General features: G+C 41.1%; 11 protein-coding genes and 1 non-coding gene across 21 annotated transcripts; 10 read left to right on the forward strand and 2 right to left on the reverse strand.

Annotated features, from left to right (window-relative positions):
* The first annotated feature begins 1,631 nt into the window (after window positions 1-1,631).
* Window positions 1,632-43,467, forward strand: LOC117454196 (equilibrative nucleobase transporter 1-like). 3 transcript variants are annotated; one of them, XM_034093331.1, is made up of 13 exons: window positions 1,632-1,719; window positions 2,225-2,455; window positions 2,938-3,067; window positions 8,540-8,586; window positions 8,679-8,755; window positions 16,564-16,656; window positions 16,748-16,887; window positions 17,186-17,286; window positions 17,412-17,555; window positions 37,636-37,743; window positions 39,096-39,282; window positions 42,677-42,800; window positions 42,903-43,467. In XM_034093331.1, exons 2-13 carry the CDS (start codon window positions 2,269-2,271, stop codon window positions 43,011-43,013), a joined length of 1,449 nt encoding a protein of 482 aa, XP_033949222.1. In that variant the 5' UTR covers window positions 1,632-1,719; window positions 2,225-2,268; the 3' UTR covers window positions 43,014-43,467. The 3 variants fall into 3 exon arrangements, with proteins under 3 accessions (XP_033949222.1, XP_033949221.1, XP_071060735.1); XM_034093330.1 differs by lacking the exon at window positions 1,632-1,719 and adding an exon at window positions 1,774-1,875; XM_071204634.1 differs by lacking the exon at window positions 1,632-1,719 and adding an exon at window positions 1,774-1,875 and having other exon boundaries at window positions 2,392-2,455.
* A 183-nt stretch (window positions 43,468-43,650) lies between these two features.
* LOC139434588 (uncharacterized) lies at window positions 43,651-46,562 on the forward strand. 2 transcript variants are annotated; one of them, XM_071204525.1, is made up of 5 exons: window positions 43,657-43,911; window positions 43,985-44,039; window positions 44,124-44,439; window positions 44,584-44,927; window positions 46,514-46,562. In XM_071204525.1, the coding sequence occupies exons 1-5, from the start codon at window positions 43,886-43,888 to the stop codon at window positions 46,523-46,525; spliced, it is 753 nt and encodes a 250-aa protein (XP_071060626.1). In that variant the 5' UTR covers window positions 43,657-43,885; the 3' UTR covers window positions 46,526-46,562. The 2 variants fall into 2 exon arrangements, with proteins under 2 accessions (XP_071060625.1, XP_071060626.1); XM_071204524.1 differs by lacking the exon at window positions 46,514-46,562 and having other exon boundaries at window positions 43,651-43,911; window positions 44,584-45,180.
* Window positions 46,563-47,514: 952 nt separating this feature from the next.
* Window positions 47,515-56,332, reverse strand: LOC139434589 (uncharacterized). Its single transcript, XM_071204526.1, has 2 exons — window positions 55,911-56,332; window positions 47,515-48,872 (listed from the first exon to the last, which is right to left on the reverse strand). The coding sequence occupies exons 1-2, from the start codon at window positions 55,945-55,947 to the stop codon at window positions 48,055-48,057; spliced, it is 855 nt and encodes a 284-aa protein (XP_071060627.1). The 5' UTR covers window positions 55,948-56,332; the 3' UTR covers window positions 47,515-48,054.
* On the forward strand, window positions 50,179-51,694 carry LOC117453353 (uncharacterized). The gene is made up of 5 exons (XM_034092169.2): window positions 50,179-50,231; window positions 50,305-50,360; window positions 50,445-50,759; window positions 50,910-51,544; window positions 51,625-51,694. The coding sequence occupies exons 1-5, from the start codon at window positions 50,206-50,208 to the stop codon at window positions 51,634-51,636; spliced, it is 1,044 nt and encodes a 347-aa protein (XP_033948060.1). The 5' UTR covers window positions 50,179-50,205; the 3' UTR covers window positions 51,637-51,694.
* On the forward strand, window positions 52,948-54,803 carry LOC117453352 (uncharacterized). The gene is made up of 6 exons (XM_034092168.1): window positions 52,948-52,972; window positions 53,297-53,345; window positions 53,419-53,474; window positions 53,558-53,872; window positions 54,020-54,651; window positions 54,733-54,803. Exons 1-6 carry the CDS (start codon window positions 52,963-52,965, stop codon window positions 54,742-54,744), a joined length of 1,074 nt encoding a protein of 357 aa, XP_033948059.1. The 5' UTR covers window positions 52,948-52,962; the 3' UTR covers window positions 54,745-54,803.
* Window positions 56,333-57,087: 755 nt separating the features above from the next.
* trnaw-cca (transfer RNA tryptophan (anticodon CCA)) lies at window positions 57,088-57,159 on the forward strand. Its single transcript has one exon. It is a non-coding gene; the product is annotated as a tRNA-Trp (tRNA).
* Window positions 57,160-67,683: 10,524 nt separating this feature from the next.
* On the forward strand, window positions 67,684-71,423 carry smtnl1 (smoothelin-like 1). Its single transcript, XM_034092332.2, has 5 exons — window positions 67,684-68,001; window positions 69,302-69,942; window positions 70,034-70,148; window positions 70,276-70,427; window positions 70,784-71,423. The coding sequence occupies exons 1-5, from the start codon at window positions 67,918-67,920 to the stop codon at window positions 71,166-71,168; spliced, it is 1,377 nt and encodes a 458-aa protein (XP_033948223.1). The 5' UTR covers window positions 67,684-67,917; the 3' UTR covers window positions 71,169-71,423.
* Window positions 71,424-72,361: 938 nt separating this feature from the next.
* On the forward strand, window positions 72,362-77,208 carry LOC117454073 (zinc finger protein 287-like). Its single transcript, XM_034093150.1, has 4 exons — window positions 72,362-72,765; window positions 74,239-74,345; window positions 74,430-74,502; window positions 75,339-77,208. The coding sequence occupies exons 1-4, from the start codon at window positions 72,471-72,473 to the stop codon at window positions 76,103-76,105; spliced, it is 1,242 nt and encodes a 413-aa protein (XP_033949041.1). The 5' UTR covers window positions 72,362-72,470; the 3' UTR covers window positions 76,106-77,208.
* Window positions 77,209-77,903: 695 nt separating this feature from the next.
* Window positions 77,904-100,492, forward strand: LOC117453563 (catenin delta-1-like). 7 transcript variants are annotated; one of them, XM_034092409.1, is made up of 22 exons: window positions 77,904-78,202; window positions 83,679-83,800; window positions 88,037-88,205; window positions 90,809-90,877; window positions 90,991-91,110; window positions 91,486-91,748; window positions 91,947-92,228; window positions 92,452-92,692; window positions 92,898-93,120; window positions 93,600-93,792; window positions 93,885-94,002; window positions 94,089-94,242; window positions 94,455-94,472; window positions 94,786-94,854; window positions 95,086-95,213; window positions 95,420-95,570; window positions 95,919-96,111; window positions 96,537-96,733; window positions 96,849-96,890; window positions 96,984-97,051; window positions 97,785-97,886; window positions 98,699-100,492. In XM_034092409.1, exons 3-21 carry the CDS (start codon window positions 88,047-88,049, stop codon window positions 97,842-97,844), a joined length of 2,748 nt encoding a protein of 915 aa, XP_033948300.1. In that variant the 5' UTR covers window positions 77,904-78,202; window positions 83,679-83,800; window positions 88,037-88,046; the 3' UTR covers window positions 97,845-97,886; window positions 98,699-100,492. The 7 variants fall into 7 exon arrangements, with proteins under 7 accessions (XP_033948300.1, XP_033948299.1, XP_033948302.1 ...); XM_034092408.1 differs by having other exon boundaries at window positions 88,042-88,205; XM_034092411.1 differs by lacking the exon at window positions 94,455-94,472 and having other exon boundaries at window positions 88,042-88,205.
* A 7,376-nt stretch (window positions 100,493-107,868) lies between these two features.
* LOC117453376 (uncharacterized) lies at window positions 107,869-114,910 on the forward strand. Its single transcript, XM_034092199.1, has 7 exons — window positions 107,869-108,032; window positions 109,063-109,196; window positions 109,342-110,639; window positions 111,262-112,101; window positions 112,270-112,401; window positions 112,944-113,025; window positions 113,444-114,910. The coding sequence occupies exons 2-7, from the start codon at window positions 109,094-109,096 to the stop codon at window positions 114,166-114,168; spliced, it is 3,180 nt and encodes a 1,059-aa protein (XP_033948090.1). The 5' UTR covers window positions 107,869-108,032; window positions 109,063-109,093; the 3' UTR covers window positions 114,169-114,910.
* Window positions 114,911-115,609: 699 nt separating this feature from the next.
* cryba1l1 (crystallin, beta A1, like 1) lies at window positions 115,610-118,113 on the reverse strand. Its single transcript, XM_034093090.2, has 6 exons — window positions 118,027-118,113; window positions 117,487-117,569; window positions 117,242-117,360; window positions 116,695-116,836; window positions 116,459-116,601; window positions 115,610-116,224 (listed from the first exon to the last, which is right to left on the reverse strand). The coding sequence occupies exons 2-6, from the start codon at window positions 117,559-117,561 to the stop codon at window positions 116,077-116,079; spliced, it is 627 nt and encodes a 208-aa protein (XP_033948981.1). The 5' UTR covers window positions 117,562-117,569; window positions 118,027-118,113; the 3' UTR covers window positions 115,610-116,076.
* A 1,075-nt stretch (window positions 118,114-119,188) lies between these two features.
* On the forward strand, window positions 119,189-120,949 carry LOC117454037 (beta-crystallin B1-like). The gene is made up of 6 exons (XM_034093089.2): window positions 119,189-119,301; window positions 119,525-119,619; window positions 119,709-119,827; window positions 119,914-120,046; window positions 120,144-120,286; window positions 120,369-120,949. Exons 2-6 carry the CDS (start codon window positions 119,530-119,532, stop codon window positions 120,538-120,540), a joined length of 657 nt encoding a protein of 218 aa, XP_033948980.1. The 5' UTR covers window positions 119,189-119,301; window positions 119,525-119,529; the 3' UTR covers window positions 120,541-120,949.
* Window positions 120,950-123,952: the final 3,003 nt, after the last annotated feature.

Below are 123,952 nucleotides of genomic sequence, written 5' to 3' on the forward strand. Positions count from 1 at the left end.
AGCGTAAACGAGAAAAGCTGCAGCGAGAGCAAACGTCTGATCATCGAGAAAGAAGAAACAAGAACTGCAAATAAAAACCTATTTTAAAACAAAGAAAAATACTTATAGATTACACAAATGATTTGTTTGCAATTTATAGTTTTATTTTTGAAATGTATTTTATTTTGCTTGACTCAGTTTTTTTTTCTTTTAAACTCATAGTTTTGCTTTATTCTGAGAAAGTGTTGCTTTATCTTTATGATGCAAAACTAATCCCATAGTAGTTCCCCTCGATTCCATTGGCTCTGACGGTTAGAAAAAGATGTCAATCAGCAAAATCGAGCAAGGAGGGCCAGAGATAAGTGAAATCCACCCAAATGACCCCAGAAGTGTTTTTTTGTGTGCTAAATCTCTCTAAAAAGGTCAAATTTCACTTGTTTTGCATCAATCTTGATACAGGGTACTTATTATATGTTGTAGTTTGGATTCCTAAAGCTTTTAGTCTACCATCCCATTATTCAAGGGTGGTTTTCACTATAAGTAATTTTTTTTGGACGGACACAATCATTTAAATTTTTTTACTGTGTTCAATCTGAATTTACTTTAAAATAAAACATCTATATTGATTCTGACACTTCTACATCCAACTCACAGGTGTAACCTTGCTTTGAGAAGAAATATTATTAATTTAACCCTTTTAGAAGGGAAGATATGGTCATTTGTTCTGGGAATGTCATTTTCGAGCCTGAGACCTGAAAAACAGGCTCGGGGCTTATTAATATCTACTAACTTGAATTTTTATTAAAATGAATTAATCAATTATTTTTTATATTGTATTGTAATGTTGAGACAAGACTTTTAGTGACAATCATGTATTGCGTTACAATTATATGTAAAAAAAACATACCACTTCTCTAAGGCAGTGGTTCCCAACCGGGGTGCGCCAGGGCTCAGATGATTTGAGGCCAAATATCATACTTAGACTTTCTTTTTCTTTTTAAATACAGTTTCCTATATAAAAAATTATTGATTAATTAATTTTAATAAAAATTCAAGTTAGTAGCTAATAAAGGCATAAAAAGACAGAAATGTATAATTTTTTCTTTAATAGAAATGTTTCTTCTGCCCGTAACGTGTCCAAACCAGGCTTGTCTGGATAAGCGCATTTTTAAAACATAGTCATTGTCCATGCTGGTTTCAGTTGGATTATTTGTCACAGTTGCTCCGATCAGATCGGTCTCCTCCATTTTGTAGATTATTTATTTTTTGAATCCACATAAACCTCAGGCCTCAGGTGAAGCACACAGATAACCAAAACAAAAGCATCGCACTCCAATAATATTTAATAAACACAACAACTAATATTGATATCTTAAATAGCAAAAACTGGCTTTCTGGCTGACCTTTGTGACACTACTTTGCTGAGATTATCTGACATCTGACTAAAGATCCTTAACTATGTAAAGATATAAATCCCTACACACACAAGAGATGCAGATCCTGGGTTTAGATGTTATATTTTGACAAGTTTAACTTTTAACCTTTTTTTTAACTAACTTAACATATGATTAACTTTGCAGTTTATTGAGAGCGTTTTCTGACGGAAGCCTCTAGCATCATGAGGAATCTTGAGTTATACAGTAAGTTATACATTATAAGCACCCTTTCTATGAGCCTGTCAAGCAGTGATAAGGCGCTCAGGAACGTTTTGTATATAAAAACCCTGCAATGACACAGAGAGTAAGATGGAGATTTTTTTCTTAAGGGAGGGAGCAGAGGGAGGGAACTAGAAAATAAAAAGTAGGGAAGAATTTACCTCTATAAAGAAAAATAGTTTGGCAAGAGCAGAGAGGTTTTTCTTCGGAAAACCTTTGGGGAGACCACAGAGACTGAACTGTGAGTATTAGAGATAAGTAGAGAGAACAATACAATTTAAAAACTGTTGCTTTACAGAAGTTTACCAAGTCAAGGATGTACATTTTAAATGATTTCACTTTTTTGTTGATATCTATGATTTGCCAGTTTTTTCAGAAAACTCACCTTTTAGCCGGGATCACATTTAGTGCCCAGAATGTTTCCAACCTATCTCTTGCTTGTGAAACGTATAGATTTTCAATTTGAGTGATTTTGTTGGGCCATGCAGGTCAGGTCCATTTGTTATGAAAAAAAGTAAATATTTGACGGTTTACAAATAGTGCTCTCTAAATGTACCAGAATAACATTTCACATTTATTTTGTTTGGCAGGTGGAGTTACAGGAGCCACCTACTGTATATGTGTGTGAGGGACCATGCTAGGTTTTGTGAACAGTTTGATGGTGCGGCGGTACCTCACTTTAGTTACAGGTCTGTTTGAGTGTCTGTGCTTCTCTGGAGCTGTGTTTGGATGGACTTCTCTTGTTTTTATCCTAAAGACGGAGGGCTACTTCAGTTCTCTGTGCGTCAGCACCACAGGAGTCAATGCAACGCAGGTCTTAGGTCAGTTTGATATCCTCACCTCCACTATTTTAAATTGTAAGCTGGAGATAGCCAGACTAATAATTGTTGTCAAATGAGTTTGCAATAAAAAACAACTCTTTATGCAGGCCACTCTGACACTCATTTTCAGCTATTTAAGCACATTAAAGGGATATTTAGGATTGTTAAAAGTGGGGCTGTTAAAGATCCTTGTCCAAAGTTTGGATAAAAAGACAGGCAAAGAAAGCTAAGCAATGTATTACTGTGAACAAGGGCGACAGCAAAATAAAAATAAAACGTGACCACCTAAAAAACACTGACTAGGCCTAGGGATAAGAAGTTCATACAACCCAACTTCAAACAAACTCAAATGTTTTGGTTAAGGTCAGAGAGGCCTGCATAAATAATATTATTTGAACAACTGGTACTAGTAACCAACTGTCATATATTTTACAACCTTATCTCTCTGTCTCTCTCTCTCTTTATGTTGTATGTGTCTACAGATTGCAGCGGACAGGATGAACAGTTTTCTCTTGTTTTCACCATCGCCTCCTTTCTGTTCAGTTTTTTGATGCTACCAAATGGTGTCCTCTTCGACCGGTTTGGTACTACAGTGGCTCGGCTCTTTGGAATGTAAGTCAGAGAATATTTCAATAACTTAAGAATAAAAGGGAAAAAGATGTATCATCCATATATCCTTTCCATAAAAACAGTGATTCAATATAGTACGTAAAGAGGACCTATCATGCAAAATGCACTTTTTGATTTTATACATAAATATGTGTCCCCGGTGTGTCAGGGAACTCACGCAGTGTCAGAAAATAAAACCCTCTCTCTTTTCCTCCGTACCCAAATCGCTAAAAACGGGGGTCCAGACTTGCGTTCGATATGACGTCAAATCGGCAATGTGGACCCACAGCACTATCAGAAACGTTGCTATCAGAAACAATGCCCGACTGTTTTGGACGTAATATGGTCGGTGTTTACATTAGCATCGTTAACACTCAGAGCTAACCTGTACTGCACAGAGCATGTGTGTGAAGATGCAGGAAATAAAAAGGAACTCACCTTGTGGTATAACCGGCAAGAGAGAAAGCCTTTGAGCTCCATACTGTTTCAGAAATAATCCTTGATCTAATAATCCTTGCGTTTCATCACCGCAGCATTTTAGACAGTATCTGCCAGGTCCCGCATGAGCCGGCATAAGCTCCGCCCCCTCTTATTTTTGTTTGTTTCAGTTTTAAAGGGGACCTATCATGCAAAATGCACCTTTGTACGTCTTTTATACATGAATATGTGTCCCCGGTGTTCCAGGGAACTCACCAAGTGTCAGAAAACACAACCCTCTCTATTTTCCTCCTTCGCCAAATCTCTAAAAAAGGGGCTGCAACGGATCTGAAAAAAACGGATCCAGATTTCAACACTTTTCTATGTCACAGAGAAGTCCTCAGTTTATTGGTCAACTCTCCACCTATCAGGGGAATGAGCCACGGCCACGTGCATTGCCAAACCTCTCATTCGCATATAGGCTATCGGCAGGCTAAATCAACCCACATCTGTGTTTTTGCCTGCTCTTGCCAGGATGTCTAAGATAGTTAAACGTTGTGCTGTTCTTCGCTGCAAGACTCGGGACAGGGGACTGCATGCAATGCCATCAGTGGAAAAAGAAATGAATCTGTGGCTAGACTTCATTTACAAGGGACATGTGCCAGAAGACCACGGCAGATTTCTGTTTGTGTGTTCCAAACATTTTACGATGGACATGTTTATGAACTTGTCTCAAGTCCAACACGGATATGCCTCCAAAGTAATGCTAAACCCAGGATCAATACCAACCATCCGGGACCAGGCCAGTGAGGACACATCCAATTTTGAAGCTGTAAGTTTTTATTTAGCGGTGTTTTTCCTGATAAAGCTATCTCTAGCTTGTAGCATGTATCATATAGCTTCGCCGTATCAATGTCGCCTCAAACCGAAATAGTAATCGGTTAGGTGTTTATATATTTTTGTAGCATTTTATTTTGTACGCTCCGCAGTCTTTGCTTTGTCTTTTATTTGAATTATCAGGCATTTGCTAACATGTTCAGACATACTGCCGTAATGGCGATCTGTGTGAAGGCTGTAAAGCCACTTCCTAGGCGATAACACAAGTATTTATTCTCCTATTTATTAGTATTTTGTATCCTCTAAAATCATATTGAGTAAGTTATAATAACAAACGTAATCTTCTGTAGGCAAGTGCCGTTTTTTCCAGCGTTATATGTAAAAGCTTTTGTGATTGTAGTCTGTAAGAACGATCAGATATCATCGATCTGTAAGCTAAGCTACGCTACGCTAATGAGACATGCCGTTTTTTCCAGCGTTATATGTAAAAGCTTTTGTGATTGTAGTCTGTAAGAACGATCAGATATCATTGATCTGTAAGCTACGCTACGCTAATGAGACATGCCGTTTTTTCCAGCGTTATATGTAAGAGCTTTTGTGATTGTAGTCTGTAAGAACGATCAGATATCATCGATCTGTAAGCTAAGCTACGCTACGCTAATGAGACATGCCGTTTTTTGCAGCGTTATATGTAAAAGCTTTTGTGTGTTTACTTGTTTGCGCACATGAATATAAATGGGGGTGTGTTAGGATACAACACTGTGTATGTATGCGAGGGGGGACACACACCACGAGTAAAACTGAGCTAAAGCCCCGTTGGTCTGTTGTTGACAAGGCCTTACCTCTAGCAACAGGCTAATTAGTGGCTAGCACTCATTACAGTCAGTCTACTGAGGTCAGCCCCTCTCCAACACATCATCTGTATTGAGTCAGAAACACAGCATGCACGTTACGGTTCAAAACTAACTCAGATTGGAAAAGGCTAAGCAAAGAGCTTTGCTAAATAGAGAGTTTTAGCCCCATCTTTTGGGATTTCAGACTATATTTATCCAAATAGTATTTTCTCATCCTGAATACTAAGTTGAGATGATTTTGTTCTAACTATGTGTTCTTCTTTACAGGCCAGCACCTCACATACTTACTAATTAGTGACAATTTGTACATCCTTTGCTATTATTTACATTTTTTTTTATCATGGCGGAAATGAAAGACTGTACCTGGCAGCCCTGCACTACAATGAAAACGCTGAGCGTGCACAAGCCACTACATCCACTGGAAACCCTCTGTATAAACTGCAGTTCCCAAAGGCCAGGAAGGGAGAATGCAGAGCAAAACCAGTAAAGACTGACCCCACATTCCGTAAGTGTTTAAAATATTTATTATACAACTATTTACAAATATAAAATAAAAAAATTAGAAAGAAGTTTCAGTTTTTTACATGCATATACTAATCTAAACCACATTTTCTGTTGTGCTTTTTTTACCATTGCACAGCCCTACGTGGCCAACTTGATGGACCTCATCTTCGACCAAGTCTTTGTGGACCCTGCACCATTATGAGCAACCTGACGGGGAGGAGGTCATCGCCGGGTATGCTACACGGTTCAATTTGGCTGCTGTCTGAACCCAACATCGACATTTCACGGATCAGGAAACTCCCTGCGTATCCTGAGGACAACGCAGGCCGGAATCACCACTCTGATCCTGCGTCCAAGGAAGCCCCAGCACCAGCTCACAAAGCTTCTGTAAAAATATGTAGTGACATTTATACAAAATACAAGTAGGCTACATTTAGATTTTTTTTATGGGTTTTTTTAACCGTTGATTTTGACAATAAAGTTCCGAGTTGATATCAAAATGTGTCGTGATTATTCATGTTTGGATGGGTAAAGAATATTCTGATTTCAAAAGCATAAGGTTGTGTGTGTGGACCTTTTTGTCATACACATGGGTGTGTTATGCCATTGCTGTGTAGTATATAATAATATAATAGTACATGTACAATGACAGAATGAAAGATTGCATCAAGCCATATACACCAGTATTTATTTCCATGAACAATATTAGCATTCGTTTTACAATTTCAGTCAAAACAAACAAACCACTCACTGCTCTATTTGCCTCAACTGTAGTCCACCATGTTCAGCTCTGTAAATATTCAACGCATTCTGCAGGGAGAACACATTTAGGCGCACAGGCTCCAATCCAGGATGGTCCACCATACAGAGTCCTAAAGTTACTGCATCCGTCTTGACACATTGTGATAAACATATATTGAATGACATGTGAAAAATGTATTTAAACAGACAACTTAGTAAAGCTGTCAAAAATGTTACCTGTGGTATCTCCATGCAGCACACATTCTCCGTTCAGAAGGCATCGTGGTGCAATTTGCACAAAGAAGTCAATAACTGAGCTTTTAAAAACACATGAAACTACACACATTGCTGACAACTAAGGTGTTGTTGGAGTTATACTTTTTATCATCCTAAGTTATTCAACTTTCCAACGGTTGTTGCACGATGTTGGAAGAAAAGGACTGTAAACTATTAATAAACGCAATGAGGCCATTGTATATATGCTGAAAATATGAATGTCTCCCTTTATAAATATATATATATATATATCGCTGTTTTTGCGTTACAAACTGTACACATTGCATTCTTGCTAATTAGCCAAAATATGAACGGAATAAGGAGCACGCATCGTAACAGATTAAAATAAATAGGGACAACAGCTTGTCAGCTAACCATTCAGAAACGTCCTGCTGCAACCGAGATTTTTGCACCTCCACCAAAACCTCCGCTGCTTCAGGGTCAGTTTCTGGATCAAATTGATAATATGCTTGAACACATGCATTGCTCTGAGATGACATGTTTATTCCACACTCGTAATCACAGCAAGCATGGTAACGTGACTCTCGCCGGCTCATGCCTGCTCTTCTGCAGGGGGGCGTGGTCAGCTGCTGCTCAGAATTTTCAAAGACTGGCTTGGAATAGAGCGAAAATGAGCGAAACGAGGCATGTCTAAAAAATGATCTGTTTGGTATTTTGAAAAATAAAATGTATAAATATACCTTATATAGGTATGGTCATACACTATATCATTTAAATATAGCATGATAGGTCTCCTTTAAAAAAAAGAAGCTTTTTTATTTGTTTAGCCTTTATTTATACAGGTGAAAATCTCATTGAGACACAGGGTCTCATTCTCAAGAGAGACCTGTTTATACCCGGAATCAGCACTTTTGTAACAGGAAGAGAAATAGTGGGATAGAATGGCTAGAATGGGTGATCTGTTTGGTTTTTGACCAAAACACTTCATAGACATGTTTTTTATATATTTTTATATATCTGACCTATGCTATTGCCTAAAAATAGCATGATAGGCGACCTTTAAAGCCCATTAGCCGTAAAGTTAAGAGCGATGTAATTTTGAATATTGACTAGAAAAGAACATCAACAAGTCCTTCTTCATTTGTGTTCTTAGTGGGGAAGAAATTAAGTGAGAACCTCTCCTAGTTAATTGCACTTGACTGAAAGTGTGATGCTTAAATCCTAGCAAATATGTAATATATCGTCTAACTCTGCATCACCATTTATATAAGATTTATATAATAAAAACCGAAATAAATAAAAACCGAATAAAAAATAAATTATTATTATTATTAAAAAAATAGAAACTTACACAAAACAAATTAAAACTGACTATGACAAAAGAAAAGACTGACTATGAAAAAAGAAAAACTGCAGCACAGTCAATAGCAATTAATCATCAACACAACCTTTCTAAGAATTTAAAGTTTAACTTCAAACTGCAGCATTTGAAATGCACTTTTGAAGCTCTGCAGTACAGTTCTGTTTGTTTGTGTCTTTACAGCTGTGTGTAAAGACAACATTTGATTAAAAAGCACTTTTTAACACATTTAATGATATCACTTCAGACTTTTCAATTGATGCAGTTTACTATCAATCTGGACTAATAGTGGTGTGTTATGATAGGACACTGACTCGAAAGGTCATCACAACCTCACATTAACAAATAAATAGTCATAAAACTGAAAACATCCATAAAATGTACGATTATTGGCTTATTTTAACGATGTCATAGCAGGATTATTTCAGATATAATTGCAGATCTGCTGTAAGCTAGCTAACTTAAATGTTTCGGTCTTGTAAAATATCATGTCTTTTAAAACATTGAAATGTATATTTCCAACAGAACTCTTTACACCACGGGTACCTTGATGATGGCCTTCTCGACTGCAGGTGAAAAACATTTCTCTGTCTTGTTGTTTTGTAATCACTCATGGTTTATGTAAGTAATCTTACGTCTGTTGTTGCTCTTTTATTGTCATCAGCTTTATCAAACCTGATATTCCCAGCTCTCGCCCTCATGGCGTCGGGTGGCAACATGTTTCTACTGACCAACTTGCAGGTACTAAAGCTGTCTCTGAGATAAAAGAAAAGTCCATCCATCAGGACATTGTTTAACCTCTCATGAATGGGGGGGTCATGTTCAGACTCTTAGATTGAGATGAGGCTTGATCAATCCTTCCTATGTTTCAGAATCAGACTGTGGCTAATTTTGCTTTTGCCTTAACATTTTGGACACATTTGAGATTTTTCTCCTGTAAACACAGGATCAAAACCATACCTCTAAGTCAGGGGTCACCAACCTTTTTTAGGATGAGGGCTACTTTCAAAAAATAAAACAAGTCGGGGGCTACTTTTACTCCTCTTTTTTTTGCAGTGTATATATTTAGCACATTTTAACATTATTATATGCTTACCTTTAACCTTTGTGTGCTGTTTGGGTCTGTGGGACCCGTTTTCAGTGTTTACTAAAAGAACATGTATGCAATTTAATTATTTTAACCTGCTTTATTTGGGGGTGGACCTCACATCCTCTAGGGGGAAGATTATTTTTTAAATGTTGAAGTTAAATGCATCAATCTGGTGCACTTTGAGCATAACATGAATGTATGGATACAGCTCTCAACACGCTGTATACTTTTCAATGATCCAAACATCTTTAGAATATGATCACAACCAATAACAAATCATTTAAACTGGTTTATTCTTATCTTATGTTTCCTAGTTAGCATTCTATCTTTGCATTTATGCATATTTTACTAATCACTCCCCTTTTAAACTGTTTTTTGTTTTTTTTTACTGTCCTATAGTACACATTGGAATGATTTCTTACTTTATCTATATTAAATAGATAAAGTTCTCCCTAGCTCTCTCTCTTGCTCTCTCTCTCTCTCTCCCTCTCTCTCTCTCCCCTCTCTCTCTCTCCCTCCCTCCCTCCTAGCTCTCTCGCTCGCTCTCTCTCGGTGTTTCTCAATCGCGAGGATGCTGGTTTGGTAGTCGCGTAATTCCAAGTCACTTCCTTCAGAAAAGAAGCAAGTATACTTCCAAGCCACGGCTTCGGAAAACGAAGAAGAATGGAACAGGCTAACAAGTGTGCTACTCTCTCTAACGGTTTCAACATAAACTGTACCGAAAATAAATACCTCACGATGTCTATCTAATTATGAACTTGCTTTACTTTCACGGAACACATTTTTGGTGATAACAAATGTAACAAAGTAACATATTTACCAACACATGTTGGCCACCACATACTTACATTTAAATGTGTGCTGCGTCGGTTCAGCAATTCTCCGCAAGGGTTTTTGAAATTGGTCCGTGCGCAAAGTATTGTGTGGATTTTAAGGACGCGAAGTCTACCTATGTGCAGCCTCGAAATTTCCCCCAAACCAAGGACGCGGCCTCTGTGGAATTCCAAGTATGCATAGGGTAGATTCTTTTAATTACATTTCCTTTTTTGTTTTGTGTATTTTTTACATTTTGGATTTGCTTGGCGACAGGGGCGGCGGGTACTGTAGGCTAGGGAAGGCTTTCCAAATATGTGTGTCACTGCATCCTGGTAAAATAAAAATATAATGTATAATGTTTGTGTCTTTGACATTAGCGCTGCTATGCAGCCACCAGTAAACTGTACTACGAAGCTCAACAGATCCTGGATATGTTTGAGTTATCTTAACTAACCCTAACAAACGAGATCTCGCTAAGCGGTCCTACGACGCTGGTTATCAACTCCGTGAATCAAGCCAGGGGCCCTTTCTCACTTCCCTTATTTTTCATTTCCTCGCTCCTCGGTCTCGGTCTCACCAGAAGTTGATTTGTCTGCGCCATCTTGGGTAGCGTCCCAATGGCCTTATTTTTGCCGGAGGAGCGAGGAGCGATAATGGAGGAGCTATAATCGAGGAACCACCAGACCATGGCCGTTTCTCAATCGCGAGGATGCTGGCTTGGTAATCGGGTACTTCCAAGTCACTTCCTTCAGAAACGAAGCAAGTATTCTTCCAAGCCACGGCTTCGGAAAACAAAGAAGAATGGAACATGCTAACAAGTGTGCCACTCTCTCTAACGGTTTCAACATAAACTGTACCAAAAATAAATACCTCACGATGTCTATCTAATTATGAACTTGATTTACTTTCACAGAACACATTTTTGGTGATAAACAAATGTAACAAAGTAACATATTTACCAACACATGTTCTACGCCACTACATACTTACATTTAAATGTGTGATGCGTCGGTTCCATACTTGCCAACCCTCCCGATTTTCGCGGGAGACTCCCGATTTCATTGCCCTCTCCCGGTTTCCTCCCGGGGTCATATTTCTCCCGCATTTCTCCCGATTTCTGACAAAATCAGATTTACTCACGACTGTTTCCATTCTGACTTTAATACAGCTAAACTAACTATTTCAAGTATACTACGTCATAGAGTGGCGCAGAATGCTGGGCATTTAACATGCATTTAAACAGTCCTTCGGCGCCACTCGATGACGTAGTATACTTGAAATAGTTGCTTTGCAGCAGTTTTACTTGCGATTGAGAAACGGCCCGTGTGTGTAGCGATAGCGCATTTTGTGTGATAGGGAAAGAGGGAGAGAGGGGGACCGGTGCCAGCAGGGACCGTGTTGTTAGCATCTGATTAGCTAGCTGCACTAACCGACATAAGGAGCTGTTTCCACAACAAGCTGGAGGAGAGTCCTCTCCTCTCAGACTGAGAGGCTCAGTGAGCTAAACAAAGGACTCTCTGAGTGTTTAGATAGTTAACTTTAGTCTAAGTTATCTCAGTGGGTCTCAAACGGTTTGGTCACAAATTATTCAAAAGATTATCTCCGCGGCACACCTTCATATGATCATTATAGTTAAAAAAAAATCAAAAGAGAATAAAGGAAAAACAGTTATGAAATCTATATGCAGTAAAACAAGAATAGAGTTTAAAAGGATAGTGATTTGTAAAATATCCATAAAGAAAAAGAAAATCTGTTTACAGTTCTGTTTCATATGGGTGTTCCCGCCTGGAACAGCACCACTAGTGTGCCCTTGAGTAAGGCACTTCTCCAGGGAGAATGTCCCTGTAATTAGGGCCCGAGCAGCACGGAGCGCTAGGACCCGACGGCGTCCTAGCACGAAGTGAGAGGAACCTATTGTTATTAGGGCCCGAGCACGGAGCGCGAGGACCCGACGGCGTCCTAGCACGAAGTAGAGGAACCTATTGTTATTGGTGGTATTATTATTATTATTATAGTGCTGGCGTTTCCTCTTTTTGAGGTCTTTAGGATGCTTCAAAAGTTGTATAATTTTGCACGGACGCCAGGACCAGTGAACAATTCAATATTCTGGAGTCAATGGGTTACATATTCCAACCTGCTCACTAGCACCACCTATCAAAATCCCATTTCGGAATACATTTACAAAGTCGCACCGTAACTCCGAATGACCTGAAATTTTGCACACATATGTGACCCGCTCTATCGAAATCGGGGTTCGGGTGTTTTGTTTGATTTTAAATAAACAAAGTCTTGGCTTTCAGAATAAGAAACTTGTATTTCCAAAATCACACGATAAATACATGTTTGAAGCTTGTAAAGGGACGAAGACAGGCACCTCTCATTCGCAATCTGCTCTTCCGCAGCGCCGCCCCCCTCCCTCCGGCTGACATTATGAATGTACATGTATAGTAATCATAAATAACACGGCAGGGTCCGTTACAGTTTGTTTTCATCTGATTTCAAATAAACAAAGTCTTGGCTTTCAGAATATTAAACTTGTTTCAGCAAATTCAGATGATAAATACAACTTTGAAGCTTGTAACGGCATAATTACAAGCGGAGAACGGAGTAACTTAACGTCACAGCAGGCATAACAACAGCTGGTGTTTCTCGTGAGGGTTTTCCCCGGGAAACAAACACAATACACACAAATGCAAAATTACACACACACACGTATACACACACGTATACACACACACACACACACACACACACACACACACTCGCGAGCTTCCAGTAATCCAAACAAAAATATCTTCCCTCCGTAGTATTTTGATAATTTGCTCCGCTAATAATCAATCAGATCGATGGATTCCAGAGAAGAGAAAACTTTGAAGGCCTTTTTCTCAAAATTATGACTCTGTGACAGTCATAATATAATGTGACATATTTTGCTTAATATTTGGAGTAGAACAACAATCCTGATATCATTAGAAAGCTAGGAATCTCCTCTTTCCAACTGTGTATACAACTCAAAATGTGTCTTCGGGTCAATGCGATTTCGATAGAGCAGGTCACATATCCGGGTGGACCTGCTCTACAAATAATCCTCCTGGAACCCTAAGCTCCGCCTACATTATTTTACATTTAAATTAGCATAATGTTCAAAACAGTTAAATATTCACTTAAATTTCAATTTTCAGTTTTTCAACCCCAAATTTCGTATACAGCATCGGTGGAGGGTCAGACACATTACCGTAGAAAATGAGCATGTTAGGACGATAAATATTGCCGCCGTCAATCAAAACGTACTCGCAAAAAGGCGGGGCTTAGAAAGAAATGCTCATAACTCATCAACAATGTATCAAAACATCACAGATTTTGGTAGATAGGTTCAGTCTGTCTTGGGGAATAGGCACACCAAAGCATTTTCATTTTGGACTATAGGAGGCGCCAAAAACACCACCAATTTATAACTCAAGAGCGGATGTTTTTTAACACATACTCTCGGGGTGACTACGAACTCAGATTTAAAGTGTCGAAACAAATTCAGAATGTGGGCGTGGCCTATATCTTTTTTTTAAATTGCGATAGCATAAAATGAGCTTCGGACGCAAAACTTGGGACACACGTCAGAGCCCACGACCTTTTCGAGAATGTTTTTCAAAAAAACTGCTCACTAGCGCCCCCTATTGTGTGCTAGTCACATATAGTTTCTCAGAACTTCACGAATTTTGGCACAGACATTCCTCATGGAATTGCGGACGTAAATAGATTCCATTAGCCCCGCCCTCCAGGAAGTCCGCCATTTTTAAAAATGTGCGTTTTTCATGCATTTTAAGCACATTCTTGCGAACTCCTCCTAGGGGAATGATCAGAAAAATTCCAATCCAGGACACGTTCAGCCCCTTTTTAATATGATGCTAAATTGAGAAGAATATTTTTGATAGCTCAATCGTGGAGGTCGTAAGCTAACAGCGAATACACCATTTTTGACGATTTACATGTCGCAAATTACTCCAAACTACTCGAATATAGTTATTCCGATATTCACGAAACGCTGTATACATATTGCTATTATGATTGCACACATATTTTAAATTGCCTTCCATTAGCCCCGCCCCCCAGAACGTCGGCCATTTTGAAAAATGTGCGTTTTTCAGCCATTTTAAGCACATTCTTGAGAACTACTCCTAGGGGAATAATCAGAAAAATTCCAATGCAGGACAGGTTCAGCCCCTGGCCAATGTCATGAAGAATTGCGGATTACATTTTTGATAAATCAATCGTGGAGGTCGTAAGCTAACAGCGAATACACCATTTTTGACAATTTACATGTCCCAAATTACTCCAAACTACTCGCATATAGTTTTTCCGATATTCACGAAACGCTCTATACACATTGCTATTATGATTTCGGACATATTTCATATTTGCTTTTATTAGCCCCGCCCCCCAGGAAGTTGGCCATATTCAACAATGTGCGTTTTTCCTGTATTTTAAGCATATTCTTGCAAACTCCTCATAGGGAAATTATGGAAAAGAATTCCTATCTAGGACAAATTCAGCCCATATCCAATGTGATGCTAAATTGCGAAAAAAATTGTTGCTAGCTCAATCGGGGAGGTCGTAAGCTAACAGCGAATACACCATTTTTGACGATTTACATGCCACAAATTACTCCAAATTACCCCAAACTACTCGCATATAGGTTTTCCAATATTCACGAAACGCGGTATACACATTGCTCTTATGAATCAGGACATATTTCAAATTGCCTTTCATTAGCCCCGCCCCCCAAAAACTTGGCAATTTTCAAATATGTGCGTTTTTCATGCATTTTAAGGACATTCTTGCGAACTCCTCCTAGGGGAATGATCGGAAAAATTCCAATCCAGGACAAATTCAACCCCTATCCAATATGATGCTAAATTTCAAAGAAAATAGTTGCTAGCTCAAACGGGGAGCTCGTAAGCTAACGGAGAATGTTCAATTTTTGACGATTTACATGCCACAAATTACTCCAAATTATTCCAAACTACTCGCATATAGTTTTAGTGTACCCTCTGTCATAGCTCCTCCAGTGAGACTCCTCTCTCCTCTAAATCAGTGTATCCTCGGTTACAGCTCCTCCAGACAGCCTCCTCGATAATCGATCCTCGACGACCCTTTAGAGAAATTTGTTTTCCTTCGAGACGGCGCGCCGACATCCGTTTCCGGGTCACTGCCGGAGGACCTGGGAGTCTGGGACGCGAAAATTATAGAAATGACTCGCGTGCATCTGCTTGACGCCGGGATGACCGGCTGCCCTCCCCGACAGGCAGACGGACGCGAAGGCCCGCTCATCACTGCGCGCACATGTGCGACCGCAGTTTTAATTGGTAATTGTAAGTCGCTTTGGATAAAAGCATCAGCTAAAATGAAATGTAATGTAATGTGTTGAGAGATGTATCCATAGATCTCTCCATGTTGCTCTCAAAGTGCACCAGATTGATGCTTTTAACTTCAATATTTAAAAAAAAAATCTTCCCAGGGAAGCATCCCCCCGGACCCCCCTAGAGGAGGTGAGGTCCGCCCCCCATTCATAAAAGCACTTTACCGCTGCCTATATGCCGTGAGCTGATTATCGAGCCTTCATTGTAACAGTTGTGTACTGTGTGTGTGCGTGTGGAGAGTGTTGCAGTAGAACATTCCACTGTAGCGCCACTGTGGGCTAAGCCCCGAATGTTTTCAGGTCCAGGCGACGCACCTGATACTGCCCCATCTAAGACACGAGTGATTCTGACTTTAATTACATTTGAGTTGGGTGTTTCGTCAACTTAATGTGTTCCTTAAAATAATACGTCTGCATACAGTATATGTGACAATGTAAGTGTTGCACGGCCAGATACGGCTCGAGAAGCTGACTCAGATAAGGAAATATATGATAGGCTATATTATGATATTATATGATCGATGATCTGATTGATGATGTGATATGAATGATAAGTACGACACATCGGCGTCTTCTCTGCATACGGTAGTTTAAACTGTATTTCCTTTATCCTGTAATATGACTTGATAGATTTAAACTCCATACACTGAACTCTGATTGGTCAGCAGGCGGTGCTTTTACTGAGTTGATCTCTTTTCTATAGACGCCGGAGGCGGGCAGCGTCAGGAAAAAAAGGTTATTTAGCCTTCCCAAACCTGAGACTCACGCGCCGCCTATGCTTGGCGAGCTATTTTTAGAACATGCCCGGTGGGCGACTCACGTTCCCCCTGCGGCTGACTAAGTGCCCGCGGGCACCGTGTTGGCTACCCCTGCTCTAAGTCATATAACGCCTTAGAACTTAGACTGAGAAACACAGTCATCAGAGCTTTTTGGAAGCATAAGAGGATAGATGTTCAAGATCAGATTTTTCACAAGCTTTGAAACCTTTAAACATCTGTCCCCAATGCATCACTTAGGAATTAAGCCAACCAAAAAAAGAGTTTTCCCTCACACTTTTCTTAGAAACCGAGTGCTCAAGGGTAATGTTTAATTCAAATGATGTAGGCCTAGTATAAAACCACATCATCATATTCAAACAAGAAATTCAAATCATTGAATGGCTTAACGATTTTGATGTAAAAAGGACAAGTCAGATTTAGAAAAAAAAAATGTTGTATTCCTCTCATGAAGTTAGGAATCTTGTTCGGGTCACATCGCTCCACTGTCATCACTCTCTATAACGGGTCCATTGGCTCTTCATCCGCGCTCTTCCTTGTCATCAAGGTAAGAAACACTCGCTCACTATTTTCGTATATTTGCAATATATTCAAACACTATCATGTTGTAACAATGACCTTGTTGTTCTGTTTTGCAGCTGTTGCATGAGGCTGGCATCTTTTTCTTCCCCTCCTTCCTCCTCCTCTCCGCCTGCAGCGTCCTTCACCTGCTCAGGACTTTCTTCCTGCTGCCCCGAGGCAAAATTCCCCACCCACTGCCTGATGGCTACACATGCGGGTACAGATAAAAAAAAATCATACACATCAACACACATATCAACAGAATACTTTTTGATCTGTGCTCTATGTTAGAAGTTCTTGTTTACTGTATAGACATCAGAGCAATGTGAATTGATAGTATTCAGAATATATTATTTTGTATATCTATTATTATGGGTGCTCCTTTTACAGAGATGAATGTATTATTCATATGAAAAGGCTGCAAAACATTGAGCTTTCACTTGTAATCAAATCACCCCAGACGCATGCTAATCCCAGGTGTAAAAAGGGCCCTTGTCACCTTTGATCTTTGTCAGGATAACCTGTGGTAAATCAAAGACTCTGAGCTTGGAGCAGATAACAGCGGAGGGTAACAATCAACCGACGACAGAGGAGGTCAAGGACGTCCCGGATCAAGGTCTGTTCACTTCAAATCGCACAGATATTTAAAACAGGATAAACTAATCAAATATCCTATCTGTCTTTATTGTTGTTCTTTCCTCATCTTCATCAATCTCTACGGTCTCCTCTTGTCTCCCTCAGAGAAGAGTTTAAGTGAGTGTTTGAAGTCCAGGCTCTTCTGGTGGCACCTGCTGTGGCTGTCAGTGATGCTGCTCAGACATTACCTCTACATCGGCACCCTCAACCTCATGCTGCAGCGGCTGACGAATGGAGATCCTTCACTTGGTAAACATGCACAAACACTACCTTTTGTCTGATTGTCTAAGCAAATTTCCTGCAAACCTCCTTATCATACCATCTTTCCGCCTTGGGAACCACAGCACATAGCCTCTGGCAGAAATAAACTCTTAAAACTTGGCAGATTATCACAGCCAACACCTTCAAAAAATCCAGCAAGACCAGCTGGATCAAGCACCACCGTAAGAGCCAGAGTATAAGATAGTATAAGAGAGTATAGGCCGCCCCAGCATGGACCTTGGGCTGTTTAACTACCCAGCATGCTCCTGGCTGATGTCTGGTTAGCCAACACACTCTCACTCCCTAAGCGTCCAATAGCGACGTTTGGTCAGTGTCCGTGGCGTCCAATTGTGACGCTCCTAGGCTCCTTCAGCGTCATAAAGGGACGCAAATAGCTTTCAACTGATGGCAATGTATTCCCATCTGCGTCGGGATTTGACGCTCATGGAAGCACGGCATTCGTTTATGTCGGCTGCCCTTAAAGGCAATGTGAGCGTCCATTCCCATTGGATAACGGAGAATTGTACACCCGGAAGTAAGTATTCCTCTTACTGTCGATTGATTTTACAGTGATATCTGCACTACTCATCGACTAAAAAACATCAGATTATCCTTGTTAATTACACAACATTGATTGGTTTAAATTGTGTGCAATGCTTTTGTATCTTTCCCCTTCGATTCGGAGAAACAAATATTTTTTCTGAGTAAAGGATGGCAGAAGACACAACACTACCCAGAATCTCCAGCTATCGTTTGGACTACACCATGTGCTCTGTTTGACAAACCCCGTTTTTTTCACCATTCATTCCGATGGCTGCAGAAAAAGAAAACATGGCCGAACTTCGTTTTATTCTAGGTGGAAAATGCCTATTTTAAAGTTAGTTTGGCCATTAAAATGCGTTTTGATGTCATTTGATGCGAGAAATATGAGTTGTTATTTCAGATTATGTGTGCAGTGGATGTACATGATCTTTAGTTTGCTAGTTATTACGAAGATTACTTCAGGAAATCGCGACGTTTTCATTGTTACCAAGGTGGTTGCTAGGGACGCTGCTATCGATATTATTTCTGTTATGTTGTGTAACTGTTTAATGGTGTTATCTTTATTGCTACCCCCGTCAATGTATAGTGTTGGTCCACAGCCTAAACATATTAGTTTAACAAAATCCGCATCTAAAGATAGCCTACGTTATTTTCCCCCTGTGCAATTCCAGTCTCACATCTCACAGCACATCGTCATTAACAAATACCGGAAACAGACCGAAAACATTTAAAAAAAATAATAATAATACTTTATTCCGAGTGTGCTTGCTTTTCTCTTTGAAAGTCATCACATAACGGCATTGTAATACACGGTTCGGCTGCATTATATATTACATATCTGCCGTAGTTCTGTATTTATAGAGCCCTGGTGAGAAGACAAACATGAGGAACTGAAAACGTGACGTGGATCATAAATATATCAGCCATTGAACAACATCTTACATTTCTTTTCACACAATACGTCTCCTTGCAGTATCAACACTAATTCGGCTCACTTTTATATTTGATCCAATTGGTAGATAGGCTGTATTTACACCATAAAGGTGCACAGCTGATATAAAGGGACACCTGGTGGTTAAAGCATGTTATTGAATTTAATTATTTGTATTATTAGGGCCTGAGCACGTAGTGCAAAGACCTATTGAAATCGTCAGTATTATTATTCTTCTTTTACCGGTTCTGCACTTTCGACCTGTTTTTGAGGGGGTTACGACACTATTCATGTAGCGACATTTGGCAATGCCACCAGGACCGGTGAAAATGTTAAAAAACTTGCTCTCTAGCGCCACCTGTGTAAATTCAGTGTTTCGAAAAATGTACAAAGTCGCAGCGTAAGTCTGACGGACCTGCAATTTTGCACACTTATCCGGGTGGAGCAGCTCTACATATTATCCTCTCATATCCCGAAGCTCCGCCTACTTTGATTTTTTTTAATTAGCATAATGTGAAAAACATTGAAATATTAACTTACATTCCAATTTCTTGATTTTCCAAACCAAACTTAGTGCACAGCATCAATGGAGGGGCAGACACATTACCGTACAAAATGAGCACGAGGTGTGGAAAAATGTGTCCGACATCAATCAAAACGTATTAGCAAAAGGGTGTGGCCTACACAAAAATGCTCACAATTCATCCAAAATATATCCAAATATCACAGATTTCGGTGGATAGGTTCAGTGTGTCTTGGGGAATAGGCACAACAAACAATGTTCATTTCGGACAATAGGGGGCGCCAAAAACACAACTAATTTATATCTCAAGAAGCGATGGACTAAAAAAATATATATTGTCATAGACATACTGGCAAGGTGAGTATAAACTTAGATTTAAAGGGTCGCAACCAATGAAAAATATGGGCGTGTCCTATTCAGTTTTTTCTCTAAATCGAAGGGTTAAAAAATGTACCAAGCCATAAGTAAGGGAAAAAATGAGTTACGGCCTTTAAATTCGGAACGCATGTCACAGCCCACAACCTTCTCCAGACTGTAGAAACAAATCGGACGTTTTAGCTCAGTAGCGCCCCCTATTGTGCGGTAGTCAAATATAGTTTCTTCGAACTACCCAAAACTTGGCCCAGAGATTCCTCGGAACATGTACCAATTTTGACGATTTAAATGCCACAAAATCGCTAAAATGACTTTTGGAAGCAAAACTTGGAACACCCGTCACAACCCACGTCTTTTTCCAGACTGTACAAACAATTTTTACATTTTTGTACACCAGCTCAGTAGCGCCCCCTATTGTGCGATAGTCACATATAGTTTCTCCAAACTACCCCAATCTTGCCACAGACATTACTGATGGAATTGCGGACATATTTCAAAATAGCTTCCATTAGCCCCGCCCCCCAGAAAGTCGGCCATTTTGAAATATCGGTGTTATTCATGCGTTTTAAGCGCTTTTTCGCAAACACCTCCTCGGGAAAAGATCGGAAAAATTCCAGTCCAGGACAAGTTAAGCCCATATCCAATATGATGTTAAATTGCAAATAAAATAGTTGCTAGCTCAATCGGGGCGAACGTAGGCTAACAGAGAATGTACCATTTCTGTACCAGTCTCAAATGACTCCAAACTACTCGCATATTTTTCCAGATATTCACGAAACGCTGTATACACATTACTATTATGATGGCACACAAATTTACCAGCAACAGCTCTGCTTATTAATTTCCCACATTAACCATAAACACCCAATACATATAAAACTCCTAAACAATGTATGGTGAAATGTTTTCCATCTTTGTTTTTCTATCTACGACTACAAACAGTATTTCCACTACAAGCAGAACAGTAACACATTTGTCTATGCCAGTGGTTCCCAAACGGTGTGCCGCGGCACACTGGTGTGCCGTGAGGCAAGTCCGGGTGTGCCGTGGGATTTTGTGACAACCATACCTTATTATTGCAATATACAACTACACAAAAATAAAAATAAATTCATTTACTATATCAGTACTTTGTAGGTTTATATGTACGTAATCTGCGCGACTTGCGCGTCCACATCTCCACGTGCAGTGCTGCATACACATGGCTGAGTCAGCGATAACTCTCGAGGGGTGGAGGTATGCCCATTATTTTGAGTTCATCCGAAGAATAGACAGGAATGTGACGGTGAGGTGCAAACTGTGTCCAGGCCAGAAGCTGTTATCCACTGCTGTAAACACCACGTCAAACCTCAACAAGCACCTGCAAAGAACACATGCTAAGGTGGAGCTACCGCACACGCTATTTGTTGTTTGTTTATATCACAGTCTGTTCTTCTTCTCTGTCTTCCGGTTGTTGCCTGTTTTGAATGACGAATACACACTACCGCCACCTGCTGGTAAGGAGAGTTATTGCCCACTCACGCATGCACAGTTCGTACGTGCTCGGCTGAAGTCTTTGCGGTATCTGGTTCCAGTGCAACACATGGCCAACACGCAGGAGAACACGCCGACGCAACAGAGTGAGCAGAGATAGACTGCACAAAATATACAGATAGCAGGAGACAGAGAACAGCCACGGTCAGATAGGAGAACATTCAGAGAGTAACGAAGTAGTGTAATATATTACTTTTTTTACTTTTTTAAAGTAATATGTAATATATTACTTTTTTTTAGTAACGACCCCATCTCTGCTGAAATGTTACATTTATAATTTGTAGTTCAGGACCATGGACAATGCAGCTTCCTTGCATTGACAGTTCTCTGTGCTGAATTTCCTTTGTCTCATTTTTAATGTTGTGACCTGTCTGGTTTAAATGAGTGTGTTGCTGCTTTGATGAAGCCTAATTTGATAACGTTTCAAATTAATTTCTGAAATATTTCGTTAATAAATATTTCATGAGTATAGTATAGTATAGTTGTCTTTGTCACATTTTATTTGGCATTAGTAAATAATTATGCACATTTACAGATATTTTACATGACATCAGTGATAACACGTGTTATAAGGGCTATTTTGCACAATAGGTGTGCCTTGAGATTTTTACTTGTCCTTTGGTGTGCCTTGGGCACAAAAATTTTGGGAACCACTGGTCTATGCAATACAATAGAACAGTATGTGTTCACAGCCAATCCGTGATTTAATGAGTATTTCCTTTGTGCCAAGAGCTGATTTAGTATATTGCATCAACGACCTTTTCAATTAAATTGACAATTATTTTGTGTAATTAATAGTGTGTGAAACCAGGCAGAATGAATGACATGGTGTTCATTTCCACTATGCCAAAGCAGTTTACAGTTGCTGACGGTGTAAGGTAATATATATTGTCCTAAGTAATTGTAGCTGTGTTCAAAGGAGTACACGTTACAAGGCCGTGCGGGGGGAGCTGCCAGACCCAGATGTCCTCAAAGTCAGCGAGGTATACAAGGACCTCTTAGCAGACATCTCACCACGAAAAAAAAACGAATGGCTCACTACTCAACTCAATCTTGTGCACAGAGCCTATAGAACACATAATTTAAACCAGCAGGATGTAAACAGAGGAGAACAGCCGGTCTGATTTAGTGCCATGTGATTATCCTGTAATGAGTAACATACACAGTGTTGATCGACTATATAAACAGTTCATTTATTGTCTCGATACATGTGTTGTGTAAGACATTTGAATCAATTTGATACGTCAATATTAAATGTACCTTTATTTTGAAAAACGTTATTGTGAAGGACAAACCGGATGTCACATTTCCGGTATAGAGAGGCGAAGTCCCTCCCTTTCCGGGAGCCACCATGGGACCCCGGAAACGTAAAATTATACATTGAAGTCAATGGAGAGAGAAAGGTTATCTTTTGATCCCGTTTGAATTGTGCCACGAATTACACATATGATGTTTGTCAATTTAAAATAATATTTTGCAAGTCAAAAAAATAAAAATGTGTCGTAAAACTGTGAAGTTACACATTTTTTTGTGTGAAACCGCTGAGTGAACTACAGGTCTCTAGTCTCACACAATACGCGTCACCATCACAAAGACGGCCGTCACGTTAGCAAATTTCACCTGTTTCTTTCAGAATGAGAATAAAAGTATAAAACGAGGTGAACATCACTACAAGTCTGGACACGTTGAGAGCTGTACATACACGAAAGGGGAGTTAGTCGGTTCTGTAAGAGCAGCGGGACCGGCTTTACAAGGTTTCGGTGAGTAATATGAGTGCAATGTGTAATGTTAATGTCAGCTAGGCTAGCTAACATTAGCTAACAAGGTACACTAACGTGTTTTGTTTCAGTAACTAGTTTTCTCCTTAAGAACTTCGTGGTCTCTGTGTATGCTGTGTGGATAACATTAGTGTTCACAAGAACAAGGTACACTCCCGTGTTTTGTTTTAGTTGCTTTTCAGATTGAAGCGGACAGTTTTATATCGACTATACTGTATGTGTGATCTCCTTTTACATCTCGTTGTGTCATTTGAGTTTATTTGCTGTGTGTAGATTCAAGGGTTTTGGTTATCTTGTCAATTTGTTTGGTTATCCAGGCACAGCTGTGTGTGACTCCCTCTGGTACACTGGTATGTGTTTTCCTAATGTAGAGAGCATTGATTAATTAATAAACTACACACTGAGTCTAGATCCTGACCAAATCCTTTTTTATTGTTGATCAAATGTTTTTCAAAAATGTATTCATACACATTTAGAAAAATACAATGTACAATCACAACCAGTACAACACACATTACAAAAAATACAGAAAAAACAAACAATAACAACAATCAGACAAAACTATGGAAAAATAAACCCTCCCACCCCCAGATCCGGACCATCCTTGTATTATTGCTCATTCAATCTATTATAGCATGCTAACAAACATGGTACTTACTTTATTTTTACAGATCTGCATGGGAGAGGATGGCACGGTGCAGAGCGCTGTCTGTGATTGTGCACGGGGGATGTACAAATGCAGCCACGCTGCAGCATTGGCAATATGTGCCATGTGGCAGATCAGCTCCACAGATGTTGAGTGCCAGTGGAGGAAGCCTGGCACTTCCAAAGTAGTCCAGCCGGTGTCTCAAATTTACCAACAGTGAGAGGAGACATACAACCCACTGGCCAGAGACATCGCCACTCAGGATGTAGACTGGTTCAGGTCTGCACTGAGGGGCGCACAGTGTGGCATGGCATGGCTTTTGTCACCTGAGCCAGAGCCGCGGCCTCAACATCAGGCCATTGTCACCGTGCCGGAGCTGGTGAAGGAGCATGAGGGTCGGGGGCTTGAGGCAATTCTTGCCTCAATGCGACTGAGCAGAGACCAGCAAGCTGCCATCCAGACAGCCACCGGAGGACAGCGGACAAAGTGGCAGTTACACAGGCGGGGCAGGTTGACAGCCAGCAAGTTTGGTGCTGTGCTGCGGTCGGGACTTTCATCCACTCCATGCGCGTCCCTCATGAAGAGGGTGCTCGGGGGGTACAACTTGGACGGAGTCATGGCTGTCAACTGGGGGGTTGTAAACGAGGCCGAAGGGGTGAAGGCTTTTGTGCAGGCCTATCAGGAGACAGTGTTCGAGTCTGGTCTCTTTGTGAGTGAGTCGGTGTTTTGGGAGCATCCCCCGATGGACTTGTGCAGCCATCTGCCCTGCTGGAGGTGAAGTGTCCACCATCATTATATAGGATATATATATATATATATATATATTTGTATACATATCTGTAAATTGTATAATTTTATTTGATTTAAAAGTCTTTTTGATCTCTCTGTCTATAAACACAAACTGAGTAAGATTGACAATAAAGTTGACTTTGAAAAATATATATATTCTTTATGAAAATAGTTGACTGTTGGAGAAATGAATCCAAATGAAACGTTGGACTGAACTACAACTACGCCTTTAAATCTCTACGGACTGTTTTTCAGTGGGATGGCAAGTTCCTATCTTTAAACATTTATTAGTTTTTTCTCAGAACAGAATTGATTTTCTGAAGTTAATTTAACTTTGCCGACCATGTAAGGTCATTATTAAAAAGGTACAATCAATTTGTTTAGGGTTGAATAAAATAATGATAAACATTTCATCTGGATAATTTACTGACAGAATAAGAAACTCAATGATGCTCTACTCACCTGTTCCTTTTTATAAAGTGAAACCGTTGAAACGATAGATTTTAGTAAACTTAAAAACAACCTTCTCCAAAAGCTATCAAGGAATATACCGAATACTTGTTTTAGAACTTTATTACATATTTTTATATAAATAGTTTGAGTGATCCATAATTGACAGAAGCTTGTGTTTACACTGACCTGTTACATTACATTACATTACATTTAGCTGACGCTTTTATCCAAAGCGACTTACAATAAGTACATTCGACCAGGAAGACACAACCTTGAGGAAAACAGAATCATATAAGTACATCAGGTTTACTCTGTTACTCATATATTAATGTCTTTGTAACTTCAGTAAACCACTACCTCACTAATTTCTTTCATTCATCACGGTTCAGTAAACTAAGTGATACATGCACCAGTTTAATAATTATAATAACGTAGGATTGCAACTCTTTGAAACTGTAGGTGGCTCTTAAAAGAGCCGTTGTGTTTGGGTGTGCTGGTCTCAGGTCAGTCTAAGCCCTCTCTCGCGGATGCAGCTGGGGGGCAGCTACATGGATGTCGGTGCAGTCCACAATCATTGTGCAGTTGAAGGCAGAATTAATTTATTATTGACTCCGAATGAAGCACAACTTCATGTCATACAATACATTGACTTTATTTGTAATTGTGTAAAAAAATAAAGCATTGATTAGCAAGCAGGACCTGCAGGAACAGAGCATGGTGATGGATGGAGCTGAGAAGAGAGAAGAATAAAGAAAACAGATCAACTTCATTATCGGATATTAAAAATTCAATTTCAAAACAAGTTGCCGCTCCTACAGTTTTCTAGTGTGTAAAGATGATTTCACATGACCTATGCAACATATCACAGTCAATACATGTGTGTCTCTGGGGGGTGCATTGTGCCTTTGATGTATATAAATAATATACCATAACCAAATACTATTACGTACAGTGGAAGTCAGGTTGCCAGGGCAGGTCAGTGTGCATGTTCCTCAGGGTCTCAGCAGTTACAGGTGAGGGAAAGGAAATAAAAGAGAAAAAGGTCAGTAACAACACCTTAAAGTAACAACACTTTGAATAATTATCTCTTTTAATAATGTTCTATCAGTAATCACTCAACTACTGTCTTTACAACAAACAGATTGACTCACTATCATCACAATGAAACACGTCCAGAAGAATGGACCACAGATGGAAATTAGCTATTAGCTATAATCTGGCATATTGCATCTCTTCTCTTTGCTGAGATTAATGTTTTTGTATGCATGGTCCTTCTATAAATAAATAAATGTCATGCAAAGCTGCCTGCCTGCCTTCCTTCCTTCGACTCTCCCTGAACTGCCTGATCTTTTAATGTTCAATGTTAACCATTTGAGCAGATAGCATGAAGTAGAAAAGATCGCAGATGCTAATGTGCCGTTAGCCTACATCCCGCCCCCTTAGCACCTGGTGGAGGGGGCGATAGGCTCCTCTTCAAATGTTTCACAAAATACTTACCATCATGACTACTCTTACTGTTTAACATTTGGGGTTACTTCATGTTAAGGCTAATACAAATGACAAGGCTAAGTAATGTGATGCTAACTAACATGCTCGCTACTAGCTATGTAGCTAGCTTGACTGTGTTCCATGCAAAACATGTGTATTACCTGATATGTTTGGTCCAACGACTCCTGGTCCTTTCATCAGACGGGAAGCGATAGAACGAGCTATGATCTATAAGTATGATCACTTATGTGATTACAACCTGGTACAAAGCACACAGGCATCTTGTAAAAGTGCATTTATTTTTAGCAATCTCTTATTTATTGGAGGGAATAAATCAGTTATGAGATCTTCTTCTTCTTCGCTTTAATTACGAGTCGCAACCACTTGGAGCATTATCGCCTGTGACATCACTTACGCGAGCCAGAATGGGATTTGGGATTTGTAGTCTTTGTAGTCGCGTATTTTTCATAGTCTTATATTTCAACAGTTTTACGACAAAATGTGACTTTTTTGACATGGAACTTATTGTTTAAGATTGACAAACATCATATGTGTAGTTCGTGGCACAATTCAAACGGGATCAAAAGATACGTTTTCTCTCTCCATTGAATTCAATGTAAATGTTTCGCTTCCGGGGTCCCATGGGCCGGAAGTAGATGGGCGTGACTTCGCCTCTCTATTGCCGGTTTAGGGAGAGACTTAATTCAGGTAGCTTGCCTTGGCTGTCTGTGTGCGCATAGGTTTTGTCGTCAACAGACTCATTAAACTACCCACTTCTCGGTACATAGAAACCCTGCTCCACGGTGTCAAACGTGAGTAATATCGCAATTGGTGTGTTATAATGAAATGTGTTGACCTATACTTTATACTTTATTTATATATATGTATGCTTTTCATTGGAACACGCGGTGGGTGTGTGCAGTGCTAATGCTAATACCTAGTGCCACTTGTTTTGATGTACGTTTTTGTTGGTAACCTCGCTAGTTTGTATCTTTTAGTGTTGAGGTGGGCACCGTTAGATTCTGTGTCTCCTTGCGGTCCTAAACAATGTGTTGGATGTGGAGCTAGGATAAGTAATAAGGGAGCTAGGAGTGATTTTCGGTGCAGTAATAGGTTAGCATTTTTCGCTCGGGGCTAATTCAGAGGCTCACTGTTAGCATTGTGTGTTTTTTGTGAAAAAATAAATGAAAAAGATCAGTTAAATTAGTTTTTTTCCCGTTCAATGGATATAAAATATTCATAGATTATTAAATATTAAGCTTCCTTAGACGTTGTTTCCTGAAAATGACGCGATTTCGGGTCCGTGGGGCCTCAGAGGATAACAGAGTATGTTTTATTTTTATTTTATTTATTTTTTCACAACAGTTGTATTTGGATGGAATGAATACCTATAGTGATAATTCAAAGTAATAAAATGATTTTTACAGTGAAAACGTTCAAATGGAATAAAAACATCTCTATTGTACGATGGCCCTGAAGTGCAAGAAACCACAGCATTTCACAAAACACAACAGAATTTCACAAAACACAACAGCATTTCACAAAACGCCACAGCATTTCACAAATCGCCACAGCATTTCAGAAAACACAACATCATTTCACAAAACGCCGCAGCATTTCACAAAACACCACAGCATTTCACAAAACGCCACAGCATTTCACAAAACACCGCAGCATTTCACATTGGACGGAAAGGGTATTCCTTAGGGAGAACACTTATTGTTTGTGATTGGACAGAGCCAGCCAGAGAAGCACTGCTGTGATTAGTTGTTTTTGCTGCCAATCAAGAAATGACTTCGTGATTGGCCCAACACATCAGCCGTTAGCTGTTAGCACACACTCAGAGCTCACAGCTCCTCATATCTGTTCAGAAACTGGACAAAAGTTAAAGATATGCAAAACACAGACTGTCTATGTCATGGCGAATACAGTCGCTGCTTTATTTATGTCTGTATGATGTTGTTGTGAGTGTGGACGGAGCAGCTACAGGTTAGTTTAGCCTGATCGATCCGATTCCGATTTGTTGTAGTTGGTATCTCCTATAGGATTTACATGGAGATCCGGCCTGCCCCCTCTCCAGCGTCTTTTTTGAATCACAGGAGTAAACACAGAATTAATGCTTTGTTAATTCATGGTTTTTAAGGGGCTTATCTCCATGTAAATACTATGGTAGACTACCCAATATTCACATCGCTCTAATCGCTTGAGTTTCACCGCGGCTGTCAGCTGTGTTTGCTCCTGTCATTCAAACAAGACACGCTGGAGAGGGGGCGGGAAGTATCTCCATGTAAATCCTATAGGAGATACCAACTACAACAAAATGAACATATTTGACAGTGATTTAATTGTAATACACGTTTCAAAGTGATGCCGAAGTAACAACATACTGATAACGGTTAGTAAAAACCATGAATTAATGCTTTGACAAGTCTGCAGACAAGACGGCAGGCGAAAAGCTTTTAAAATGCGTGTTTTCAGAATGGAATCGGATCCATCAGGCTAAACTAACCTGTAGCTGCTCCGTCCACACTCACAACAACGTCATACAGACATCAATAAAGCAGCGACTGTATTCGCCATGACATAGACAGTCTGTGGTTTGTACTAGTGTTGTCACGATACCAACATTTTGCTTTCGATACCGATACCAAGTCAAGAATTGCGATTCCGATTCTTTTTCGATACTTTTCTTAAAAAAAGGGAAACACGGAATATCGGCTTTAAAATTAGGAATAACAGATGATTTTAGCAGTCAGAACAACTAAAGCAGCAGTGTTACTAAGAACAGAAACACCAAAGAGTCACATCTAATATAAATATATATAAAAGTATTTATTTTAATTGTGTAGCAGTGAGTTTAACATTTTGGCAGCACTGTTGAGCATTTTGAAAATGTATTTTCATGCCTCTGTGCAAGGCTTAGTCTTTCTATCTGTATAGCCACTGGTGTAAAGTAACTAAGTTCATAAACTCAAGTACTACTTGGGTACAATTTTGAGATACTTGTACTTTATTTAAGTATTTCAATGTTTCTTTTGCTACTTTGTTCTTCTAATCCACTACAGTTCAGAGGTACATGGTGTACTTTTACTCCACTACATGTATTAATCCCTTTAGTTACTTCACAGATCTGGGTGAATGATGTGAAATATAATCAAGTGTTAAATCAGACTTTAGTTCCACCTGGAGTAAATCCACAAGATTCAAACTAGCTGCACCTTTACCAGCTTTGAGAACACTTTCATGATCAATCATTATAAAACACATCATATATATTATTCTGAAATGGACCAATCTGCACAATGACTACTTTTACTGTCGCTACTTTAATACTTTTACTTGAGGAACATTTTGAATGCAGTACTTTTACTGTAACAGAGTATTCTACACTCTGGTGCTTCTAGTACAAGACCTGAGTACTTCTACTTTTACTGTCGCTACTTTAACTATATTTTGATGATAATACTTTTGTACTTTTATTTGAGGAACATTTTGATTGCAGGATTGTTCCTACATTCTGGTACTTCTACTTTAACTCAAGTACAAGACCCGGGTACTTCTACTTTTACTCAAGTACAAGATATATACTTATACCACCTCCGTTTATAGCCTATGAAAAAAACGAATAGAAAACGAAGGCTAAAGCTAACGTTAGCAGATAGTGATGATAGTTTGATAGTTAAGTTTGCTCAACGATAATATTACGACAGAAACACTTTTCAGTGCACATCACGCTCTGCCGCTCCGACAGGGAGCTCTGCTCTGAACACCTGAACGGCCCGTTCACAGACTTCTGGCGTCTTTTTTGTCAACAAGCCGAGGCGCAGCGGCAGTTGCACTCCCACTTGCAGCCATGCTTCTCGTTTTCTCACATGCTCTGGCAGCTAGCGCGCGGCCGCGTGCACGAGAGAGGGGAGGGACTTAGAACGTGCTTGAGAGGAGCGGGACTGCAGGCACGGCTGCAGTGCAGGGAGTGGAAGCAGAGCGCTGAACACACACGGCTCTTATTAAAACGGCGCTTTTTCACGGGAGTACTTTTCCCCGTCATTCTTAAAGTACCGATACTAATGAAACGGAGGAATCGTACCGTTTTTAACGGCAGGGTATTGCGGTACCTTTCAAGTATCGGTACACCGTGCAACACTAGTTTGTACATATTTAACTTTTGTCCAGTTTCTGAACAGATATGAGGAGCTGTGAGCTCTGAGTGTGTGCTAACGGCTGATGTGTTGGGAGGGACCGGTTGGGACATATTGCGCTGTCGGACGTTGACCAATCACGAAGCGTCATTTCTTCACTGGCAGCAAAAACAACCAATCACAGCAGTGCTGTATGGCTGGCTCTGTCCAATCATAAACAAGAAGTGTTCTCCCTAAAGGAATACCCTTTCCGTCCAATGTGAAATGCTGTAGCGTTTTGTGAAATGCTGTGGCGTTTTGTGAAATGCTGTTGTGTTTTCATTTGAAGTCATATGCTAATATTAACCAATACACAGCTTCAATTATTACTTTACTTACCTTGACCACATAACAGCTGTATTGAAGGTTTGCTTTTTGATCAATAAACACAACAACAAAAAGCAAACTCTACTGGTATGGAACATACATGGCCTAATATCCAGAGGAGATGCGTTTATTGAGTAAACAAACAGTCAAGGGCAGAACGTCTGCACAACCCACTGCACCGCACGCCACGGTTAACCTGTTAAGCCCCTGTTTTTTTTTCTCGACACTGTCTCAGGGCATCTTAATATTTAAAAACCTATCAATGTGTTATACCAGATTAACGAGAAGAATCTCAGCTAACTGACGATAAGAACCATTTTTACCGAAACAAAACAAAAGTGTCACAAGAAGCGTTAGCATTAGCCCTTAGCTAAAACGGGCAGATGCTACTTCCGGTGCTAACTAGCAAAAACGATCTTTAAAACTTAATATTTTCTGCACAAACTACATATCATCTGAAAACTGATACTCCACAGATTATTTTTTTTATAAGTATCATCACTGTAGGACACAAACTCACTGAGCTATCAGCCAGAACAGAGAAGAAAAAAAACAACAGTTTTCAAAACCATAACAATAATTATGTCTTACCGTTGCTGTTTTGTGATCAAAGCTCTTGTTCAAGGGAATAAAAACGCTGTTTAAGGTTAATCCAATGTCTCTTAGTCACTTTAGAATTGTTCCTGATAATCTATCATTACTTTCATGGCAGCAGAGTAGGTATAAAGTTTCGCAGTCCCGAGCTAATGCTGTCTCACATGCTGTTTACGCAAACCTCTCTCTACTTGACGTAAGTGTTTAGTGGGACTTACTAACTGTCACTCGATTCTATTGGCTCTAACGGTTCATAAAAGGTGTCAATCGACCAATGGGTTCCAAAGATATGATCCTGCGTAGTATAAACTACGCCCGCTCCGGCTCCATTACGCAGCCAGAAGGGAGAGCTTCACCACCGAGGCGTGCAGGTGCTAGAGATGCTAGCTGACGATAGCGGGGCTATGATCCTACGAGATGACTCTTCGTCGGATGATGAAGATCTCCTCCAGCCAGACCTGGATCCGGACAGTAGTGACTCGGATGTTGAACTTCCACCACGGGAAAGGTATGTAATCTCTCTGTTTTTATATATTACTTATGTGTTTGGTGGAACTGCGTCACAGTGCTAGCTTAGCCAAGAAGCTCCAGGAATTATTAGGCAAAATGCTAAATAGTTTTACTTGTCTTTTTGGAGTTACATTTTCTAAATGAATGGCCAGTGAATTAATATATACATGTGTTTACTTATTTATTTGGTGTAATATTATTCATTTATAGTCCAATATTATCCTTTTTATATATTACTTTTGTGTTTGGTGGAACTGCATCACAGTAGGCACATTCACACTGAGGTACTTTTCCCACAAAGGTTCATGCGAACTTAGTTCATGATCGTGTTCACACCAAAAAGAGCCGGTACTAAAATTAGTTCATGCGAACCTTTTTACCCCCTCGAAAGTCCCTGCTAGAGAGCAGGGACTTTCGAGCGGCTCTTTTGTGAGAAAAGAGCTATATGTCTGATTGGCTGGGCGGATTGCAAACCACGCCCCTGTAAAACTCCCAAAAAGTTTTGTGAAGCCGCCGTTTTATTATCCTCGCATTAGCATTAGCATTATTAGCATTAGCCCAGCGCAGAAACGCAGAGAGACTAACTTATGGCAACACAAAATAAAACATGGGAGCGGTGGAGATGAGGAGATGTCGGCGTTCTGGCGATTTACTCGGAAGTCCCAGCAGCTTCTACTGAAGCCAGTCCCCAACTCCGGGGACTTCCGGCCGGGGGCTTTGGTCCGTGAAGTGGTTTGCGGCCTGCCAGTAAACCCAAAGCAGAAGAAGAAGAAGTGACGTCAGCGGCTTCATTTGGCTAATCCACCCCCAGGGACTTTTTCCGGTGTGAACGCGATCTCTACTTGGTTCATGCCAGAGATGTTCACAAGTCTTTTTTTGCAAGTCCAAGTCAAGTCTCAAGTCTTTTGTCACGAGTCCAAGTCACGTCTCAAGACTTTGTGGGGTGAGACTTGATCAAGTCTAAAGTCTTTGGTCACGAGTCCAAGTCAAGTCTCAAGTCTCTAAAAAAATAAAAGCCTCATGTCTCTTCTGGTTGTAATAAGCCTTCTATTGTCTGCTGCTATCCAGTCTGTTAAGAATACTGCACAGCTATATCTAAGAAATTCAAAGCATTTACTGTATTATTATCACTCCTATATCTATTAGCATACAGTATCAGTACTGATTAGTTGTTTGTTATATGATCACTTTAAACAGGCTATTGCAATGCAATATGAGGAAAAACATCACACTTTAGCTAAATGCAAACAACTTATAAGCAAAACACTTCAGAATCAGAAATCAGTATCACAAATACTTTATTAATACCCGCAGGGAAACTGTTAAAAGTACTTAAAAGCGGGTAATGATTAACGTTACCGACCTTTTTTATGTCATGTCAAGAGTTGGATCTCAACGCCACTCAACTCAAACAAGTGTGACAAGAAATTCACTAATCTTTTCAAATATTCAGTTACAAAGCTAGTAGCAAGCTAAGTTAACATTACATAGCTGATGCTGAGCTAAACATGTTTGCTAACCGTCCATATGCGTTAATGTGACTGACCTCTCCGGGTGAGTTTTCAAGTGCCTGATGAAATTCGACGTTGTTGCGCCAGCATCCTTGATTTTGATATTGCAGACTTTGCAGTGTGCGCTCCTTTTGTTGGTGCCGCCGGCGTTTTGTTCGAAGTTGTTGTAGTTGAACCTAATTACAAGCGGTACAGCCGCAGGTGTGCCGCCGGTCGCTATTGTGTTACTACGAGGTAATAACAGAGGCGCGCACGTCTGCGTAATGAGCCCGGCTAAAATAACTGGATGGCTTACCTGCCTGTCAGCCTTCCATCTGGGCACAAACTTATCTCGTGCCCTCATTGGTCATGTGCGCGTTCGTGTGTGTTGGAGGAGGGGCTCTGTAAGGAAGTAGCAGCCTCTAGCAGATTATCTCCGGTTGTGTATTTTCAAATTCTAGCGATCTCGAGCCGGTTTCTCTCAAATGTACCTACCCCACCTTTAACACGCCAAAAATAGAAAACACAATGATTGTTCACGAGTCCCAACACACGAGTCCAAGTCGAGTCTGAAGTCTTTTGGTCACGAGTCCAAGTCAAGTCTGAAGTCTCTGTGTGTGCGACTTAAGTACGACTCGAGTCCGAGTCGCAGACTCGAGTCCCCATCTCTGGTTCATGCGAACTAAAGAGTTCGCATGAACTAAGTTCGCATGAACCTTTGTGGGAAAAGTACCGCAGTGTGAATGCGCCTAGTGTTAGCTTAGCCAACAGGAATGATTAGCCAAAATGCTAAATAGTGTTACTTGTCTTTTTGGAGTTACATTTTCTAAATGAATGGCCAGTGAATGAATATATACATGTGTTTATTTGGTGTCATATTATACATTTATAGTCCAATATTATCCTATAAGTATAAGCCAGTGAATTAATCTAATCTCTTTGTTTTTCCACATTTGTTAGATGGGGTGTGACCCCAGCAGGACAAAGCCTCACACCCAGAAGACTTTCAGGGAGCAGCTTGCTGCAGAATTGTTGGAGTTTGCTGAAGGCCCTGCTGAAGGCCCTGCACCTCCACCACCCCCTCCTCCACCACTCACGTGCATGCCCGAGTATTATGGGGAAGATGCCACCAAGGTCAGGAAGAACTGCAGGAGGTGCCTAGATGCTGGACTCAAAAGGGTGAAGACACCTGTGTACTGGAGGAAGTGCCAGGTCCCTCTGTGCTTCACTGTCAAAAAACTGTTTCAGGGAGTGGCACGACCTAAATACTGGAACATTCAGATAGGTATAAAGTTCAGGTAGGTATAACGTTTTGCGAGTGTTTATTTAAAAAAAAATACTTGTTGTTTTTATATACCTAGTGTGATTTTATTGTATAGTACATTGGTAAAATGTTTGTTTTTACATGCCTATAGTGTGTTGGTAAAATGTTTGAAATAAATCTGCCCCAGTTGGAGTCAAATGTCACTTATGTTTCTGTTTTTTTTATTGTGCAAGTACACTTACACACAATTACCTACAGTGTAGTTTATTATATAGTGCGTTGGTACAGTTACACACACCTACACATACCCACACAACTTCACCTACACGTACACACCTACACATACACACACATGAAAAAGGTCAAATGTGCCCAAATGTGCCCAAAGCTTATTCCGCCTGGACTTTCTTTTCATAAACCTCTAAAAAGGTCAAATGTCACTTGTTTTGCCTAAATCTTGATACAGGGTACTTATTATGTTATACTTTGGATTCTTAAAGCTTTTAGGCTACTAACCCATCATTCAAGGTTGGTCTTCACTATAAGTAATGGGTTTTCTTTAGGGGGAGACAGGAATTTACATTTTTGTGCTATGTTCCATCTGAATTTACTCTGACACAGAACAATCTATATTGATTCTGACACTTCTACATCCAACTCACAGATGTAACCTTGCTTTGATAAAAACAATTATTCATATAAACCTTTTTAGAAGTGAAGTTATGGTCATTTGTTCTGGGAATGTCATTTTCGAGCCTGAAACCTGAAAAACAGGCTCGGGGATTAACAGGTTAAGGCTCCTCCAGACAGCCTCCGCGATAATCGATCGTCGACGAGCCTTTACAGAAATGTGTTTACCTTCGAGGCGCCGAGCCCACATACGTTTCCCGGTCGCTGCCGGAAGACCTGGGAGTCCGGGACGCGCACGTTTGAGAAATTACGAACGGCTCATTTCGGAGGACACGCGCGCATCCGCTTGACGCCGGGACGACCGGCGACCCTCCCCTACAGGCGCTCGGACGCGAAGGCCCGCCCACAACTGCGTGCACGTCTGTGACCGCAGTTTTAATTAGATATTAATACGATCCCTATAAAGTATATTCATTACTCGTTATTCTCTACTAATAGTTAATTAAAGACTGTATGTAATGACTATTTTGCACATCCCTTTCAAGATTTTCTAAGGTTTATTGACATATCATATAGGCCTACACAACTGTGGTGTAGTTCTGCACTGAATGAAAAACTTGGGTTGCAGGTTCCTCAATAGTGCATTACAAGACATCTATCAATATTTGTGCATACCTCCAGCAATGTTAACTATGTTGAAGCACTTATTTTAACTGATATTATACATAATGTATTATACTCTTATAAGATGTATGTAGATATTTCATCTCCGGCCTTGTCAGGTATTGAACAATCAATAAATAAAGAACACAGAATTGTTAAATATAAAACACAGAATTTGTGTGATTATACTAAATGATTTTCAAATAAACACCACTGCATATTTAACTGTTACACATGCTGATGTAACGCAAATGTTCCAACTTGGGATCAATAAAGTATATCTTATCTTAAGCTGATCGATGGCTACTGCCATATTTGCAAAATGTGCCTCTGAACCTTGACAAGTGCATGTTTCAGGCTTATCAATTAATGTAATTTAATGTTATCACAGGGGTCACACACATAAGACCAGCTGTTAAATAAAGCTCTTCTGACCTTAGCTGGCATGTGGGTATATATATTAATACTGCCCATAATGGGCACAAGCAATTTTCACCCATTTATTAATTATATGTTTTAAATGTGAGTGTTTCCTGTCCCCAAAACCTCCAGGGATGTACACAGTTTAATACTGGCAACTTCTTATTATGGGAAATACGAAAACGTCTTTTAAAACTACAACTCCCAGTAGAGACGTGCCATAGAGAACATGTTGCGAAACAGAATAGCCAGCATGTGTATAGTTCTGGGGACGGGGTGGGGGAGGGGGGACGCGGTGGACCCGTTCAAATCCAGTTTTGGACAGTCTGCCGTGGTTCCATCCCATTTCAAGTGCTGTTCGAGAATTGGCTTAACCCTCGGAGCACACTGTCCAATCACAGAGCTTGAGGACTATCACGGGGTTTGTCAAACAGAGCACATGGCGTAGTCCAAACGATAGCTGGGGATTCTGGGTAGTGTAGTGTCTTCTGCCATCCGTTACTCCTGGGAATGGACGCTCACATTACCTTTAAGGGCAGCCGACACAAACGAATGCCGTGCTTCCATGAGCGTCAAATCCCGACGCAGATGGGAATACATTGCAATCAGTTGAAAGCTATTTGCGTCCCTTTATGACGCTGAAGGAGCCTAGGAGCGTCACAATTGGACGCCACGGACACTGACCAAACGTCGCTATTGGACGCTTAGGGAGTGAGAGTGTGTTGGGTTAGCAGTGAATTAAAACGGATGAATTATGACTCTGACTGGCTCAGCAACAAGAGACTGACTGCCCACATCTTGCAGGAACCGGGCTACAAGGTGGCATCCCTGATCAACTTGTTCTGGTTCATGATTCCTGTAGTACGAGGGATGTTAGACTCTGAAGGAGATTTTTGTTTCTAACTATCTTGTCCTTGTTTGTGTGTCTCACAGTGAGCTGGTACACCAATGCCTTTGCTATAACACAGCTGTGTGGTGTGTTGTGTGCTCCATGGAATGGCCTCATCTTTGACAGAAACAAGGGCAAACCTAGCACTGAAGGTAACAACATTCTAAAAAAGAGCTTGTAATAAACCCAACATGAAAAATATATGGTATCCTAAAGTGAGACCCATCTCATGGCACAAGACAGCACAGTCAGTGGGCTCTTACCATCAGTGGTGACTGGTCATTAGGGGCAGATGGCACAGCCCCACCTAGTGTCAGCAGAAATTATTAAAATTAATGATTACAAAAAAATGCAAAAAATTAATTAAAAAATATATAACATATATTTTAAAATCATGTTTAATCATCTGATTAGTCTGTACATTGCTGTTTTAGTCTGTGCTCTTCTAATTAGTGTCTACAGTGTGTGCCTATTGAGCTGTTTAGAGCCATGTGGGACAAAACCCGATCCTGCCCCTCCCTCTCCCTGTTTAAGTCAATGGTGACTGTAAAAACTACACTGCGCATGCTCAGAGTATTGTCCTATTTAATGTGTGTGGCAAAAGAAAAATGACCATAGGGGCATAGAGCTGCCATCCCCACCATACGTCATCTCACATAATTCAGAGCTGATTGGCTGTAAGTACGTGTGCCGCGAAAAGTGTGGTGTGTGAAGAGGAGACGAGAGAGCTGCAGTGACGCGTCCTAAAACCCGGAAGTAAACTGCGCATGACTTCCCTCGACAAAAAAGCAATGAGATTTCTCCATAGGATTTTAGAAAATAGCTCAAAATAAGATCTGTGGGAAACAGATAAATGCACGTTTTGTTCAGCCGGATAATGTCCACATGTCTACCCTACTTTTATAATTTTCGAATCATAAATCTATCGATTAGATTACATTTATGATAGACTTTTGAAACTACAAGAAGATAAGGAGGACTTTTACAAAAAAGTAATAGAGATTTTTGTCCAGAAGGATAGGCAAATGGACTTCATCTTCATGTCAAGGTAAGACTGCAATTGTATTGAAAATGGGATCTTACTAAGAGAGAACAATTCAATATTTAAATGATAAAATTAATTTTTTTGGGTATCCTTTTGTTGAACTGTCTGTTTAAAATTAATTGAAGCATCAGACAAAAAAAGCTTTTGAAAATAATATCATATTTTGATTTAGGTCAAAATATAATATTTGTAAACCTGAAGAGTCAGTGCCAGTGCCTCACCAGCCATGAACCTCACTGCAGAAGCTTATATATAGACAACTACGTTTTTTGTGCCCCACCACTTTTGTACATATAAAAACGCCACTGCTTACCATAGAGTGAATATGATCATGTTCAGCGTGCCTACAGTCATTAAAGGGATTCGTTGCTGCTGAGTGCTCTGGTCTGTATGTATGGAGATGTCAGCAGAGTTTCTCTTTAAAGGAACAGGTGTGTGTTGTATTGTGTGCGTCTGTAGGAGAGAGTGAACAGGAAGCAGACCTGAGGGCCTCAGTACTTTCTCTCTTCCTGACGGCGCTGCAGTGCGTGTTGTTCTCAGCCTGTGCCTGCATCCCCTCCCTGCCGCTTCAGTACTTCACATTTGTCCTGGAGGTAATCAACCGCTCTTTCCTCTTTGGCGGCAACGCAGCTTTCATCAACGTGGCGTGAGTATCAAACACACACACGACCACATACAAATTAATTCAGGACACAGCATGTTCTTGAGGCGTGCAGCATACATACACCATTCAGAAACTTTCATAAAGAACCTGACCATTTTGTACCCATCAATCCAACACATCCTCACTCCCAGGTCGGCCTATGTTGACGTTATGTCAAGTCCCCTGCCGGCTTTTTCCAACGCAAGGGGGGGGGCCTTAGCGTCCATTTTCAACGCGAGGGGGGGGGCCTTAGCGTCCATTTTCAACGCAAGGGGGGGGCCCTTAGCGTCCATTTTCAGCTTTCCGGGATGTCCATGTGCTTCTATGGACGCTCATGGAAGCACGGCATTCGTTTGTGTCAACTGCCCTTAAAGGCAATGAAGACACTACACTACCCAGAATCCCCAGCTATCGTTTGGACTACACCATGTGCTCTGTTTGACAAACCCCGTGATAGTCCTCAAGCTCTGTGATTGGAGAGTGTGCTCCGAGGGTTACCGAGCCTCGAACAGCACTTGAAATGGGATGGAACCACAGCAGACTGTTCAAAACTGGATTTGAACGGGTCCACCGCGTCCCCCCCTCCCCCACCCCGTCCCCAGAACTACACATGCTGGCTATTCTGTTTCGCAACATGTTCTCTATGGCACGTCTCTACTGGGAGTTGTAGTTTTAAAAGACGTTTTCGTATTTCCCATAGTAAGAAGTTGCCAGTATTAAACTGTGTACATCCCTGGAGGTTTAGGGGACAGGAAACACTCACATTTAAAACATATAATTAATAAATGGGTGGAAATTGCTGGTGCCCATAATGGGCAGTATTAATATATATACCCACACGCCAGCTAAGGTCAGAAGAGCTTTATTTAACAGCTGGACTTATGTTTGTGACCCCTCCTGTTGTTAATTGATAACATTACATTACATTACATTAATTGATAAGCCTGAAACATGCACTTGTCAAGGTTCAGAGGCACATTTTGCAAATATGGCAGTAGCCATCGATCAGCTTAAGATAAGATATACTTTATTGATCCCAAGTTGGAACATTTGCGTTACATCAGCATGTGTAACAGTTAAATATGCAGTGGTGTTTATTTGAAAATCATTTAGTATAATCACACAAATTCTGTGTTTTATATTTAACAATTCTGTGTTCTTTATTTATTGATTGTTCAATACCTGACAAGGCCGGAGATGAAATATCTGCATACATCATAAGAGTATAATACATTATGTATAATATCAGTTAAAATAAGTGCTTCAACATAGTTAACATTGCTGGAGGTATGCACACATATTGATAGATGTCTTGTAATGCACTGTTGAGGAACCTGCGACCCAAGTTTTTCATTCAGTGCAGAACTACACCATAGTTGTGTAGGCCTATAAGATATGTCAATAAACCTTAGAACATCTTGAAATCTTGAACGGGATGTGCAAAATAGTCATTATATACAGTCTTTAATTAACTATTAGTAGAGAATAACGAGTAATGAATATACTTTATAGGGATCCTATTAATATCTAATAATAAAAATAATGAAATTCAATAACTTGCTTTAACCACCAGGTGTCTCTTTATATCATCTGTGCACCTTTATGGTGTAAATACAGCCTATCTACCAATTGGATCAAATATAAAAGTGAGCCGAATTAGTGTTGATACGGCAAGGAGACGTATTGTGTGAAAAGAAATGTAAGATGTTGTTCAATGGCTGATATATTTATGATCCACGTCACGTTTTCAGTTCCTCATGTTTGTCTTCTCATCAGGGCTCTATAAATACAGAACTACGGCAGATATGTAATATGTAATGCAGCCGAACCGTGTATTACAATGCCTTTTATGTGATGACTTTCAAAGAGAAAAGCAAGCACACTCGGAATAAGGTATTATTTTCTTTTCTTTAAATGTTTTCGGTCTGTTTCCGGTATTTGTTAATGACGATGTGCTGTGAGATGTGAGACTGGAATTGCACAGGGGGAAATAACGTATCTTTAGATGCGGATTTTGTTAACTAATATGTTTGCGCTGTGGACCAACACTATACATTGACGGGGAAGGGGGTAGCAATAAAGATAACACCATTAAACAGTTACACAACATAACAGAAATAATATCGATAGCAGCGTCCCTAGCTACCACCTTGGTAACAATGAAAACGTTGGACTCAATTTCCTGAAGTAATCTTCGTAATAACTAGCAAACTAAAGATCATGTACATCCACTGCACACATAATCTGAAATAACAACTCATATTTCTCGCATCAAATGACATCAAAACGCATTTTAATGGCCAATCTAACTTTAAAATAGGCATTTTACACCCAGAATAAAACGAAGTTCGGCCATGTTTTCTTTTTCTGCAGGGAGAAATGATAGCTGGGGATTCTGGGTAGTGTAGTGTCTTCTGCCATCATTTACTCCGAAAAAAGATTTGTTTCTCCGAATCGAAGGGGAAAAATACAAAAGCATTGCACACAATTTAAACCAATCAATGTTGTCTAATTAACAAGGATAATCTGGTGTTTTTTAGTCGATGAGTAGTGCAGATATCACTGTAAAATCAATCGTCAGTAAGGGGAATATTTACTTCCAGGTGTACAATTCTCCGCTATCCAATGAGAATGGACGCTCACATTGCCTTTAAGGGCAGTCGACACAAATGAATGCCGTGCTTCCATGAGCGTCCATAGAAGCACATGGACATCCCGGAAAGCTGAAAATGGACGCTAAGGCCCCCCCCCTTGCGTTGAAAATGGACGCTAAGGCCCCCCCCCTTGCGTTGAAAATGGACGCTAAGGCCCCCCCCTTTGCGTTGAAAATGGACGCTAAGGCCCCCCCCCTTGCGTTGGAAAAAGCCGGCAGGGGACTTGACATAACGTCAACATAGGCCGACCTGGGAGTGAGGATGTGTTGATCAATCACACTGGATAATACATGTAAAGGATGTGTGTTGATGTATTCGTCTACAACTTCTGCGGTTAGCCATCCACAACTAACTGCTGGCGTATGTGCTTGAAAACAATAGGTGTCCCGACTCTCATGCTAAAGAGTCTTGAAAAAGGGTTACACAATGTTGCATTGCCACCTCCCTGGTGGTGTGATCATAATGTATGATGAGGGATATGCTGTAAAGCGTGATGTTGATGTATATGAGCTTCTCTGGCCGTATTTGTGTTTTAATAAACTCATATATCCAATTAAAGAGAACTGAAGCTCATTGAGTTTGTTCTATCTCACCAAAATGAGGATTGACCTGAAGTAGACGTTTTCTACATCATGTGTTCTTATCTAATTATAGGCTCGTTCATTATATGGGTTTTAAGTGGACACTTTTGTAAGTGTTACCTTCATCTAAAATAATTTTAAATACTTGATTGGTGTGTGTAGTTTCCCGTTGTGCCACTTTGCGAAGCTGTATGGTCTGGTCCTGGCTCTATCTTCAGTGTTTTCCCTGCTGCAGTATGCCTGCTTTGCACTGGTGAACGGACCTCTTCATGGAGACCCTTTTTATGTAAGTGCAAAGCATCTCACCTACTTAATCTGGTAATTTCCCTCCAGAATTACCACCTGTATTTCATCCCACTGCCTCCTCTCTTCCTCCATGTGTCTGCAGGTGAACATTGGTGTGTTGCTGCTCATCTTGCTCGCCTTCATCCATCCTCTCTCTGTGTTCCTGCACTGTCGAAGTCTCGCCTCCCAGCGAGCCATCAGTGCCTCCTCATAATGTTTGTAAAATGGGATTTGCACTTCAAATTATGTCAGCAATGATAAGCAACAAGGCTCTGCCATCTGCTGGACGCTTAATTATCAGTGTAGCTGTTAGATACTGATATTACTGTGCCAAACATACTCAATCTCCTTCTATGTTTTACATTTTTTTTTTTTTAAATGTGATGTCATGATGGATTCAATTTTTTATTTGAATATGCCAAATGTAATGATATTCATCAAATTATACAGAGATATATTTATGTTTCAGGTCCACCGTTTTTTTAAGTGCAACAACTGAGGAGGTTGTCAAGTTGTTGAAATGTTATGAAATATATTTTCAATATGAAAATATAGTGTGTTAAATGGAATTATTCCCTATATAAATGTAATTGTAATATCATTTGTAATTTTTAAAAACAACAAGGAAATGTTGTATGTTGTTTAGCATGCCATTAAAATTAAAGAGATACAAGGCTGAACTCCAAACTACCCCTGTGTTTTTTGTCCAGTGTTTGGTTGACTGAGTCCATGTTTTCTGGTGAAATTTGGTTGAGACTTATCAGAGATTTATCAGACTTTTTATTGTTTGTCAATTTATACACTATTTTTTTAAGTCATGTACATTTTGCCCAACTCCTAAGCTGAATAAAATGTAAATGAATAACATTTTGGTGAAAAAGGTGCAGTATAATATCAACCCATTTTCTTCTTGAGCTGTCCTCATTGGCTCCTGTCAGACTGATTGCTGAGGTTTGATCCACCTGCTGAGTCCTTCACCAGCAGCTGTCCGTCATTTACTTGTTAAGGTCTGATTGGTCCGGGCTGGTCTCTGGCAACACTTATAACCGTCCTCCTTTGCCAGGTTCTCCAGTGAATGCCTTCATCATGATGACTTCACGGTTTGTTGCAGGGTAAGTATCTGCCGCGCTTTATGTTGATTTGTTATTCATACAAATGTGTTCATACTATTCCAAATTATTTCAGGGCTTCCCTCTTTGCGATGCTGATTGTGAGCATGTGCTGCCTTCCTGTTCAGCAAGGTGATGTGTCTTCGACTTTGGTAAAATGTTTGTTTTTTCAGTTGAATTAGCTTCCTAGTAAACTTGTGTTTCTCTTGTACCTGGGCTCTTATCCTGGGGCCTACTATGGTGGAAGTAAACCCAACACAGCTCCTAATGTTGGCTTGTACCAGCAAGGGCCCTCTGGTCAGTTTTCACCTGAGGCTGTTGAGTATTACAATGGGACCTACCGATCACTTTATCAGGCTGTACCACAGCAGGAGCCCAGTGTCCCTAAGCTAACTGCTCAAAGACAACCAGAACCTGCTGTTGGTCCTGGTTCTTTTGGACCGGTTAATTCAGGTTACAGGGGAACTTCAGCAAGGCAAAACCCTGACAACTCTGCTCAACCAGAAGCTGCTTATCAACCTGCCCTTCCAGGTAATGATCTCATGCCTAATGTTACGTTCTTTAACTGCCAAATCAGTTTGCAATAAGAAAATCATCCCTGGAAAATCTTGGCCTCACTCTTTCCTTGACTACAAATTCATGTGAGTTTCAAACTTCTCTACATTTCTGTTTCAGAAGTCAAATGGGCTGTTGAACCTCCCAGGATGTTCTCCGGAGGTGAGGAAGTGTCGACAGGCACCCGTGCCGTTGTCTCCAGTCAACCAGAAAACACGAGTCCTCCTGGATCATTTTACCAGGCAGGGGAGTTGTCCACTTATTCCCAAATCTTAGAGCAGGGTAACTCTGAGCAGGAGACGGAGGACCTAGTGCCTTCTCGACGACCTTTTCCTCCAGGACCTTATCAAGCTCCACCTCCTAGGTCAGAGTCTGCGGGGCGAGGATATGCTAGACCCAGCTTAACCAGCGAACCTCGACCAGATGCCAACACGGGCGGAGTTGTGGTCCCTTATCGGTTCTATGTGAGAGACTATTTTCCCAATAACCCTGCACCCGTACGGGGGCGCCAGGCCGCTGCTGCTGCACCCGTCCAGAAATTTTACACACCCAGGATACCCGTGATGGCTGGTTCTGGACGGGATGGTGCAAATACTGCTTCCCCTAGAGCAGTGGTTCCCAAACGGTGTGCCGTGAGGCAAGTCCGGGTGTGCCGTGGGATTTTGTGACAACATACCTTATTATTGCAATATACAACTACACAAAAATAAAAATAAATTAATTTACTATATCAGTACTTTGTACGTAATATATGTACGTAATCTGCGCGGCCACATCTCCACGTGCAGTGCTGCATACACATGGCTGAGTCAGCGATAACTCTCGAGGGGTGGAGGTATGCCCATTATTTTGAGTTCATCCGAAGAATAGACAGGAATGTGACGGTGAGGTGCAAACTGTGTCCAGGCCAGAAGCTGTTATCCACTGCTGTAAACACCACGTCAAACCTCAACAAGCACCTGCAAAGAACACATGCTAAGGTGGAGCTACCGCACACGCTATTTGTTGTTTGTTTATATCACAGTCTGTTCTTCTTCTCTGTCTTCCGGTTGTTGCCTGTTTTGAATGACGAATACACACTACCGCCACCTGCTGGTAAGGAGAGTTATTGCCACTCACGCATGCGCAGTTCGTACGTGCTCGGCTGAAGTCTTTGCGGTGTCTGGTTCCAGTGCAACACATGGCCAACACGCAGGAGAACACACCGACGCAACAGAGTGAGCAGAGATAGACTGCACAAAATATACAGATAGCAGGAGACAGAGAACAGCCACGGTCAGATAGGAGAACATTCAGGATCTGGATCAGTCTTATGCGACAATGGAAACTGAACTAAAGAGAACATTTAAAACTTTAGCAGTCTGCGTGATCTGCTTGCAGGGAGGGGCGGGCCGGCCTTGCGAGTAAAGTAACGAGTTACTTTATGTAGAGAGTAACGAAGTAGTGTAATGTATTACTTTTTTTACTTTTTTAAAGTAATATGTAATATATTACTTTTTTTTAGTAACGACCCCATCTCTGCTGAAATGTTACATTTATAATTTGTAGTTCAGGACCATGGACAATGCAGCTTCCTTGCATTGACAGTTCTCTGTGCTGAATTTCCTTTGTCTCATTTTTAATGTTGTGACCTGTCTGGTTTAAATGAGTGTGTTGCTGCTTTGATGAAGCCTAATTTGATAACGTTTCAAATTAATTTCTGAAATATTTCGTTAATAAATATTTCATGAGTAATATAGTTGTCTGTCACATTTTATTTGGCATTAGTAAATAAGTATGCACATTTACAGATATTTTACATGACATCAGTGATAACACGTGTTATAAGGGCTATTTTGCACAATAGGTGTGCCTTGAGATTTTTACTTGTCCTTTGGTGTGCCTTGGGCACAAAAAGTTTGGGAACCACTGCCCTAGAGGCTTCAGGCAGCCAATCTGCAACCAGGCCCCTGGCTACAACTTTGGTTATGTATGTTCACAAAATGTGTTGGCATATTAATAACTGCATGTTTCTAACTTGTACTAAACTTGGTCTTTTCCTGTCTTTCAGGGTGGATACTAGTGACGTGGATGCCTACAGCATGAACAAAGATATATGCTAATAAAACATTTTTAATTACTCTGGCTTCAAGGTTGATACTCTTGACTTGGGAACTCTTGCAGAAGGAGAAACCCAATTTTAAGATGGTTTAAAACCTCCTGTGAAATCACTTTAATATAATTTGGGATTGTTTTGGGTATTGTTATTGCACGGCTCTACTCTTATTTGCGATTTCCATTGGCAAAAGGTGGTAGATGGTACACTATTTATAAAAAATAAATGTATCGGTGGGCTAAGTACTACAAAAGGTTTTTCTTTTTTAAATATATTTTTTTGTTTTGCTGGCCCAAGATAAGAGGTAACCTCCTGTTATATTCGTTTTTTGTAACAGCAATAATATTCGTGGGTCAATTTGACCCAGTGCATGTTTAATTATCCAAAAATTGTCAGAAGCCCCAAAATCTAGGTTTTTTTTTTTTTTTTTTTCTTTTTTTTTTTTTACATAGTTTGTACCTTTTATTACTATCAATATTTAGTGCAATTGTGTTATTCACCCCTCACAGATCATGATTCCATTAGAATAAGTCACTCGTTTTTCTCAAAACATATACATTCAAACACATTTTTCTATTTTCTTTTTTACATTGGAAAAACCTTGATATAAAATACATTAGTTTTGCATAACATGTTTTAAATTAATTTAAAAATGTTCCAACTTGTTTTACAATTGGTTGATGTTGATAAATAGAGACGAGACACCTCTTCTGTTCAGGGTCAAATTGATCCGTTCACTTAGAATCAAGGTGTGTGTGTGTGTGTGTGTGTGTGTGTGTGTGTGTGTGTGTGTTGCCGGGTCAGATTGACCCGAATACCATCTCTGTGATATAGACATGTAGGGGGGGTTCCAAATGCATGACATGAACCATTTTCATTTTACTTGTTTATTACACTAATTAAGGTAAGTAGAAGTTTCATACAAAAAAAATACTTAAGTATTTTTTGTAGATTTTCAAACTTTCATTACGGGTCAATTTGACCCTGAATGTAACAGGAGGGTTAAACCAAATTGGGGAAATGTTTGCGTTGCCGCAGCATTACAAAAAACAATGCATTGCACATAAGAAATAAACAATACTAGAATGGCATTACAAAGTAGAACATATACAGTAGACTGTGAAGATACATCTATAAACCCAGATGGCTTGAAAGTAACTTCTGCATGATCAAAGGCAGTCAAACCTGCGACTTCTGTTGATGTATCGGGTGGTTAGTTTCTTTGAGATCTCTATTCACCATGCTGTGCATTAGGTGACACATTAAATGCATCCTTTCAATGTTGTTGTACATTACATTATATTGCATTTAGCTGACACTTTTATCCAAAGCGACTTACAATAAGTTTATTTGACCAGGAAGACACAACCTTGAAGAAAACAGAATCATATAAGTACATCAGGTTTCATAGAGCCAAACATTTCAAGTGCTACTCAACTGGCTATAGATAAGCCAGTCCTTTATTAGTATATAAGTGCTCTGTTAGCAGTTCTTTGTTAGTAATTATATCGCTCGAGGTGGAGTCGAAAGAGATGAGTTTTCAGTCTGCGCCGGAAGATGTGCAGGCTTTCTGCTGTCCTGATGTCAATGGAGAGCTCATTCCACCATTTTGGAGCCAGGATTGCAAACCCACGTGTTTTTGCCGATTGGAACTTGGGTCTCCCTCGCAGTGAGGGTGCAGCGGGTCGTTTGGCTGATGCAGAGCGTAGTGCACGCGCTGGGGTGTACAGTTTAACCATGTCCTGGATGTAGGAAGGGCCAGATCCATTCGCAGCATGGTAAGCAAGTACCAGTGTCTTGAAGTGGATTCTAGCAGTTACCGGAAGCCAGTGAAGGGAGCGGAGGAGCGGAGTGGTGTGGGAAGATTTAGGAAGGTTGAAGACCAGACGAGCCGCTGCATTCTGGATGAGCTGCAGAGGTCGGATGGCACATGCAGGTAGACCAGCCAGGAGGGAGTTGCAGTAGTCTTGGCGTGAGATGACGAGAGCCTGGACCAGAACCTGCGTCGCTTTCTGTGTCAGCTGGGGACGTATCTTCCTGATGTTGTAAAGCATGTATCTGCAGCAACGGGTTGTAGCAGCGATGTTTGCAGTGAAGGACAGGTTGTTATCTAGGATCACACCCAGATTCCTTGCAGTCTGAGTCGGGGAAACAACAGAGGTGCCGATGTTGATTGTCAGGTCAAGAGTGGGACAATCTTTTCCCGGAAGGAAAAGCAGTTCAGTCTTGTCAAGGTTGAGCTTGAGGTGATGAGCAGACATCCACTGAGAGATGTCAGCTAGACAAGCAGAGATGCGTGCGACGACCTGGGTCTCTGAGCGGGGAAAGGACAGAATTAATTGGGTGTCGTCAGCGTAGCAGTGGTATGAAAAACCATGCGGGCTAATGACTGATCCGAGCGAGTTTGTGTACAGGGAGAAGAGGAGGGGACCAAGAACAGAGCCCTGAGGGACCCCTGTAGTTAATTGACAAGGGTCGGACTCGGACCCTCTCCAAGTTACCCTGTAGGTACGGTCTTTGAGGTATGAGGTGAGGAGGGAAAGTGCAGAGCCTGAAACTCCAAGTTCTTGGAGAGTGTGAAAGAGGATCTGATGACATACAAACATTTCCTCTCCTGCATCCATCCTCTCTCTGTGTTCCTGCACTGTCGAAGTCTCGCCTCGTATCGAGCCATCAGTGCCTCATGTTTCTAAAATGAGATTTGCACTTCAAATGATGTCACCCATGATAAGCAACACTGCTCTGACATCTGCTGGATGCTTAATTCTCAATTTAGCTGTTACTTATTACTGTGCCAAACTTTCTCCATCTTTGCTTTGATGGTATCAAAAATATAATGTCTCAGGTGTTTGTCTGTCAGTAGAAAAATGTTGTCATGGATTCAGTTTTTTTATTTGAATATGTTAAATGTAATGATATTCATCAAATTATACAGAGATACAATTTGTTTCAGGTCAACTTTTTTTTTAAAGTGCAACAACTGAAGAGGTTGTCAAGTTAAAATGTTATGAAATATATTTCCAATATGAAAATATAGTGTGTTGGAATTATTCCCTTTATTTGCCAAGATATTTTTCAATTTCTGAAAAATATTAAACACCTGCAGGCAACTGGCTATAACATTTGTTTTATAGAAACGTAATTGTAATCTGATGAGATATTTTTTTTAAACAAGGACATTTATGTTGTTTAGCATGATATTCAAATACAAATTAAAGAGATACAGTATGTAAAGGCTGAACTCCAAACTACCCCTGCGTTTTTTGTCCAGTGTTTGGTTGACTGAGTCCATGTTTTCTGGTGAAATTTGGTTGAGATTTATCAGAGATTTATCAGACTTTTTATTGTTTGTCAATTTATACACTATTTTTTTAAGTCATGTACATTTTGCCCAACTCCTAAGCTGAATAAAATGTAAATGAATAACATTTTGGTGAAAAAGGTGCAGTATAATATCAACCCATTTTCTTCTTGAGCTGTCCTCATTGGCTCCTGTCAGACTGATTGCTGAGGTTTGATCCACCTGCTGAGTCCTTCACCAGCAGCTGTCCGTCATTTACTCGTTAAGGTCTGATTGGTCCGGGCTGGTCTCTGGCAACACTTATAACCGTCCTCCTTTGCCAGGTTCTCCAGTGAATGCCTTCATCATGATGACTTCACGGTTTGTTGCAGGGTAAGTATCTGCTGCGCTTTATGTTGACTTGTTACTCATACAAATGTGTTCATACTATTCCAAATTATTTCAGGGCTTCCCTCTTTACGATGCTGATTGTGAGCATGTGCTGCCTTCCTGTTCAGCAAGGTGATGTGTCTTCGACTTTGGTAAAATCTTTGTTTTTTCAGTTGAATTAGCTTCTTAGTAAACTTGTGTTTCTCTTGTACCTAGGCTCTTATCCTGGGGCCTACTATGGTGGAAGTAAACCCAACACAGCTCCTAATGTTGGCTTGTACCAGCAAAGGCCCTCTGGTCAGTTTTCACCTGAGGCTGTTGAGTATTACAATAGGACCTACCGATCACTTTATCAGGCTGTACCACAGCAGGAGCCCAGTGTCCGTAAGCTAACTGCTCAAAGACAACCAGAACCTGCTGTTGGTCCTGGTTCTTTTGGACCGGTTAATTCAGGTTACAGGGGAACTTCAGCAAGGCAAAACCCTGACAACTCTGCTCAACCAGAAGCTGCTTATCAACATGCCCCTCCAGGTAATGATCTCATGCCTAATGTTACGTTCTTTAACTGCCAAATCAGTTTACAATTGCGCAATAATAATAATAAAAAAATCATCCCTGGCAAATCTTGGCCTCACTCTTTTCTTGACTACAAATTCAAACTTCTCTACATTTCTGTTTCAGAAGTCAAATGGGCTGTTGCACCTCCCAGGATGTTCTCCGGAGGTGAGGAAGTGTCAACAGGCACCCGTGCCGTTGTCTCCAGTCAACCAGAAAACACGAGTCCTCCTGGCTCATTTTACCAGGCAGGGGAGTTGTCCACTTATTCCCAAATCTTAGAGCAGGGTAACTCTGAGCAGGAAACGGAGGACCTAGTGCCTTCTCAACGACCTTTTCCTCCAGGACCTTATCAAGCTCCACCTCCTAGGTCAGAGTCTGCGGGACGAGGATATGCTAGACCAAGCTTAACCAGCGAACCTCGACCAGAAGCCAACACGGGCGGATTTGTGGTCCCTTATCGGTTCTACGACTTCTTCTTCCTGAACGGAGAGTACCCCCCAGGCACATTCAGTTTTTCCAGCGACAGCTACGAGCAAGGAAGAGACAGCTTTCAAGATGTTGGCTATGTGAGAGGCTATTTTCCCAATAACCCTGCACCCGTACAGGGGCGCCAGGCTGCTGCTGCATCTGTCCAGAACTTTTACACACCCAGGATACCCGTGATGGCTGGTTCTGGACGGGATGGTGCAAAGACTGCTTCCCCTAGAGGCTTCATGCAGCCAATCCGCAACCAGGCCCCTGGCTACAACTTTGGTTATGTATGTTCACAAAATGTGTTGGCATATTAATAACTGCATATTTCTAACTTGTACTAAACTTGGTCTTTTCTGTCTTTCAGGGTGGATACTAGTGACGTGGATGCCTACAGCATGAACAAAGATATCTGCTAATAAATATTTTGTTAATTACTCTGGCTTCAAGGTTGATACTCTTGACTTGGGAACTCTCTTGCAGAAGGAGAAACCCAATTTTAAGATGGTTTAAAACCTCCTGTGAAATCACTTTAATATAATTTGGGATTGTTTTGGGTATTGTTATTGCACGGCTCTACTCTTATTTGCGATTTCCATTGGCAAAAGGTGGTAGATGGTACACTATTTATAAAAAATCAAATGTATCAGTGGGCTAAGTACTACAAAAGGGTTTAAAAAAAAAAAAAAAAAATGTGTTTTGCTGGCCCAAGATAAGAGGTACTTTAAACCAAATTGGGGAAATGTTTGCATTGCCGCAGCATTACAAAAAACAATGCATTGCACATAAGAAATAAACAATACTAGAATGGCATTACAAAGTAGAACATATACAGTAGACTGTGAAGATACATCTATAAACCCAGATGGCTTGAGAGTAACTTCTGCATGATCAAAGGCAGTCAAACCTGAGACTTCTGTTGTATCGGGTGGTTAGTTTCTTTGAGATCTCTATTCACCATGCTGTGGATTAGGTGGCACATTAAATGCATCCTTTCAATGTTGTTGTACATACAAACATTTCCTCTCCTGCATCCATCCTCTCTCTGTGTTCCTGCACTGTCGAAGTCTCTCCTCGTATCGAGCCATCAGTGCCTCATGTTTCTAAAATGAGATTTGCACTTCAAATGTCACCCATGATAAGCAACACTGCTCTGCCATCTGCTGGATGCTTAATTCTCAATTTAGCGATTAGATACTTATTACTGTGCCAAACTTTCTCCATCTTTGCTTTGATGGTATCAAAAATATAATGTCTCAGGTGTTTGTCTGTCAGTAGAAAAATGTTGTCATGGATTCAGTTTTTTTATTTGAATATGTTAAATGTAATGATATTCAACAAATTATACAGAGATACAATTTGTTTCAGGTCAACTTTTTTTTTAAAGTGCAACAACTAAAGAGGTTGTCAAGTTAAAATGTTATGAAATATATTTCCAATATGAAAATATAGTGTGTTGGAATTATTCCCTTTATTTGCCAAGATATTTTTCAATTTCTGAAAAATATTAAACACCTGCAGGCAACTGGCTATAACATTTGTTTTATAGAAATGTAATTGTAATCTGATAAGATATTTTTTTTAAACAAGGACATTTATGTTGTTTAGCATGATATTCAAATACAAATGAAAGAGATACAGTATGTAAAGGCTGAACTCCAAACTACCCCTGCGTTTTTTGTCCAGTGTTTGGTTGACTGAGTCCATGTTTTCTGGTGAGATTTGGTTGAGACTTACCAGAGATTGATCAGACTTTTTATTGTTTGTCAATTTATACACTATTTTTTTAAGTCATGTACATTTTGCCCAACTCCTAAGCAGAATAAAATGTAAATGAATAACATTTTGGTGAAAAAGGTGCAGTATAATATCAACCCATTTTCTTTTTGAGCTGTCCTCATTGGCTCCTGTCAGACTGATTGCTGAGGTTTGATCCACCTGCTGAGTCCTTCACCAGCAGCTGTCCGTCATTTACTTGTTAAGGTCTGATTGGTCCGGGCTGGTCTCTGGCAACACTTATAACCGTCCTCCTTTGCCAGGTTCTCCAGTGAATGCCTTCATCATGATGACTTCACGGTTTGTTGCAGGGTAAGTATCTGCTGCGCTTTATGTTGACTTGTTACTCATACAAATGTGTTCATACTATTCCAAATTATTTCAGGGCTTCCCTCTTTGCGATGCTGATTGTGAGCATGTGCTGCCTTCCTGTTCAGCAAGGTGATGTGTCTTCGACTTTGGTAAAATGTTTTTTTTTCAGTTGAATTAGCTTCCTAGTAAACTTGTGTTTCTCTTGTACCTAGGCTCTTATCCTGGGGCCTACTATGGTGGAAGTAAACCCAACACAGCTCCTAATGTTGGCTTGTACCAGCAAAGGCCCTCTGGTCAGTTTTCACCTGAGGCTGTTGAGTATTACAATAGGACCTACCGATCACTTTATCAGGCTGTACCACAGCAGGAGCCCAGTGTCCCTAAGCTAACTGCTCAAAGACAACCAGAACCTGCTGTTGGTCCTGGTTCTTTTGGACCGGTTAATTCAGGTTACAGGGGAACTTCAGCAAGGCAAAACCCTGACAACTCTGCTCAACCAGAAGCTGCTTATCAACCTGCCCCTCCAGGTAATGATCTCATGCCTAATGTTATGTTGAACTGCCAAATCAGTTTGCAATAAAAAAAAAAAAATCATCCCTGGCAAATCTTGGCCTCTCTCTTTTCTTGACTACAAATTCATGTGAGTTTCAAACCTCTCTACATTTCTGTTTCAGAAGTCAAATGGGCTGTTGAACCTCCCAGGATGTTCTCCGGAGGTGAGGAAGTGTCGACAGGCACCCGTGCCGTTGTCTCCAGTCAACCAGAAAACACGAGTCCTGGCTCATTTTACCAGGCAGGGGAGTTGTCCACTTATTCCCAAATCTTGGAGCAGGGTAACTCTGAGCAGGAAACGGAGGACCTAGTGCCTTCTCCACGACCTTTTCCTCCACGACCTTATCAAGCTCCACCTCCTAGGTCAGAGTCTGCGGGACGAGGATATGCTAGACCAAGCTTAACCAGCGAATCTCGACCAGAAGCCAACATGGGCGGAGTTGTGGTCCCTTATCGGTTCTACGACTTCTTCTTCCTGAACGGAGAGTACCCCCCAGGCACATTCAGTTTTTCCAGCGACAGCTACGAGCAAGGAAGAGACAGCTTTCAAGATGTTAGCTATGTGAGAGACTATTTTCCCAATAACCCTGCACCCGTACAGGGCCGCCAGGCCGCTGTTGCACCCGTCCAGAACTTTTACACACCCAGGATATCCGTGATGGCTGGTTCTGGACGGGATGGTGCAAAGACTGCTTCCCCTAGAGGCTTCAGGCAGCCAATCCGCAACCTGGCCCCTGGCTACAACTTTGGTTATGTATGTTCACAAAATGTGTTGGCATATTAATAACTGCATGTTTCTAACTTGTACTAAACTTGGTCTTTTCCTGTCTTTCAGGGTGGATACTAGTGACATGGATGCCTACAGCATGAACAAAGATATCTGCTAAATAAATATTTTGTTAATTACTCTGGCTTCAAGGTTGATACTCTTGACTTGGGAACTCTCTTGCAGAAGGAGAAACCCAATTTTTAAGATGGTTTAAAACCTCCTGTGAAATCACTTCAATATCATTTGGGTATTTGTATTGCACGGCTCTACTCTTATTTGCGATTTCCATTGGCAAAAGGTGGTAGATGGTACACTATTTATAAAACAAATGTATATCAGTGGGCTGAGTACTACAAAAGGGTTAAAAAAAACACTTGTTTTGCTGGCCCAAGATAAGATAAGAGGTACTTTAAACCAAATTGGGGAAATGTTTGCGATGCAGCAGCATAACAAAACGAGGCATTGCACATGTAGAAATAAACAATACTAGAATGGCATTAAAAAGTAGTAAATATACAGACTGTGAAGATACATCTCTAAACCCAGATGGCTTGAGAGTAACTTCTGCCTGCGACTTCTGTGATGTATCGGGTGGTTATAGTTTATTTGAGCTCTCTATTCACCATGCTGTGGATTTAGGTGACACATTCAAAAAACTTTTACTTTAAGTATATTTTGATGCAAATACGTTTGCACTTTTACTTTAACATTTTAATGCAGGACTTGTAACAGAGTTTATTTTATTTATTTTTTTCGAGCGTGTAAAACCAAATAAAATACAAATGAAACAAAAGATGATGCAGACATGATGCAAATGAATGCAATAACAAAACGAAATATTTAATTAATAATTGAATAATCTGTAGTATCATTGTCTGATAACAATAAACAACAAAACGTTAGTTAATTACACGTCCGAAAAGGGGTCGGAAGAAGTTAGTTATTGAAGCACTTATTTAATCCGACCCCTTCTCCCTTTTTTTTACATTTTTTTTTTTCTTCTTGAAAGTATGTAGGCCTATGTAAGAGTAAAGGCTATTCCTACATTTAATTACTTTTACTTAAGCACAAGATGTACTTCCATTTCTGTTCTTGACACAGCAACGTGTCCACTGGTATTAGCCTCAGCTTCAGACTGTAGGGTGTAGGCAACTGCTAGCGGGCAGATGCCACTGCTTGCTCTGGCAGATGCCACTACTCTGTGGCAGGTACTTCCGGCATCTTCCACAGATGCCACTACTTACCGGGGCCGTTTCTCCATGTCGAATAAACCTGCTGCATTTCGCCACTATTTCGAGAAGCTGCCGGACCGACAGACGTACATAAGTTTCACTTTCCTTTTTTATTTCAATTCCAACTTTGGTCATGAATATGTTTCTGTTGTCCACGTTCATAAAACATAAAAAAACAGCATCAGAGCACGCGGTGCAGAGTCTCGAGATGAGTTTACAGTAGTCCGTCGTTCTTATTATACATCGATGTTAGTCCGCTGAAAACTGTAGTTTCCATAGTTTCCCCGCCGTTCTTATTATACATCCATGTTCCCCGCAGACGCACTTTTATGACCTCTGCTGGCGCATCATAAATACGTCGGATAGTGAAAGTGCCGTTCTTATTATACATCCATGGAAAGTGCAGATCGGGTAGTGGTAGTTGTCACTGTCACTACCCGATCCGTCCCCCTGCCCGATCGGTACTGCGCATGAGGTACTGAATACATATTTACTGTGAATGTGTGCAAAAATGTATGACATATAGCTGTCTAACAGAAGTTAAATTCATTTCTCACTTATTCTGACAATGTACTTAACCCCAAATAAAAGAACCCAATAAAAAGAGTTGTTAAATAATAGTGAAATTCACGTTGTAATAACAATAACTCATCTCTCTCGAGTTTTTCTTTTGAGCTTTGCCAAAAGCCACTGTGTCAATGTTGTCCTACTTGGGATGCCGTCCGGCGTTGTCCAATATGGCGGACCATCTCGCACATGCGCACTGCAGATCGGGTAGTGACGTGACCGTAGTCTTCTCAGTCCTTTTGAATTCTCCTATCGACTATCCCTTAACCCTGTGACGTTTCACACAGAGGTCAAGGGATAGACGTGAGCTGATTTGACTATTCGACCTCAACCCAGGTGTCCAGGGTCTTCTAATTGGGAGCCAAATTATCAGCAGACGTCTCCTCCTCTTTAAAATATAGACTTTCAATTGAATGCCATCTGGTTTAAATACTGCAACACTTTTTAGTCCAGACATTGTGGCGCAACTGTATGGTGCGTCTGACTTCGGATCGAACAAGTATGTGATCAAATCACATTAGGGTCACATTTTTATATTATGTGTCACTCAAAAAATCCTTTTGTGATATATACATAGTGATTAGTAGCTATAGGATATCTCTACAAAGAATATTTTACACTGGACTCTGTGGCGCAACGGTAGCGCGTCTGACTCCAGATCAGAAGGTTGCGTGTTCAAATCACGTCAGGGTCAGTTTTTAAGTTCCGTGAAATAACATAAAAACCGTTCACTCAAGCAAAGAATGGCAGCATTTACATTTGTATCTATAGGGTAAGAATGGAGAAACCATCTAGAATTTGAAAGTACACATCCGAAAAAAAGCTGCCACTTCCTTACAGAGCCCCTCCTCCAACAAACATGAACGCGCACATGACCAATAAGGACACGAGATAAATGTGTGCACGAGATGCAAGGCTGACAGGCAGGTAGGCCCATAGACATATAAAGAGTAGACGCCGCATCGACCGCTGCTGCCTATTGGCGCTGACGAGCCGTGGGGCCGCCATCTTGGACCGGTCACCCGCTCCACTCAGTGTAATCTGTCTGGCAGGCGCAATGAAGTGTCAGCGCATTTGATCAATCATAACTCGCTGAATACAAAACTGATTTTCACGGGGGGGGTTTTCTGCAAACGTCATATATGTAGGCATGATACCGGACACATGATTCAGCGTATTTTAATATTCATAGTAGGCTTAACAGCAATAGAATATTCTGGTATTTGATAGCCTATGTTATGTATGATAGGTATTTTGCAAAAGACACACGATATATAATATATACACACACACACATAAAAAAACACTAATGGTCTATATATGATAGAGAAGCAGATTGTGTAGGCCTATAGCCTACTCAGCTATTTTAATAAGTTGAAAAATGAAGAAACAATAATACATTATACATAGACAGAAGTTATATATCAGTAAAAATGAATATCTATGTCATAAAAAATGAAAATGTACTTCTACATCTATATAAAAAATGTAAATGTTCAAGTTAAACACAAGAACATGACACCACCCCGCCCAAACCATATTTACACAAAGTTGCTCATGACACCCGAATGCCCCGTGCATGCGGCTCCTCCAAAGCATGACTGAGAACCTCTTTCTCATATCTTTGGGAAACCATCAAAATAAAAACGGGAGATTTGAGAGTCAACACAAAAACATTATAAGAAGGAGGTCAAGCTTATTTTCTTCCTTCTTCTTCCTAGATAGATTAGATTAGATTTTAGATTTAGATTAGGACCCTTTGTGTTTCAGGTGACAAAGACTTCGTCAGGTAATATGCAATGGGAGCCTTCCAATGTTCGTGTAGGCCAACCACCATGAACACAAGAGCCTCAGTAGCAGCATCGGTCTCATTGTTTCCATCACCCATGTCTACAAAAGCAGACATTGACTGGTTATGTGGATTATATTGCACATGTTTTCTGATGGCCATGTCATCCAACATGAGTGAAACACATCCATATTTAGCCTGGTCGTCCTGGCATCTTCTCTCCAGCATATCCAGCATCATCTTGTTCAGGCCAGGCTTGCCATCCACCGAACACAGCCACCTGTAAAAAAATTGAGAAGTAGCTTTAACGTACTTGCAACCGTAATTTCCAAAAATGAAATTGAACAAAATTAAGACTACCTTTTTGTTGTAGTCTCTCTGAGGTATTTGTATGCCTTTGGACCATGTAGATGGAGTGTGAGGGCAAGCTCTGTGGTCCTTGGAGTGTAAGAGTAAGATGTACATGAATTTCAAAGTGCTAATTTCATTTTACCTGAGTAGAAATCAAGCCTCTTTGAGTTCTTCATTAATGAGGTTCTTTTCCCTCAAATCCCCCAAAAGAGTCCTCACTGTGGTCTCTGCCCTCTTTTCTCTAGCCATGGCATTCTTCCTCTCTCGCTCGAGACTCTCCACTCTCCACTCTTGCTAAAGCTTCATTGAGTCTGGCCTTAAGAGCAGTAGGAGAAGCAGGCGAGACATAGCTATGATCCTAGAAAGAGGGATGAACATGGTTTGAGTGATGTTTCACTTCACACACATCACTTTGACACAACTAGAGTATGGCCCACATTATTTCTTATAGTCATCACCTGTCAAAGCCACTGCCAGCATCATGCGTGTGTGTGTGTGTGTGTGTGTGTGTGTGTGTGTGTGTGTGTGTGTGTGTGTGTGTGTGTGTGTGTGTGTGTGTGTGTGTGTGTGTGTGTGTGTGTGTGTGTGTGTGTGTGTGTGTGTGTGTGTGTGTGTGTGTGTGTGTGTGTGTGTGTGTGTGTGTGTGTGTGTGTGTGTGTGTGTGTGTGTGTGTGTGTGTGTGTGTGTGTGTGTGTGTGTGTGTGTGTGTGTGTGTGTGTGTGTGTGTGTGTGTGTGTGTGTGTGTGTGTGTGTGTGTGCCAGGAATGCATGTTCAACATGTCTTCAATTGTGTGTGTATGTGTTTATTTGTGAGTGTGTTTAATATGAGTGGCAGCAAACAAGAGAGATTTTACTTTGTCTAGGACCATTATGAATGATGTTGAAAATAGAAATACTCACATCGTTAGGCTGAGGTTGTGAGTGTGAGGTTGAAGCTTCTGGGTCGTCCTGAGGGGCCACAGACAGGCTCTCTTCAGCTTTTCTGGAAGGAGACGTAGTCCTGCCCTTTTCTGGCTAAAAGCAGAATACTTGAAACACACACACACAGGGGCGGACTGGCCACCGGGACGTTCGGGACGAATCCCGATGGGCCGGTACTGAAGTGGGCCGGTCGGACGATGTGGGCCGGCCGGTAACCGGCAGGGCTCGACATTAAATGGCCCGCTGGCCCGGAAGCACTATTTAGACACCCCGGGCCAGCATAACGTACTTTCCACTTGCCCGCTCGGGCCACTAAAAATATTGCTTTAAAAAAATTGTCCTGTGGTATTGGTATTTTAACTAGAAAATTAGTTAAATAGTTTCGTTTATCAACGCTACAACATAGCGTTCCGTGAGTCGGTTGTCGTTGTTGTTGGGTGAAAAGCAAACAGCTGTTGGCTGCGGAGCGCAGCGGGATCGCGCTCCTTCACTACAGACTATCGCGCCACCTAACCATTCGCCAAATGTTTTTAATACCAGCGGTAACCGGCCAAGCGCCGGGCAAAAAACAATCTTCAAATAAAAGAAAGTCACCGGAGGAGTTAAAGGAGAGTGACAGGGAGTATGAGAAGAAGAGGGAGAGAAAGTTTCAGCCAGCTTGATCGATGGAGTTGGCTGCAGTGACGCGTCCTAAAACCCTTTTATAATCTATTGATTAGATTTATGATTCGAAAATTATAAAAGTAGGGTAGACATGTGGAGATTATCCAGCTGAACAAAAAGTGCATTTATCAAACGGGTTTGTTTTCCACAGACCTTATTTCCAGCTATTTTCCAAAACCCTTGTCGAGGGAACCAGCAGCTTACTTCCTGGTTTTAGGACGCGTCACTGGCTGCACCTCTCAATATGATGCCAATATAAACAAGGTCTTCTGTCGGCTCTGTACATCAATGCCGACCTATGCTGACAAGTAAGTGAAGAGTAGACAATATAAAGGTATTGGCGAAATGTCCCAGCAGTTTAGGATAATGAAGGTTCTAATCAAATCCATTACATAGCCATTACATGTCTAACTCCTAATGACAGGAAGGCAGAAAGTGCATTATACAAATAATAATAATAATAATAATAATAGCAGAAATGTTTTAACAATGACCACAATATCATTATTTTAATAAACCAAATATGAACAATTGAGGAAAATGAGGAAGAACTGATGATTAAAATGTTGTAGCACAAGTAGTAATGTAGTTAGTGCATAAATTACTATTGCAACAAATGTGTTAATTTTCTTCATTATTAGTCGATTTTTTGTTTTTGTGGACGAATGCTCCGGGCCCGGTAGACATTATTTACCCTTAATGTCTACCGCTAGTAAATTGTCTCAGTTGGCCATGAACATAATGTTTGCTGGCTACGATTTCGCTGGCGGACATCAATACAGTACAATAATATTATATTTACAAAATACAACCAATTATAATGTTGAATCTTACTGTTGAATCTTACTACTTACTCTAATCCCCCGACCCCTGTTCGCAATCTAACGCCGATTTGCACAGCAATATGCTGCACAGTGCTCTGGCATCTTGAAACCTCTGCTGTCTATGGGTAGAATGTCTGTACAATATGGGTAGGATGACCGGTCCAAGATGGCGGCCGTATTTCTTGCGCCCCAGCAGCCAATGCGGCGTCTACTCTTTATATGTCTATGGGTAGGCCATCCAAGTATCTGCCGCGGGCCGAGGTAGATAATTGGACTTGCTTTTTACAGCGCCATGGCTTCCACAGATGAAATATGTGTATTATGTATTGTCAAAGCCAGTGGCGGCGCTAGGGGGTGGCTACTTGGGCTCAAGCCCCGGATATTTTCTGAAAAGCCCTGGATGTTTCACTTAAAAAAAATATATATATTTTAAAATGTCTCGGGAGTAATGTGCAGTACCGGAGTCCACCAGAGAGGCAGCCGCTGCGGGACATTAGCCTGCGTACTGCGTAGCCTTCCCTGCCCTGAAGAAGAAGTGATCCTTCCTAGTGCCTGACGAGTTTTAAGCTAATAGCCTATAAAGTTATGGATATTAGAAAGTTATTTTCATCGAAGCAGCAGCAGCAGCAGCAGCTGACAACAATGTCATCAGCAGTGAAGAAATTGATGATGTTTCAGGTTTGTGAATCTAATGGTGATATCTGCACTCTGGCTGACTGAGTAAGAAGTGAAAAAGAGTGATGTACTGTAACGTTAATCTTATAGCTAGTAAACATGGAGTAACCAAGGCAAGGCAAGTTTATTTATATAGCATCTTTCAACACAAGGCAATTCAAGGTGCTTTACAAAAATGAAAGACATTCAGACAAAGGCATTTAAAAACAGTAAAAGATAATAAAAGAAACATTAAAAGAAAAAATACATGAATAAAAAGTTACAGTGCAGTTTAAGATATGAATAGTTCACACAGAAGTTCCACTTTACTGATGAACACAACAGCTCAGTTTAAATTAAAAGCAGCGACAAAAAGATAAACCACACTAAGTCAATACCCTTATATGTTAGTATGTATACAGAACATGACTACAAATTATCCTAAGATGTAAAGTTAACCCTTCATACCTCAGTCTACTTTTAAGACACTAAAATAACGTATTCCAATTTTTATTTTGTTTTCGCGCGTGGAATTATACCTGCTCTCGTTTCAGTACACATAACAACGGAACCATAGCAACGGAACTGACTGGCAACGGAACTGACAGGCAACACTCTGAATCCGATTGGCTGTGACTGCATCCACTCAGAGTGCCCGATTCAGAAACGTGACTCTTACACTCTTTACATCACAAACAAAGATGGTGGATGAGAATAGATCTATAAAACGATAAGCAATGTGCAGTGGATCGGAAGAGGAAGGTGTGTCGGCGTTGTTCGATAGCGGGGCGGTATGCTAATGGGAACACACGCCAAACATGCTAAATCACATCAGAAGGCATCACCCAGATTTGCCAATCACCGGAACCCGGCAAAAGACAACAGCAGTTCAACAGCTGATCCCCACTGTTTTTAATAAACCAATAGACATGAGAGCCGAGAGACCAAAATAAATAACGGAAGCTTTTGGCATATTTTTTCAACGACTTTGCGCTCTTGAAACACTTTCTTATTATTTATGATGTAATATTTTCAAGACATTCTTTTTAGTTTTACAGCTTGATGAAACCTTTTTGTTTGACATCAGCCATAGATACTATGGCCATCTGAGTGTGTGTGGTACTGTTTGTGGTTTGTTTTTAATTGTTTAATACAGTTAATTATTCAAAATGTCAGAGTTCCTTATTTTTAAACAGAAACTTGCACTACTGTTCAAACATAAATAACAACAAACCTGGAATTATGCATTTGGGACTTTTTTTTGCTTTTTCTTGTTGTACCGAACCGTGACCCCCAAACCGAGGTACGAACCGAACCGTGACTTCTGTGAACCGTTACACCCCTAGTCCCCGGTGTTCCAGGGAACTCACCAAGTGTCAGAAAACACAACCCTCTCTCTTTTCCTCCATACCCCCCAAATCTCTAAAAACGGGGCTGCAACGGATCTGATACAGACTGATCTTGAATTATTTTCTACGTCACAGAAGTGGTGCTCCGCTTATTGGTCAATTCTCCACCTATCAGGGGAATGTGGGGTTGGGCCACGGCCGGCCATTGCGCTGGAGACGCTGTAGTACATATGCCAGGCCTGCAAGTGGCGCTGTAGTCTGCCACAAAAGCAGCAAAGAAGACTTCCTGCGCATGGTTGCCCTTCTGTTTATTCTCCGCTCTGGCTCTTTTTCTCCCTCCCCGAGGCAAGCGTTTGCTCCCGCTGCTGTAATTCAATGCAATCCCTCCCTCGCTGTAATTCTCTCCGGTAGTCCACCAGCAGATGACAAACACCCTCCTCTCCGGCTCTTCCAAGGAACGAGGGGACCGTGCGGCAGAGTTTCAGTTAGATTTTTTTTCGCCGGTCAACATGTCAGTTTAAATCTTCCGGACAAAATTAGAAAAGTGCCGGTCAAAGGTCTTCTTTGTTATTTATTGAGCTTTAAAACAAATGAATAACGACTCTATATAATAATATAAGAATAAAACACGGAGGACGGAGATCTCTTTTTCTCCCCCTCTTCTCCCCGCTGCAGCCCAGCAGCTGATCTCAAAGCACGCTCCCCTCTCCTGCAGGGGGGCGTGGTGCAGCTCACAGAATCAGCCCCCTGCAAAAACAGCGCTGGAAAGAGCAAATAGAGCGAAATGAGGCATGGCTAAAATGCAGGATCTGTTTGGTATTTTGAAAGAAAAACTATTTATATACTTTGTATAGGTATGGCCCTACAATATATTGTTCAAATATAGCATGATATGTCCCCTTTAAGGTATTATTAAGGTAGGGTTAATGTTGCTCTCAAAGTGCACCAGATTGATGCTTTTAACTTCAATATTTAAAAAAAAATCTTCCCGTGGGAGCATCCCCCCGGACCCCCCTAGAGGAGGCGACGACCCTCCTAAAGGATGTTTGGTCCACCCCCCAACAACTCCTGGGCTAAGCCCCAGATCTCCTACAATCCTAAATCTGCCTCTGATCAAAGCATTTAATTTATTCATTGCTATCGGGATGTTAGCGCATTCCATGGAATATAACAAAAAGTGTTTCTGAAGTGAATTACCTACCCTACCTACCTTTTAAATCAAGTAATCCCTCAAATGAGGACGGAACATGACACAAGTATAAATTAATAAATGTATGAATAAATACGGAAATAAATAAATAAATAGGAATAAATAAATATAAGAATAAATAAATACAGAAATAAATAAATGTGGAAATAAATACAGGAATAAATAAACACTACAATAAATGCATAAATACATGTGGAAATAAATACAGGAATTAATTAATTAATTAATTAATGTGGAAAGAAATACAGGTATAAATAAACACTAGAATAAATGTATAAATAAAAAAATATAAGTTGAAAAACAGAACATGTATACATTTCTACATTTATATATATATTTATGAATGTATGTGTCTGTGCGTGTTTCACACAGTGTTGTTCTGCTTGGTAGCCTTGTATTCTGTGGATACGACAACATTTATAACAATTGTACTTTCAATTGCTCTGAAAGTTGTGCATGTTTCTTTAACAATATCTTTGAGTTGCTATAATATTTAGTTTCACTTCCTCTGACCAGTCCCCCTTTTATTTGAAAGCTTTGTGTCAAGGTGTACACTGTGCGAGCGAGGAGAAACACAGTGACTCTTCTCTCTATTTTAAAAGCTTATAAGTTATAGCATCGGGAATTTCTGTCGTATTCATGTTCCTTAAAACCCCCTGAGACAAAAGTACAATTTATGATATTGGGCTGAATAAAAACACTTTGATTTACTTTTATCTGTATTTGGCGCAAGAAGTACACTTCACTTCAGAGCCCCTCAAGAGCCAGATATAAATGTTTATTAGAGTCAAAAATTATGTTGCTATTAAAGGTTTTGCTCCTACCTAAAACTCTAACAGGATAGTAAGGGATGGGATTTCTAACAGGTTTGAGATTTTTGATTTTGAAGCTCTTCTCAACTAAAGCAGTGAGATAAAGCACACATTTAACAAGCAGCAAACTACACACTGTGATAAATCAACATGATGACTGCATGGCTGGGATTGAACCCACCACATTCTGACAGCTCTTCCCCTTAGCTACAGCCTAATTACGAGCTGTTGTTCAGAAATGATCAAGTGATGGCCGTCTGTCCCAATAGAGATAACCGTTTTGTTGTGTGAATGGAGTTTTTTTTTAAACGGGAAAGTTGAAGTTTGGTAAAGTTGGAAAGGTGCCGGGGCTTAACTCCATTGTTTCTAAAGGAAATATTAAAGACACCTGACTCCTCCAGATGCCCTGGCAGCCTTGTGTTTCTGAACAGATGTAAGAAATTGGACTGTCACTTCCTGTGATGAGTTTCAACAAATGTTTTTACAATATCTCCTCTGACAAGTCTTCTCCTCCTCATGTCAAAGTGTACAATAGTTTATATGTAGGAAAATAAAGGAAATGTTTGCGTTGCAGCAGCATAAAAAACACAAGGCAATGTACATAATGTACAAGGGCGACTGTGGCTGCGAGGGAGTGCGGTCGTCTTTCAACCAGAAGGTTGTGGGTTCGATCCCAGCCCATGCAGTCAACATGTCGATGTATCCTTGGGCAAGATACTTAACCCTGAGTTTCTCCCGATGGCATGGCCAACGGTGTGTGAATGTGTATGCGTGTTAGTTCCTAGAATAATATACACTGCTCTGTATGAATGGGTGTGAATGGGTGAACGACATGTAGTATGTAAAGCGCTTTGAGGGGTCTTAAAGACTGGATAAAGCACTATATATTTATCCATTTAGACCAGTGGTTCTCACAGTGGGGGGCGCGCCCCCCCCAGGGTGGCGCAGAGGCATGACAGGGGAGGCGCGAGAGACCAGGAGGGAAAATGATTATTTAAAACAAAAAAAATCATAATTAAAAAAATTATTAATTCGAAAATAATATGATACAGTACAGTACTATTACGTCTGGGTCTCTGTGTTTCATTAAAGCTTCCGGTGCTAGCGAGCTACGCTAACGGATATAAGGAGTTTTTTCAACAACAAGGTGGAAGAGAGTCCTCTCCTGTCAGACTGAGAGGCTCAGTGATCTGTGTAAACAGATTTAGGTCCCCACAAGTATAGTAATGGCCACACACACACACACACACACACACACACACACACACACACACACAAACAACCGTTTTGGTTTCCCATCCATTGCAATTTCCTGTGCTCAGCATATCTTTCTATTATATACTATTTAACAGTATCAAGTCGTCTGGTTTTACAAACACACAAAAAGCAACAGATGCGTAGTTGTGTTTTGTTGATTGAGCAAGAGGGAGGGGGACAGATACACAAGAAGGCTGTGACATATTTATAGCCCCCAAGACTTAAACACGAGGGAGGAGGAGAAGAAGGATGAGGGGGTAGGAGGAGATAATGACAGACAGAGTGGGAATAAAGATAGACAGTTATTTTTAAAACCATCTGTTTTGTGTTGAATGAGAAGATACACAGTTCAGATTGGATGCCAACTTGAAAAGGTGGACGAGATAGTTTAACCATGTATCTATTTCATATCACATTTTGTAAAGAACTACAATGTGTGACAGAGGGCTTCAATTAGTACATTAAAAGAAAAAGTTGAAAAAGTTGAGACATGTGAAGTTATTTATAACTATTAATTATAATATATTTAATGAAGACAAAACCCAAAAAATTAGTACAAAGTGATGGAAGATATTGTGATTTTCAGTTGAGCACTTTTGGACAATTGATGAAGGACTTGTTTAATGTATAATCTTAGCTTGCTTGAGGCATACATAATTATAATATTACCAAAGAGTGTGTCTAGTTTCTGTTCTTTTATGAACTCCCTCATTGCTGATTTACTGTAAGAATTAAAGTAAAGGTGCTGTGCTGTAAGCATGGCAGACTGAGGGAGAAGTGTACTAATTTGTTGTTTGCTTAGATGAGAATATTGATACTTGGAAGCTGCATCCAAAAGATAGTCAGCTTAGCTTAGTTTAGCTTAGCATGTTGGGGTAAGTGGAACAAAAATCGCTAGTTATGTTCTTGGAACTAAATATTCATTTGTATCACAAATATAAGAGGTTCTGGTTTGCAGATTGTGTTACTTCGCCAGAGCCGTGCTAGCTGTTTCCCTTGTTCCAGTCTTTAGGTAAGCTAAGTTAACCAATCGGGGTTGAAGTTTAATTTGTACCATACATATGAGAGTGGTCCCAATCATCTCATTAAACTCTTGGTAATCAGGTGAAAACATGCATGTATCAAAATCAACATTTTATTTTAAAAGCAACAATTAAGGGACAGCTTATATTTCTGTGAGCATGTTTAATGGACTGCATGAACCCGCATGTGTTTAAAATGTGTACAACCACGGTTTCCACAGCAGACGCAGCTGTCTGGCCCATTGGACTGTGCCTATCTCACTGTGGCTCTATTTTTGGACCATGTGTTGTTCAAAAGGTCAGATAAAGAAGCTAAGGCAGTGGGTGGGGGTATCTGGTGAAAGGGGGGTGAAGGCGGATATCCACAAACCAACCCACACATCACAAACACAGGGGCAGTGCTGACAGAGACGGAGAGAAAGGGAGACAGGGAAGCAAAGTCGAGCATTGAGAAGCAGAGAGGGAGAGACATTGAGCAATGAAGAGGATTCAACTTTGACTGAATTAAAAACGTTTCTATAAAGAGTCCTGGGGCATTAGTTGAAAAGAAAGTCTGATTTTACCTTTGATCCAGTCATTAAACTGACATTTCTGCACATCATGGATGGAGAATCGCCCAGCCAGGAGACATCTGGGTCTTCAGATCCAACCAGCCAGACCGACACCAACAACAACAACAACCAGGTTTGGTGTTTTTTTCATGTCATATTAAATTGCAGCATAAAGGTTTTCATGTTTTGTGAAATCCACGATGTGACAATCCATACAAGGAATAGGCAGTGAGTGTATTTGTGACTGTGGCAGGTGGTACGTTAGGACAGCAGGACAGTTGAAGTGGTTCTGGCTGAATTTCCTGTACACCTGTTGTAGCTCCTGGCTCACATGTAACATACAGATACACACAAGTTATGTAAAGTAATGCGCATGCACGGTATGGCATGCACACACAAACCTCCGATGAGGCCTGACCCGGGGTGACCGTTCCTCGAGTGGCAATATACAAGATATACAGTATTTAAAATAAGATTAAATTAATCTCTAAACAGAAAATTCTGTATGCTACATTTCATTGAGATGAGATCTGAAAACCTTGAAGATTCCATGCAGTGGCGTTTAAGAAATGATTGATTTCCTTCATAAAAACGAGTTAAAGCACTAATTCAATAGGAAGCAACCTGACATTTACATGTATTAATAAGTTGTTTGTTTAATTTCTCATATTGAAGAAGTTGACCTGTATTATAGGTGTGATTTAAAAAGTACAAAAGACAAACTTTCCATCTGACAGTCCAACCTCTCAGACGTATTAAAATAAGTGAGATACTCAACAAGTCCCAGAGTAAAGCTTCAGGTCTCACATTACATTATGCTCTTTGGCTCAGGGACTGTCAAGTAAAGTTTGAAAAGTAATTTTAGCGCATGCGACATAATGGTACCTTACAATCTGAAGTCATGCTTAAATCCATCTTGCAGTGACTGGACCAGGATAACAATATTGTATCAAGCTTCCACCCATGCATGTCCTTTATTTGAGCAAACGATATTTTAAATTGTTTTGAGATACAGCTCTACTTTGCCCATGGTGCTAGTAAGTTCTGAGTTTCCGATTTATTTTCTCGAAAGTAGGTTAACACTCTTTGCTTTTAAATGAGTTTAAAATACCTAATGATGATAAGAGGATATATTAAATAGAAAAGAAGCACAATTACAAGATAAAGTGACATCATTTTTAAGATGGAAATTGATGACATACATTATATAAAGTTATATAAAGATATAAGCCTTTTTCTATGTATTGCATATGACACCCTAATTGGTCAGACCTCCTCTTGGTCAAATCAGAACAATGTTAACAATGTTTTTTGGTAAGTATGGCAAGTGTGAGCTGTTAAATAAATGTGTGTAGATACACACACATGCATTGTAGCTTGTAACTGCTTTCAGATGGATGACTAAACTCTATGTTATGCTGCTTGTCCTGCAGACAGATGAGCCACAGCTGGAGGAGAGTATAGACCCAGGGAGAGAACCTCCAGCAGGGGAGACAGTGGAAGGTCAGGGGGTAATGGAGGTGGGGGAGAAGGGGGCGGAGGAATCAGTACCAGAGCAGGGAGGAGAAGAGGAATCCAGAGATCCAGACAATCCCCAGATTCCTCCATTAAAGACTGTCGAAGGGGATGCTGAAGACGCTGAGGACAAAGTCTCCGCTGATGCTGACGTTAAGGATCCTGAAACAACAAGTGAAAAAAAAGATGGGGAGGAAGAGAGGACGGAAGATGAGAAAGGTGAGAAAGTGAAAGAGGACAAACCATGCGAGAAAGAGAGAGATGGAGAGGAGATGAGAGACCAAACCAAAGAGAAAAAGACAACAGAGCAAAAGGCAAAAGAAGCAAAGAAGGATGTGAAAGAAAAAGCAGCAAAAGCGGCAGAGAAGAAAAAACAAGTCGAGGCAGATGTAGAAACAACAGACAGCGGAAAAATGAAGGAGGTAGAAAAGCAAGGGAAGCCAAAAAGAAAAAGTGCTCCTCCCTCTTCTTCTGTCTCTCGACCAAGACAGACCGCGCGCTCAATTAGAGCAGCTGCTAAAAATGACATAATTGCCAAATTCCAGCAAGGTGCTCCAGAGTAAGTCATTGTACGATACCCAGTGCATCAAATAAGTGACACTACATATGGTCTAATAAAGGTTTCATGTGCAATATTGTGACTTCTTTAGGACACCAACACCCCCCAACTTCAAAGTTCAGAGGTCATCTTCAGGTTTGGCTACAGGAAACACAATCAAACAGAAGATGCTTCAGTGGTGTCGCAGCAAGACTCGCAACTATGAGGTGGGTTCAACACACAATCTTCAACACCAAATGTCAAGGTTTGTCGGCTAGATTTGGGACCAGAGAACTTGCAGAATAATATCATTAAGCTTTGATGTGTTTATCTTCCTGTCCTTTGACCTTTTAGGGTGTCAACATAGAGAACTTCTCATCCTCCTGGTGTGACGGGATGGCGTTCTGTGCTCTGATCCATCGATACTTTCCTGAAGCTTTTGACTTCAGCACCCTGAATCCAAAGCAGAGGAAGAAGAACTTCACACTCGCCTTTCAAACTGCAGAGTATGGAGCTTTTAATTCTCTACCCTTATGGTCAGATGTTGACCAGATGAGTGCTTATTACACATGGGATCAAATGAGGACTGGACCCTTCTTCCCCCAATTTGTCAAATTCCTGAAAGAGAATAGCTTCAATAAGTTGGGTTTAATGTAGCTTTGAGTGCAATATCCCATGTGAAAGTCTTTCTTAAAGGTGGTGGCTGCTTCTCACCAAGGAGTTTACTAACACAAACGAAGAATACTAACAACAAATCTGTTAGAATATCAGGAGTCTCTTTTTTAACCATACCACTGCTTTGTCTCACCTCAGTGCTCTCCTTTCCTCCCCTCTGTCCTCCCATCCCATCCTTCCCCGGCAGGTCCCTGGCCGACTGCTTCCCTCTATTGGAAGTGGAGGACATGATGTTGATGGGTAAACACCCGGACCCCATGTGTGTTTTCACATATGTCCAGTCCCTCTGCCACAACCTCTCCAAAATAGAGAAAGAGAGGAAGGACAAGGAGGAAAAGGAAAAGGAGGATAAAGACACCAAGAATGACAATGAGGGAGGGGAGAAGGAGAAAGGAGAGGTGTCCCCAGAGAAGGACGGAGGAGAGTCACCTGCTGAGAACAGTATGATGGAGAGCCAAGAGGAGAAACAGGAAGAAATGACAGAGACAGAGAGTGCTCATGAGGAAGATAAAGCACCAAACAAATGTGAGAACGATGGAGATGGTGAAGTGGTAGTCGAAGGAGACTCCTAAAAAAAACACTGACAGCGAACAGAAAGACTGGAGACCAAAGGATTGTTGACGGTTGTTTGACTTCAATGATTATGTCTTAGTTTGATGTTGGATTACCTACGGGCACTGTGTTATTAGATGTATGTTTGAAAGTGCACTATGCTTATGCTTTGTTTGTGTTCCACGTGTTTTGAGCACATTAATTAGAAATGTTCAGTTCCTCTATTTGCTGTGTGTCTATAGACATATTTATTAAATGATGGACTTGTGAAAATTGATTATGACAACAATTGATTATGACAAAAATATAATGAAGGACAGGTTGTCTTTTCTGCCAGAAAGCATTTTGTGCTACAAAAAAATTGACTATTTTTAAAGGCTCTATTGAGAAGTCTTAAATAGCCTAATTAATGAAAGTCGGTGAGAAATTGATAAATGTATAAGGCTGAAAAGCTTAATTAAAAAGAGTAAATAACACTTAATTATAAATTGTGACCTTTGTAGAGTATGAGCCAGTTTAATTTGCTCTTTTTTAAATGTGTTTATCAGTAATAAAGCTGTGATTGTATGTTGTTTAAGGGTTGGATCCGAGGTCTATACAGAACACGGTTGTCCTAACATTAGAACACATATAGGTGGGAAAAGTACTGAGATATTGTAGGCCTACTTGGTCCATTTCAGAATAATATATATTATATGTTTTGATTACAATTATTGATGCATTAAAGTGTTATCAAAGCTGATAAAGGTACAGCTAGTCCCAATGACTTTTTATACTGCAGGATAGCTTGTGAATTTACTCCAGGTGTAACTAAAGTCTTATTTGATTATATTTCACATCATTCATCCAAATCTTTAAAGTGGGCTAACTGAAGTATTAAATAAATGTAGTGGAGTAAAAGTACACGATTTACCCCTGAATTGTAGTGGAGTAGAAGTATGAAGTAGCATTAAATATAAATACTCAAGTCAAGTAGTAGTACCTCAAAATAGGCCTATAGCCTACTTGAGAAAATGTACTTACTTTACACCTGCGCTCATATATTTCTCGATTAGGCAATAGGCTACATCAAAAAATAATTGATTGTGCTTTTAATTATAAGGTGAATTGTTGAACATTTATTTTGTATCAGTAAAACATATACACTCGATCATAACAAATAGCCAGGAAAACGTGAACCAAAACTGCCCCTGCTTCCCATGGATTACGGTAATCAGCGCCATGCTACCGGAAGAGCCATTGTGTTGTCGCTTTTGTGAGCTAACACAGCCACTGAGTTGCGCTTCTTTCCAACATAATTCACGGCGGCAGCAAAGTGAAACATGTCTGCAAGCATGCCGCCGGGCAGCATGAATTTAGAGTCGCAGCTTTTGTCCATAATGGATGTGCTGGTGAAAGCGGCGGTGTCAGAAATCAGTCAGCTGTTCTCGGAGAACTCGTCGTCTCTCCGGCTGCATCTCAGCCAGAGCCTGAGGGAGAACGAAGCGCTGAGGATGAGGATGAAGGTGACCCGGAGTGAGCTTTTCTCCCTCCGGCTGCAGACCAGGACCAACCGGCCGGTCAGCCGCTTCTCCCCGATCCGAGGATACACCCCCAAACCCCGGGCTAAATCCCATGGTAACTCTAAATACTTTCTACTCGAGTAACAAGTTGTCTCCTCCTGCAGGTTTCAATGTAAAATTTGCTTTTGTTAATTCAGATGCAAACCAAAGTATTATTTGATTTTTTTTATTAAAAAGTGCTTTGATATTTCTCCCAGCCTACAATTATAAAATGTCAACAACTGCTCATTACCACCTCACGTGACAGTCCACATGTGCAACAAGGGTTGCCCTTGTGCCCTAAAGTGGGTCTCTCAGGTTATTAAATATAAGCCTCATCTCATTCACTGTGCAAGACATGTTTAACTGTATTATGACTGGTTTAAATTGTGTATATTTATATGGCAAATTGAAGATATCGCTTTCTTTTACATTTTAAATGTGGCTTATAAGCATGGATGGATTACTGAATACCGAGAACAGACTATGTGGACCAATATGTCCGGATCCCCACTGGCCTTCAACTACAAAATGTAATTGAAAGTTAAATGTACCGAATAGGAACGGGCCCAAAATGACCACAAAGAAACATAAAACAACTACAGAGAGACGCAAACAGACTACAAAGAGACTAAAATAACTACAAAGAGATGAAAAGCAGCTGCACAGAGAAACAAAGAGACTAACAACTATGAAAAGGATCAAAACAAATGAGACACAAAGCAATTTCAAAGCAACTCGAAATGACCACAAAAAGACACAAAACCACAGAGAAATGTTTAACAATAACAACGTGAAACAGAACAACTACAATAAGAGACTAAACAACTATAAAGTCTGTGTTTTTTAGCGCCAATGTAGTAGTGAGGCCTTTTTGCTCATCTGTGGCCAGGGCCCCTTTTGTTTCGTAATCCGGCTTCGTTATGGTGCACAAGCAGAACATACAATAATAAAGATGGCACACAACATGGTTTAGGTAATTTTGGAGAAACCAGCTCGAGTGCGCTAGAATTTGAAAATGCACAGCCGGAAGAAATCGGCTACTTCCTTACAGAGCCCCTCCTCCAACACACACGAACGCGCACATGACCAATGAGGGCACGAGATAAGTTTGTGCACAGATGGAAGGCTGACAGGCAGGTAGGCCATCCAGTTATTTTAGCCGGGCTGGCTAAAATGATTGGTTGTACTTTTTACAGTACTACGGCTTCCACAGATGACATTTTTTAATGGATTTTTTGTCAAAGCACTTAAGATATTCATTGCTATCGGGTTGTTAAGAGCATTCCATGGAATATAACAAAAAGTGTATCTCGAGCCGGTTTCTCAAACTTACCTACCCCACCTTTATGCACAATTAAGGGGAACCTAGTTTACAAATAACTTTGGCATGTCTTTTTGTAATAACAACATTGAAACATAGATACACAGTTTAAATATACTTTTTCAAAACACACAACAATACATCATTCAATATCTCATACGTGATATGCATGTTAACAAGGCTTGTATTAAGATTTTTGTTATTGGTCTTTTATTCCCCTTTTAGTGGTTACTAAGCCACCAATGCCACAAAAGATGGAAGCTGTTGTGGAATCTTCTACTATTGCTCTTCAATCAGAGAACGAGCCTTCCTTCCCTGCCCCTCAAGTCGAGGTTAGTACACTTCAAAGAATTCCAGAATATAATAGTTGTGTTTGATTTTTATTTTGTTCATCCATATGTATTATTTTTGGTTAGTGTACAGTGGAGACACCAGATGTCATCCTGATCAAAGATGAAGAAGACGTGGGAGGATGTGTGCGAGTTGGAGGTGAGTTGTTATCAGATGTGAGAGTAAGGCAGTAGCTACAGAAAAAATACTTGGATGGTATTGCTAGTTTTACAAATTCAATATTGGATGGACTTTTCAGGAGATTTGTTGAAATAAATATTTATGAAGGAAACCTTTTAGCATAAATACATAGTATTCCGCACCTCAACTGGAACTACTTGATGTTTGGACCGTCATATTGACCTCTCCTTATTGTTTTAAACTAATAGGAATCATTATATGTATCTATCAATATAATGCACCTTCCCAAGCAGATGCAAATGCCATTTTGTTGTGTTTGTATAATGACTATAATGTTTGTTTATGTTGAGTCTTAAATCAACATGTGTCTGGCACTGCTGAAAGAAAACAGCCTTCAGTATCCTGCCTCAGAAGTTTTTTGAAAGAGTTTTGATTATTGACTTAAAATCTTACAATATACCTTTTTTATTTATGTTCAAACACTGTACACTTTGTCAAGTTAGATCATCATCACTTGAACTTTTAATTATTTTACTTAATGCATGCTTTAAAATATTCAAAGCATGTGTCAGATTGGATATTTGTTGATGGGTTAATGAGTAAGCTTTCAAGGTGATTTATTATAACACAGTGTGCATTGTGACATGATGAGTGGCATGATTCAGCCATGACTCATACGTGGCTGATTCTGTTCTAGAGGAAGGGAATTTTGGGTAGACTTTACTCATTGTTTTTAACCTATAGTGGGTACTTAACATCACACGTTGCTTTGTTGAAGCTACTTTAGGTTCTTGATGCAATGATTTTTATACACAAACTGATTCATGATGTATTTTTGTGACTTGACCTTTTAGGTCAGGATAACTTTGGAAACCACAGTACGCAGGGTGGTGTTTCTACAGTGACTCCGAAATTGGACTCCTGCCTGACGGATGATAATGAGGATCTGAGAATCGTGAGTGTTCACGGACGAGGGGAAGGGCCTCTGCAGGAGGAGAGCGACACCCTCTTCACTGCCTCTGAACTCCAGGCTTTGAGCTCACTGTCTCCCCACCACAACGTCCACCATGACAGTCTCCTGAATTTCACCACAGGTGCCAGCGACAGAGTCCCAATGAGAGGGATGCAGGAAAACGGAAACCTTCAACTGGCTTCAACAGCATTGAATCCTGCTTTAGAAACACAAATAATAGGAGCTGATGTTCTTGTGAGCCAGCCCAGTCATGTTAGCCAGTTCACCCAGCAGCCAAACATCTACCCTCACGGCATCAACAAATCTCTGGACTGTACGTTCTGTGGTGAGCGCTTCCTCCGCCGTGAAGACCTGATTTTGCATAGAGCAAGTCACACTGGAGAGCCGCCAGTTCTTTGTACCTTTTGCGGCAAATCATTCTTCTCCAAGACCACGCTGAGCATCCACATGCGCATTCACACTGGGGAGAAGCCGTACGCTTGTAATCAATGTGGGAAGCGCTTCACGCAGAATGGCAGCCTGAAGATCCACCTGAGGACTCACTCTGGAGAGAAGCCATACACGTGCAACCAGTGCACAGCCAGCTTCAACAACCCCAGCAACCTGCGCAGACACATGATCACACACATCAGTAACGGGCTGATCTGACAATGGCTTAAAGATATTTTTAAAGAAGTTACTTTTACTGACTGTGCTGCATTGTGTTTGTGTGCTTTTTTTTCTATTTTTGTCACAGCCAAAATAAGTTATAGTGGGTCTAATGCACTCCATAAACTACAAGTACACTAATGTGTTGTCAGCTTCCCAGTAAAATAATAGATTTTTTAATAATCTTTTTTTAATACCATCTGAAAATCAGACAAATATGACTCTTTCATCATTCAAGGAGTAAGTAGTGCCTTCATTTTAATGAAATTGATAAATACTTTTAAATATTGTACCTTCTCGTAGCCAACTCTGCAAATTATACAACTATAGCTTAATGCTATAAGTAATGATTCAATGTGGAAGATACGCTCATTATTAAAGACTCACGCATTTGCTATGTTAAATAATATTACAGCACAAACGCCTGTAAACTGTAGTGGAAACCATGTGAACAACCGTGGTTTGGACATTGGATAACAATGTACTTTATATTGTAGTATATATTGTGATATAGTAAATACTCAAGAAAAATTGTTTATCTATAATCCAATTAATTAAACGATATATTACAAATATTCACTAGAAGGTATCACACTGATGCAGAAGCCCTGTCTGACAGTTCTGCTCATTTATCTGCTAATGTTAGAGATACTAAAGGTCACATTTGTTTTATGCTCTGATTCACACATTTCTGTTTATATATATTGCCATAGCGCCAAACCCTAGTACAACAGAGCATGTTACTATGATGCTAATTTATTGTTGACAGTTGTGAAAGTCATACAGTGGACAAAGAATCCCAACATTGAGTAATCATTCGATTTGGAATAATCAAACCCAACATTATAATTTATTATCAAAAATGTGTTTCTTACTGTAAGCTTAATATCTGTTAAAGGAAGACAGACATTTACATGTGTTTTATTTTGTTCAATGTGTGTGTATAATTTAAAAAGCAAACTACCTCCACTTGTATCTCTGTTTCAGCTCTCTTCTCTGCTTTTGCACTTCCCAGAGGGTTACAGACTGGTCATTAATACTTTAACTGTGGTTTCTGTTTGTGGATTTGTAATCTGCATATGCAATTATAAATAAATACGGATTTGTTTAACAGCTTTTAATGTCCGACAAGTAACCTTTCATTTTGCCCCTCTAGGGTGCAGCATTGTTTGTGTTCCCAGTGATCATTGTGACTCAGGTTTACTCAGTGGCACTGTGGGGGGACTCGGAAACTGGGGGAAATTCCTTGCATTGTTCCTCTTTCCACCCTGCCCACTCTAAATCATTGTTTATCAGCATCCATCTGTTTGGCTTTTGGTTCACCATAACTTCTGTAAAGTCAGAAATATATCAAACACTAATAGGCAGGACTAAAAGTTCAATAATTACTGTAATATCAAGAGGAAACATAACGTTTGACACTAAAGTTAGAGTTAGGAGGGATCCCTAAATAGTTTGGTCATCAAGCATTAAATCAAGTGATTGCAGAGGCTGTTTACCATTAAACTATTTACTGACCGGGCACATGCAGAGGATGTGATGGTAACTGGTGGTGGTGGTTTAATGTGCCCAAAAGTGTTTTCATGTTGATGCGAAATGCGTTTTTTGAACTTCCCTAAGAAATGCAGCTTCCTCTCAGGCTATTGTTCTTGGGCAATCAATGAAATGACAGTGTGTGTGCGTGTGTTAATGTGAGGGAGAGGGGAGCGACAGACGGAAATAAATGGGAGGAGAGAGGAGGTGGTGGGAGGAAGCCTATTTTATCTACTAGTGCAGCATAATTTAAATCCCCCTTCTCGTCTTTTATATTCACACGCTTGCTCATGCAAGTTCGTGTGAACGTTATCTATATTCCCAGTACACTGAATAACTGCGCCCTTCTGGAAACTTGTGACAAACACCTGTATGAGAAGAGGAATTCTACTTGCGCCGTATTTACGGTAAAGCCGATTGTTGATCCCGCCCTCTCTTTGATAGAAAACTCGGTGATGTCGCTTCGTCTTTAAAGAGCTTGACCCAGAACCCAGGGAAGGAGGGGAAAAAACACAAAAAACGGAATAGTCTGTAAGGGGCCCGCAGAGGTTTTCTACAAGCAAGGTGAGTTAATTCATAAATGTTACCAGATGGTTGATAAAGCGGCGGGCTAGTGTTTTCTGTTTTTCACAGATAGTGGGTGCACTGCAGCGTTGGCAAGGAGTGGTCACATTATCGACAGATCAGCAACACGACTCTCCTAGATAGCGTTAGCTCACGATGCTAACGTGAAAAGTTCATACGGAGGCCCGCGTTACCGTAGCCTACCGTGCACACTGTTACACATGATTCACAAGACACTTAGATACCACTGATTGAAATTGAGAATACCGTCTAAATTTGCTTCAAATGCCCCTTTAGCCAAACACACGCTAACTTGTGGCTAATCTGTGTTTGCTAAGCTAACGCTAGCCTCTCAGTATGTAGGTTATTGTGATGCTAACGTAGCTAGACAGCCAAACCAGGTCACACGGGAGCGGAGTGGAGAGGAGAGCTTTCTGGCTAACTGTGCTGAATTATTTCCCCCAAACATTAACATTTATCTGGGCAGTAGCGGATTCACAAAAATAAGCCAACGCTCAAATATCCAGGTCTTTGTTCGTGAGAGTAATTTTATACCCACGTCTTATTGTGGTTTAGCAAACGCGCTGTTCTTTGCTCATGCTCTACCTTGCTATATTACGTTAGCAAATCAATTCACGACAGGCTGTGGGGTTTTGCTAACTAGATCAGGGGAATGCTACCAGTTTTTTGGATTTACAACAGGGAATATAGTGGCATGACAACGTGACGGCCAGGCGGGTTTACAGCACTGAAGTAGAGCTCGTCTTTACATCGGAAGCAGACCGTTTTATCAGTTTAAGCAGATAAGTAGATTTCCACAACTAGACGCTTATCTTTGGTAAGGAGGCCCAAAAGAGAAGAGTGTATTTTAAGCAATGATAAACTGTAAGTGTATTTAGCATTGAGTAGTTTAACTGCAATGTAAGGTACTTTTACCTTATCCTCCACTCCATGTTTACATAAAGTGAGGTTTACACTGCTATATGTATTTTTGCAAGATACTACAAATTATAATTAACTATTAAATTAAAAAAAATATATATATATATATATATTTGAACTACCCAGCAGTATTTTATAAATCGAAATAACCTCCTTCTTCAGCAGCAAACATTAAAGTGCAAAACTATCATACAATAATGTGCCATTCTTCATGCTGTTTACTACGTACATTTTAATTTCTAGTGTATTTATCCTTTTCCGTTAGCAGCATTTATTTTACTTGTATCGTAATACATATTCCAAGTAAGGTTATTGGAAACCTAACAACTTGTTTGACAGCGCATTTAAATGTTAAGCCTGTTTTGTGTATTTGAGTGTAGGTAAGGGTGGTGGTCCTCAGTAGTAGGAGTCTATCACTCATGGGCTTGGCTTTTAAGTTTGTCCTCGTGAACCTGTTGGGTGAGTCATGTGTGGACTTGTTGTGGTAGGAAAATGCCTGGGTGGGAATAACTGTCAGCTTCAGTGTGAACAAATAAACTAGCTGTTTCTCTTGTAAACATGTGCTACATTCAGGTACACATTTCAGTGTAAATTAGTGTATTCTCTACTGTCTTTAAGTTGTATTGTGGTTTATGTTGTGTACAGCATGTGTGTAGGAATCACTGGGCCAGGGCTGTAGTTAATTCAAAGTGATGCAGGTCCCACCACTAATAACACCATGTGTGTCTCTGATCACACAGGTATCAGCCGTTCTCGACTACTCGTCTCAAAGTCGCTGTTTGATTGTTGATGTATGCTCCAACGCCGACTGTAATTGTGTCTGCTCCCTTTAGGTGTGCAGGTTAATCCACAAAGGGCCTAGCCTGTGTGTTTGTCTATGTACGTGCGTGCACGTTAACGTCATGTGTGTATGTGTTGGGAGGTAAGTGGATTAGCTGGCCAAAGCTTCAATCCCATTACAAACCACGCTCAGTTTAAACCAGCTCTGGTGGCATCACACTGAGCTATTGGCGAACAGCCTGTCTGTGACCTCGAGATGCACGAACAGTTGTGCTCTTTGACAGTGAATGTGTTGTTTCAGTGGGAGTTTTTGCTGATGATGGCAGGTGTAGGGGCTTATTGAAGTAACCAGAGTTTCATTAACTTAACAAAGACTGCATTGTTGGTTACGTGTGCATATGATCTCGGATGTCTTCTGACAGGGTTGAGTGATTCATGCTGACTGATGGCCACAAAATAAGATGTAGATCTGTGACTCGTGTTGTGTCAGGGCTCGATCAGATGTTTGAAGCGTATGTGTATGTAGTTGACCTTAAGGCATCATGCTTGACATTTTTGACCATTTGTTGGCGTCATTTTTGTGACAGCGAAATGTTCGTTTTTCACTGTTTTTGTTTGCTGCTGATGGTACATTTAACATGTGGATTAAAGGAAGGCTTATTATCTTTATGTATAACAACATGGTTCGATCCATTTCTAATATCTTATTTCAAAATGTCCTTTTTGTATTGCTTTACCTGAAATACACTTTTATGATCTTGAAAATATCTAGGACAGAAAGCAAATCAGTATGGTTTTTAATATTTAGGGCCCGAGCACGGAGCGCTAGGACCCAACGGCGTCCTAGCACGAAGTGCGAGGAACCTATTGTTATTATTTTTGTTATTCTTTATTACAATTGAAGAAGAAAAAACGTTAGTCTTTGATAAACAGCCTAAAACCTACAGATAATCAATCAATTATTGTACAGGGAGTGAAAAAAAACAAACCTTTTCATATCCGAGACTTTGAAACCAGCCAATATTTAAACGTTTTAGCTTCAATCGTATGACTTATCAGTTACCAAAATAGATTTGACCTGCCAGTTGACTAATACATCTTATTTCCAGTATGAATATTCAGAAATTAGGGAACAACCTAAATATAATAACTTTAATTAAAAGATTATGAAAATGAGTTGATACTGCCAAATTCACATGGATACTTTATGAGAAGTCATGATAGCAGAACTGAACACTTTGGATGGAGAACAATATAAGCAAAATGGGAAATGGTGTGTGGTCTTGTGATCAGCATATTGACCATAGGGAATTTTCACAGCAAAGACTTCCTTTTAACCATCAGAAGGTGGTTAATTAAAGTGTACATCCTATAGGCTCTTGTGGTATTGCATAGAAGCAGGTCTGTTGAGGAAGATGGTTTCTGGTGAGCTTAAGTGGCCGCATTGTCCCTTTACTCATCTCTGACGTCCAATCCATAACATCCTGTTTCTCAGGAAGTGGGTTAGAGGGGAAAGGGGAGGGAGTGGTAATGGGACGGCTCTGATTGTTTTCATTGTTCAACGAAACTAACCGCTGACTTTCAAGGCCAAACTTACAGCCGTGAGAGGGGAAGGCGTGTGGAGAACAAAAGTCAAGAGCGACATTAACTTGACCCCCGACAGTCACATTCAAACAGATGCAATGGCACTCAAATGTTTCAAATGCTAATTATTGCTCTCCATTTCTTTTCACACTTGCCTTTATGCTCTCAGTTGCACAAACTTCTTAATGTTTCAAAAACCTCCCAGACTGACAGCTGCACATTCTCTCCTCTGACTGTGGCTAAAACACACGCACGCACGCACGCACGCACGCACACAATCACATTCCCCAGTACAGTTGCCAAGAAATATCAATCACAGTTTATAATTCATCACAGTTGCACTCATTAGTGAAACACGATAGTGGTTAGCCTGTATATGATTATTTGTTCCAACTGAGATTACATGAGGAGCGAGGCAGTCTGTGTTTACATGTGGCATAACATTAAGGAAAGATGCCAGATGAAATGCATTTAAGTAGTTTATTCCTTTGGGTAATTGCGACCAGTGAACTTGACTCGACAAAACTTTAACGGCCAACACAGAACACTAAAGGTTATTAGCCAGTGTCCTGCTTAGGTCGCTTTACAGCGGATGAGTGGGAGGGCTGCTTTGCTGAATTGGCAGGAGACAATGCTAGGAATGCAAGATTAGCTTTTATTCAGCTCTCCTTTCCTTATCTCTACCCCCCTCTTACACTGCTGTGTATTTCACTGCCTGTCTTTTTCCTTGCTCGATTTGTTTGCAGCTCTTGGTCTCTTCATCTCTGTCTGTCTCTCTGTAGGGTATAATATCAGCCCTGTCCTGGCTATGACCATATATAGGCATTTGTGGCTCAGGACTGCGCTGTGTGATTTGCTCAGGTGGGAGGTTATAGCTCTGGGGCGCCACAGCCACTAAGCAAAGGATAGTGTGTGTATGTGTGACATCATGTCTTCCTGTCAGTCAGACTTAGCCCGCATGCAAATCCTGGTTTTGGTTCTGACAAATTCCTTTGTCTTGCGAAATAAACTGCAGCCACTCCTTGTTTTCTCATCAGGCCTTCCTACTTTTTTCCCACACTGGGAACACCCCAAGAGAAACCACAAGTAGTATACGTATAGGAATGTTTTCTTTGTCCTTGATTTGACCGACATACAGGATCAGACACAGCCTCTCCATGCTTCATTTTACAAGCGAAATGGTGTCGTAATAGTCTGTCTTATCAGTTAAACAGTGCGATCACCATGTCTGCCTTCTTAATTTGTTTGCACAATCTGATGCAGGTGAAACTGTGAGTCATTCGTCACCATCTCTACATAATCTTATTACACCTATGCTTGTTAACACTACCTGTCGTGCACACAAACACCTGTTGCCTGAAATATAAATGCAGGTCCTTGTTTGCAGCCCAAATGTCTCTGTACCAGATTGTCAGAAGAGTACATCTGTGCATGTTTGGGAGACAGGGAGGCATTTAGAAACTGAAATTCGGTCGCCCCTCCTCTACCTTGTCCAACCGGTCATGCAGGTGTGTGGGTGGCAATGCCTGTGTTTATTCACCTTTCAAACCAGAGCCGATGAGGAGCCAGGGTGCTGAAGCAAAGAGTGTATCAACAGATAAGAGGATCTGAGTCTCCACTTGTTTGGCTCCGCTATAACAATGTATTTTTCTCCTAGCCCAGCCAAGATAACAAAGAGACGTAGGGGGAGGGATAAAAGGCAGTTGAGTTGAGCGAACACGAGTAGCGGACTGAAAGAGCTTAGAGGTAGATGAAAAGAGGAAAGGCTGGGTACTTTAAAAAAATGCAAGGTGAAGAAGGAGAATAAAAGATCGAGTCGATAAGAGAACATATGGTTCTTGAAGAATGTTCCCATCTCTAAAATCCTTTTTCTCTTTATGCTGACGGTCGATGTTCTCTGGCCCAGAGAAAGCTGCAGGTTTGGTCAACTTCCCACAGCCTGCTGCCGTACGCAGGCCAAATGTTGAGTAAATACAGGGTGTGTCTAAAGGCTGAAGCTACTGTATGCCTCGGTCTTGTGCTGTGTTTTTTTTTTTCTGCTCACAAAGCAAACACTCCTATTGACACGTTTGTACGGTATTCTCACCAAGTTGCTGTTTTTCCAACCGAGGTGCTTTGAATCTCAAACGGTTCTCTCTTTCTCCCTTTTCCCTCCCCTTTCTCTCTGCAGTCCATTCCTTCTGTTTCTGGGCTTGGTGGTTCATTGACCATCTACTCATGAGCAACTAGAGCTCAACCTCTGACCTTGGTGTGATCTCTCACCTCTACTACCAAACCACGCCCAAGGTGAAGGTGTGTATTTCAGATTTTCTCTGCAATGAGCTTTGATAATATGTTTGTGCTTAACTCTCCTTGGAAATAAATGTTGTGTTTTTGGTGTAAGGCTCCAAAATATATTGTTTCTCCTCTTTATGTTGAGCAGGCCTTGTCCTCTTTGTTTTTTTTACCCAGAAGGTCTCTATCATTATAAATTGGTGCTTGAATGGTTCAATTTGTGATGTAGGACCATGGTGATTCCTTAACATCCTCCCAATGCTATGGAAACCACAATTATCGCATATAAATGTCATAAAATATACATGTACATTAGGGCTGTGTGATTATGGCAAAAATCATAATCACAATTATTTGGGTCAATAATTGATATCACGATTATTTTGACGATTATTCATTGACCATTTATTGAACTTTAAAACAAATAATATTTTACCAATAAACAAGATCAACAAATATGTTGGAGCGCACTTCCAAAACCATACTAAACATATATTATTAATATGATAAATAAAAATAAATTGGACTAAAATAAATCAAATCAAATATGTTGCAGTGCACTGTCACAACCTACTGAAAACTCCTTAACATATAGCCAACATTTTGGTAAAACATATTCATTATTCCACTCAGTTAAACGTTGAAGGCTGGCCAACCGTCATGGTCCAGAAGTAACAGGAAATAAATGTTGAACTAGAATTTAAGACCAAATAAAAATGTTTAGGCCACCATGGCAAATGCTGGTAAGGCTGCTCACGTCATCTCGTAACGATTTTTTGCAAGAAACACCAGCCTGTTTACATGGTCTAGTTTCAGAGATGAGCGCAGGCAGGTGACAAGCCACCTGTACTGAAGACCCTCAGCCACGCCCCGACACATGGGGTGACGCCGGCCAATCACAAAGCTTTGATGCGTTCAAGTGCATTATTCTGGCACAGGAAGATTATGTTACAGGACATTAGCGATAAAACAGAATATTGTTGTTCTATTTTTAGACACATCTCGCGATCGACTGGTTGGGCACCCCTGGGCTAGACCATAGGTCCGTTATGGTAGCAAAGTAGTCAGCTGAAGCCACATCTCTCTCAACTTCCCCACGGCATTTGTCATATAGTGCAGGCAGCGCAGACCTGCTGAAATAATACCGAGACGGCATCGCGTAACGCTTGTCCAACGTGTTGACAAGTTGCTTAAAGGAATGGTCCACTCATTAGATAATTAATCAAAACTTCAGTATTTAGTGAAACGTTATGTTTAAACCATACCCTGAAGAAATCAGCGATATTCCCCGGTAAATAATGATTTTATAGCTCTTTTTTATCAAGACCTGTATATTCCGTCTGGCCGCCGCCATGTTTGCCATTTTCAGTAGTCACGTGATGGTCGTGACGTCATCCATGCGTTCACTTTGTCAACACACGGAAACATGGTGGAGTATTTCAGTTCAGACTCGTCAGCAGAGGAACACGTTTTGACCAATGTGAAGAGATTGGATGGGGGAATTCAGCCATACATATCAGTATGACAATACGACACCCTCTGTCCGTAGACCCTCACATCGTACAAGGAAAAACTTCCGAAGAAAACCCCCAGTTTAAAGGGAACATGGGAGAAACCTCAGGGAGAGCAGCAGAGGAGGGATCCCTCTCCCAGAACGGACAGACGTGCAATAGATGCCGTGTGTAAATTGAAAAGATAATACATTTGCAACATAGGTAGTCCAAATGTTTGGAAATGCATGTGTGTGTATAATGGGAAGATGATATAAGATACTATATGTATGCATGTAGTACCACCCTTACTAGCGATTCCCTCTCTAGTTTAGCATACTTATCTTCGTTGTCCCTGGCCATAGAATCACGATTTTATGGGGCCGGAAAAAACTGGGGTAAAATACACACTAGCCGGTACTACGCTATATGGAAAGGCCACCAAAAACTGTCCTGGCCTGGACGTTAAAGGACGTTAAAACGGGGCTAGCCGCTGCAATGGAAATTCGCTATAACATACCTTACTCCGAGCACTACTTCTGCTCCTCCGTCGCTTCACACTAGCAGAGGGCGATTTCTCAACTGGCCGAACTGGTGTCCTGGTCGGTGATGACACCAGAAAGACCGATGGTACTGCATCTGCATTAAGTAATGGTTGTTCCATAAATCCCATGTTATGTTTTATCATACTCTCAGAGTAGTCGTCCGGAAATTTGAAATGTTCGCTGCATACATGAGCCTGTGAATCTCTCGGTTCGGGCCGGCCACATTTCACTAGCCACTGCCTCCGAATGTACTTCTTACGCTTACCTTTTGGCAACAGATGGAACCGAGCATTCCGTGGATTGTTCCTATCAGAATTGTGGCAATATTTCGCGATACAGTGAGGCATATTTGAAGAGAGAAACTACAGTAAATAACATGGAGATCAACGTGTCCTCGAAAACCAAACGCATGGTTTACGTCACGTCCGGAAAATGGCGGCGCCCACAGTGTTGTTATTTCGGTATATAATCAGTTTAAAATCACTGATAATGTCATCGGATTAAAAAAAAAAAGAGAGAGAGACTGGCAGAGACTGGTCTGTTTTATCGGATGATAATTATTTAAAAATGAGTGTCATGAGCATACCATTCCTTTAAAGCCCTGGTTGCTAACAGTGCTAACTGGGCACATATCTTTAGCGATGTGAAATGTAATGACAAAGTACTTGCAAATAGTGGAAATAGTTTTACCCTTCTTTTTAACGAGTTGCTGCTCTTGTTCTGACATCTTCGCTCGCGCTGAACACTCACAACACATGTCACTCCCACGTGGCCGAGTGGGCTTTTAGGGAGGGGCGAAAGCGCACCCAGCAAAATAATCGTATTTTGTCAATTATGCTGTTTTCATAATCGTCGCAAGCCATAATCGTAATCGCGATTAAAATACGATTAATTGCACAGCCCTAATGTACATGCAGGTGACTGAGGCGAGACACCTTTTGTATTTCTCATAAAAGGAACATGAGGTTTTGTTTAGTCTTCTGTCAATATGCCAACAGTGTTTTGCTTTGCAAAGTCTACACACTGCAGAGGATCTATGCCAAAATCTCTTTGTCTGTCTGTTAGACGGTATTTATTGTTGTGTATGAGAGGGTGAAAAGCCTAGAGGACGCCTCCATAAATGCCCTAAGTGGCAATGGCTTTATTGATCTGCATGCTGGGGATGGTGATATTGATCAATGTAATGTTGCAATAACTCTCCATATTATCTTGTTCAATTTGTTGCTTGCAATATTAATGATCAATGCAATAACCAGGGTTCAAAGACTCCCTCCACCATCACTACCCTCCTGCTACAGCTTTTGTCCCGTACAGTGTCTACTGTCTGACGTGAAATGTACAGTATCATGTGTCCTGGGATTTATGCTTTTAATAGTACCAGTTGAGAAGTCTATTATTATTCTACTTTATTTTATGTTCACATAGTGCCACCCTGAAGTTATTTCATTGTTGGCAGTGATTCTTTCAACACATGTTGTAATGTAGGTTTATTCAGTGCTGACATGCTCATGTAACCGTATCCCTAACGGCAGCATGACATTTGAGCAAGTTAACCTCCTTTTTACGTCTGTGTGCTGGGAAAAGCTTGAATGAATGAGTCATTGCACTATGACAAGTTTTCAAAGGAACAGACTTTCAACACAAGAGCTCAGCATAGTCTGGGAAGGTTTCCTGCCTGAGGTTTAGCCAGAAACCCGTCTTTACTGTTGGTGTGTAATTATTAATCACTGTGTTTGAAGCATTGTGAAATCCCTCGATGACCGTTCCAAGAAAACATCTCGATCTCAGTCACCAAACAAATCTGATTTATCAGATTGCGTAATAGTAGGAATGCTGGAATCACAACGCAGATCTTTTTCATCTAATTGCAGAAAACTAGCAGATAAAATGCAATGCAGACATAAAATATACACATTCTCTGGGCATAATAAGAAAAACAACTTCAACTCATGTAAACATGCCATATTTATAAAATCTTCACATTATTATAATTGTTATCTGCCAATACCAATGTCATACCTCTATCGGGCATCCTTAGTTGATAGCCCTTCCTATTTTTTTTTTTTTATCAGCCCAAAACAATCCAGCAGCTGCTGAATCTTGCTATACTTTCTTTGGAGAGGTGTGTCTGTGTTTCCATAGCCACCCTCTCCCTGTGCTGTAGTCGGTACCAGGCTTTATGGACGTGAGTAACGCCCCCCCTCTCTCCCATGGGGCAGTGTAGTGTGTATGGAGCAGTGTGAGAGCGCAGCGGCTCTGCTGGAGTCGGTCAGGGAGCAGGAGGTGCAGTTTGAACAGCTGACCCGGGCGCTGGAGGATGAGAGGAGGAGAGTGGGCCTCCCCGCCACCAGCCCCTCGACCCTGGGTCGCCCCCTCCCTCACACACAGGTAACACTCCCCAACAAACATCGCCATCCAGAGTCTCTCATTGACATCTGCGTCCCCCATTTTTTTTTTTTCACTCAACTTCCAATCAATGGATCATCACTTGCTCCATCCAATCCTCCAAATGTTCTCCATCCATCATTCATCCCTTCTCCGCCTGCCTCGTTTCCACCAGAGGTGTGTGTGTGTGTGTGTGTGTGTGTGTGTGTGTGTGTGTGTGTGTGTGTGTGTGTGTGTGTGTGTGTGTGTGTGTGTGTGTGTGTGTGTGTGGTGTGTGTGTGTGGTGTGTGTGTGTGTGTGTGTGTGTGTGTGTGTGTGTGTGTGTGTGTGTGTGTGTGTGTGTGTGTGTGTGTGTGTGTGTGTGTGTGTGTGTGTGTGTGTGTGTGTGTGTGTGTGTGTGTGTGTGTGTGTGTGTGTGTGTGTGTGTGTGTGTGTGTGTGTGTGTGTGTGTGTGTGTGTGTGTGTGTGTCCCAGCTGCAAACACATCTGCGCATCGTTCCACTTCTTTTAACATGCCTGAGATGGCCACCCTCACATTTCCAGCATGCCTCCGCTGTCACTCACCGGATGACAAACACAAATACACTTTTCAGCGGCCCCTGCTGAGGAATGTCAGTTATTCTCCGGTCTGCTCCAGAATATTGCGTTATCACGTGTGGTCATCTATTGTGCATGTGTCGCATACTCCTGCATCCCTCGTGGTTTCTCATTCAACCTGAAGGATTTTGTTTCTTTCCTTTTTTAAATGTTTTAATCAAGCTATTTAACTGCTTCTGTTCTTGCTAAAGACTGAGTATTCTTGTTTGCATGAAGTCATATAATTGTTGGTTGAACATCAATGATATTGCAAGCTCCTTGATGAAGATGTGTAATAAAATGACTAGTGCTTATCATGTTTGTATGGTTGCGCAAAGGAATGATAATATGCATTTATCGGGCTTGATGTAATTCATATGCTGTTTATTTTCTCAATTGTATTTATTTAGTTGTCTATACAATGTCAGAACATTTTCACAGAAATCCTCTTTACAAGTTCCTAGAGTTATTTTACTTTGAAATGGTCCTACCGTATCCTTCCATTGTCAAGCGTTTTGATAAATACAATCACAGACTTATAAACTTAGGTGTCTGTAGGCTTGTGAAGCGGATTAAAGAAGACCCATTATCATTAACAAAGACGGGCAGGCAGTTTAGCATTTGACATACAGAGTAAACTAGTTTAAACTCTGTTCCTAAATATTTGTCTTCCTTAAGGGCTCTGTGACATAGATTAGATATCATGTTGTGTCTCTTTGAATCATTGGAAGTTTTAGATTAGTGTGCTGCAACTGGAAGATGAAGGCTAAAGATACACTATCTTAGTTTTTGGCCTTGACGAGAAGAACAGTTTATAAATGAGCAGGTATTATAGGAAGGTCCAGCTGTAGAGGAAGTATCCTTTTCTGATATAAAAGTACACTTCCCATTGCTTGTTATTAACAACCCTGCCTCCTTGTGGACATTATGTAAAGTGCAGTATAACATACTGCAAATAAAAAGAGAAAGTCAGTGTTTGTTAAGGTTCATAACGTAGTTTTTAATTGCAATGGTCTGCAGTGTCAATGCAACCGTACACAGTAAACCCTGGTTTAGGAGACACGGTTATGGTCAGAGTTCAGCAGCGGCAGAGAAAATGCATACACATATGTTAATTTCCATTTGTATTGAAGAGAGACTTCTATATTACTCTGCACAAACACTTCCCCAAAGGCAACATGTCACAACGGGCTGAAAATAAAAGGAAAAAGCATCAATCAAACAATGAAATTACAAGTAAAATGCAACATAAAAGTTGTGCATTAAGTGTGTTTCATTCAGTTTCTCCTTGACCATATTAAACATTAAAATCACTGAAACATTTATCTGTTGAATGTGTAAAGCAGTGAATGGTGAACTGGGAAGAAACGCACTTTCTTCTTCTCATACACAATGCGACAGTGTACCGCTAAAAGTATCTCGACAGCTCCTGCATTTGTGAGCTTTAGTTATGCATTATGTGCAACAATCTACATACCGTGTGTACTGGACCGTGATTGTAAGGCAAAAATTCACAAACCGTTCGTCATGACCGTCGGTAGTATGAATGAAATGCTGAAAGTAACCCAGGGTATTAACACAGTCTTTTCCATGCTGGGGATAGATTTTCAAAGTATCCCCATTGCATTGTGCACATGTAATTCAGCTGGAGGCTGTTGCTGATAGCTGAGGCTTGCATGAGTGTTACTCAGGGTTAGGTAGAAAGCCTCCAAGTTATACAGTGTGACAGTCATTGGTTATGTAACCGAATACAGCAGGATGAAGTAGGGTGTGAGGATGAGTGGCTGTACTCCAAAATGTCCTCCCTCATGTCTGGCAGTGATTCACAGACCATAAACATGCAGGGACAGTTTGGTCAGCAGTGAATGTGCTTCAGCAGCAGTAATATCATCTGGGAGGTTGTAAGACAGTAGACAGCACTGGCTACTGTGAATCATGCCTTGACCTCACTTTATTATGTTGTCTCAGCTAAACTGTAAGATATTTATTTCTTATTTTAATTTCACATGTGTCTTTCTCTTTCCTACCAGAACGGGCGTTTAGGTGATGCAGACATAGAACGACTCAAACTGATTGACTCGTACATAAACGGCACACAGGTTTGTGTTTTTGTGTAGTTTTTCATGAAAATGTACATTTGTCTTTTATTTATAGCAGTAAGAGCGAGTGACTTAAAAGAGCCAATGATTAAAATAAGCTTTTGCATATACAGTACAGAATGGTGGACCCTGCACACGGCGCGCTCGACGAGAGCTACACACCAGAAGACGACTCACAGGAAGTGCACTCAGTCTTTTCTGACGAGGGAACCGCACGGCGGCAGGATAATGGCGTAAGTGATTATAAAACTATCACCGTGTGGTCATCAGGCTTTGCCTACAAAGGCTTGTGTGGATCAAGTTCACAAAATGTAACCATTTTTTATTGCGGCTGAATTTGTTGTAAGTTAAGCTACGCATCTAAGGGATGTTGCATCACCTGATGATACTCAAACCCTAAGCAGTATAATGAGTCAAATGAAATGTTAACATGTTTAAAACCTTTATTAGGTGACAAGCTGACTGCATGATGGCACGATGTTCCTTCACAACTTCATGATGCTCCCAAAATAGTTTCTTTATTATTTTGAGAGACCCCAAGTGGCATGGCATATCATATTGTGCAATTAAACATACTTTGATACAGTTCTCATGTTGCTCTCCTGCAGATGAAGAAGCCAATCTCACGCACAGTCCTGCCCTCTGACTCCATGTCGATTGACGGGGGCTTGTCGGTGTCTGGGATGGGGGGTTACAGCGCCACACTGGACCGCTCCTACAGGCAGGCTGTCCCGTCAGACTACCCCACGGCCACAGTGCCCAGAAACTACCACTACGCCCCTGTAGGGGGATATGACGACTACCGGGGGGGCCCGCCATCAGAGGCATACACCAGCCTGAGCAGGGGCTCGCACATGGACGAGCGCTACAGGTATAAGACCCCTGAACATGGTGCTCTGAATGATTTATTTGTTCGGGAATTATTTCCTTCAAGCCATACAGTACATTTACTTTATTTTCTGAGTGGACACAAAGCATATTTCCCTGTTGTTGTTGTTGTTCTTCATCAAAAAACGAGGTTAATAAATACAGTCTCACTTAACCACTCCTCACCCCCTTCTTCCCCCAGGCCAGTTGACGGCTACCGGACCCTGGACTCGGGCTACCGGGCCCCCAGCCGCCAGCAGTTGGACCCGTACGCAGCGCAGCCCCAGGTGAGCCGGGGGATGAGGGCCCTGGGCTCGGCGCTGGAGGTGCGATACGGCCATGGCCACTACGGCCTGGAGGATGACCAGCGCAGCGTGGGATATGATGACTACGGCATGGGGCCCCCACCCATGCACCCCGGGGGCTACGGCACCATGCCAGGCCTGGGTCGCGGCCCCGCTGCTATGGACAGAAGAAGACTGAGGTAAAACACAAAAGCAACACCTGATATTTCTTTCCCATTTTGGTTTTATTGTTTAACGCAGTAATCTACTGCCTGTTTGCTTTTATTTCAATGCTTTAACCTGTAAAGAAAGTAAGAAATGTGCTAAAAGTGCCTTGCTTTGAGTTAATGTTAAACTCCGAATATGTTTCTAGAGACTCGCCTAACAAATGTTTCTCTGTTTATTCCTGTCTGCCACATGCAGGAGCTGTGAGGATACTTTGGACGGTGACGTCGTTGGAGTTGACCCCTATGCCTGGGGCGTTCCCATGACGATGGAGAGGGGCAGCATGGCTTCACTGGACAGCACGCTGAGGAAGGGTCCGCCTGGTACATGGAGACAGCCGGAGCTGCCGGAGGTCATTGCCATGTTGAACTACCGCCTGGACCCCGTCAAGATCAACGCTGCCGCATTCTTGCAGCACCTCACATTCAAAAATGATAAGGTGAGCAAGGAATGCCTGTTATTTGATCTGAGGAAAAACCCATGGATGACTCAGTGCTTAAATCTAATAAATGTGTGGCAACCTCTGATAAGTCACTTAACCAATGGTCTGTTTAAAAAAATAAAATAATGGAATTCTGTTTTTTATTGTGTCTATATGGCAAATCCTTGATGGCAGCTTGATTTATATTGCTTGTGTGTTTTAGGTTAAGTCAGAGGTGCGGCGCCTGAAGGGCATCCCGTCCTTGGTGTCGCTGCTCGATCACCCCACTAAGGATGTGCACCACTCGGCCTGTGGAGCACTAAAGAACATTTCATTTGGGAGGGACCAAGAGAACAAGATCGCCATCAAGAACTGCGATGGAGTGCCCGCTCTGGTCCGGTTACTGAGGAAAACCCACGACCAGGACCTCACCGACACGATCACAGGTAACGCATCATGTGACGCTAGAGTAGATCAATTGTGTTGTTTATTATTGACTTTGTTATGAGTTGTAGCAAGGAGTTATTCATGGGAAAACATATAAATGTTATTTAATCAAACATGGATGAGACAAAAGGTCTTATCATGACTACAGCTATTGATTATTATAGCAATGAGTATTTTACCGATAATTCAAACATGTTATCGGATAAGAAAATGTATTGCAATAATAAACATGAGCAAAGTCGCTTTAAGTGAATTAATTGGTTTTCCTATCGGCACTAACTCATTTCGTGCCATTTTGTACTCTGGATTTAAAAAAAAAAGTGTTTTCTGAAATGTATAAAATAATAATCATATGGAGTTTAAGGAATGACTTTAGCCCTAAATCACTTTAGTTATTATTAATTATTTGAAGGGCCACGTACTATTTTTTTTTTTTTTCATTGCGGTGAGGGTAACAAGGTTTATTATTTCGTCCCAGGCACATTGTGGAACCTCTCGTCCCACGACTCGGTAAAGATGGAGATCGTGGACCACGCCCTGCACGCCCTCGCCGACGAGGTGGTCGTTCCTCACTCCGGCTGGGAGCGAGCGAGCCACGGGGGGGAGGAGAGCTGCAAGCCTCGCCATCTGGAGTGGGAGACCGCCCTGACCAACACTGCCGGCTGCCTTAGGTATGCAAAGGGTTCAATGGATTAAAAGCCAACAAAGTCAAAGAAGAAAAAGAGCTATTTTGAATGCTTAAAATTCTCCCTCTGTCCGGCAGGAATGTGAGTTCAGAGCGCAGCGAGGCTCGGCGAAAATTGCGGGAATGCACAGGATTGGTGGATTCTCTTATGTATGTTGTCCAGTCACAGATAAACCGCAAAGATGTGGATAACAAGGTACCCGTTCACTTCAGTTTTGACAGATTTTCCTGCCCTGCTCTCTACTTCTGTCTCCATTTTGATCTTCTCTTCTCGCCCTGCAGTTGGTGGAGAACTGTGTCTGCCTCCTGAGGAATCTTTCCTATCACGTTCATCGTGAAGTTCCTGGCTGTGAACGTTACGCAGAGACCGCGCCCGTTAACCAGGGGCCGGTCCCTGCCAACAAAGGGGGCTGCTTCGGCTCTCGAAAGGGCAAAGGTCAGTGTGAGACAGCGGAGTGTTGCATTGTGTCCATTTGGTGTTGAAAAAGTGGTTGCGTTGCTGGTGGCTTTGAGCTTGTTGGTGGTGGAAGCACCTGTGGCTGTTTTTCAAACTCTACAACTCTTTCCCCCCTACTCCTCCTCCTCCTTCCTCCCCATCTTTCTTCCTGCCCTCCTTCACTTCACCTCCTCTCTCTTTGCTGTGTTTAGATGAGTGGTTTTCAAAAGGTAAGATTCTCCTCTTGGTGTTGGCAAACTTTTGAAAGTATTGACCACTCTGTCATCACTCATTTCACTTGTGGAAAATAGTACTTGTCGAATAAATAGGATTTCACATCCCGTTCATAAGCATGATCACCTGATGTCACGTAAACAACGTTGCATGTTCACAGTGCTTGTTCCACTGGTTGCATGGTTATATTCCCCATACTAATGAGCCAGAGTAAAGGAATGAGGATAACTGAATGCTATCTCAACCAGCTGCACACAAAATCAATCTTTCATGTTCTCCCTTTTTTTTAAATCTAACTTCTTGCTGCAGGAAAGAAGGATGGAGATGATGGGAGCGGAGATGTGGTCGACATTCCAAAGAGGACAACACCTGCCAAAGGTATCGTTTCTCTTTCCCTTCAAAGCATTTTATAATTGATTAGATAAATAAGGGATCATTCTTTAAGATAATACAAGTCTCATCCCAAAATGTGTGTTTAAAGTCACACAGATAAACAGTTTGGGCTGGTAGGAATATTGTTTGGAAAAAGGCTTATATGTGGTCAGCACTAATGTTGCATTTTTTCAAATTTGAAATCTAAACCAACACCCCTCTCTCTGTTGGTGTCAGGTTACGAGCTGTTGTATCAACCAGAGGTGGTCCGTGTTTACACATCGCTGCTCAGAGAGAGCAAGAACCCCTCGGTGCTCGAGGCTGCAGCTGGGGCCATCCAGAACCTGTGTGCCGGCCGGTGGACTGTAAGTATCTTTAGTTTTTTCAGCAAACTGAATCAATGCTCTTGGGATTTTTTTGTTGTTGTTGCATTTTAGAGTAACACAGAAAAGTAATCCGATTGTTTTTGTTCTGTCGAAGCAAATATGATTAGTTGGTTGTAGGTCCATGAAGTTACTGTGCTGTACGTGTGCTGTAAAAGATATTAATAAATGTCTCCATGTGTTTTCAGTATGGTCGCTACATCAGGGCCACAGTGCGTCTGGAGAAGGGTCTCCCCATGATAGCGGAGCTGCTGGCTCATGGCAACGACCGCGTGGTGCGGGCAATGTCCGGAGCTCTGAGGAACCTCTCCATCGACAACCGCAACTGCCAACTGCTCGGTATGGATGTGTATTGTGCTACCAAATGAGTTACAAAATACTCTGTTGTTCTAATGGAATATAGCTTGCACTTCTCTTTTGTCCTCCAACCTTGAAGGTTGTATTGCCCCTTGTTCTGTGGGCAAAAGCTGTGCTTAAAACATACTTATTTCAGGCATCTCATCGAAGACCATTGACTTTGAGAGGAGGAAAACAGAAGTGCCGACTCGTTTGTGTTTCAGGACTTCCTGCAGCATTTTGTTTATATGTATTCCTAATACTATAAACGATGTGTGACTTTGATTTTGGATGTTTGCATTGGTATTACTCCCGATACGTTTTTCTCACCTCGCTGCATGTGTTCTTTAGGTTTGCACGCCGTGCCTCACCTCGTGGCCAACCTGCCCGGAGGCCAGAGTCAGTCGGGGCGAACTCTATCGGAGGAGACGGTGGTGTCTGTACTGAGCACGCTCACTGAGGTGCTAGGCAACAGTGTGGAGGCAGCAAAGACTCTCCGAACCTCACAGGGCATCGAGAGGCTGGTGCTCATCAACAAGGACGGGTGAGTGTCTGCAAATAAGCTAAGAATAGAGTAAGTAGAAAATGGAGCATTCAGGATGCAGCTTATTGCAAACCCAACATTTAATCTTTATTATACAACGATGCTTTTATGATAGCAAGACAGATACTTGAGCAGTTTATAACAAAATCAATATCCATACCTTACTGTTATTGCAAACAAACATTTGAATGATTCTTTAACAAAGCTGAGACTTGAAAGAAAACTGTCTTTTTTTTCCAGCTTTCCAACGGTGTTGACTCATTAGATAATAGCCTCAGTCAAAGATGGATTTGAATAAAATGATTTGCTGATCACACATTTCCGAAGTTAAATAGCTCTTTGTGAAAATGCCTGAAATGGCAACTGTGCCAAGATATAAAGCCAACACTTTGCTAAATGTGTGAACGTCTCTGTGCGTCCTGCAGAAAGCGCTCGGAGCGGGAGGTGCGGGGGGCCGGCCAGGTGCTGCAGCTCGTCTGGGCGCACAAGGAGCTCCGCAAGCCTCTGGAGAAGGACGGCTGGAAGAAGACTGACTTCATGGTCAACCTCAGCGCCACCAACGGGCCGAGCACCCGGTCCAACGGCACCTATGAAGACAGCACCACGCCACTGCTGGACAGAGGTCGGTGTTAGGAAATAGTTCACGGTTTAACATGTTCACTGCGCTCAAATTCCACATTTCTTAACTTGAGAAGAAAGTTTAGTTTGATTCGTGACTCTGTTTTGTTTCCTCTTAGGGGAAAAGAGGGACATGATTCCTCTAAATGACCTCGGCCCTGGTTAGTATTTATCATCACTGTTTTTGTCCATAAAAACATCAAGATCATGACGAGATGTTGTATGATTTCCTTCTCATCGTTTTGTTTCCTCAGAGGCGTACTCTACACTGGACCAGAGGGAGAGGAGACACACTCTGGATGAAACCACAGACACTTTACCGGTACCTTAAATCTTTCTCACGCAAATACACAAGTCTGCTCAAGTTGGATTGCTCACTTAACTTCACTAACTCCTGATCTCCTGCACCATTATGAATATTTCCTAACTTTATAGGGATAGTTTGGATGTTTTTGAAGTGGGGTTATGTGAGGTAATTATCCTACATATCCATAGTCAGTACGATCACAGAAACAATGCACTGTGCTGCCGTTGAAGGAGGCAGCAGCAGAACATATTTGAGCCGTATAAAAAAGGGCCTACCTAAAAACAGTTTACCCTATATTTAAAATATTTGACCGCTTTATCTTAGTGCCAGGCGTTCCTTTTTGATGGGGAACAGAAGCTATATTTGCTCTTTTAAAAGCCAGCAGACTCTTTGGACAGAAATGGTCTGGTTTACGGGTCAGCTAACTCCTAAATTGGTTTGTGGGTTTCTCTGACTTTGCAGTAACCAAAATTAACCAAGTTGGCTAAAAAAAAGTTTCACTGCTGCCCGCATCAGTGCATTGCTTTGTTTGTGTCTATTACATGCGTACTGGGGGTTGTGTTGATCCCCATCTACTGTACACAGACCTTGGATCAGTATCTAACACAAACCCCACTTCAGAACATCCAACCCATTTCCCCTTTAATCTTTCCTTTGGCAGTTACCTTTAAAAAAAAAAAAACGTACTGACATTTTCTTTTCTCACTCACTTCCTCTCCCTTTCTCTATCTCTCTGGTCGTCTCTCAGCGAGGGGTGTATGGGGGCAGAAAGGGGTCCTTGCCCCTGTTGGACTCCTACGATGGTTAGCCCTCCCACCTCCCCTCTACCCCCTCTGCATGTAACAGCATGGTATGTCCAACTCACCTCTCCTCCTGCATGGACTCTGAGCTCTGTTCCGCTGTCTGATAACACCGGACCCTCAGTGAAACCTGTCTACATGGTGTACTGAAGCAGCTCACTGTCATGTATTTTAACTTTATGATGCCCCTATGTGACCTGTACATGCTGGTATAGTATGCTGCAAGGTACTCCTTATGCATTGTGGTCCATGCAGTCCTTTTTTAAGACTTTAATCCCTTAGAATTCAAACTGTTATAAGTTCAGTAGTGCCGTCACAATACCAGAACTTGTCGTTGATACCAAAGCTAGTTTTAGTGTTAGAAATATTAGTTACACAATGTCAAAACATTCCTTAAAACAGCTTTGTAACCGTTGCAACAAATATGTTAACTCTTGTGATCTTTGTCCCAAGTTCTGTTGTTTTTAACTTTGTATAGTCCCATCAGTGTTGTTCACACGTTGCTCCATGCCACATGGGTTTATTGATAACAACATTAATCCAAGTAGACTCTGAACACAGTCAATAATGAACCTTTGTGGCATTGAGCCAGCGTGCAGGGTTACCTTTCTTTTTATTAACACTATATCTTTCAGCTGACTATGAAACTTGATGTGAATTACAACCAATTAACAGGGAAAACCAAACTTGAGTTAAACTTGTTTTGATTAAATGTTAGTTAAAGTATTATTGAACACCTGGTTATTGTGATGTGCAGTGTGCCATACGTATACCACATAATGAGTCTCTGTTGTGCCTCCATGTTTATCCTGTAAATGACCAGCTTTAATTTAATTCTAATCGACGTGATTTGCTCCTCCAGAAAAATTGATAGTGTGCATCACCCAGACGGGGCCGTCCCTGCCCTACCACTGCTACTGAAGAGAGAAGATCCAGATGCACAGTCTCTCTCCCTCTCGTCCCCCCCTCCCCTCCTTCTCTATCACCACACAGATGGGATAAGAATATAAGGGTTGGCATCCAAAGAAAAGTGGCCGTGTTGAAGGCAAAACGTTTCATGCAACACACCGTACAGAACCATACAACTACTTTTTACAAACACATTCAATTGTAGCAGCAGAAGTATATGACATTTTAAATTATAATTCTCCTGTAAAGGCAATCACCTTTGTTGACAATCATTTAATTTCGGTGTTGTCCTCTTGCTTTTTTTTTATTCTTTTTTTGCTATCGCCAACATTTCGGTAAATGTTGTCCTGCCAACACCCGCATCCTGATGATGACTTTGTACGTAGAGTAATGTATGGTATATACTGTATATAAAAAGAAAAATGGGATGACTGCATTAGTTTTGGCTCATTAATTTAAATCGTCCTTTCACTGGGACCGTTGGGAGCTTTGGGCCGACCTGTAGATTGAGAATGTTTATAGGGAGTTATTTTCCTGTCTAGAGTTATTTTCTCTCGGTTGGAATGAGCACAGGTGTAGACCAGAAAAGGGCAGGTGTGTGTATATTTGTCATGCCTGTGCCCGTGTGTGTGTGTGTGTGTGTGTGTGTGTGTGTGTGTGTGTGTGTGTGTGTGTGTGTGTGTGTGTGTGTGTGTGTGTGTGTGTGTGTGTGTGTGTGTGTGTGTGTGTGTGGAAATATGGACCTTGGAGCGAGTGTTTTGTGTGCGTGTGCACGGACCAGACCTATAAGACCATGTGTTGATAATTCATCTGTTCATGTTGTCTGTTTTTCAAGGTGTGCTTCTACTCCTGTGACAAAGCTTTGTTTGGTTTAATGTACCAGCTGACTCTTCAAACCTTCATTTCATACTAAAAACGTACCATTTTAGCAGCTGTCTTAGATTTTCAGTCTGGATTCAGCTGACGAGAGCAGAACAGACTTGACTCTGAAATGACAAGCTGGTAACATCACACTCTACTAAGCCACTAAAACATTTTTGACATCCTGCTTCAGAAAACATTCCTGGCTCTACTGTAAAATATTCACGCTATAGATACAACTTGAACTTACCATACCTAGTTTAATCATTATTTAGAAATGAACAAACGCATCATGAGGTTCTCTCTGGAATAATGATTTCCTCTTAACATTTCAAAGAAACCACTGCTTTCTTATTTTATCAATATATCTGTTCATATTGGCATTCTTGATGTGCCATTTTATAAAAGAAAATACTTAAATATGTGACACTAATCCCCTCGGAGAGACTCGAGGTTTAACAGACATATCTGGGAGATATACTGATGTTTAATTTAATTAGGGAGGTGGACAAAAGCACATTTTGGTCTATAATCCATTTGTTTTTAACTTTTTTTTGTTGTATTTTTTTGTATTTTTTCCACTTTTTTTTGTTTGTTTATTTGTTTTTTTATTTCGGGTTTGTATGTATGGGAGTGGTGGGTGAGAGAATTATGCAATGTGTTTTAGTCCCAGTTTCCCCCTGAGTTCTTGTTGAGGCAAAAGAGACCAAACATCTTTGTTTTGTTTCGTTTTTTTACTCTCCACACACAGTATATTTGTAATGTTGCCTATCCATGTAAAATGATGTACCATTCATACCGGCCTTGGCTCTGAGAAGTTGCTTTTTTCAGTAAAGTATGTAACTGGTAATACTGTTTTTATAAATAAAGATCTTTTCTTAGACAAGATTTTGCACAGTGTGATTTATGTGGCTGTGTGGTGAGGAAGGACTGCTGTGATAAACGTGTCTAATAAAAGAGGAAGGTAATCATATCCCCTCACTCATGTTAAGGCAAACTCACAAACCTGACACTGAGATACTCATCCTCTAGCACAGGTACGGGCTAATGTTGCCCGGGCATCGGCCCATTTTCCCTCTGGCTGACCTGCCCCTTTGGAGAGAGTGAAAGTCTTTTTTTCTCTGTTGTGGCCGAATCAACATAAGCCCACAATTAGTATTGTAGCGTCTCGCTGCAATAAAATACACCTTGTCAGCGCTCAGCGCTGTCATCTGCCACCAGTCACGTGACTTTGTTTACAATCTGACAGCTGGAAGCAAAGGAAAGCCCTCTGGCAGCCGGCCTCATATGGCTATGGTGATCATACCAAATGCCTGCCTGGCTTTGGTGGCCAATCCCCGGCTCAATCTGTCCCCAGAAATGTCCCCGTTTTTAAATATGCTTTATAAACACATAGCAAGGTGAAATAAAATTGTAACAAAGTTGATGTTTCAATGGCGTGGTGGTTGTTCGCAGCAATACAATTATTGTAACGTTAGCGTTAGCAGCCTCATTCTTCTTCTACTACTTATTTTACTTCTTCTCCTTCTTGCCCACAAACTTGTGAATGAATATCTCGTTTCAGTGTTAACTCATTCCACAGTATGACCACAAAAGTGTTTTAAACCAGGTACGTTTTTATTATTTATGTTCTATATCGCTATGTGTGTGATTACATGTTTTACATATTGTATTGGTGCAGGTGCGTTAAAGACCCACGGACGTGCACAGACATTTGGAGGGGCTATATTATTATCAGTATGTCTGCACAGCAGTTACAATGGTCAAACTACATTGAAACAATTGTCCCCATATTTTCTTTAATAGTTATAACATTACATATCTTAATGATAAAAAACTAAAAATATACCTTATTTTCATTTTAAAAATCAAGTCACTGAATGCAAGTAGTCGCCTTAGCTTATTTTGTTATGAGACGATGTGAATTACTGTTCAAATTAGTTAATGTAATAATCGTTTGGTTATTTTATGCATAGCCTAATGTTACATTTATGTGCTTAAGAATGCCTTCAAGACAGAGAGAGGAGACTGAAGCAGAGAGAGAGATATCTGAAGGAGGCAACAAAAAGGATTGCAACTTTGCAGAGCTGGATAAAAGGTGCCAGCAGGGCAGCTGCAGGTGAAGCACTGTGATTATGTCAAGCCACTACATAAGTTGGAGTACACTAATAACTCATTAAAACAAATCTTTAAATCAGTGATAAATGCAAAGCCTCTATTTGTGCTGAGTGAAGTTAATATTTCTCTGCTGGGGGCTAACCCGAAGCCTCCAGTTCAGAGCGCATTTGAGAGTTGGTGAACTAGTAAAATACTACTACTGCTGTAGTGTAATATGGATAAGATGGCCAGATAACTGGTTCACAAAGGCTTTATTACAGGTTGTAAATATTCTATACAAGTAGGCAACATATTTATTTTCGCATGAATGACTATATAACCTTCTCCAATCTAAAATGTAACTGACATCACTAGTATTCAGTTGTCTTTGTATGTTTTTATAGCAGTAAATAATTAAGTGTATATGTTACTTAATTCTGATACTAATAATTCTGTTTAAGAATATGAATATATGTAAAACGTTTATTTTGGAGACAGCTCCATCTTTGAACTCCTTTATAGTGTGAAAAGGAGATCACAACAGTAATAATGCTTTCATTATTTGAACACTTAGCAACAATGCCTTATAAAGAGCTCTAAAACATTCTCTTAATTGTATTTGATAGATGGTGAGCCTGAGACAAAACACAATGATGCCCAGAACAGTTCAGACTCAGAGAATGAAGAAAGGATAGAGACAGAATCTGAAAATAAGGAGAAAGAGACAGGAATTGAGAATGACGAGATGGAAGGGGAGGAGATTGAGAGGGAAGAGATGGAGAATGAGGCAGTAACATCAGAGTCCACAAGAGTGAAAGCTCCTTATTTGTTTTGCTACAGCTACCAAACTCCACCAATCCAGCCCATGTTCAGAAGAACAATATCAAGTACAATGAGGCCTTCGTCAAATTTTCAAACTCAATTGGACCCCGTCGTCGTCCTCTGGTCCAGTTCCCAACAAATCAAGATGGGCGGTCTTTTCAGGGCCACTGGTATGATGAAAACCCCTGGTTGGAGTATTCTCCACAAAATGATGCTATGTACTGCTTCAGCTGTCGCATTTTAATGAATGACGATAAGTACAAGAGTAGGTCTACATGGAAGTCTGGAGGCAGGTGGAGGCAGGCAAAAGTAAGAATGAAGGAGCATTGCAGCAGTGAATCGCACATGATTGGCATGACCAGGTGGAATAAATATAAGATAAAGCCATTGGACTTAGCTTTTGCAGTAGCAGATTTGCGGATGCAAGCAGCAAAAGAAAGGGAGAGGCAGAAAAACAGAGATCATCTTCCGGTTAATAAAGATCACATTATATCTTGCAAGACAAGGCTTTCAGGGGTAGAGATGAAAGGGGGGGGTGCCTTTTTCCAGTTTAGAGCAATAGCCCCTCCAAATGTCTGTGCACGTCCCTGCTCTAACACCAATTTGCTCCATTAAGGATGCTCTAATTGTGAAGATGTTATCTGTAGTGAAGTCTTTTCTGTCATCACATATTTTTTGAACTCACAAACACATTAATCTAACTGTCATGTTCATGTCTGCGTAAAGCCAATTAACTTTCCAACACCGCAGCACAGTTTAAGAACTGTTAGTGTCGACGTTCTCGGCTTTGCTGTTGTCTCTGGTTTCACATGCTGGCAGGGAAGAGTGTGTGTTTGTGTGCGTGTTTTCCAGGGTCATGACATGTTGCAGAAACACGTGAGGGTTGAACCACGATGTGAAAGTGTCTTGCTGATTCCAGTTATGCAACACATGTGAAATTCGCAACAAGATTGAGAAGCAGCTGCTAGATCACGAGGGCTGTCGTCGCAGGTCAGTGAGAAAGTTGTGTGTGTGTGTGTGTGTGTGTGTGTGTGTGTGTGTGTGTGTGTGTGTGTGTGTGTGTGTGTGTGTGTGTGTGTGTGTGTGTGTGTGTGTGTGTGTGTGTGTGTGTGTGTGTGTGTGTGTGTGTGTGTGTGTGTGTGTGTGTGTGTGTGTGTGTGTGTGTGTGTGTGTGTGTGTGACTCAGAAAGAAGCTAATAATCTGTGGGTCATCCCCATGTCCTCGTGGTTTTACCAACAGGTGCTTTTTTATATTCTGCAATTATAACCATTGAATGTCTTTGAGAAGCTGATCCAGAAGACAAACTTAAATTTGATCAATTATTATGCACATTATTTTCTGAGTTATAAAAGTATTTAATCCATGACTCTATATATGGTTTATAATGAGACTTCACATATATTTCAAGATGTGTTTCTGTCTCTGCAATTTTGATCAATTTCGAAAGGAAGGATTTGGTTTTACAAAAATGTTTGGAAACAAAGATTCAGGGCTGGGTCAATCTATGTCGTTGCCCTTCAATTAGCTTTGAGGAATAGAAACATGGGTATTCCCTTTGTCCCTCTTTTTTCAAATAATGAGAAGAGAAGTTCAAAAATATGACCAAGCATTCATTACTTTCTTCACTTGACACCTTTTAACACTTGATACAATGGACACATTTTCTTTTCTATTCTGGATGTATAAGATCATATTTGAGAATATGTTTTGTGTTCACAGAAAATGGATTGCTGAGCTGCAACAAGTAGGTCATACAACCCAATCATTTATATGTTTTCTTCACATAAAGTTTGGATATTAGGAACAATAACAAATATCTCCTGAAATGTAGAGTGCATATGAGCATGTGAGTATTGCTTTAAGTCAAACATCTCAACATATCCTTTAGGTTTCACACTCGGCCTATACAGTGTACCTCGAAAATTGTGTTCTTTCTTGCATTGTTAAGAATGTTTTCCCCATTGATGTTGGGAAATATATTTCTATATAGGCTAAATAAAAATAATAAAAATAGTGTAGAGGCAAGTCCCCTCACTGCTGGGACTCATGAACCCAGTAAATCTAAAACCGGAGCTCTGGCCCTGATAAGATGTGTTAAGTCTATAGGTTATGTCCTATAGATGCTCCTGCCACAGTGTAGTATAAGCTGCAGTAAACTGCAGAGCAACATTAATGGTTTCGTCCTTTAGTTCCTTAACCACAGCTGTGTGTGCAAATGTCAGTGTTAGTCATTGAATGTGTGTAATGTCGGTAAGTAACACACACTCATGCACGCACGTTCCTTAAATTTCAGACGACCAAACCCAGCAAACCCCCCCCCCCCCCCCCAATCCCTCCCCCTCTCTCTCCCTCCCTCGCTCTGTCATTAGGTGTCATATCTATTTAGGGCTAGGCCCCCGCTGTTCTGCATTTACTCTCGATTTCTCTCTCAGGCGAGCTAAGAAGCAACAACATTCAACTCCAGCTCACCAGATCTTTCGAGTAAAACTGTGGGGTGGAAAAGACCAATAGGATGTTATCTTATGTTCACAGAGGAATCATTTTGTCGGGAGGAATGTAGCACCAGATTCATCGGAGGAACCAGAGTCTGCTTTCGGGAAACCCCTCCGCTGGAGATTATGTGAGGCCTAACACCTGATGTGTGCAGGACAGCAATTTCAAAGATCTCAGTGTACAAGCAAAGGAACTGCTCAGTATTGACTTGTAACTCATGGTGTCCCTCGATGTCCCCAGTCCGTCCTCTTCAAACTCGGATGGCGAGTCCCCCGATCGTACCCTGGCCCCGGACTCCTCTCGCCACACCTCTCACACAGGGAAGCAGACCCAGCTGGGGGGCCTGGGCTACGGGGTCATGGTGGCCTGGGACCACCTCAGGCCCTTCATCCCCTTCTTCCTCATCAGCTTCATGGTCGTGGCCCTCGTCTACCTGATGCAGGCCATCATCTTTGGCGGGCCCTTCAAGGACCCTCTGTTCTTTGTGAAGTTCAACGAGCGATGGCCCCGGCCCGCTCCATACAAACAGAACCCTCCAAAACCAACCAAGTTTTTCAGTCCGGTCCCTTCCTCGTCCTTCGAGCAAGTCCTCTTTGAAAGTCACAGAGACAACGAGACAATGTGAACTCAAAAACTGGAGGACATTTTTTATTTCTTTGTGGACATGAGCACCAAAGACTCTCCTGGGATTGCAGGTCTCAGTTCTAATGAAGCACACAGACTGAAACTTTGACTATGTTTATGAACAATTATAAACAATCTATTTATGGACAACTTTTACAAATCTACATTATAAAGTGATTTACAAAGGTAGCAAAATAAGACAGAGTTTCAGAATAAAGCAGTTTGATATATACAAAAACGAAATGGTGTATTAAAAAAAGGTTAGGAATAGTACAAATGAAAATAAAATGAAGGTGGATCAAAGGCAAATGAAATCCAAGTGAAATACTGGAAGGCAGTGTATAGACTATTTTTTTTAAATTAGTTGTACTTTGTAGGTTGTTTTTAATGTTAACCTACTTGTCCTATTTACCCCAGAACTACTTGGTCCTTTCTCCTTGTGATGTTGGGCAATGATAATATAATGACCCTTTCAACAGAGAAAAAGTCCACATTGCTGCAAACTATCTGTCTCTGTAATTCCTTTGTGATGTATTTTTTAATTAGAAACTGCAGCTGCCTGGTCGGTCGAGTAAAGCACCAGGTGCATCGTGTTTGGCCTGTTTTTCTGTCAGTGTTGCTGCTTGAGGAAAGTTAATGAGGTTTAAGCAGTCTGTGGTGGACACGTGAATCTTTCAAAGATACAGACTAATGTCACTATTGCGCCACCTTGGCTTGGAGGGAAATACGTACAGTAAAGATATTCAAAGATACTAACTGGATGTGACTAAATCTGCTCAACAAAAGTATATATAATTGCCAACTGTTTTTGATAATCAGTGAGTCGTTTAAAGTAATATTTCATGCAGAAATGCTGTTTTTAGTCTCAAATGTGAACATTTCCTGCTTTTTTGTTAAATGTCATATTAAACTGCATATTTATAGATTTTGGAATAAAAAAAACAAAGCATTATTATTTATTTTTCATTATTTTCTGATATATTTTCTAGACCAAGCTGTTAATCGTTTAATCTTAAAAAAACTAAGAGGCAGATTAATCAATACTTAAATTAAAGGTGGGGTAAGTTTGAGAAACCGGCTCGAGATACACTTGTTCTTATATTCCATGGAATGCTCTCAACATCCCGATAGCAATGAATATCTTAAGTGCTTTGATAAACTAATGTAAATATTGTAAATCTTGTTAAGATGCCTTTGACACTGTTTCATCATATATGTTTACACCACAGTCTCTGGTTTACACTAATGCCCCAACAGGGAGGAGGGGGTTGACAGGCCGACATATAGCTGGATAAAAATAACACCTTGTTAATTTTTTTATTTGTCATACACAGGGACAGGGTGTCCAAGGGTGGTCATTCAAATTGTTGTCCCAAAAATAATAGCTGGTTGGTAACATTTAACACAGGCTAATGTTTAATGGTTTTTCAGTCTACCATCTGACAGGGAGAGTGTGGGACGGAGTTTTGCAATGTTTCTGAGGTGGTAGAAGGAGGTTTTGCACAGGTGTTTGATGTGGGTGTCAAATGTCAGATGTCTGTCAAATCTTACAACCAGGTTGGTAACTGCTGTGGAGAGGGGTATGTTTTGGCCAGAAAAGGTAATGTAGGTTATGGGGGATAACCCACAATAGCTTCTGTTTTGGAGCTATTAGCTTGACTTATATCGTAACATTTTATCATCATTTATTAGTCGATTTATATATTGGATTCAAAATGTAAAGTAACTGAAGGTTAACAAATATTGTGGAGCATTACAAAAACATTAGCCTTTAAATTGTAGTGTAGTAGAAGAATAAAGCAGCATGAAATGGACATAGGCCTACTTGCTTATAAGAGACAATAACAACATATGTTTAAAAACAGAGCAGTTAAGTTTCCTAACACAAGAACTAACTGTGTGCTAATACAAGTGCAGGTAATGTAAGGTGGTTAAAAATAAATTAGTCAAAACAGTACAGCAACAATGATTACTCTAGAAAAATATAAAACAGGAAGAACATAAAAAAAGGGCAGTTCCTTGAAACTGAACCTGCAGTACTTGAGTCATTTTACTGAAGTACAGCCCCTGCCGTTAAAATAATATTGTCACTGATCACAGAAATGCAAAAATGCTAACGCTTTTATGCGAACATGGAAGGACTAGAAGTGAATCATCTTGTGTTTAATGTTGTGTCTCTGTACCCTCTGACACTTCCGCCCCCTGGTGGCGGAGCGACACACGACAGTGCACTTTGATGACCACGATGACCCGTATAGACCTCCCCAAAAAAGAAAAAAAAACACTAAACAATATAATGTTTGTTAATCTCACTCTGATACATCGATATTTTAGACGAACATTAGTTAATATTTGACGTCGGAGATCATTTTTAAAGAGCATTGATACGGTAAGTGAATCCGACATGTGTCACCTGTGCACGTTTACATCTTTAGTGCCAGAAAGTAGTGCAAAGTGCTCAGGTTGTTCTCAGAACTTTGGTGAGAGACAATGTAATGTGCATGACATGTTAACTAACAGGTGATCTGCATTGACTAGTTGGCACACAGTTAGCTTAGCTGGCTGCTAGCTGTCAGCCGTGATGCTAACCTGCATGTGTGCAGAACAACCTCTAAAATGCACGACTGAGTAAAATACATATTGTTTGGGGGGGAAAGGAGAATTTTAATTAATGTGTGAAATTCAAGCTGTTAAAGTTATTTTAAAATACAATGTTGAACTAAATGTGCAAAATCAGTCAACTAGAAAATGCAGAATGCTGAAAATGCGTGTGAATGCTGCAAGCTGCGCAAGTTTGTTGCTGAACTTAGTTAAACATTCAGAAAAAGTTTAATATTGTTTTGGTTGAATGGTGTCTGTAGCTGCTTTTAGCTACAGAAACCAAGTGTTGCTGAACTTAGTGGAAAAATGCAGAAAAGTGAAATTATTTTAATCAAAATGGTTAAAGCTCAAATGCAATGACTGTTGGACAACTTGAAAGTGAGTAGGAAAATAGCGATGCAACTTAATATTGAAAATAAAGGTTTAAACATAGACAAAATATAAAAAATATATACCCTCAATGTCCAGAGCTGAGTAATGTAAGCTTCTTGTTTGAAAATAGTAATATTCTAGGCTTTTAATTTGAAAAAACATCCCGCTTCCTGTAAAGATATCTATAGGGCTTTTATTTTGAAGGGGGTGTGTGAGAGGGGGATGAGTGTGTGTGACGTGTGTCTGTTTTTTATAGAAATTCAGCAAGACAAAAAGAAGAAAATTACAAAGAAATAAAAAACAACTAATATTCTGGATTATCACAGAATTGATAGTCATAACAGATCAGATCATTACAACAAAGAGTAATGATCAAAAAGGACTGTCAGTGTAATGTATGTTGTCATAATGAATAAATATCGACTGATGATGTTTGTATTGCTTAGGCTACTATTTTATTCAGACGTAGATGGGGAGATGTGGTGCTACCAGAAGCCGGGGTTTGAAGCCCTCCTCCTCGCCGAGCTGCAGAGACAGCAACAGTGCAGCCAGTTCTGTGACACCCTGCTCAAGACAGAAGGTATAAAAACACTCACAAAAACACTGTTACCTTTATAGTGTCTTCTTTTAATCAGCACATAGAAGGTTTGCAGATAGACCATCTCATATGGTTTTATGTAGTTGTGGAAGCTATTATCATTACTGACACCTGTCCTTTCCTGCAGGTGTTTCAGTGCCGGCTCACAGCTGTGTCCTGTCCGCTCTCAGCCCCCACTTCTCCTCCACTCTGTCCTCCGCGCCACAGCCCCCTGCAGCACAGAGCCGTCTCCTGGAGTTTCGGGCTCTAAGCGCCTGCACCCTGCTCCACATGGTCCGACTGCTGTACTGTGGGGAGATGGCAGGCGAGGGGGAGAAGGAGAAGCAGGAAGCTATCTCTGCTGCGGCCAAGCTTGGCATCCACGGGCTGGTGGAGGTCACAAAAAGACAACTTGAGAGAGGCAGTGTGAAAGGAGACGGGGGGCACACCGAGGCAGGGGTGCAGACGGAGCCGCTGATGCCTGAGGAGGATGAAGGGAGAGGGGGCAGGTGGAGGAGAGAGGTGAGGGATGGGAGCACCTTTCTTTGGAAAGACACACTGTCAGATGGTAGAAAAGACTCATGGACTCAAACAGAGGAGATGCAAGAGCAATTGGTTCCCGCTTATCAACCAGCAGCCCCCCTTGAGACCATCGATGTAGCCGCTTTTCAGAGTTTAGGACAGACCACCTCCCATTTTGTTCCCCCTCAAATTCCCTACGTTCCCATATCCCTTGTCTACCCACCTAATGAAAACCCAACACAACAGCCATCATATGCCCTCATGGACTCCATGCAGGAATCCACCTCAGCAGCTGGGTTCATGTCTATTTTGGCACCTCAGCACACCTTTGTCCCCCAGACTCTTCTTCCTTTTTCCAGCCAAGGGCCCCCCTGTGCTGCTGGGCTTCAGAGCTGGTGGGCCGCCCCCCAGGAGGCAGCCGGAGAAGCAGCCGCTAATGAATGGGAGGACCAAAATCTGGAGCAGTTTGATGGCAACATCACAGGATACATTCATCACTTCCTGAACCCGGACAAGGAGGAGGGTGTCGGCAGGGGGCGAGCAAGAAGGAGGCGGGGCGCAGGAGAGGGAGGTGCCAGGAGAGGGGGGGCAGGAGAGAGGAGAGCCAGGAGATCACGAGCAGGAACAGGAGGGAGGGGGAGGGGGAGAGGAGGGTTGACGCAGATGGTGGATGTGCAGGAGGTGGGGGTGAGCAGGCTGCAGAAGCTATTCCTGCAGAGGGTCTGGGGGGGGACGCCCAGGACGGGACAGGGCGGAGGGGCTGCAGGCAGGAAGCTGTTCCTGAAGCCCAGAGAGCTCCTGAAGTCAACGAAGAAAAGAGGGCCCGGCAAAGTGTGGGGGGTGGGAGACGTGCTGCCATACAAAGGGGAGAGAGGAGGTCAAACGCAGCATGGGAGGAAGAGAACAACGCAGGAGGTTAACCCGGTGAGTACAGACGTAACGCTGTCCTATTCTAACACAATCAAATCATAACATTAATAATAATAATAAAAAAACATTTGATTTGTTAAGCACCTTTCAGTACTAAAAGCAATCCCAAAGTGCTACAAGGGGCATAAAATACATACTTAAAAACACAAGTTTAATACAAAAACACAAGTTATTTAACATAACAACTAACAGTTAAGTCAGTCTCCAGTGTCAGTTTGAGAGCATTTTACACCTTGAAATACTATATTTATATTTTTAATAGAAATTAATCAGGAGGATCGTTTAAAATCTGTAATGTTTTTTTTTAATTAAAAAATAAAATCCTGATAAATGACCAAGGAATCAAATTTTTTTTTGTAAACATAAATAACATAGAAAGTGTGAAAAATAACTACTTTTTTAACTACAGCCCTCCACATCTTTGTCAGTGTCATTGGTTAATCAAGATGTCCCTTGAGTTCTGACCAATCATTTAGCTCGAAGAGGAAAACAACTCAGATATCAAACTTATTGTAAACTCACTGTAGAAATCAAAAAGCACTTTATGACACATTTCAAGACCTCGTGCATTAGTACTTGTTATTGTTTTTCAATTGATACATTCTTTTCCCAACAGAACGGTCTTCCCGTTGGGCGGCCGAGGAGAGGGAGGCCCCCGCGTCTTCCCCCTCACGAGGAACAGCCCGAACACATTGAACGTCTGCTGGAGGAAGTGATGAAGGACCTCGATATTTTAAAAAACAACGGTGCTCCTCAGCCTCCTCCTCCAACCCGCAGCAGCGACGTGGCCTCCTGTGGAAATACTGTGACACAAAACAAATCAGGCTCCAATGGGTACCCACAGGTTGTTGTTGTAGCGAGAGGAGGGGGCAGCCCCAGCGTAGCAAACCCTGGGACCCCCATTCTGCAGCAGCAGGGGGAGGGGGAGTTGAACGAGACGCTGTACACATTACTCCAGTCCTTTGAGCACTACATGGACAGCTGCTCCACCTGTGAAGAGGCGGAGACGGGCGCTCAGAGCCGCACCGAGGCCTACCAGCTGCACACTGTCCCGAGAAGAAACAGAAGAAGAAGACAGACCCAAACCCCAAAGAGCCCTAACACCGCTCAGAGAAAGAATACACCTCCTCCTGCCAGGCAACCGAGTGACGAGGCTGAAACACCTCTGAGGCGTTCACTGTCTTCTGCTCGCAGTGCCGCTCCACCTGAACACACCGAGGGATCAACGGCACCAGACAAAATAAGAAAAAGGAAAAGGAAAAGAATAAAGCCGTATATGCTCTCATTGGACAGAAAGAGGGTGAGGGTGAGGAAGCCGGTGTCATCCAGTGAAACAAAAAGCACAAAGATTTTGGACCAGAGAGACGTGAATCTGCTTCATACGCCTGGGTTGAAACTGGAGAGGAGCGGCCGGCTGTCGGACAAAGTGATGGAGCGCAGCTGCAAGGAAGTCAAGGTGGAAAACTTTGCTAACTCCACTCTGATAATGCTTCTGATGATCTCTGCTGTCACCAGTACAGCACAGTCTGATACATATACATGTGAGGAAGAAACTGGGTTGTTGCAGCCACAGAGTGTGAAATCAAATGTATCAACTCTTTTTGTGTGTGAATGTATTTTTCAGAAATCTGCCAAAACAAAGCGCAGTTTATCATCGGTGACACAGCCACGGGACAGCGTCCGGGAAGCAGCTCCGCCGATTGCATGGAGCACAAAGACTTACCCAATCAGAAGCCGCTTAAGAAAGGCAAATATGGTGAGCATTGATCTTTTTTCAATCTCCAAATGTGTCTTTTAAACATCTGTTATTGTGGTGCTAATCCTCATGATTTCCATCCTGGTTGATTTGGTGACACCCTGTCTGCTAGCAGTAATATAGAATGTAATTTAATACTCTCAAGATACTGGAGGTGAAACACAGCGCAGTCTGCAAACAGTGAGTGTTAGGAGAAACGTTTATATGTTTACTGCATTTTATTTCAAATGAAAATGTTAACAAAACTCTCTGAGATAATAAAGCCTGCTAACTCTTTCTAACTAATGCCTTCAGGTAAAAACGTTACCATGTCAAATAAATTAGATTTTCATCCAAATACCTTCAAATACATTCCATGGTGAACACGGTGATTTGTACACCTGCTTCACATCAGCCTGTTAGCATTGTCATTCTGTCCTGTTAGCATTTAGCTAAAAGCTTGGCATAAGTACACTACATAAGTAATTGAGTTGGTAGCATTGCTGTAAACTCTTGTTTGTAAATGTGTCTTTATGATTGAATACGATTCATTTGTTTTTCAGGACAGTGCACCCTTTCTTGTGGAGCCACTTCAAACTAAGCGACCATCATCAGCAGGCCCCGGAAGAGACAGTTTATCTAATGGTAAGAGATCACCATCCAGGGTGATAAAAACATCCACAAACAATTGGAAATGAATACGATGATGCACATTTAAAAGTACATACATATTTTCTAAATGTTATATTGTTGTACACATCTAGTTTGAACATACTTATAAATATTAAAGAAATTGTTTGATTTCATCATTTTGATTCAGAGTCTGGAGAGTAAAACATATAAAGACTCTTTCTGCGGTGCAATAAATATTTAGATTTAATTTACATAGAGCTAGTTTCACGCATAATATTTAAATATGTACGTGGTTTCCACTGTTGCAACCATTCTGACCTGACTAAGAAAGTATTATTACATCTGTTTGGCGTGGAGTAAGTGTGTGTTTAGACGCTGTCTGTCATGCCTTGCACCGACATGATCTGTGTCTAATTATTATTTTCTACAGAGAGTTCATCACTACCTGTTGAGCCACAGCCTATGGAGCCCTGTGTAATGGATGAACAACTACAGAGAAATCCAGAGACACGTGAAGAAGAATTAACAGTCCAGCATCAGGAAGAGGTAGAGGAAGAAACAAGGAGGGGAGAGAAGAGACACACCGAGCCAGAGGAGACGGGTGAGGAATCCTCTGTGCCTAAGAGGGTCTGCTTTGAGCAGACAGCACAGCCGACCTCTGAAACATGCGCACTGAGCTCTAAATCTGCAGACTGTGTCTCCGGACCAGCACCCAGAGAGAGGAGGGACATAGTCTCTGTAGAGACTGTTCCCATTGCAGGAGAGTGCTTACCAAGACAAGATGAAACAAAGAGGGGTGAAATCAACATCAGAGGAACTGACTGTGAGATGGAGAGCAGCGGGGATGAGATGATTGCTGTGGACGGAGAACCTGAAGACTCGGACACTTCACCTCAGACTCATTGTGTCGACGCAAAGCTTTCACTTTCACCCACTTCACTTTCAGCAACAGAGTTCAGTCTGACGTCGACAGGAAGCTGGGAGGATGACGAGGACGTCGATGTGATTGGCGGTTCCAGTCCCGCCCCTGATCCCGTGCTCTTCAGCTGGACAGAGTGCTCAGAGGTTGAGGAAGAGGAAGGAGACGAGGATATTGACGTTGTGGGAGACAATCCAATCTACACTTCATCATCGCTCCTTGCTACTGTGAGGTGAGCTAGTTAACAAGGATCGTCACACTCGGGTGCTTCACAAGCATCTGTCAGGTTTCTTTTGACTTGTCTTCTCCAGTTCATGTTATTTGATTTCATGGAAAAACATTCCTGAATTGTTTTCATTTAGCTTAAGAGTTGAAGATAAATAACGTCTGATTATAAATGTCTGACAATCACGTGAGAGATTTGTGAGCGACTTGTTGACTATCTGTTTGGATTTAAAGACAAAAAAGCAAACATGTGCATCATAACTCTGAAGGCACTCACATCAGCAACAAAAAAGAGGACTGTGAAGTTCATATGCACTTATTCAGTTCCTGAGTTGAGTTAACCATTGTCAAAAAGTGACTTTTTTATTCTTTCGAGGTATTAAGCAGTTGATTTTATGTAAAAAAAAAAGTATTGCTGTTAAGTTCAGTGATTTTATGTTTACTAAGCAGAGATATTCATCATAGTTTGTTTTAACTGCAGAAAGTGAGAAAAACAGCGATATAGAAACAGTTTAGAAAGAGATGCAGTGCAAAAACAATCAAGTGTGTTTTAGGCGAGTGTTTTATTACTTATAATTATGACTATTACTGTTTTAGTTGTAACAAATTTGACAATATTAGCCTTTGTTAGTTGGAAATGTTCCAGGAAACTTCTGTCTTCCTTGTTTTACTGTTAAGTTATGTTTGGTAATGTTCCTTGTGGCACTTTTGAGTCTGGACTGATTTCTACAATAAATGTTCCTCTACTTCCTGCAGAGGCTCTTTTCTGTGACTCTACATGCACTTCACTCAAAATTGTTTCACCTTTGGGGTGTGGATTATTTTTTATGTACAAAGAAATGTAAAATACAAACACAACGTGTAAGTAAATAGGTCCAATGATACTGGTGTGTAAGTAGCACATTTCTTTATGATGCATATTGCCAAAACAGCAATTGTGAATTTAATTGTACTTTATTTATTTGCAGCATTTTTGCTAAACGTTTTGCAGAGTGAGGAAGATATTCTCTCCTTTCTTTACGTTTGTCTGTTTACATGTTTTTCCTAAGTTCGCACTGCTTCCAGCTCTCTCTGCCGACACACTGAAAAGTAAAGATAATGCATGTCCTTGTGATGAATGAAACTGAAGATGTTTCTTCCCTATCCTGTTATTTTCCCAATTAAAAACATTTTTTAGCACCTTAAATATGGTACACAGGTTTAAATGCAGTTAATCATATTCGGACTTGAAAATAATGGTTTCAATTACAACTGAACTCCTGACTTGAAAAAAGAAACTATAAAGTGTGTTTCATCAAAACATAATAAGAAACTTATCCAAATACTTTTGAGAATGTATAGACATTTAGATAGTTCTCTACAAACTTAAAAACCTACAGGTGGTGTTTCATGCTGCAAAGAGAGTACATTGTATTCATCATATTCACACTTTTATAATAAAACAAGAAGACATGAAGTGAAATGGAGTTTATTAGTAATCAACCTCCTGCACACAACAACACATCTGAGCTGCACTGAGGAGACTGGGTGCTGCCTGTGGGGGCTTTCTCTCATCATGTCTTCATGTTGGAGCTTCACCTCCCCTCTGTTCAAGCTCGCTGAGGATTCACTCTACTCATCGCCCTGCTCAGGTAAGGAGTACAGCGCAGGTGTGTGTTTGTGTGTGAGTGCGTAGGAACCTCTAAACCAAGTAAAAAGACCCTATGAGTGTCAGCGTGTGTGTATGTGGAGCATGTGTTTCCCTGTGCTTTAACAGTGTGATATTGTCTCTTATCACACTCTGGCAGCATTTGTAAATCAGTAGTGTTGGGGGGCGGCTGTTGCATCTCAAGTCAAGAGGAAGGAAAGGATTGAAGAGGGGGATAAAGAAAGAGGAAGGGGTTTAGAGGGATCGAGGGGTGTCTGTCTCAGTCTGCCTCTTAGTGCTGGATGCGCCTGATGGACTGGATCTGGGGGGTCTGACAGTGGGACCCCCAGTTCTTCCAGTGCTGGTAGTCTCCGCTGTGCCTCTCACACTCCATGATGTACTGCTGGCCCCTGTATCCAGGGTGCTGGTAGCACACAAAGCTGCAGGAGAAACAAACAACAGGCAGTGGGAGTGGTGACAAGTGGGGGGATTTAGGACACACTTGGAGATTTAGCTTGTGTGTTTAATACATAAACTATGTGCAGGTTTATTTGTGAATTTATATTTTGGTAGCCGGATTTGAAATGGATATTCAAGTGTAAATATCCTTGGAAGTGGAGGAGCAGTTCGAGTATGTCCTGATAAAATGCATCCCATCAATCAGGTTCACTTACGCGCCGCACTGCACGTGCATGGAGCCAACCTCGGGCATCATCCAACCCATGGCCTGCAGAGAGGGGTAGTCGTCACAGATCTCAGAACTGCGGCCCATGAAGTTCTCCTTCTCAAAGATGAGCATGCGACTGCTCTGGTGGGACTGCATGGGGGGGGGGGGAGAAAAAGTTTGACTTTGGAATCCCCGGGTAAAGGTTGAATGTCACCTGAACACTAAGAGACAGGATGTACTCACAGCGCAGAAGATGGGGCGCAGAGACATCAGACGCTCCACGTGGTAGGAGAGGGAGCCGCTGTAAGCATCCCAGTGGGGGTACTCTCCCCTCTCCAGGATAAACTGCTGGCCCTGGAAGTCGTGGTGCTCAAAACCCACCCAGCTTATCAGAGAGAGAGAGAGAGAGAGAGAGAGAGATGTTATCATCACTTCACTGTATGGCCATCTGAAGAGCCATCTAATTTAGATCCTGGTGTAATTAAATTCTGACTATGTCCCAGGGTTGCTCTATTAAATCATGCAGCTCAAAAGCATTTTATTTCCAAAATAGGCTTTCTTTCATTCAGAACAAAACAATTCAGCTCCTTTGCATAGTCAACAACATCATTTTCTTGGTGCTTAAAGCGTCCACATGACTCCTCTTTATCTCCTCTTGTTGTTTGTAATGATTAATCAATAGAAAACAAATGGGGATAACAGTTTTACTTGAGTATATGTCATTAACATGTTGTACTGTCAGAATACTAAGTCTAATTTGTTAACAGTGTAACATGCTTGAGACACTTACGCTCCGCTCTCCACCCTGATGGAGCGGATGTTGTCCAGTCCACAATCCTGGACGTTGCAGCACTCAGAGGTGAACTCCAGGCACTTGCCCTGGAAATGCTCCTGCTCGAAAACAGTCACCTGAAAGAGACAGAGGATAAGAGGCATCAAGTTACAAGAAGTATGTTGGCAATACAGTTGTATAAAAGGTATCCTCCTTTAGCTTTCAGCATCAAGCAGAATTTTTGCTCAAATGTGAGTGTTTACCTTGAAGAAAGGAGCCATGCCCATGCCAGAGTTGACCAGGGGCTGCATCATTGGGGATCTTGTAGTTCTGTACATCTTTACTCCTGAGATGTAAATAAGAAAAAGTACTTTTTTAAAAGCATAAATGATTTAACAATGAGATATTCCACACTGTTTCTGCACAATTGTTTGTAGTGTTACATTCTCACTTCCAAAGGCACACCACAAATCTCTGTATAACATTCAAGCGGTACAACTCCCCAAAAAATATCTGAATTTAAACATCTGGAGGCCAGCAATGGTTAATATACCTTCTGTCTTTCTATCTTTTTTAAATTTTGAAAAAAATCTGAAACTAAATTCTGATCAAAATTAAGGTGTTGTACAGGTGATTCAGAAAGTGCTTTTGTTTTTTTCAGTGTCTGCGTGAAGCACCTGCAGGTTCACCTGTCTGTCTGTCTGTCTGTCTGTCTGTCTGGCTGTCTGTCTGTCTGTCTGTCTGTCTGTCTGTCTGTCTGTCTGTCTGACTCTGAGCTGTATGAGAGCAGAAAGCATCCTTACCTAGATTGGCACTTTATTGGAAGAGCTTGAAAGTGATACGGCTACGGCTTGCCTCGCGTAGAGCTTTGCGGGAACCTGGCGCCTCAGTTTTATACCGACGGTCGGGGAGCGCGCCTGCTGTTGCGCGTTCACGGCTCTGGTTAGACCCGGCCGTGAGGCGCGGCCCCGGGTCGGCTGCGTGTCCGCTACATGCTGTTGTCCTGCTCCAAGGCCAGCTCAGCACATCCCATAGTGCTGCTGGGGCTGCGGAACAAAGGCGCTCCGGTATGTTCGGACCCCGGTCAGCAGTCCAGCCCGTGCCCCGGCACAATGGGCCTGGGTGGGGTGGGGATTAACGGCGGAGTAGAGAGGCAGTGATACACAGAAGAAGATAACTGGTGTGTCTTTATATGAGAATAGAAAGGCTAGATAACTATAAAGTTAATTTCTGTGCTATTTGTTCAAACAATAACGTCTAATTTACAACAAACGATTTAGTGCGTGTACCTTCATGGGTGCAGGTGTAGGCTACACCTGTTTGCACACATATCTGACATGTGGTTATGTCAATGGTGTAAAAAGTGGAGAACAACGTGCTGTGATGACAAACTGTTGTTTCAAAGTTTCCCTGCAGTCACATTTATCCAATTCTAAATTAAAACAAACGTGCCAAGATTTAAAGTATTATGGTTTCAAACCTCTGTGTGGGGGTGTTCCAGGTGAGAGGTTTAATAACTGTAATAACCCAACAAGAAATTGGGACTATTTTATTCAGATATAATGTAACACACAAGTTAATCACTGGTATTATCTGGAAATATTCAAAAACATTCATGAAAAAGCTTTTAATTTGCAGATTCATTTAGCCACAGTTAAACATTCATGTCATTGTATTCATGTATCATACTGCTTTATAAATTGAATAAGCAGATTGGTATGTAGACTAGAGAATATATGACATATCAATTAATGCTGCTTATTTGATTTAGGGGCCATGATTTACCTCTAAAAGTTGATTTCAGAATCATCAACTTGTAGCAGATTTGTTCTGTTAGTAACTGGTCCTCAGTCTGAGCTACATCTCCTGTCAGTCAGCCTCTGCCTCCGCCCGCCCCCTCTGACCGCCCCTCTCTGATGATGTGGGGTTTCTTTTGTCTCGTGTCTCTGACCTCAGCAGGTTTGTTTCTCTACCCATAATCCCTCTCCTGTGGGCGCCAGCATATATAAAGGAGGTGCGCACTTCGAGCCGCACACACTTCGAGTGAGGCTTCTCATAGGAATCACACACACACACAGGTAAGGTACAAACACATACTGTATACCAACAAGTATGTTGAGATACAAATCAGAAGGAAAAGGCATAGATTAAATTAAATGATCCAGTTTATTTTAAATACCTTTTAAAAATGTTACATTTAGTCTTTCCTCTATCTCGAAAATACTTTCACTGGTGCAAACAGGATTGATTTGTCATATCAAAGTTTCCACTCTTATGATTTTTTTCTCTCTTTCCACCCAGCAATCATGTCCAGTGATAAGTCCAAGAATTCTTCCCAGACCGACGGAAAGGCTGCTCAGAGCAAGAAGTCTGAGATGGGAATGATGTCCTACAAGGTGGGTATCTCTAGCACGGGATATCAGGATATATTCAGGTTATCATATCACAGATAACTGACTCATCTGTGTTTATCTGTCCCTTCTAGATGTACGTGTTCGACCAGGAGAACTTCCAGGGTCGCATGATCGAGATCAGCAACGAGTGCATGAATGTGTGTGAGATGGGCATGGACCGTGTGCGCTCTGTGCGCGTTGAGTGCGGACCGTAAGTCTCAAAGAAGATTTTTTTTTTAGTAATTATTTGCAGTCATCTTGCAGCATGGATGCTTCATAATATTGTCTCCTCTGCAGCTTCGTGGGCTTCGAGCAGATGAACTTCTGTGGTGAGATGTACATCCTGGAGAAGGGAGAGTACCCCCGTTGGGACTCCTGGAGCAACTGCCAGAAGAACGACTACCTGCTGTCCTTCAGGCCCGTCAAAATGGTACAAAAAAACATGCTTGATTTCTTACTCACAAGTTTCTCTTTTGCTTTCGACTGCCAACTAAACTAGTGTTTCTCCCTGTTTTCCTCTACTCCAGGACGCTGAGAAGCACAAGATCTGCCTGTACGAGGTTGGAGAGTTCAAGGGCCGCAAGATGGAGATCATGGATGATGACGTTCCCAGCCTGTTCTCCTACGGCTTCACCGACAGAGTTGGCAGCATCATTGTCAGCTGTGGAACGTGAGTGGTTGAAGCTATCACTGATAGAAAGAAAATGTACCTACAGTATCCGGGGCTGACATGTTTCCTCTGTTTTCTCCAGCTGGGTGGGATACCAGTTCCCCGGATACCGTGGCAGCCAGTACCTGCTGGAGAAGGGAGACTTCAGGCACTTCAACGAGTTCGGTGCCCGCCATCCTCAGTTCCAGTCTGTGAGGCGTATCCGTGACATGCAGTGGCACCAGCAGGGCTGCTACACCCTGGCCAGCAAGTGAGGCTCAGGGAAGGAGAAAGAGCGGAAGTGAGGGAGAGGGGCGGAGGAAGAGGGAAAGGGGGAGAGATGTCTGAGGCCTTACCTCAGTACCTTAAACAGTCGATGTGATAATGCAGTGAGGGGAAGGGTGAGGATCTAGATCTGTCCCACCTCAGTGGAAGATGGACCACCCTCCATCCCTCTCTGTCTACTCTTCTCTTTCTCCCCTATGGGCTGAGCTTTGCTTTCCCCCATTTTCTCCCTTTTTTTAGTCCCTCACTTCATTCCCCCTCCACAGTCCTCTTAGAAGCCAGAGAGGGAACAAGACTCCCCTTGCTGTTTTACCAACTTGATTCTCGGTTCAGGGTATGATGCATCACGGGAAACTGACTCCCTAGAGCCCCCTGTCCCCGTCTTCTTGCCCCTGTGCATTGCACACCCTCTCTGCTGTACAGAATCCTGGCCAAGTTTTCAATAAAAAGGAAAATCTTGATTTAAAAAAATGTTGTTGTTGTTACTTATTACTAAAAGATCCCCTTAACGAATTGTAAATGACATTCAGAAATATGTCAGATGAATCCCTTCTAAGTTATCACATTTCATGAAAAGTTTCATATTTGTGTTAAGAATTATTGTTATGCTTAATCGGGTTTGGAGAACAGAAAAAAAACATGTTGGTGTTGAAACTCCTGGATTGTGTAACTCATGGCTTTATAATATATCAACAGAACACACCTACAACTCAGAATACAGTAATTGAATAAATGCTCCAAATGGCTTTTATGTGAAAGTCAGTGTCAAGAAAATAAGATAGTGGTTCATGTCCTGATTGTATGCAGGAAGTCTGAAGTGGCTACGGGTTTATCACAAAATGTGTCCAGATTCATCCAAAATATAATTTATAGAAAGAGAAAATAAACATTTAGGTGTGTTCTTTATGCAAACCAGACCATTTAATGATGTACTATAGTGAAACCAGTAGGAGGCAGTAATGTAACTTAAATCATTCCAACTCTCAAAACCCCAAATTAAAGGTAGGGTAGGTAATTCACATCAGAAACACTTGTTGTTATATTCCATGGAATGCTCTTAACATCCCGATAGCAATGAATAAATTAAATGCTTTGACAATAAATATATATTCAAATATTTAATCTGTGGAAGCCGTAGCACTGTAAAAAACTAGACCAATTATCTGCCCCGGCCCGCGGCAGATAATTGGATGGCCTACCTGCCTGTCAGCACATCTCGTGCACACATTTATCTCGTGCCCTCATTGGTCATGTGCTCGTATAATGTTTACTCACGATGAGTACAGTGGGACAGACAGAATAACAGAAGTCTGGAGAAGATTGGAGGACAGAGGACAAGGCTCACAGAAAAACCATCCAGATAGGTGAGTACAAACAACACACTGGTGCAGGTGGTTTTATAGGAGGTGTTAACTTAGGCCAGGGTTGCCAACTTTGGGTACCTGGCTGGAGTGAGATTTTGGTATCATGGGTTTGATTACACATATGCGCACAAAATGACTGCTATCGTGTCAGTAGCGGGACCTTAGCATATATATATACAATATATACAAATACACAATATTGGACACAGACTATAAAGGGCACACAGTTTCATTCACTAATGAAAGTCAAACACATGTTTGTTTCCACTGTTTTATTGTGTGCATAGGCCTGTCGCGATAAGCAATTAGTTGACTTATCGTACGATAAATAAAAATGAACTCGATAAATTGCCATTTACATGAGGATGTGACTAGCAGTTTGAAAGGATGTACTTGAATTATTATTATATATTATCATTATGTCAGTTGTCTAAAATGGTCATACAACGGTGCCGACAATATTATCGTTTATTGCAATAATTTCCGGGAAAATGTATCCAACACAATTAATTATCGTGAGATGCCTATACATGAAACACACACACAAACAAATCTACAGACTTACTCCAAACTGCCAAATATATTAATTAACACACTCTCACTCTCATACTCTTTGACTCTATTTTGACCTAGTAGAACAATAAGCAGCAAACTTTTACTTTTTATCATTTCTACTGGATCTTAGATCTGCGCATGCGCAATACGGGTCGGCAGTTGCGGCCACGGAGTATTTTTGTTGGATAATCTATGGTCGGGCCGGCTAACCCATACAGTGGTGGGGCTCAAATCCAACCTGATCTCACCAGAATGCGTGACTCCACCACGACTCCTTAACACCACAATGCGTGGTGGACTCACGAACTTTGTTACATTTGCGTGTCGGCACCACGCAAACAAGCCCAATGTAAAGTGAATGAGGCTCCTTTGTCGTGGTGCACACACGCATTTCTACAACGTCCTTCAGGGAGCTTTTATTCTATAAAACGTTTTTAATATATACTTTATAGCTTGTAGTAACTCGCGGGAGGCTTCTTTTATTTTATTTGTATTCATAATAATTTTTATTTTTCGTCAGAATGTATTATGGTGCATTATTTACGATTTTTTGTTCTAAAAAAACAGTGCATTGTGTGTAATACAACTGGGATTTTTATTAAATTAGTTAGTTTTTAAGGAAGGCCAGAGCTTCAGCTGTGTCCAATAGATTGTTCCCTTTAGTTAACGTTTTTTAAAAGAACATTATATTCCAATTTGATCATGTCCCCTTTATTGTATTACGGAGAGCAATGTGAGCATCCATTCCCATTGGATAACGGAGAATTTTACCCCGGAAGTAAGTATTATCCTTACTGTCAATTGATGTCACAGTGATATCTGCACTACTCATCAACTCAAAAACACCAGATTATCCTTGTTGATTACACAACATTGATTGGTTTAAGTTGTGTATAATGCTTTTGTAATTTTCCCCTTCGATTCGGAGAAACAAAGATTTGTTTTAGGATGGCCGAAGACACTACACTACCCAGAATCCTCAGCTATTGTTCCGCGTTGCCTCAAGCTCTGTGATTGGTTGACCTCCAACTGCATTCCATATGAAAAAAAACGTTTCATAAAAGATAAATCATACTTTATTCAGCAGTGCTTGCTTTACTCTTTGAAAGTCATCACATGAATGCATTGTAAATAGTACACATCTGTCGTAGTTCTTTCTTTATCTACAGAGATCTGGCCTCAAAATAGACCGGAAACTATTATTTTACCGTTCTGTTTTAATTTCACAATAAAGTTAGTAGTAATAATTTGTTTGATATTATTGTTTTTTATTAACTACTCATGTTAAGACCATCTTTTCTGTGTTGCTGTGGGGTTTTTCCATCGCTTTTGTGTTACAAATATCAAAACAATAACTAAATATATCCGTCGTAAACTAAACCAGAAACAGCAGTATATTTTATTTTGTTAACACTGTAAACTTGACAGCTTTTTAACCCAAACCACCTACTGGTTAAAGCACGTTATTACACGTTTAGAGTAA

The sequence above is a fragment of the Pseudochaenichthys georgianus genome, chromosome 10 (genome assembly GCF_902827115.2).
Source record: "Pseudochaenichthys georgianus chromosome 10, fPseGeo1.2, whole genome shotgun sequence".
In the NCBI taxonomy this organism is placed as follows: Eukaryota; Metazoa; Chordata; class Actinopteri; order Perciformes; family Channichthyidae; genus Pseudochaenichthys; species Pseudochaenichthys georgianus.

Bases quoted from the DNA above. Each gene is read 5' to 3' on its own strand.
- LOC117453563 (XM_034092409.1), top strand. From the start codon at position 88,047: ATGGAGCAGTGTGAGAGCGCAGCGGCTCTGCTGGAGTCGGTCAGGGAG. The intron at 91,749-91,946 runs GTATAAGACCCC...TTCTTCCCCCAG, and splicing joins CACATGGACGAGCGCTACAG to GCCAGTTGACGGCTACCGGA. The intron at 95,571-95,918 runs GTATGGATGTGT...TGTGTTCTTTAG, and splicing joins CCGCAACTGCCAACTGCTCG to GTTTGCACGCCGTGCCTCAC.
- smtnl1 (XM_034092332.2), top strand. From the start codon at position 67,918: ATGGATGGAGAATCGCCCAGCCAGGAGACATCTGGGTCTTCAGATCCA. The intron at 68,002-69,301 runs GTTTGGTGTTTT...CTTGTCCTGCAG, and splicing joins CCAACAACAACAACAACCAG to ACAGATGAGCCACAGCTGGA. The intron at 69,943-70,033 runs GTAAGTCATTGT...TGACTTCTTTAG, and splicing joins TTCCAGCAAGGTGCTCCAGA to GACACCAACACCCCCCAACT.
- LOC117454196 (XM_034093331.1), top strand. From the start codon at position 2,269: ATGCTAGGTTTTGTGAACAGTTTGATGGTGCGGCGGTACCTCACTTTA. The intron at 8,587-8,678 runs GTGAAAAACATT...TATTGTCATCAG, and splicing joins GATGGCCTTCTCGACTGCAG to CTTTATCAAACCTGATATTC. The intron at 16,657-16,747 runs GTAAGAAACACT...TCTGTTTTGCAG, and splicing joins CGCTCTTCCTTGTCATCAAG to CTGTTGCATGAGGCTGGCAT.
- LOC117454073 (XM_034093150.1), top strand. From the start codon at position 72,471: ATGTCTGCAAGCATGCCGCCGGGCAGCATGAATTTAGAGTCGCAGCTT. The intron at 74,346-74,429 runs GTTAGTACACTT...ATTTTTGGTTAG, and splicing joins TCCCTGCCCCTCAAGTCGAG to TGTACAGTGGAGACACCAGA. The intron at 74,503-75,338 runs GTGAGTTGTTAT...TTGACCTTTTAG, and splicing joins AGGATGTGTGCGAGTTGGAG to GTCAGGATAACTTTGGAAAC.
- LOC117454037 (XM_034093089.2), top strand. From the start codon at position 119,530: ATGTCCAGTGATAAGTCCAAGAATTCTTCCCAGACCGACGGAAAGGCT. The intron at 119,620-119,708 runs GTGGGTATCTCT...TGTCCCTTCTAG, and splicing joins TGGGAATGATGTCCTACAAG to ATGTACGTGTTCGACCAGGA. The intron at 120,287-120,368 runs GTGAGTGGTTGA...TGTTTTCTCCAG, and splicing joins ATCATTGTCAGCTGTGGAAC to CTGGGTGGGATACCAGTTCC.
- LOC139434589 (XM_071204526.1), bottom strand. From the start codon at position 55,947: ATGCAGCAGGTTTATTCGACATGGAGAAACGGCCCCG. The intron at 48,873-55,910 runs GTAAGTAGTGGC...TTCCCCGCTCAG, and splicing joins GACATGGAGAAACGGCCCCG to AGACCCAGGTCGTCGCACGC.
- LOC117453376 (XM_034092199.1), top strand. From the start codon at position 109,094: ATGTGGTGCTACCAGAAGCCGGGGTTTGAAGCCCTCCTCCTCGCCGAG. The intron at 110,640-111,261 runs GTGAGTACAGAC...TTTTCCCAACAG, and splicing joins CAACGCAGGAGGTTAACCCG to AACGGTCTTCCCGTTGGGCG. The intron at 112,102-112,269 runs GTGGAAAACTTT...TGTATTTTTCAG, and splicing joins GCAGCTGCAAGGAAGTCAAG to AAATCTGCCAAAACAAAGCG.
- LOC139434588 (XM_071204524.1), top strand. From the start codon at position 43,886: ATGATGACTTCACGGTTTGTTGCAGG. The intron at 43,912-43,984 runs GTAAGTATCTGC...AAATTATTTCAG, and splicing joins ACTTCACGGTTTGTTGCAGG to GGCTTCCCTCTTTGCGATGC. The intron at 44,440-44,583 runs GTAATGATCTCA...TTTCTGTTTCAG, and splicing joins TTATCAACCTGCCCTTCCAG to AAGTCAAATGGGCTGTTGAA.
- LOC117453352 (XM_034092168.1), top strand. The intron at 53,475-53,557 runs GTGATGTGTCTT...TCTTGTACCTAG, and splicing joins CTGCCTTCCTGTTCAGCAAG to GCTCTTATCCTGGGGCCTAC. The intron at 53,873-54,019 runs GTAATGATCTCA...TTTCTGTTTCAG, and splicing joins TTATCAACCTGCCCCTCCAG to AAGTCAAATGGGCTGTTGAA.
- LOC117453353 (XM_034092169.2), top strand. From the start codon at position 50,206: ATGATGACTTCACGGTTTGTTGCAGG. The intron at 50,361-50,444 runs GTGATGTGTCTT...TCTTGTACCTAG, and splicing joins CTGCCTTCCTGTTCAGCAAG to GCTCTTATCCTGGGGCCTAC. The intron at 50,760-50,909 runs GTAATGATCTCA...TTTCTGTTTCAG, and splicing joins TTATCAACATGCCCCTCCAG to AAGTCAAATGGGCTGTTGCA.
- cryba1l1 (XM_034093090.2), bottom strand. From the start codon at position 117,561: ATGTACAGAACTACAAGATCCCCAATGATGCAGCCCCTGGTCAACTCT. The intron at 116,837-117,241 runs GTAAGTGTCTCA...CTCTCTGATAAG, and splicing joins ATCAGGGTGGAGAGCGGAGC to CTGGGTGGGTTTTGAGCACC. The intron at 116,225-116,458 runs GTAAGTGAACCT...TTTCTCCTGCAG, and splicing joins ATGCACGTGCAGTGCGGCGC to CTTTGTGTGCTACCAGCACC.